The sequence below is a fragment of the Eutrigla gurnardus genome (genome assembly GCF_963514095.1).
Source record: "Eutrigla gurnardus genome assembly, chromosome: 23".
NCBI classification, from domain to species: Eukaryota; Metazoa; Chordata; class Actinopteri; order Perciformes; family Triglidae; genus Eutrigla; species Eutrigla gurnardus.
The window spans coordinates 12173161-12317339 of NC_139934.1; the positions used below are offsets into that span (position 1 = coordinate 12173161).

The window sequence follows — 144179 nt, forward strand, 5'->3', positions numbered from 1 at the left end:
CTCTACGATTTGAAAGATAATTTTTCTGATCCAGTCCTCGCTCACTCTCCTGCTCATGTTTCATCCCGACCCACTTACGCGTTGGAAACTACGAGCGGACAAGACGCTTGTTGTCCTGAGCAGTTCAGGTGTGGAGCAGGGCTCTCAAGTGTTTAACTGAGTTCAGAGTGAGATTTTGGCTGAGTCTGGCGGGGGTGGGGAGGGTGGCGACAGATCGCCGAGCAGTTTGGGATCGGGGACTTACTGCAGTCGGGGTGAGAGAGAAATCCAACCGGCATCCGCTGCATTTACACCGATAATGTGTCATCGTTCATATCCTTAATAAACACTATTACTGCTTTGTACATGTTGTGGAAGTCCCGGACACACCGGGAAACTAAACAACGTCCTGTCTGAGTTCATACCCGGAGGGGGATGTTCCCATTCATTGCGGCAAGTTTCAAGAGACGGCGCCACCGCCCGCAAGCTCTCGAAAATCTTTTAAACTGACCAATGATTTTTTTAGGACTTTTTCATAAATTTTCGACAGCCTATAGTATGACTTTAAAAAAAAAAAAATATGACTAAGGCTTTTTGTGGCTGTTTTGGACTCACCTCACTCAAACTTTGATTGACACGCATTAACAACCAAATGTTATGACTTTTAAATCATTTAAACAACATTTTATGAATTTTGTCGATTTTTCACCTTTTTTTCGACATGTTTTTTCCCCCAAAAAAATTGACCATGGCTTTTTATGCCTGTTTTGGACTCACTATACTCAGACTTGGCGCGACAAGCGATACGAGCGATTTTTATGAACTTTTTATGAATTTTGGCGATTTTTCACTTTTTTTTCGACATGCTATAGTACGACTTTTTTTTTCCCCAAAAAAATTGGACCATGGCTTTTTATGGCTGTTTTGGACTCACTACACTCAGACTTTGATTGACACGCGATATACAAGCATATGTTATGACTTTTACACCGTTTTTACAACATTTTATGAATTTTGTCGATTTTTCACTTTTTTTTCAACATGCTATAGTTTGATTTTTTTTTCCCCCGAAAAATTTGAGCATGGCTTTTTATGCCTGTTTTGGACTCCCTACACTCAGACTTGGCGTGACAAGCGATACGAGCGATTTTTATGACTGTTTAATATTTTTTAATCATTTTTCATGAATTTCTTTTGACAGACTTTTTTGTGAATTTTTGACATGCTATAGTAGGACTTTTTTTTTTTTTTGAAAAAAAAATCACTAAGGCTTTTAATTGAGATTTTCTCTTGGCATAGACACCTATTTAGTTAGCAGTGCAGAGAGAGGAAACATGGGAGAGAGGGGAACGGGAGATGCAGTAAAGGACCTCCAGCCGGGATTCGAACCAGTGTCGTCTGCATATATGTGTACATGGGTATATGGCATGCTCTCTAACCACTACACCACCTGCAAGCCATGGCTATTCCTTTTTATGACTTATTTGAACTCATTACACTCAGACTTTGATTGACACGCGATATACAAGCATAGGTTATGACTTTTAAATCATTTCTACAACATTTTATGAATTTTGTCGATTTTTCACTTTTTTTTCGACATGCTATATAGTATGACTTTTTTTTTCCCCGAAAAATTTGACCATGGCTTTTTATGCCTGTTTTGGACTCACTATACTCAGACTTGGCGCGACAAGCGATACGAGCGATTTTTATGAACTTTTTATGAATTTTGGCGATTTTTCACTTTTTTTTCGACATGCTATAGTATGACTTTTTTTTTCCCCAAAAAAATTGGACCATGGCTTTTTATGGCTGTTTTGGACTCACTACACTCAGACTTTGATTAACACGCGATATACAAGCATATGTTATGACTTTTACACCGTTTTTACAACATTTTATGAATTTTGTCGATTTTTCACTTTTTTTTCGACATGCTATAGTATGACTTTTTTTTCCCCACGAAAAATTTGACAATGGCTTTTTATGCCTGTTTTGGACTCCCTACACTCAGACTTGGCGTGACAAGCGATACGAGCGATTTTTATGACTGTTTAATATTTTTTAATAATTTTTCATGAATTTCTTTTGACAGACTTTTTTGTGAATTTTCGACATGCTATAGTATGACTTTTTTTTCCCCACGAAAAATTTGACCATGGCTTTTTATGCCTGTTTTGGACTCCCTACACTCAGACTTGGCGTGACAAGCGATACGAGCGATTTTTATGACTGTTTAATATTTTTTAATAATTTTTCATGAATTTCTTTTGACAGACTTTTTTGTGAATTTTCGACATGCTATAGTATGACTTTTTTTTCCCCACGAAAAATTTGACCATGGCTTTTTATGCCTGTTTTGGACTCCCTACACTCAGACTTGGCGTGACAAGCGATACGAGCGATTTTTATGACTGTTTAATATTTTTTAATAATTTTTCATGAATTTCTTTTGACAGACTTTTTTGTGAATTTTCGACATGCTATAGTATGACTTTTTTTTCCCCACGAAAAATTTGACCATGGCTTTTTATGCCTGTTTTGGACTCCCTACACTCAGACTTGGCGTGACAAGCGATACGAGCGATTTTTATGACTGTTTAATATTTTTTAATAATTTTTCATGAATTTCTTTTGACAGACTTTTTTGTGAATTTTTCGACATGCTATAGTATGACTTTTTTTTCCCCACGAAAAATTTGACCATGGCTTTTTATGCCTGTTTTGGACTCCCTACACTCAGACTTGGCGTGACAAGCGATACGAGCGATTTTTATGACTGTTTAATATTTTTTAATAATTTTTCATGAATTTCTTTTGACAGACTTTTTTGTGAATTTTCGACATGCTATAGTAGGACTTTTTTTTTTTGGAAAAAAAATCACTAAGGCTTTTAATTGAGATTTTCTCTTGGCATAGACACCTATTTAGTTAGCAGTGCACAGAGAGGAAACATGGGAGAGAGGGGAACGGGAGATGCAGTAAAGGACCTCCAGCCGGGATTCGAACCAGTGTCGTCTGCATATATGTGTACATGGGTATATGGCATGCACTCTAACCACTACACCACCTGCATTAGCTTTTATGGCTGTTTTGGACTCACTACACTCAGACTTGGCTTGACAAGCGATACAAGCGATTTTTATGACTTTTTAATATTTTTTATCAATTTATTTTGACAGACTTTTTCATGAATTTTCAACATGCTATAGACTTTTTTTTTCTCGAAAAATATGACATGTGACAGTTGTCATCCTGGCTCCATGGTGCAATGGATAGCACGAGGGCTTCTAGTGTCAAAGAACTTGAGCAGTTATTCAACTGTTGTGCGATTGAATCCCACTGGAGTTCTATGGTTGTACATTATCCCTTGTCGGAGTAATGATGAGCTCATTTTATCTCTCATTCCCATTTTTGCAAATTTTTTACTCTGACTTTTTTAGTAGAGTATTAGTATAGTTACCAACTAAATATTTTACCACAAATAAAAGTAGTCCCAAGCGAATGAACTGGCCTTTAAAAACAGAACACAACTCGTCTCTTTCTTGCCCCTCAAATAATGTCTCAGCAACGGCGTTCAAGCACTCCTTCACAATTGTCCCATCACTAAATATTTTTTTATGTTGCCCCAAAATCCACAATACCTTTAGCGAACATTCGTTTGCACGTTGCTGGGCTGTAAATGAATGCGTGATGAGTTGGGTAGATCTGTCATACTGGCCTTGCAGTTCGGTTATTTTGCGTGCCCTCAGCTTGGACTTCAGTAGATAACTTTGCTCAAAATATCTGTGCTTTGTTTCGTAGTGGCGCTTCACATTCCCACTTTTGATTAATGCCACGTTTTTGGAGCATATGAGGCACACAGGTTTGGAACTGCCTGCCGGAAGAATGAACATATATTTCTCTGTCCATTCATCTTGAAAACAACGATTTTCCATATCAAACTTCCTTCTTTTGTAGCACACCACTTTTGAGTCCACTGGGGTATAATAACTCTCACTATACATTCAGACAGTACTACAACACGGTGAACTCACTATTTAGTGAGTAGTCAGTGATTTTAAGACTCAGCCTCAAATATGGACGTCACCTTCTGTCAACACCAATTGGCTGCTAGAAAGAATGACATCACATCCTGTTTGACACATGTACAGTTTTATTGTTCTGCCATGTACACACTGCAGCTGCTATGCCTTGTTAGAGTTTCAGGTTGATTTACTTTTTTTAGTAATAATTTGATAAAGTCATACATGCCCGCATAGATATTAGCACTGTTAATATGTATATATTCTTATCACCATGGAAACAAGATGCTCATTTATCAGATCGTCAGCTGTCTCTTTATGACATTTTGTTTATTCTTCCATTGGATCACACACAAAGTAAACGGCAACGTGAGGATCGCACGGTTACATCGATAAAGTCTCAACTGTAGATGAACACCAAACACACTTCACCAGCCTGTACACAAGTCAACATCCTGTCCTGTTTGTGATGGCAAACATGAACTTCTTTACACACACACAAACCCACACTCTCACACACACACACACACACACACACACACAGCTTCATCAGTATACAGGGTCACAAACGGACGGCAATAAATAAATAAGGAAGTACATTTAATGCTTGGATTTGAAGTCGATGCGTCGCTGTCATCAAACTCCATGAAAAGACCAGAACCAACCTGTTCACTCAGTCTGCCTCTCAGTACTTTCACTTCCCATCCTGCAAACCCATTGGCTGCGACTGAAGGTGTATACCTATAAAAATGGCTCACAAATATTTAAATTTAAAAATACAGCTGGTTGCTCTAGTTACTCATGCAGGAGGAAATGAGCCATTTGTTGGGGACTATTTTCAGCAGCAGAGCTTGTTGCTCCAGCGTGTACTCTGGACAGCAGGACAGCAGGAGTTTGTGGATCGACTTATAATAGATGTCAGCGGTCCTGCCAGCTCCCTTCATTAAATACTGAGGATACCAGGAACCACAGAAACACAGTTTTGTGAAATAGGATGTCCTCCCTCTCCAGCATCTGCTCAAGCAATGTTCGTTTATTTATGATTAAAGGAAGCCTCATGATTTGTAGAAGTTATTAATTAGCCTTAATGGTTTTCGGGGAAAACTCGGATTTATGTGATCATAGCTCACAGCCATTGATTTGCGGCATCGCAGCTTAATATCTAATCAAATGTGACATAAAAAAGTGTGTTACTTGGTGAAAGACAACAGGCAGCAGTGGCCAGCTGAAATCTCCTAAATAAAGACTGGAGATGTAGGAAAAACTAAATTACGAAAAGTGATGAGACATGTTTAATGACTTTAAAGGGTTAAAGGGATTAAAGGGATTTTACAAAATAAAAATCCATACAGCAAAGGCAGAGATATCCTGATTTTTAGTCCATAGTATGATATTATCTCCCATAATGCACCCACATTTTTGGAAAACATCTCCAGCTTGTAACTCAAATTTTTCAATGCAGTTAAAAATGGGTCACCTCCAAGCCCAAATTGAGACGATGACGACATCACTATCATCAGGGTTACAATCTCAAACTTGACAATAGAAATAGAATAGGAGTAGAATGACATTGAACTGTTTTCAGTGGTCATTTGACTCGTAAAAAAAAAAGAAAACGGCGATTGTTTTTAGTACTTATGGTGTTGTAGATGAAGCATTATATTATTACACTTCTAGTCTGTCTTTCTAGGCTTCGTTACATTACCGTGAGTCCACGAGTGGTTTTACTTAATACGAACGCTCTGATGTCTGTTCTACTGCTATTCCATTTCTATGGACGTGACAAAGCTCCTCCAGAGCCACAGAAGACATTATATGACTGATATTGAGGCTGGGTAACAATTTAATTATAAACTGACTTTGACAACAACTGATTGTTGGTCCGACTCTGCTCATGAGGTTTGTTGACAGGAAGAAAAAAACAGCCAGTCTTTCCCTTTAAAGGACGGTGAATCGGCGCTGCAGTGAAACACAGACAGGAGGGTTAAGTGCTCGATCATCGGAACGTTCCTCATCACTACTTTCTTTCTCAATACACTGTATACACACACACACACACACACACACACACACACACACACACACACACACGCACACACACACACACACACACACACACACAGGAGTGGCAGCTCTATGACACAGAAAATGCAAATGCACGACACACATTAGAGAGACAGACACGTAATAAAAAAAAAAAGGTCAGATGCATCATGGGAAGACGACAGGCCTTTGTAAACAGATCAGCAGGGTGACGTTTGGCTGTATAAAGAGTCCGTGGTGATACACATCATTCACTCCTCCCAACTGATTCTCCATGTGACATTAATCTCATCTGTTCGGTGGCCATTCTCCAGCTGAGTCGGTGCATGTACAGCAGGTTTATGTGGGCTGATGTATTAAATGCTTTGAATTTTTCGGACTCCCCCCCCCCCCCCCTGTCCGAGCATTGATTCTTTTTCTCATCTCCTTTATGTACAAATGTTTACAAGAGTTCTTCAAGAAGAGGCCTGTGCGTGAGGCCAAACGTCCAAGATGCCCCCCGTGACTTTGCTCCACCTCTGGTGCGTCGTACCGTAAATCACACCGCAGCAGCCAGAAAAGGTCAAAAGAAAAATCACCATCCGACAAGAATGAAGGGTGCCATCTTTGGTCACAAAAAAGAGCAAATGAAACGCAACGTGGCGAAGGAAGGACGTGAGTTAAAGCACGAAAGTACTGTTCCGTTAATCAACAAAAAGACGACTTGAATCCAGGGATCGGAGAGGACAACAAGAGGGGGATCTGGAACGTGTTGATCGGAGGAAGCGTACATCACCAAAAGGGGAGGCTTCAGTCAGAGCTCTCCTCCTCCTCCTCCTCAGCCTCCTGCTGGTCGTCCTCACAGTAGCGTTGGAGCAGGCGGTGCAGGTGCTGCTGCAGTGCGTCGGGCTGCAAGGCATCCGGGTTGTCGTCCAGACGCTCCAGGTGCACGTGCTTCCCCTGGGCATCCCTCACCACAGTCCTCTTCTGGGTTCGCGACTTACGCATCTGGCTTCTGCAGGAACAAAACAAGGAGAGTTAGACCACATCCAGTCTGGTGGACCATCAACCACTGCTCCTGTTTGCAGGAGTGGATCGGACCGGTTCACTCTGACAGCTTTCAGTCGTCTCCGTCTCTGACTGGATCTGTTTGCAATTCTGCAACACAGTTCTTACAAAACACTCCTCACTATTTCTGATGTTAGACACACACATTCAAGAATGAAAGTCTCTTTCAATCAAAATGCAAAACATATCTGGAATTGGTAACAGAAGGAGGAGGAGCGGGTCGGAGCGTCGCTCTGTTATGTCACTGTAATTATTGTGGTTTCTGTGCATTTACAGCAACACATTGTATTAATTATTGTCCTGTAAATTCTGCTTTTCTTTGCACGTTTTTGTTGTTATAACAACCTGCAATGGCAAATAAAAGCTGTCCATTTCTTTACTATACTGTACTAACAACATCAGTGTGTTGCTGCCTGTCATCTTGACATAGAAGTGAGATGTTTGTCTTTGAAGTGTCTTGTTTAATTTGTGTGTCCAAATCATAAGTCGTCAGAGGAATTGGAAAGATGCAACAAACTCCTACAATTAGTAGCATTAAAAGTTGTTTCTTTGTAAGTTTGTGTCCAACAGTGATGCATCCCATATCTCAGGAAATGAAAAGGCTGGTGAGAAAAATCACTAAGAATAATGGTTCAAACTACATGAATACCTGGGTTGTAAAATGTACTTTAAAGGTGAAAAGATCACACCATGCGTCCGTGTTAATCTATGCTAGCTGCCTTCTGAGTTAACACCAGTTTCCTGGTGGTCGTTTCTACACATTCCCATGCTGCCGGCCAACCTTTTAACCACAGAACCGTCGTCCTGCACAATCTCTTTCTCTACTACATGAGGCAGCTGCACTTTCCCAAAGCCTCCGGCATAACCCAACGCCTGGAGGGGGAGAACAAGGGAGGAGTGAGGAGAGACAATCACATCTGACATGGAGATCTGCTCAACAAGTTGAAGCACCGGTAAAGATACGTTGTGATTATCACAACCAGCAGCACCCCCACATGTTTTAGATGTAATATAAAAAAAAATTATAATAAATGTCAATCATCTCTTCATAGAATCTCATTTATTGATTTTTGGACACACTGACCTTCTCAAAGTCCCGTCTGGCTGAAGGGAGATCTGCAGCCAGCGAGGGGTCTCCCATCTGCTTCTCCATCCTCTCGCCTCTCACCATCGTTGTCTTGACAACCTTGCTGACCTTACGACCTTTCACTTGCTCCACCTCAAAGTCTGATGCTGTGGCGCCGCCCAGGGCAAGCGGCTCCGAGAAGGTCAACTGGAGAGAAGACGATAAGACAGTTATGAATAGAGCTGTCACCACTATATGGAGGACTATGATTTCCATTAACTACATATAATATGTATGAGTCACATAGTTAAAACCAAGTAATAAAGTTATGATTAAAGTGGTGACACTGACCTCTTTTTGATCTCCATCGCTGTGAAGCACAGTCCTCTTCACCACTCTGGAGACGGTGTCTCCCTCCTCAATCTGCACCGTCTCCTGGTGGGAGCCCTCGATGGTCACTTCCTGTGTCTCCATGCCGTCTGCTGACACGTATTTACGGATCACCTTCCGCGTGATCTGGTGGACACATCAGGAAGAGAATAACCTTGCTGTAAAAGCTGGAAACAGGTGAATGCAAACGCTGGACACTTTGATGTTGAATGGAATGAAAGCTTACTTTCTTCACCACCATGTTGCCCTGCTCATCTGTGTACTTCTCCTCTGTGACAGTGTGTGGAGGGATTTCTGGGAGGTTATCCGCCTGTAAATAGACAACACATACTGTCAGTGTTGCTGCACACAAATGAACAACCTATGACGTCATCAGAGCAAAATTTCAGCAAGCAACATATGATCCAAAACAACGCCAACACCACAAAATCTAGTTAAAGTTAAAGCCCTTATGTGTATTATTTAAATTACGATGGCATAAATTTGTTTTGGTTTTTTGTAAATCAAAAATTAGATGATTTGGTGTCCTTCATTGCCATCTACTAGGGTTTTTATTGATGCTACCACTGGAGGGCGCCAAAGTAAATAAATGTAAAAGTCTACACATTGGGGATTTAATTTCAGAAAACAGAAAATTATGCAGAGTAGACATGAAGCAATTAACAGCAGGTGCGTGTGCTGAAACAAATGAACAAAACTACAAAAACAAATGTAGTTTACATCCTTTTCCATCCACCAACTGACTTTAATGCTAAGTAAGAAAGGCACATTCCAGTAAGTCACGTTCAGCAAAAAGCAAACAACAAATAACCACCAAAGAGCAGAGAAGCGCTGCTTCCCACAAACCCTGCAGCGGCCCACAGTGCACTGGGGCTGCACAGCTGCTGCTTGTTTACCTGAATGATAACTCTGCGTCGGACCACCCTGGTGGTCAGCACCTCCTCCTCAGAGCTGTCAGAAGACAGCAGCCCTAGCTCCTCTGCTATCTCCTGGGAGAGCGCACACAACCGGCATGGGTCAACGTATCAGTGGTGCTACAACACACTCCTTCAGACAGCAGCTGTTCCTTCTTTTCTCTGAACCTCACTCACTTATGTTGACTTCCAAAAATGTACAGTGGATGTACACCACAATGGAATGAGGTAATACAATTAAAAAACAAAATGTATGGTTGTACACGATAGTGGTGTGAGATGAAGAGAAGGTACAGTTACAGTAAAAAACATTTGAACTGAAATGAACGTGCGAGGATGGGAACCAGTGTGTGAAATACTGACACCTGCTACTCACTTTTCATGTTTTGAGGTTACATTTTAAGTTGAATTTTCTAGTTAGCTGCTATTCTGCGAATAATCTCAAGAGTGTAAAGTACAAATGAGCAGACAGTGAGTTTTTATAAGTTCAAATATTATCAACTTTTCAGCATCATGTGCTGAGTTGCATTGCTCATCAATAACACGCTTGGCCCAGGCAGCCAATCAAATCAAACAAGAGGCGGGCTTTACTACTTAACATCTTAACATCGGACGAACAAAGGCAAATTCAGGTAAAAGATTAGCGTTTTTTAATTGTATTTGTGTTGTGAACTAAAACCTCTGCTTTTTATGTTTTTCTACCCTCCTCCTCATCAAACAGCAGAGAAACAGCCAGAGTGCCACGCCTACTTTGGTCATCAGCTGTTTTGCCCAACGCTTCTCCTGGTTTACCCAAATCTCTACAATGGAGTTGGTAAGTTAACACGACCCATAGAGGCACATTGATAACAATTGTGGGAAATATGCCAGGTTGAAATATATTGTAATTTTTCCCTTGAAGTACACCGACTCTATTTTTCAAAAAGCGCAGCATGGAACCCTCCGAACGTCAAACAGTATTTCACACACTGATGGGAACAACAACAAGCAGAAATCAAATGATGCAAACGGGTGCAAGTGTGAAAAATGAATTCTATGTTATAAACAACTTCTTCACAGCAGCTTGTAAATGTCACCAATGCTGACTTCAAACTGAGGAACAGCAAATACATCACACCACCAACGCCAACGGCTTCTTCAGCCACCAGATTATCATAGTTGTTGATTTGTGTTATATCCTTGAAGGTTTAGGCACTCATGCATACAAAAGCACACATCAGCCTCATTAAGGTAAAGTGCAAACTTGTATTTTATCCTCCGGGTCGTGAATGCAGCAACACAGCAACCAGTCTGGCCAAGCAAGAAGAAAACCAGCGCAGCACTGCAGTCATGCTCAACCCCTTACCCTTCCCAGGAAGTCATCATCATCGTAATACCCTGCCTGATCTCTGGAGGGCAGCTCCTCACACAGCGGGAGGTTGCCCTCTTTTTGACACTCCCGTGAACCATCTGAATCATAAGCAAAGTCACCGAGACTTTCACTGCCAGAAGAGAAGCGCTTGTTATCGTCCACTTGGAGGAACTGGTGAGCAAGGTACTGAGGTCCACCTTTCAGGAAGCCAACATCAGGGCTACTGCCAGGCATTGGCGACGGGGGTTCGGAGATACGACAGGTGATCTCATGCTCCACTTTGACTTCTTCTGGTTCAGAGAAGTCGGAGAAGGTTTGTCTGCAGTCGAAGAATTCCCCATCTGAGTCAGAGTGCTGTGGAGATTCCGATCCCTTAATGAGTTCCTTTGGTGCAACCTTTGGATCCTCTGATTCAAATTCAGAAACTGTTTTCTCAAAATCTGAGAGGACTCTTTTGAAGTCTGGGGAAAACTCGAAGTCGTCGGTATTTTCAGGCTCTGCCTTGGTGGTGTCCTCCGTCACAACTTTAGATGAATCTGGGTCACTGAACACCGGAGACACTGGACTCAAATCATTCAAAGAGGCTTGGCTGCATTCAGAAACTCTCAGGGTCTGATGTCCTGAAAATACAGCTTCATAATCTGCTGGTACCAAAAACTGTGTTGACATGGGTGAAATAAGCTCACTGGACTGTGCTTTCTTAGGGGACGACTCCCACTCCGAGAGTTCTTGTGATATGTCAATCTTTAAGCATGATGTCTTCTCAGGTAGAACTGGACTAACAGTTCTGTGGTTTGTGTTCTGGTCAAACACCTCACCGTCTGTTTGATACTGCGTTTCCTCCGGAGTCTGAGGAGGATCCTGGAAGTGAATATCAACATTATCGAAATAAAAAGAAATCACTTTTCAACTTTTCACCAGGTTAGCAACACTCAACCCGGTCTCATGGCGGATTGTGAAATAGTGATGACATTTAAATGTAGTGATTGATGTTCAGGGACACACATGATGGATAGATACTTCCAATTGAAATACATTAGTTTTGAAAATCCTGCTGAGTGACAGGAAAATAAATGAACATTTCATATATGAGTCAGTAGATTCAAATTTCATGACTATTTCACAATCTGGAGTGAGATCATGTTACATCAGTGTGCAATGATTATTTTCCAAACAGCCAGCATCTCATTTAGGTTTAGAATATATGTGAACCATGACATGCAACCAAATGTCAGACTAATAAATCAGAAGTGAAAGAAGAGCAGTAGGTATTTTAACACTCCCGACTAATTCTGTACAAACTCCACTCCATTTTGTTATTAGTTCATCCAGGCAGTTATTTCCTCCATCCAAGTTGCACGTTAATGAATTTGCCAAAAAAGTGAGTCACTGCTTGCGTGTCATGCTCTCAGTCTTACCCTTTGTGAGGCTGGCTTGTTCTTTAATTCTCCAGCACCGATGGGGAGGATCTTCTTCTTTCTTTTTGCATCTTGATCTTGTGATGGTTTCACAGAATCGCCTTTTTGGAAGTCTTCCTCACAAACCGGGGTTTCTAAAGCTGAGATCATTTCAGTTTCTAGTCTTCGCTCCATCCATTCGCCTGACACAACGTCTGATTGTGGTCCTGTTGTTTTTTGCCAGTCAGGATTGACATGTTCTTTCTCAGATGTCTCACTAGTTTGAGTTAGTAATGATGACCCATCCAATGGCCCTTTGTTAGATAATGACGATGACTGACCGGGTAATAAAGGAGATGTCACATGACTCAAAGGTTCAGTACCCTCAAAATAAAAGCCTAACTCCTCGTCTGACTCCACAGTCTCAGGGCTCAGTGGCCTCAGACTACCATCAATCCAACAATCAACAGGCAAAGCAACAAACTCAGAGTCTGATGACAAAGACACTGGTGAGGATGATCTATCAGTTTGGGTAGGATCCATAAAATAAGAAGACAGTATCCTCATAAAATCCGGTACTGGTGAGTCAGGCAACAGTTGTCTGAACTCATTGACAGAAGATATGGATTCACACGAGGGCGGTCTGTCAGTCTCGGCATCTCTTGATGACGTGACCATAAGCTCGCACTCTGAGTCTGAGCCCACTGATTCAGGTGACGATGACCTATGTGTCATGGTGTACTCCAACGACACTGTATGATACTGGGGGATGGGAGAGTCTGGAGTCAGCGGCCGGTTCTCATTGAACTCAGGCAGCGACTCTGGAGATGATGGCCTCCACTCTGCAAACTGAGATTCCAAATATCCAAATGGCACATAATCTATATCTGATGCTGCAGTTTCAGTTGAAGATGATGCTGATCTGAGGAACGTGACACATTCTGGCATTGCCATTGTAAATTGAGGTAAAGGGGAATCTGGTGAGAGTGGTCTAAACTCAGTGACTGATGTTACAGATTCTGGCGATGATGCTCTCGCTTCTATCACCATAACTGAATTGGGAGACATTGGTCGGTAGTCTGTCAAGGATTCTGGTGAATAGCGTAGATCATCATCCTCTGTGTCAGATGATTCAACCACCCAACCATCATCACACTCCTCAGGGGCAGGTATTTCAAATTTGTACTTAGTCTGTCTATATAGAGCTGCCCCTGAAGACACAGTGTGTTTAATCACTGGTGGAGGTGACTCCACAACATCAGCTGTGGCTGTAGACATAAATGCATGTGGCGCAATGACATCATTTTGATCTTTTACTTCATGATCTTGTTCATCATCTGGAATAGTCATTTCATATTGTATTGTGCTGCTTATTAATTGCATAAACCCTGTTTTATCTCTGAATGTTTCTCCTGTGTACTGAGGATCATGCACTTGAGAAATCAGCTTCCATAGCTCTGCATCCTCAATTAAATTATAGTCAGCTACCATGACGACTGATTCGTCAGGTGAGGTAGATGCCATTTGTGTTGCTTCTTTGGCAGTTGGTTTGGGTATGTATGATTCGGTTGTCAAAAGTAATTCTTCCTTATCTGATTCAAAATAATCTGGTGATGCTGGCCTCTCTTCTGTGAAACACAGATCAAAACTTTGTGACAAATCATCTGAACCTGAAAAATCAGCAGGTGATACGTCTGTCAAAGTCATGATATTTTCTACAAATGTCTTTGTGAAATCGGGTACTGGTGATTCAGATGACAGGGGTTCACACTCAAGATCCGATCTCTCTGACTGGCATGATAGTGGTCTCATGTGAGGGACTTCTACGTCGTATGAAGTCAAAGCATATTCCAGATCTGATGATACTGAATCTGGAGACGAACACCCAAAGTGTGTTCCTGCTTCTGTAGACTCAATAACATTTTGTGTAAACCAAGGAAGAGGTGAGTCTGGAGACAACCTCTTGTATTCATCAAGTGATTGAGTAGATTCCGGAGACACTGATCGAAGGTTTCCAAGTGACATCAATGCCATTTGCGACAATGGTTTGTATTCTGGTATGGAGTCAACTGATAGTGGCCTGTCTTGTATTTCTGATCCTACTGATTCAGGAGAAACTGGTCTATCATCAACACCATAATTCATGGACATCAAAAACTCACTCAAAGCATACTCAGTATCTGATTCAATGGATTCAGGCGAGGTGGATCTATAGCCAACATTTACAAGAACACGTTCATGGAATGCTGGTCTGTATTCAGGTATGGGTGAGTCTGGTGATAGAGCTTGATATTCACCATCAGATGAGCAAGGTGAAGAGGGTCTATTGTCATAAACTTGTGATCCTACGCTTATAACAATGTATTCCATATCTGAACAGGTGGACTCGGGTGATGTTGACCTATATCCACAAATAGTTTCAGGTAATCTAAACATTGGTTGCGTAAAGTCAGGTAAAGGAGAATCAGGTGAAATTCTGATTGATGCTAGAGATTCGAGAGATGGTGGTCTGCTTTCAAAAAATGTTGGGAAAGGCAATTCTATTTCCAAATCTGACCACACTGACTCAAGTGAGCCAGACCTCGAGTCCATATATGATATGCAGGACTCTTGCAGTGCCTGTCTGAAGTCAGGTACAGGGGAATCAGGAGAAAGTCTTCTGTCTTTACTCAGAGACGCAAAGGACTCAGGAGAAGATCGGTCTTCTATGACCATTGGAAAGGAAAACTCAATTTCCTCCTTAAAATCAGACAGCACTGATTCAGGTGAACAGGACCTCCAGTCCATATGTGCTATGTAGGACTCTTGTAGTGTCGGTGTAAATTCAGGAATGGGTGAGTCTGGCGAAAGAGGTCTAAATTCATCGTTTGATGTACCTGAACCAGGAGATGATGCTCTGTCCTCAAAAAGCCATGGGAAACACAAATCAGTCTCCAAATCCTCATCTGAATATACTGATTCAGGTGATGTGGATCTGTATCTTACTCCAACCATAGAGGGAACAGTCATGGTGAACTGGGGTAGTGGAGAGTCAGGAGACAAACACCTAAGATCAGAGTCAGACCCCCCTGATTTAGGGGATTCTGCTCTGTCCTCAAAATCAAACATCTGAGAAATTGAATATGCTCCATATTCTTTTTCTGAGGCTTCTGATTCAGGTGATGATGACCTGTAAGCACTAAACTCAGGAGATGTCTCTGGCAAGGCCTGTCTGAAGTCAGGTACAGGGGAATCAGCAGAAAGTCTTCTGTATTTACTCAGAGAGGCTGAGGACTCAGGAGAAGATCTGTCTTCTATGACCACTGGAAAGGATAACTCAATTTCCTCCTCAAAATCAGACAGCACTGATTCAGGTGAACAGGACCTCCAGTCCATATGTGATATGTAGGACTCTTGTAGTGTCGGTGTAAATTCAGGAATGGGTGAGTCTGGCGAAAGAGGTCTAAATTCATCGTTTGATGTACCTGAACCAGGAGATGATGCTCTGTCCTCAAAAAGCCACGGGAAACACAAATCAGTCTCCAAATCCTCATCTGAATATACTGATTCAGGTGACGTGGATCTGTATCTTACTCCAACCATAGAGGGAGCAGTCATGGTGAACTGGGGTAGCGGAGAGTCAGGAGACAAACACCTAAGATCAGAGTCAGACCCCCCTGATTTAAGGGATTCTGCTCTGTCCTCAAAATCAAACATCTGAGACATTGAACATGCTCCATATTCTTTTTCTGAGGCTTCTGATTCAGGTGACGATGACCTATAAGCACTAAACTCAGGAGATGTCTCTGGCAAGGCCTGTTTGAAGTCAGGTACAGGGGAATCAGCAGAAAGTCTTCTGTATTTACTCAGAGAGGCTGAGGACTCAGGAGAAGATCTGTCTTCTATGACCACTGGAAAGGATAACTCAATTTCCTCCTCAAAATCAGACAGCACTGATTCAGGTGAACAGGACCTCCAGTCCATATGTGATATGTAGGACTCTTGTAGTGTTGGTGGAAATTCAGGAATGGGTGAGTCTGGCGAAAGAGGTCTAAATTCATCGTTTGATGTACCTGAACCAGGAGATGATGCTCTGTCCTCAAAAAGCCACGGGAAACACAAATCAGTCTCCAAATCCTCATCTGAATATACTGATTCAGGTGACGTGGACCTGTATCTTACTCCAACCATAGAGGGAGCAGTCATGGTGAACTGGGGTAGCGGAGAGTCAGGAGACAAACACCTAAGATCAGAGTCAGACCCCCCTGATTTAAGGGATTCTGCTCTGTCCTCAAAATCAAACATCTGAGACATTGAACATGCTCCATATTCATTTTCTGAGGCTTCTGATTCAGGTGATGATGACCTGTAAGCACTAAACTCAGGAGATGTCTCTGGCAAGGCCTGTCTGAAGTCAGGTACAGGGGAATCAGCAGAAAGTCTTCTGTATTTACTCAGAGAGGCTGAGGACTCAGGAGAAGATCGGTCTTCTATGACCACTGGAAAGGATAACTCAATTTCCTCCTCAAAATCAGACAGCACTGATTCAGGTGAACAGGACCTCCAGTCCATATGTGATATGTAGGACTCTTGTAGTGTCGGTGTAAATTCAGGAATGGGTGAGTCTGGCGAAAGAGGTCTAAATTCATCGTTTGATGTACCTGAACCAGGAGATGATGCTCTGTCCTCGAAAAGCCATGGGAAACACAAATCAGTCTCCAAATCCTCATCTGAATATACTGATTCAGGTGATGTGGATCTGTATCTTACTCCAACCATAGAGGGAGCAGTCATGGTGAACTGGGGTAGTGGAGAGTCAGGAGACAAACACCTAAGATCAGAGTCAGACCCCCCTGATTTAAGGGATTCTGCTCTGTCCTCAAAATCAAACAAAGCTGGAATCGAATATGCTCCATATTCAATTTCTGAGGCTTCTGATTCAGGTGACGATGACCTATAAGCACTAAACTCAGGAGATGTCTCTGGCAAGGCCTGTCTGAAGTCAGGTACAGGGGAATCAGCAGAAAGTCTTCTGTATTTACTCAGAGACACTAAGGACTCAGGAGAAGATCGGTCTTCTATGACCACTGGAAAGGATAACTCAATTTCCTCCTCAAAATCAGACAGCACTGATTCAGGTGAACAGGACCTCCAGTCCATATGTGATATGTAGGACTCTTGTAGTGTCGGTGTAAATTCAGGAATGGGTGAGTCTGGTGAAAGAGGTCTAGATTCATTCAGAGAGCCAGATTCAGGAGAAGATGATCTAAAATGTGATATTAACATGAGTGATGCAGGTGAGAAAGGCCTATACTCCGATTCAGAATCCGGTGACAGAGGTCTCTCCTCAACCTCTAGTTCTAAAGACTCTGGAGATTCTGGTCTATCTTCAGGATCGGGTGGGGAATCAATCAAAGGTGCATAGTCCACATCTGAGGTATCTGATTCAGGGGATACTGACCTCAACCCAACAAATAACGGAAAACAATTAACTACTCTTGCCATAAACTGAGGTACTGGGGAATCCGGTGACAGAGCGCGGTTCTCATCTCCAGATGCTACAGAATCAGGCGATGGAGGTCGACGATCATCGGATACTGACAAAAATGACCCATCTTCATTCTCAATATCTGAATTGCAAACTGACTCGGGTGGTGTAGATCGTGATTCAGCAGTTGAAATAGTTGGCTGAACTATAGCCTGTCTGAATTCAGGTATAGGTGAATCCGGTGAAAGTGCACTGAATTCATTTTCAGAATCTGGTGTGAAGGATCTCCCTTGCAACTCAGTAAATAGCATATCCACAATATCCATGTCAGCGTCCGGAACTACAGATAATGTTGATGATGACCTGCTACCTGAAATAAACATGACTGATTCTATATGTTGCCTAAACTGTGGTAGAGGGGAATCTGGCGATAAAGTACTAAACTCATTACCTGATGTTGTTGAATCAGGAGAATCTTGTCTGTATTGATAGTCAAATTCTGAAGGATAGAATTCTGATGAAACATCGAGATCTGAGGCACCCGATTCAGCTTCAGAGGAAGATCTGTATCCACCAAGGCAGCTCTGTAACTCCGTTCTAAAGTCAGGCACTGGCGAGTCAGATGGAAGAGGCCCGTGTTTGCTCAGTGAACCTTCTGAATCAGGAGATGATAATCTGGATTCAGTAGTTAAAGAGTCAACATCATATTGCTCAAGTTCTGTATCTGAAAAAGGCTCACAAGATGGCGCCATGTGACATTCCACTGGAGATTCAAGAAGTGAGACAGAAAGTTTGGTACTTGGTGAATCTGGACACAAAGGTATACACTCATCCACAGAGTTTCCCGTCTCCTGCAAATCAGAACACTCAAGATCAAGATCACTCAGTAACTTCAGAGCTATGGGGGAGAGAGATCTATATTGTGCCTCAGGCTTAGGTGACATTGGCCTCCCCGTCTCTTCTGCATTTAAAAGCACAACAAGTTCTTTACTTGTCTCCTCATATTCAGGCACTCGGCTTACAAAGGCTTCTCCTACAGAAGGGGGGTCATATAGTTGACATATCAACTTGTTTCCTCTTGATGTTTCAACTGCCTCAGCTGATTGCTTTTCTTCAAGTATGGAGACAGCTGATTCAGTCACCAGTGCTCCAGGTGATAAAGGCCTGTGTTCCGACTCTGGTCTCTCTTCCCTCTCAATCTCTGTTTGTATTGCTTGTAATACATCTGCATTTGGTGAATCTGAACTCACACCCCCTTCTAACTCTCCCTCTTTCACACCTGAATCCTCCAAAGCATACTCAATTCGTGTTCCAGTATACTCAAAAACACCAGTTTTACTGTGAAAAGTCTCTCCAACATAGTGAGGATCATGTATTTGAGAAATCAGCTTCCAAAGTTCAGCATCATAAACAAGTCTATATACTGGTACCCTTATTGCCTTTAGGGTTATGGTTTGACGACTACCATTCATTGGTCTTTCTGTGGTGTCCAGCACTTCTGATTCTGGAGAGTCAGGTCTCTGCTCACAAATACTTAGGTCTTCATCTGGTTGTGCATATTCAACATCAGATAGCACTGACTCAGGAGAAGATGATCTATGACCAACAAATGAAACCAATTCATATAGCCCTGTTTTGAATTCTGGTATTGGTGAGTCTCCTCTGTAGTCATCTCCAGAGACTATTGAATCAGGTGATGATGGCCTCATTTCAGTGGGCAGTGACATAGTCCCATACTCTAAATCTGAACAGATTGAATCAGGGGACATGTATCTTGCCAGTGTGGTCTGAGCAGTAAATTCAGGGAAATCCTGTATAAACACAGGAATGGGCGACTCAGGTGATAGAGCCCTGTTTTTGTTTACAGATGTTACAGAATCAGGAGATGTAGGTCTGTCCTCAGAAAGAAATGAAATGTTTAAATCAGTCTCCAGATCTAGACCTGACATTACTGACTCTGTTGACACTGATCTGTGATAAACTTGAGAGGATCCAGAGAAAGAGGCAAAGAACTGAGGAATAGGGGAATCTGACATTAAGGCTTGCTGGCTATCTACAGATCTCCCTGAGTGGGAAGAATCTGGTCTAAGTGCATCCAGAACCAACAGCGATTGCGGTGACATGGGTCTATATTCTGCATCAGAATCAGGGAAAAGGGATCTTTGATCATTTTCAAATTGCAAACCAGCAGTTTCAACTGTTACATCTGACTTTGTACTTCTTTCAGTACAATGAAACACTCCTATTTTACTCATGAAGGTTTCTCCTTTATATTGTGGGTCACGGATTTGAGAGATGAGCTTCCAAAGTTCTCCATTATATGCTAAGCTGTAGACCGGTAATAAACATTCTGTTAAGGATAAAGGTATATGATGCTGAGGTACAGAAACGGAAGATTCTCCATGTAACTGCAGATCTTCAGGGAAATTTGATACAGGTTCTGGAGACAAACAAGGTGACAGAGCTTTATCAGATACTTGTGTCTCTTCATAGGTAGCTATAAACTTTGATTTCTTAGATTTTTTCTTTCTAGCAGATTTTGTCTTCTCAGTTACAGGATTGTACATTTCCTCCTTTGAATTTCCTTCATTAAACAAGTTATGAGGTAATTCTGCTGTAGGTATTGTTGAAAAGACCTCCACTCCAGCTGGTGGTGTACGAATGTTTTGGTCAGACTGACTGCCACCAGGTAAAACTGTTTCTATCTTGGATCCAGTTTCATTATTTCTCATAGGATTTCCTTCAGATTTCGACAAAATAAAGGTTGGATATCTTTCTTGAGGTTTTGACTTTTCTAGATCAAAAACTATGTTAGTTTCTGTTTCAAACTGCCTTTCAGCACATGCTTCTTCCACAGCAATTACAGCTTCAAGTGGCATGTCTTCCTTAAGAGGCAGGTCATCTGCATGATTAGCCCCATTATCGCCTATAGAGCCACTTGAATCAGGAGATAAAGGTCTATTCTCAAAATATGACAGTAATGGCATGGCCTCATACTCTGTATCTGACAACACAGACTCTGGTGATGATGAATGATCATTTACAGTACCAGCATGATGCACAGTCAGCGTATATTGTGGTATGGGAGAATCTGGGGGCAGACACTCATTGAATGTTTCTGATTCAGGAGAGAAAGACCTAATGTCTAACATTGCTGACTTTGGAGAAATAGGTGTGTAGGTGTCTGGTGAAAGTGGTCTTTCCTCAACATCAGATACAGATATAACAACCCAATCTTCATCCTCCTCTTCAGATACTGATTCCACTGGTGTTGGTGGTTTGTTCTCTTTATCAGATATTAATGGTTCACGTGATTTACGTCCAATAACAGATACAACCAATTCAGATTCATCTCCAGATGCAGGTGACGCAGCTCTATCTTCATGATAAACTAATGCTGAAGACGTGGAACCATATTCTATATCAGAGCATACTAATTCAGGTGAAGTGGACCTCACCCCCATCATGGCAATAGCCGAGTCTGGCCAGTTGTCACTGAATCCAGGTATCGGTGAATCAGGTGACAGTGCTTTATGTTCATTTAAAGATGCTACGGATTCTGGGGATGAAGGCCTGTTTGATAACAAAGTTGCTGTTTCAAATTGTAAATCTGGTGACACTGACTCAGGTGATGATGCTCTACATAGATACGGAGTAAAAGAATCGGAGATTTGTCTAAATTCTGAGACAGAGGAGTTTGGTGCCGTGACACACCCACTGAATTCAGGAGATGATGATCTCATTTCATAGACATCGGGAGAAAAAGTCACATCCTCAGAGGATGTAAAAATATACTGCATCTTTTCTAACTTGGCAGACTCGGGTGACGATCCTCTGTCTTCTATGTCAAAAGTTAATGATTGAGGTGAGATGGATCTATCACCAGTATAATCACTGCCCAGTGATACTGGCCTTCCAAATGGCCTTTTGTTGGAAACCATTGGTGTTAATGGCCTTTCCTCTGCGTCTAATGTTAGCAGAACAGAAGTGACTCCCAGTGCACTCAGTAATGGCTGGCCATGGGCAGAAGCCTCAACATCACCAGTCTCCCATGGAAGAACAGGTGGTGGTAGCGGAGACAAGGGCCTAAACCGAGGTACTGGAGAATCGGGTTCAAGAAAATTCAGCTCATTTAATGATGATGTTGATTCAGGTGATGAGGCCCTACTCTCTGTCAGTAATATTACTGTACCAGTCACACTATCAGCGAAAGATGATCTATCATGAACTAAGCTGTGAAGTTCACAAATATTTTCACATGTGGATTCTGGTGAACAGGATCTATATGTGGATGCTTTAATCTCAGGTGAAGACTTTACAGAAACCACATTCTCAATTTCATCCTGTTTGAATGACAGTGTTTTCTCAAAGCTGTACTCGGACATATTATCTACTGATCCAACCCCTATCTGTTCATAAGTTGAGTCATGTGACACCTGGATGAAGCCGGTTTTTTGAGACATTAAACCTGGAAAGGTACAACTGGCATCAGAGGGACCTGCTAATGCCTGAGTGGCAGTGGCAGTTTGATTGAAGCCATGAAGGAATTTGACATCAGGGTCACGTGAAATTTTAATCTCACGTTCAGAATTGGAAACATCTTCATCAACGGTTGTGTGTCTAGCAGCTCCCTCAACCTCAACTTGAAGTGTTTCTTCAGAGGATGCATCTATAGGCACCACAGATACATCCACACCATCTGAACCCGTCAACTCATAATCATATCCATACAGGACTTTATAGAGTCGACGTGAAACTTCATCCATGTGTTTGTTGCCCATTTCTTTGTTCAGCGCAGATTCTTCTGTCACTTTAGCGGAATCGGAAGGAAGCACAGAAGGAGGCTCAGCCGTAGGTTCTTGTGTAAAGCAAATCTTCCCAGAGACTTCATCGGTTTCTGTAAGCTCCATAGACAGTTTCCGGAAGTCTTGTTCAGCTTGATCACACTCGATCAAGCTATCTGCAAAATCGGTCATGGACAACGGTCGACTCTCGCACACACCTGTACGAGAGGATGACTCTCGCCACGGTGACAAATAATGAGCATCGTGTTCAGTTTGTAGACACTCCAAGCTGAACTCCTCTCCCCCCTCTGCCCCCTCATATCCAACAGCTCCCTTATCATCACATAGTTCAACAGTGGGGTAAGAAGGTGGGCTAATCTCGGTGCCTAACATGGGTCCCCCTTTGAACACAGGGTCTGTCACATGGGATCGGAGGTTGTAGGGAGAGGTGCGGTACACTGTAAAGAAAGGACTTACTTGTGTAAAACCACCTGTGTGTACCGTGTCTGTCAATTCCTCATATATTCTTTGTGATGAGCTGTGAAGAGAAACAAAAAATTCTGTCACAGGATAGCTGATCAAATAAAAAAAATATATATATAAAATAGAAGCAGATAAATCTTTCCTATTATCAGTATTCCTTTGAATTGGCATATTGGCAATGTATGAATACATATTCCATCAAAAAACAACTTAAGCCACTGAAATTTAAGCCGCAATGATTACACGCATTGAAGCGGCTGCACATGTTGCAACATGTCTTGGTGTGATCAGGGCCTAAAAGTCCAACTAAAATACAAGAAGTCATCCCAAAGAAAGAAAACAATGGCCTCAATAAAAATATATGTTAGTGCCACATCAACGAGCATCTGAAATGACCAATGTTGACATTTGCAGGTAGATTTGCTACAATGTATTAGCTAGTTATCTATCTAGAATGGAAACTAAAGTCAGTTAACCTTTTCACTTGTGGAAGTTTGTTTGGATAACCCATTCAACACGGTGAGGTGCAGTGCAACACGTGTCCATGTTTGTAGATAAACAGGAAATAGCTTGAAAGCTAATTGGTTGTGGTCACCTGAATTAAACCTTCTAGGTAACTTACTATGTTGTCTCCATCTCTTTTTGTAGTTTCTCTTTCTGGACATTTTTAAGAAGGCTTGTTGCTGTGGAATCTGTCTCTGGTCGTCCCACTGTCTCGTGAAGTGATGACAAACTGGAGGATAGGTCCTCTGCTGTCACCATGGGTACATCTTGTCCTGAGGCTGGACTCCTCCGTGTGGCCTCTGAACGCCTGCCTGGCCTGGGGCTGTCAATGTCTTCATGAAGGGCAGAGAAACCTGACAAAGGAAACAGTGTATGCGTTGGACCAAACAAGGATTATTTATGTCAGCTTGGAACGACCAGTAAATGTCTTCTATTTTCTAAATCTGTGTGGATCTGTGAGTAGGAGACACCAAATTTGCAACTGCGGTCACAGAATCCAATGGGTCACAGAATTTGGTGTAATACAGTTATACTAAAAGAGTTTTTAAAAATAGAATTGTTTAGGAAATTAATCAATCAAAACTTTCTACACAGACTAAAATAAAACATAACCATCGGTCGGTTTCAAGTTAACATTGGCATGTATACCTTCACTGTGATCCAATGCTATGGTTCGCTCTATTTCTGCATAGGTATGTGATGACGTCTCGTCCTGAGCGGACTTGATTATTTTGGTTTCAATGAGGTGAACAATGTCCATTCGGTTGATCTTAGTCAGTCTGTGGATCAGCGATGTTTCTGTTGAAACAGAAAACAGACTTAATAGTTCCACTTTAAATTTGAACACGAGTTTCTGCTTTGTTCTTGTAAGCAATAATTATGAGGAACATATACCCAACTTATCACTGACCTGTGGAATTCTTTCCCTCCCTCTCCGCCCAGAGTTTCAAAAGGGCATGGCTTTGGTCTTGCAGTGAGTTGGGGTTTTCAATCCTTACCAGGTTGATCCTCTCCTCGCTGAAGTCCAGTTCTCGTGCTAACTCTGTGGAGAAAAAGAAGATACACTAATGATTATGATGATTGGAAGATTCAATTAGAAAATCATGACTCTTGAAGGCCTGCCAAAAAATGAGCAAATAATGTATATTTGAAGATAGTTTGACTGCTGCGACTAAAGTGTGACTCACCCGTCCAGCTGAAGCCCAGATGGTCAGCTATAATGGCCAACCCTTGCTCTTTACTCTCGACTTCATCCTGTGGATCAACTGCAAATACCACCAGAACGCCACGCGCGGTCAGAGCCGCAATGTACACCAAGTTAAGTCACATTCACAAATGGTATCAGAAAAAACCCTTCACTGGCTTTCTTGTAGTTCTAGTTCTTACAGTTTGTTTGTGATATCAGATTAAATAATTGTAACCTTGAACAAATACATAATATGCCTGTAAAGAATGGTTGTCGTGGCACTATGATTAAGAAACATACATTTAAATTATTAGAAAATAAATGACATTACATGTGATTGTTGAAATAATTATTTACTCTTTAATGTTTTAAAAAACGTTTTAGTCACTAAGTTGTTTTCACAAGTTCCATAAAGCCTTTAAGTCAATCTTGAGATTTTCGGCACACAAAGAGGGAAAGAGAGACGACAAACACAGCTCAAACGACATAGCCACATGGATTCTTCAACTACAACGGGACTTAACTACAAGAGACAGAGAGGCAGCACCTTTACAACTACAGCGTACTAATGAGGCACAAGAGATAGAGAATAGCCCCTTAAACTGGGGGGATACCTTGACTTTGGGCTTTATCGTCTGGGATTCGCTGCATCTGTGTCTCAACAGGGTCGTCCCACAGTGGTCTAATGGGAAAGATGTCTCCTGAGGGAGGGAACGTTTCTCTCTCTATGATTGACGGATCAATGAGACTGCTCTCATCATCCGAGTTGGCGGCTGCAGCCTCTTGCTCCTTCTCTGTCTCTGCCTGGGCCAACCTAGCCACGAGTTTTGCCGCTTCATCGCTGATCTCTTCAAAGAACTCAATGGACTGTTGCTCGCGTTTCTCTTTAGTGGGTGTTGATGGATGAGACAACTGACCACTTTTGCCTCGGACTGGCAACCTGGACTGGAAGCCTTTAGATTTTACTGACTCAGCACTCAATGGTCGACCTTGTGCTTTTTTTACAGGTTGCCTTGTAGACTCCCCCTCACAGAAGCTCTTGGCTTTGGAAGAAGATGTCTTTGTTTTGACATCCACAGAGGGACCTGTGTCTGTCTCAGATTTTCTCCTTGAATCCTTTTTTGCAGGGACCTTAAGCTTTTTGTCCTGGGTAGACTCGGGACGTTTGACCGTACTATCAGACTTGGGGGTGCTAGCCTTGATGGGAATTCTAGATTTGGATTCGGAAATGAAGGAGGCTTCTTTTTTAACAGTGGTTGAAGCGGGGGCTGCATGAGATTGAGAAGGAATTGTGGATTTGCCCCGACCATGTGAAGCAGACTTAGCTTGAGTTTTGCCTGGAGTCTTTTTAACACTACTGGGAGCAACTTGTTTGGATTTGCCTGTTGGTTTTGGCACTTCTATCACTGACTGTGGCTCTTCTGGGGATGAATCAGAGGACTCTTGGCCCTGCTCAGAGTAAACTGATCTAGTGACTGTAGTTTCTGCTGTCTGTACAGTTGTTATCATCTGGTCAGGGGAACTTTTGTCTAAATCTAAGCATCCTTCGTTCACATTTTTGTCTAGACCTTCAGGGGATGTCTGATCTTTCTTTGTTGGTTTGGCTGAAGCAGAAATGCCCATTTTAGGGATTTTAGATTTGGAGGCATCAGCTTTAGAGGCTTGCTGATCACCTTCAGGTGGGGACAGAAGCTGAGAATCAGTTTCTTCTTTTGCTTTCTCCTCAGTTTTTACCTCTAGTGTTAGATTGAGGCCAACTTCAGGTTCTGCTGCTGATCTACCTTCTTCCCCGGCCTCTTCTAAGAGAGACTCATCAACAGGTTGTTCACCTATCTGGAAAAAGGCAAAACCACCCGCTTCTTCCTCATAGCTCCTCTTAGTCATGTCAATAGCACCACTTCGGGTCATCTCAAAGAGCTTCCCTTCTTGGAATAGAAAAGGGTTGGGCTCACTGGTAGGAGTGCTCTCTTCTGTTGGTGTTCTACCAGGTGTTGTGTCCGGAGTTGCTTGCAGAGACTGACGGTCAACCACCAGATTCAGTATCTTCTGTTCCTCCTCTTTGACACGAGCTGCAAAAGTGGCATCGTCCTCCCGCATGGCAGACCATGAGTCAGTGTCTACCCTTGCAGTGACACCTTTTGACTCAGTTCTGGGAGGCTCAAGTGCCTCATCATCCTCTTCTGTGTCATCATATATACAGACCTCTGGTTTGAATGCTTCATTTGTTTGACCGATGGCAACAGTTTCATCCTCTGGTGCTTCTGGATGCTCCCGTTGATCTTCTTTCACTTCATCGGTTACATTGCTAACTTGTTTTAGCCTAACACCCAACTCTTCACCATCCATATCATCTCCTTTAGTGTCTTTTGACTTCCTTAAGCACTCCTCCTTTTGTTCATCGGTCCTGTTTTCAGCATTTGATGTCACAGCAGCCTTTTTGGCAGCACTGCCTTTATCAGCTTTTACAGATGGTGGTTCTCTTTGTTCCTGTGTCATTTCCAATTCAGATTGTGAACAATGCTGGTCTGAGACAGAGTGAGGCCCCTCTGAAGTGACAGTGGCTGTTGTTCTTGTTGTGCTCTTGACCTCTTTGCTGTGGGGTCCATCATGCACACCTGCTGAAAAAGGAGAGGGAGGTTGTACTTTAATATGGGGATCAACAAAATAACCTAATTTTGAATCTTCGGTGGGTCTATTGAGCCCACATTCACTTTGCGAAAGCTTCTCGCTTGTGGGCTCTATTGTTTCATAGCTGTCATCCCCTATTTTGGCATCTGCTGACGAAAACAAATCTTTTCTAGAGTTCTTTTTGCTCCTGGCATCTTGCTCCATTTCATCAAATGTTTTTATTTTGGCTGCCATCTTAAACATCTCCTCCTCTGGAGTGATTTTTCTCTTAGCTTCATAGCTGTCTGAAGTATCCTCTTCTGGGTCTTCAGGGATGACAGCCGGATTGGATGGAACAGAGAGGAACTTATGGTCAGGGGGTTTGGGGTTTACCTCATAACTTACCTCTTCAGAACTAGGAGTATCAGGGGAGAGGGGACTCTTACCGGAACTTGTCATCTGAGATGTCTGCTCACAACTGTCATCATCAGCACTAGCCTCATGGTCTCGAAGCAGCCTACCACGCAAAGCATCTTGGGGGAATTCTGTAGCTTTGAAGGGTTCTGGATGGGTAAAGGATTTACTAGGTGGATCGAGAGTTGATGGGAAGGATGGGTGGCTTTTTTGCTCTACAGGGCTGTTTTCTAAGGAGTCATGAGGAGGGGAGTCCTTGGTTGGGCTAGGTTCAATTGAATCTGGGGACTTATGGGAGGAGTTGTCTTCCATGAGAGGACTACCGTCTAGCGAGTCTCTGTGGCTTATTGTCAAAGAGTCATCAGCTAATGGACTGAGAGCATCTGAGTCTTGTTTTAAAGGCAGCTCTAAGCTTTCGTGGCGATGAGAAGACGATCTAGAGCCAGGAGAACCAACTAAAGACAATTCTAGCTGATGATCAGGGCTCTCGTCATCGCTAAGAAAAGTTTCTACAGTCTCTGAAATTCTCTTTGTCAGCTTTTGTGGTTTAGATGGCTTAGACTCGCTCCTCCTAACAGATATAGACTCACTTGTAGGGTGATCATCTGCAGCTTCACTGGAAGAAACAGGGAGAGTCAATTCTGTAGACAGTTGGTCACCAGTGGTCCCTACACCAGAGTCCCCAGACTTCTCTGTGTCTTTACTTTCTTTTTCGACAGTTGTGGCAGTTGCTGCCAAAGTTGTAGAGGTCTGCTGTCCAGTTTTGGGAGAAAGACACAGACTTTCTGGGCTTGTACCTGGAGTGGCAAGACCCTCATGCTTGTAACTGTCCTCAGAGCTCAGATGAGGAGTTCCATCTCCAGAACTGGCACTTAGTGTGTCTGCCACACCCTCATGTTTTAAGCTGTCAGAGCTATCATCAAGACCACCATTTCCAAAGTCTACAGTTTCAGTTAGCTCTGAATGAGCGGCAGCATCAGACTCGGTTTCTATCTCTCTGTCTCGCTTAGTGGCCTCTTTCTTGCGAGGTTTAGAATCCAACGACACTTCTCGTTCTTGAGAGACACGTGAGGTTATTGCTTTGGTCATGGAGTTTGTCTGGATGGTGTCTTCTTTTGTGGTTTTCTCCGATCTTGATGTAGAGGAGGTTTTGAACTCAAATAGTCCAGACTTTCCCTTTGAGGGGTCCTGCCCTGTTTGGAACGCTTGCATCAACTCTTTAACTGACATCGTCTCCTCAAGTTTTTCAGATTCAGCTTGAGGGGATTTAGTAGGACCCTGTTTTGATTTCAGGTTTTCTTTGGTTTTTGGAGAGGGTTTGCTCAAAACAGGCAATTGTAAAGGCTTGCTTCCAGTTACCTTTTTGCCTTTTTGCTCTGCCTCAACTTTCTTTTGCAAAGCTTTGACTTTGTCCTTTATTGACCCAATGGGGGTTTCTTCAACCACTGGGGATACAGGTGATGCTGGGGCAGGGACTGTAGGCACACTTAGAAGAGCACCTGCCTCAGTTGATTCCTCTGCCTGCCGATGGTCTTTCCCCTTCCTTCTGACTGGCTTAGCAGCTGTTTTGTCATTCACTTTGATTGGAGTAGTTGGCTTTGCACTTTTGCGTAGTACAACATCAGTGAATTTTTCTTGGACGGCTGGCTCTTTTTTAACTTTGACTTTGGAGCCTACTGGTGCATCCAGGAGGTATTCTTTAAGGTCACCACTGTCCTTTATTGCTTTAGGTCTGGGAGTCCCTCGGTTAGCTCTACTTTCACGTAAGATGGGCTCTTGAGTTTCTAAGGCTGCCATCTTTTTGGCCTCCTCTATTTCACTGTCTGAGAGGAGAACCCACTCCTCTGCCATTCTAGCTGCTTTTGCTACCTCCTCTGCTGCCTCACCTTCATATGTTCCACTCCTCAGTATCTCACTGACTTTCTCTAGGTCCTCTTTGACTTTCTCTAAGTCTTTCTCCATTATTTCTAATGGCTCTCCAGAAACATCCTCAGTCCCTTTCTCTAGACCACACCTTCCTAAGGAAGGGGATTTCTCTGTTGAGTCTGCAGTCAAGATGGCAGTCATTTTGATCAAATCTTGTTTCATCTCTGACACGTCGGATAGGAGGTCTGGTTCTCGAATCAGCTCTGATTTCAGGACTGATGTCGCCGTCTCTTCATCTTCCATATGGAAGAAGGACAAGTAAGGAATAAAGAAAATCAAAAATTCAAATGAAAGGAGACAGACATTGGAGAATGTGGTCAGGACAAGATTGGAGCACACTGCAGGGATAATAGGACAACAAATTCACAAAGGGTTCTACATCGGGGTATCAGAGGAATTGGGCTTTTACTTTCATATGTCTCTGGGGAACTGTGGTAAAGCAAAGGCTAAATAATACCGATGGAAAAGGATGTGAGCAGGAAATAACTTGCTCATACACTCAGCGCACCCACACTCACAAGACAAAACTATAGAACAAAACTAAAATACATATAAATATGATTGAAGCCATGTAACCAAGAAACAACATATAATGTAAACAAGGACAACATCAAGGAAACAAAGAAACAACAAAAAGACATCTCAAGATTGCTCGGATGTATGACAAATGTCATTGTGAAAACAGGCAAAATGGCTTGAAAACAACTCAGTCTATCAAAGAAAGCCAGTGATGCAAAATACAATGATTTGCCATGCTTTTCATTCTACACTAAGCAGATACTTTAATAGGAGAATGGAGGACCTCTGGAATACTAGTAAAATCTTGCAGGGAAGGAGAGTATTTTAATTCCATTTGTCCTCCATTCAGCCTTTTGTGTGACTAAACATCTGAAATTTAACTGAAATGAAAACTGAAATTGTGCAAAAAAACATAAGCAAATGGCGATGTGAGTGATCAGCACTCCAGCAAGAGAAGAAATGAACATAAACAAGACATTACGTCGCATCATACGGACATACAAGCACACGCATACACATTTATGTAAGGCAAGTTATTTCCATGCAAAGCATAGGGAAGTGCTATGGAAAGGTCTTGGTGAAAAGGGAGTGAGTGGAAAGTTCAATGAACAGTCTGAATCTGCAATTAGTGTGTAAGAGGTCCTCATGATCAAGAGCTGTTTGTTAATATGTTTTCATTTAGAGTTGGTGAGTTTTTGGTCCACAAATCTACCGCGATGACATTCATTATTAGTATCATCTATATTCAATAGAAATATTATCTATATTACATTTCTCCTGACAACATATACATTGAATTTTAATCTGTAGCATGTCATCGATGTATGTTCAGAATTTTTCATTAATTACAGCCGAGCCTCCTAAAAAGTATGTTCCCAGGGAGAAGGGAAGAGGTCTGGGTGGTGGATGGGTCAAAAAACACAGGGCTTTCAAAAATTACAATGTAATTGAGGGTTCTGTTTAGTTGTATGGGAACGTAATTTTGTAGGAGACGCAGGTTAATTATGAGGTTATTTTGAATGCTGAAGCCTATATATTTACCTATTTCTATTTTAGTCTTTTTCTTATACCTACATGACCAAGGCAAGGGGCAACGATTCAGAGTGGGTGAGGAGGTTGACTACTTCTAGCTTTACCATGATAGAGGACTACAACTGAAGGAATACTAATATTCTGGCTTCTAATTTCCTGGAACTGGATGCTTGGCTATCACTAGCACCCAGTTTTTCGGAAAACAGCGCACAAGCACGCATTGGCTGGTGAGAAACACATTTTTTTGGAATTTGAATGACCAGAAGTGCTAGAAAAACCCTGGCACAAGAGAATGAACACATTATTAGGAAGGCATTATAAGCAGCTAGAGTCCAGGTGTGCTTCAGTGACGACAAATCACATCACTTATCTCCTTTCTCTCATTTCCCTTCTTGCTGCCTTAACTAACTGTGAGGGATCTGAAGTCACACATCCCACAAGCATTATTGGTAAGAGGCTTTTATAGATCTAACCAGTCAAATACTGCCTTAATACCATTAAAAGTTGTATTTTGACCTAAATCTGAAAACTATATATATATATCATAATGAAAGATGCATGAATCAAAATACCTTGGAGGTTTTTTGGTGATTTTGGAGAGGTCTGATTTTGTACTAAACCACAAACAAATTTTGTTCTTTTGGACTGTGCAATTACAAGTATTTTGATGCCTATACAAGTGACAAAATTACATTGAGTTATAGGCCACAACATTAGAGGCCATTGTCAAATAAACATCACTACAGTAAGAATGCGTTTCAATATTTATGTACATACATAGGAGGCATTGTTGAACTCTTTCTCCGAATGTCCGATCTCAAATTGTTGAGGGGAAAGAGTTAAATTGAAGACATTTGGGCACGTGTGAAATCATAAAAAAAGAAAGTAAGAAGTGAAGTTAAGTCTCAGGAGAAATATAACATTGACATGTGGAGTTTGTGTGACGGGACAAAAATACATGAAGCTTAAAAGGCTTTGAAAGATGGAAATGGTATGTTGCCAAGTGGTGTCAGTGTAGCAGTCTGGTTATTCCTCTATGTACTAATCACACATACAATATCAGTGCTATTGTCATAGACATTTTATAGAATAAAGACATGCAGTATTATAACAGAAACTAGCAACTATTTTAGTACATGTTATAGAGGAAAGAAATGGTAAAAATGTCTTACATTTCTCTAGCGTTCCGCTGGTCTGGAAAAAAAAGATGGAAAATGGAAAACAGTTAGTTTCATTCACTGAATGTGCTGAATATTGTAAAACTACTGCTATTACCATGACAACAGCTATTTAGAAAAGAACACTAAGGGCACAAATGAGCTGACAAATCTTCTACAATGAAGAAAATATATCTAAAATGTAATATTTGACTACTTTATTTCGTGCTGATAAGACAGTGGACAGGACAGATGAGCAGAGCTAGTTAGTGGAAGAGGGAGGAGGGAAGCGGTGGCTGCTTTTACCTCTTCCTCTTGCTCTTGATCTGAATCGGACTCCTTTTGGGAGCAAGAAGCAGCGAGAAGCAGAAAGATGTACACATAGAAACATCAGCAACATTAAAAGGGAGAGAAAAAGACAGGGGGGCAATGTGTGGTTACCAAACCATCGAAGACAAGCAGTCAGTGTGATTTCAGGGAAATGCTGGAGATTTTTAAAGCTGCGTTACACAAACATTTTGGACGTACAAAAATCACATTCATCTTTGCCTCAATCATACTTTTTTGTCTCTTGGCGCTTCAGCATGAAGCATCCAAAAACTCGCCATCATATTGAACCACTACTGGGATTTGAAGTTGATTATATTTAGTTTTCTTCTGATCTGATTAAAGTTCAGCAGCCTGTAATGTTGCCTCTCACAGCAGTGAAGAGGTCACATTCAAGTACTCATAGAATTAGCACACTTCACTACTTGGGATGTCAAACAGTAATATATGAAAGAAGAAATTGGCGTTATGTTTTGGAATAGTGTAGTTATTGTTAAGTGGGAGATTAGCATGTATTACAGCGCTGCAATATATTTCATTAAAGTGCTTTTCATGAACTAATAACTGACGCCACATAAAGCTTCCTCATTTGAGTCAAACAGCAGAGTAGTATCTTTACCTTGCAGTACAATGGGAGGGTGATGTTCAGGTTACATATGGCGTTTTGGGTGAGTGATCTGTAGTTCCTGGGTTCCTTCATAAAGGACAGACGGCCACACGGCTCCTGAGTGTTGTCTCTGATCTGCAACAGCCGAGCAGCTCGGAATTAACCAGCTAGCTTATCATCGGGCAAAATCACGTCTGATTAGAACATTACATGAGATTAGAAGAAATCAATAAGACGTATTTCCTCGTCTCAAATAAAGAACAGTGCTCACTTTGATGAAGAGCGCCAGTCTGTTCTCCTTAAAGGCGAAGAAGCTGAAGAGATGGTGTTGGCCACTTTTGGTCAGTGGAACAAGGTTTCCAAAGCAGTCTGCATAGATAGGTTTGCCTTCCAGCACCTGAGAAATATGACAAGACAACAAATTAAATATTAAATGTCTCAAAACCTTCTCATGTTGTGTTTCGTCTTCCCCTAAATTCATCCCCATTCTACTGATGATGCTGTCCGTCCCCACTCTCCTTCCTCACCTCCACATCTCGGCTGCGGGCCACCTCGGAGAAGTTCTCCTGCTGCTCCAGAGTTTTGTCAATCTTGTCGTCCGTCATGCAAAAGCACCGCAGTCGGGCCTCGATGGGATCGTGCGTCTTGGCGAAGATGACAAACTTGGCCATGTAAGGTACACAAATGATTTCTCGGTACACCTGAGTGGAGAAATTGACAGATTCCTGGACTTGCCGACAGTCTATCAGCCAGAATCTAGAAAGCAGAAGAGGATTGGGAGGAACCAGTGTAGTTAGGGCTTTGTTTGTTTAAATCAGTAATACATGTAGTTGTACTAAAGCAAATACGTTTACCTTGCAGACACATTGGTGGTGAAGGAGACACAGTCGTTGATGAATGTTAACGGGGTGGTTCCTGTTATGTCCTCCCATTGAGCAGGCGTCGTCCCACCTTCACATGGACACAAACACAAGATTGACATTTAGGAAGGTGTGTCTGGTTGGTCTACTCACAGTTGTGTGTGTATTTGCGTTTGTTCTCTAACCGGTGATACTACAGAGCAGTCGTAAGGTGGGGGTGTCCCCTCCGAAGCCATTGAGGACCAGGTCGGCGTTGCTCTTGGGGATAGGGATGGTCATGGTGATGGGTTTATGGAACTTCCTCCTGCGGGGCTCCAGGGTGACGATGGGGCTGAAGGTGGCCTTGTTGCCGAGGTTCTTCCTCACTACATCCACATTCACTGGCTGGGACTGGGAGAGGAGACAGAGTAAACGAAGACCTTACTTTTGTTGTCAATACATCCTAAAGCCATGTACTGGGGATGGTTGCAACGTGTACCAGAGTTGTCAACTGACTGACAAATAAAAAAATACAACCAGTGCATCAAGCGGGGTGGCACTTCTCAAACCATTTGCATAAATGGGTGGAGACAGTACGGTAGAGAGATTCTTTCCAGACAGCTAGACTAACAACATGTTGATCCTTGACTTTTCATCTAGAAAACATTCATGTTCCCCAGAGGTTTTGTTGTGATCCCCTTTCATTCAGCATCATCCACTTTTGCCCTGTAGTCCACATAGAAACCTACTGATGTATCAAATTACCTGCAGTCCAACCCTGATCCTCTTGGTGAGGGCCCCTTCAGGAAAAACTGCCTGTACTTGGGGCACAACCGTGCTGCTCAGGATTCCTCCTTCAGGACCGATCAGATTGCTGTCTTGCTTGACGCGCGACACCACCGCAAAGTATTGTGGGAAATCTCTTGTGATGATGCGGCAAATGCGCTTCCTCTCCAGCTCCTCGGGCAAGTCGAGCTCTGGAGGAAGGGTGTACAAAGGGACATGTGTCAGGGACAAGAGTACAGTCACTTTTAAGGGCTGCTCTCCTAAAGTCATGGTGGCACGCCATCAGAGACTGACCCTCGTCCATGCCATTGAGGATCTGGTTGAGCTCCTCTTGGGTGTGTTCACAGTGGTGCTCCTTCCAGCTCTCTCCAGTCTCACTCCTCAGGATCACCAGCTCCCTCTCTTTCCCCCGCAGGGCAGCAAAGTGGGGGATCTCCACAATGACAGGACTGGAGGGGCAGAGGCCAGGTAGCATGAGTAAGTATAGAGTCATGGATCATAACAGTGTGTGTGTGTGTGTGTGTGTGTGTGTGTGTGTGTGTCACAACAAGCTAGCTACAACACATATCTCTAAAAGGCATGCTACATGTACACAAACACAGCTAAAAAGCATGATTGCTGATATTTTCATGTGATATTTTGAGGGTTCTTCGGCCTGGCAGTAGATGACAATACGTAGTTATGTTACATTGTCAAATATGCTATTTAAAGCTAGCACGTGCCAGCTCTACAGTTTAAGTTGCCCCAAGTGGTGGCAGGAGAAACTTCAATATCTAGAACTGATATAATGTGATACTTATTTTCCTTTTGGATCAAATGTTGAAAAAGGAGCAAAGCATTCCACATGTTTCATCGTCATAGTTGTCTTTTATGATTGTAATTTTCCTACATTTTGGGAAATTAGCCTGTTGGTCAACTCAACATTTACATGACAGGAAGAAAAATATCACAGGCACACACAGTATTGTTGAATTTCACCTGGTTCCCTACCTACTCAAAGGCCACACAACCATTTAAATTTCACAGAAAAATACAAAATATATATATATATATTCTAACACACGTTTATCAAGAAAACAGGAAGCAAGAAAACAAACACAAAAATGGAAAAGGCTAAGCAACAGAGAGGGACTAAAGAAAACTGGGAAAGTAAAGGCTCAGCAAAGTGATGTCTAGAGAGTGATAAGCACCAGATGAGGTGGGTGACACCAGTGCAAGCACAACAACACAATAACAAAATAACATCAAATGGAAGGGTTTGTAAAAGAAAACACTGAGAACGGCATCCATGGATTGTTTCATATGAAAAACTGTTTTTTTCCCACCCTACCCGAGGAATTTTGTCCCCGGCGGGCCGAGCTGGAGGATTCGGCTAACCAAACTCTCTCCCTCATTAAGAGGCGGCGGGGCAGTGGGGAGGTGGAGTTTACTGTGTGATCGACCAAGCGTCCATAGGCAGCAGTGAGGAAGAAAAAGCACACACAATGTTCTGGTTGGGTGCAAAGTAGAAACCTTGGGGGATTGATTTGCAACGGCTGAATGAGATGATTAACACTGTGGTCATTTTTAGCTGCATGTCTGTGGGGACTACAAGTGTTTGAAATCACCAACGATATGAATAAATAAGTACACCGTGTATGATATAAAAATAAAATTGTTAGATAATTCAATATTGTTTGAAAACACTGTTTTTTTCTTTCTACTTTGTTTCATTATTACTCTCAGTTTAATTTAATTCCAGAAGTTTTTATTTCAGATATGTTTTCCAAAATCTGTTTTCCATCCACAATGCTTTGGGTCTCTGTATGTCTAAGACATTTTTGCAGTTTTAAATATGCTTAAAGAAATGTTTGAAATGTTACCACTTTCAAGCCAAATGACAAATATGAATTTATCATTTACATTACTTATGGGACAGATTATCTTAAGGTAGAGTGACACAGGTTTCACTACAGAATTAAATACATTTTATAATATTCATTGAAAGACATTACATTTCAGTAGTTTTGGTCAGGGAGGATGTCAGTTACATCAGCAGTGGATAGCTAATGGATAACTCACTGGATGGTGGGTAATTAAAGTAACATTTTCAGTTACCTTGATATTGTCATTATGATGAAACATAATAATATTATATATGGGGAGAGTCATAACAATAGTTTAAATGCTTCTATACTATCTCAAACACTAACAGCAGGGGGCAGAATGTGAGGCCACATATCAAACCAATCATGGTGCAATATACTGCAGGCGAGGTTAATAAGAGGCTTTTTCATTCAGCGTTAGGGAGAAGGTTAAAAAGAGTCGGACTGCAGCTGTTATGAAAGAAAACAGGGCATGCTGAAGAGCAAGGATTAACACATCCCTGGAGCTGGGAGAAAGCAAGAGCAGATACAGAAACCGGTTTAGTAATGCAGAGGCAAAGGTTAAATTAAGCTGAAAGAAAAAGGGCAGCATGTTGTGAGGTTCTCATCAAAAGGGAGACAAATCCGCATCATAAGCCTGAATGTAGAGACGACAGGTTTGACCTATTCATCCTGTTTCACTTTTCATTTCCTCTTTGAACTTATCTTCCCTCTTACACTAGAGATCCATCTTTAAGATATATTAAAAAACCTTGTTAATTCCTTTTTTCTAAAAGATGTCAAAGGTTATTGACGTACAATTTCCAAATCTGCATAAAAAATGTGCATGCTGCTTTCTACATGTTTTATATTTTCTACCCCTCCTGTGTATGAACTAACTTCCAAAGCATCCATTCAGTCCACCACCCGTCCCCTGAGGTCTTACCCGAGGAACTGGGCTCCAGACGGCCCCACCTCGATGAGCCTGCTGGCCAGGCCTTCGCCCTCAACCATCGGGGGCATGGTGGCCAGACGGTGCCTCTTCACCAGCCGGCATGTCACCCGCGTGGGCGCGCTGCACTTCCTGGGCGGGATGATGATGCGCAGGCCGTTGTGCCGGCAACCGCGCATGGCTCCGCCCCTGGCGTCCACCATGAAGCTGACCAGGAAGCTGGGGTGGAACGGGAGATATTTCCACAAATTAAAAGACATTTCTCATTGAGCCCATTAAGTGAGGAGAATAAACACCAAAGTGACTTGTTTGTCCACGTGTTAATACTAGCAGTATCTCTGAAGTGTAGCTGCCAGAATGATAGAGGCCGACATATACTGCTGATGTGGATGCTGGGAATTATCAGACTGGAAGCTTGACAGTACTTTTTTGTTTTCAAAGTCTTCACTCATGGTTCATTTACTCGCTTGTTCTGCAATTTTTGACGAAAGCGGTTTTGTTGACTTCTGTTTTCATATAAAAGCCAGAATTACAGAATTGTAGTAAATACTAAAGGCAACATATTTTTGTTTGTCGTAATTTAATTAAAAATGACAGGTTTATAGACAAACAAACCTAGAACTTTCCTGAATTTGATGCCTCTTTTCTCAACACGGTACGGTCACCACGATCAATGACTCCTTCTCTATAAATCTCCTCAAGTTTCATCAAACATTTTAACATCAAAGCTTGAGACTCTTGGACTTCACTTCTCATGCAAAATGGCATCAACATGGATCACACATCTCGATGAGCGGGTGCATGGGTGTGATGATGTCACATTACTCCCAGTTCTAATGTGAACTGGCAAACACAGTGTTGAACAAACACACAGAGACATAAAATGTGTTATTGAATCCACAACCAGTAAACTGTTAGAAGACAAAGATTTCTATTTGCTTTTCTGGTTGACAGACATTAATATCAATAAGACCTTTTTCAGTTGGAGGCAGTGTTCCTCCATATATTATTATCTTATATAATACTCATGTTATGCCATGTTATGTTAGTGGAAACACACAATTAACAAGACATTGTATGAAATCCACAAACACGTCCTCAACGTCCACCGCCTCCTTTTCCCCCCAGATGTCCCCAATTTAATGTTCTGTCGGTATCACATGATGTGTCCATGTGGAGACATCAACTCCGTGACTCAGACATGTGGAGTTTTAGGTGCTACATTTCGACTTTTGGAGTCAGATTAAAATGATTTGATGACACATCGTGAAGCCCAGAGGAAAGTCGGAGGCGATGTCTGTCGAGGACGGTGACATGTACACCTCTCCAGCAGGAGAGCACGCTGTGAGGGGAGGAAGAGAATGATGAAGATGAGGAGGATTGAACCAAGGTGCAGAAGGTCACCTGCTGTGGTCTCCATGATCAGGGCACGGAGAGGAATGGCTAGAAACAACAGAATCAAAAGTCAAGTAGAAACAATTCAGAGACAAACTGAAACAGAGTGAGAGGGAAGTCAGAAAAAGAGACGCGGTGCGGTTAAATAGTGTCATTGATATCGTTACTGTAGTATGGCTTTTAAAAAAAACATGGACACTATTCTTTGTTTCATTGGTTGCATAAAGGAGTAGTCCTAAAATAGGAGTAAAACGGACATTCCCATTTCAAATCAATATAGCAGCATGGTCAGAGCGGCGGCCATTTTTATGTGCAACGTTGCCAATGTGACGGTTGTAGCGGGTCTGACTTCCAGCAACCAGTGGGCTCTGAGGTGAGGTTGGCAGTAACGACTAGCAGTGGAAACATTAAAGCACATTGCTATTGTCAGAGTGACAACTTGTCAAGGTTCAAAGGAGTAATAAAGTTTGTCGTCTTGGTTCGGAGTGTCGTTGTATATTGTAGATTGCGTATTGTCCATGTCCATTCCACACTGCAATCTATTCCAGGCTGCTGCATAATCAGGACTTTGTCAAGCTTGTTAATACATATTCATGAATTTACAAGATATATTTCTGTCCATGCATGCATATACATGCAAACGGTTTGTAATCTACATCTGTGTTCATGTGTTTGTCATAATAATCCTGTGCCTACCCAGAGTGAATGGGGCTGGTGGATAAAGCCACATTGTCCAGGTTCTCTGTTCCCCAACTCAGACGATACGAATCCCTCTCAGTCTCCCTGGCAAGTGATGAAACCTGGATTCAAACAAAGAACCTCTTATCAGACACACACCAGCAAGTATTTTATAACTGAAGAAATTACATATTAATATAATTTCCTTGCCAAAAGAATGAATGAAAAACTTGGGGGTTTAGTTACTCCTTAAAGCTGGAGGATTTTGTCACTATGACTACATTGACCATGTACTTTACCTGGTGACTGCCGAGCATCTCATCCATCATGGCTTCATTTTTAGGGGAGTAGTAGCCGTGGTGGGTGGGTGTGAAGGATCTATCCGAACTATAGCAGAGAAGAAGAGAAGCATTGATTGATGATGATAAAAGCAGAGGGAAATTAATGCAGACTTCAGGGGAAATACTTTCATTTCAGTTCCAAAAATTGGGGATAAATACTCTATTTAAATGGATTTACTCATTAAAACATGAAGTGTGTGTGTTAATATTGATGGTAAAACAACAACTATGTTTGCATCAAACATTTAGATTGGCAAAATAACAATATTAATAGCATCTATGCTAGCATTGTCTCACACATATTTTACGTTTTACTAGCTTGACAGGGAAATAAAACGGCTAATTTGCTAAGACTATAAGTCTACAGCGACACTAGCAGGCTTGTACTACTGTAAGGTTGTACAGTGATGCTTTAAACAAAAACAACACAAGCAGGCTAACATGCTCACGCTGGCAATGCTAACATGCTAACATGAGGCAGGTACAATTAGAATGGCCATCCGTCCGGTTTGTAAATATTCTTCATGAAATATGGTCCCATAGGAAACACCGAAAGGGGCGGGACAATTTTAACTTCGTCAGCATGTTAGCATGCTAACATTAGCGGATTTGCACCAAACAAGGAGTACAGCTGAGGCTGATGGGAATGCTTTTGGTTTTGCACGTATTTGGTCAGAAACCAAAGTCTTAGACAAATTTAAATTTGGTCGTGAAGATGCCGATAGATAAAAACCAAACACAGGGACCACCAACGTCATTCGTATTCATCCACTGGGGAACTTGAATGTCTGTATAAAATGTCATGTTGGGCCAAAGCGAGGACAGTTATGATTTAAATACATATTAAATACCAATTCCCTAAAACTGGTTATTTCAGCACATACCTTTGCATTTGACTATGGAGGCATGACAAAGAAGACAAATATGGAGTATGAGCAGGAAATGTTGCAAAACACACACCCACACACAAACATACAAACACAGGCAGTTAGTTGTTGAGTGTTTTGTCCTCGACAGGAAAGTTCATGATAAAGTTAGAACAACCACACACACTGCAAATATCAGTAATAAGACTGGAACAGGGTCAACAAGGAACCAGATCAACATGGAAACATAGTTTTCTAAAAGGGATTATCTGTTTAAATGAGTGTATGGAACACAGGGAACAATTGTTTGCTCCGTGGAGCAGATGAGCATTAGTGAGTGCATCATGAAGCAGTTGAGCGTAAACATTTGCTGAGTCAGATGCAACAAGTGCAAACAAACAAAAAATCTTCCAGGAGTCGTCGTCATTTGGTTGACCAAAGCCACACTGAACTCAAATCAGACTGCAGTGTTTGCTTGTTAGCTAAGTTGAACATGTGACAGAGTTTGAGGTACCTGTCGGTGCGTCCCCCCTCCAGGCTGAAGCGGAGGTAGTTCATCCCATCCAGATATTGTCCCTGCAGGGAGTCGTCTCCCAGCTCCCTGAGGTCCTCGGCCCTCAGATACTCCCCTCCGTCACCCGTCATCGTGTCATCACCTTGGAGAGAAAAGAGAAGAAAGTGATTAAACACTCAGGATCTGACTGTTAACCTCGCTGGCTGGCTTTCAGGTCATTGATTGATATGAACATAGACGTCGCAATAAGGGATGATAGGAAAAATAAGAGGAAGAGGAAAAATACATCTTATATTTGGTCTGATTTTAAAAGCGATTCATTCAACGCATGTGATGTACTGTGTTTTCTTACTGTAGGTATTAACACATTTGGTTCCTATGGAAACCTGCTCAGAACAAATTGTGAAACATAATTTCAACCTGAAAAAAAGGACTTAAATGGACGTCTAGGAGCTTCTGAACTTCTTACAATCTGTCTATAATTCATATCTTAAATAATATTAGTGTGTTTAAACCAACATGGATTTTTTGTGTGTTGCTCAGCACGTCTTTAAAACCAATGTATCGCTCATGTCTGCACCATGTTGTTTTCTTTTCTGTCAGGTGGAATGGTGTTATGCAACTTATGAAAATTAGGTTTGGGAAAACCATCATGGCTGGGCTTTGAATAACGTACAGTTAGGTTCAGGCAACAAAAGGAACGTTAGGTTTAGGCAGCAAAACCAACGTTAGGTTCAGGCAACAAAACAAACCCTTGGTAGGAAAATCTGGTATTAGTCATGATTAGTCATTTCACATCCTGACTCCAGACACGACATGATCAGCAAATCATGCTTTGACCCTTCTAATAAAAGACCATCATGAGCGAAATCTTCGTGGCTCAGTTCAACTTCAACTACTTCCTCTCTGCATCACTAGTACCCAGGCATCAGACTACAGTTAGTACTGCAGCGATTGAGCAGACGGCATTACACCATGCAACACACTCCTCAGACAGGGCAGCGTGCCGAATACCTTCCACGTCCATGGGGTCGTCTGACAAAACATCATCATCGATGGCTTTCAGTGCTGCGGGTTGACAGCACAGTCACTCACGGCTTGGCAGAAAATCCCCGGGAACGCTTCTCATTGTGAGCTTAAAATAGAATCCGGCTCAATCTAATGAAGGGTTATGAAGTCTGATACTATTTGAACATTAGATTAGCTTTGGAGGAGTTTGGCTCATGGCCACGGGACGAATCCAATATTCACTTTTGGCTGCTTTGAGCTCCACTAACTACTGTGTCCCGCCCCTTCTGGTGTTCCTATGGGACCTTATTTTGGAGAAAATTTGTACGGTAGCCAATAATAATTTTTTTTCATCCCGTTTGTACCAGGAATTACACATATGTGATGTTTGTCAATTCAAAAGATAATTTGCTTCTATTTGTCAACATAAGGCCTGTGTCCACAGTTCATCCAACTCATGGACACAGTGTTGTTGGACACACGCTGAGATTACCACTGACATCTCTCTCCACTGATGTTGACGGGCTGTTAGTGTTCGGACGTGACTCACCCTCCTCATCCGAGACATCCAGCACTTCAGTCATGGTCTCCGGCACGTTCAGCTTGTGTTTCTCTGTCACCGTCTGGCAGCATGGGAGGAGAGGCATCCTGTTAACTTCCCACCATACACTCAGTCTGTTAGGTAGGAGACCTCGAGTGGAACACAACAGCCCTGCAGCGAATCCTACTTTCTGGAAGGTTATCAGTGTTTGTTGAGACAGTTTCACAGACGTGTTTATTCAATTATAATGAGAAATATCTCTAATATTTACCCTCATTAATATTAATAAGGTGGACAAAATATAAGAAACAAAAAATCTTTAAAAAAAAAAAGCATTTAAAGCATTCTCTGACCTTCTCTTGCCTGAAGTAACCCCACTAACCCCAAATCCTGCTTCATAGCACGGGACTCACAGGAAACAACACCATGCTGCTGGTCAGACTACACTAATTACAGCTATAGCAACAAAATGCCTGTATTTGTATTGTATAATGGTTGTATTTAATTAAATGAGGGTGAGTTACATTGACTACCGTTGTAGTGGTGATGATCTCCTCGGTGACGACCTTCAGCGTATCCACCACAGAGATGTAGCCCAGCCTCCGAGCAATCCCCAGGGCAGTGTTACCATTCTGGACAAGAAAGCACAGTCAATGAGACTTGTGTCTGTAAAGTGTGTGTGTGTGTGTGTGTGTGTGTGTGTGTGTGTGTGTGTGTGTGTGTGTGTGTGTGTGTGTGTGTGTGTGTGTACATACCACAGTGATGGCGTTGGGCTTGGCGCCGTTTTGCAGCAACACGTTTATGATGTGTGTGTTTCCTTGCTGGGCTGCCTGGTGAAGGGGGGTGTATCCATTCTGGAAAAGAAATAATACAGAGGCTCAAACTGAAACTACTACAATAATTGGATTATTAATAGTTTGTTTTGATTCATTCAAGCAGCTGATATATAAAAGGGTGTGTGAAATAAAATGAACCTGACTAAATGTGCGATGCTGCTCTCTGATATAAGCTTCCATCACTATAACAAAATGTCTCTCTACAAATAAAAATTTAGTTTTCATGAGGACTTGAAAGGGAATGAATATGAATCCATTGGATGTAAACAACAGAGGCAATGAAGGAAAAAATAAGATTTTTATCCTCGCCTAGTATAAAATATAAATTTCAGGGACAATAACACCATTAAAATCAAGATCCCACTGAATGTCTTATCCCTATCTTTGTCTACAACTGTAAGTATATATATCTGATGACAAAAATGTATCTATTTAATTTAAAAAAGGTTACTTCAAAACAATATTTATGTCCATAAAGCTGTGTTACATATAACATAAATCTCCCCAAAACATTAAAATAGTAATAAGACCCACAGAGGTGAAACCTCTGACTCAGGGGATTACATTGTTGTCACATTTGTTGCTGTCTGTCGCCATCCGGTGGCTGAATTCAAGCACTACAAGACAGGTGACTGCTGAGAGCTGAAGCCTCTTAAACAAAAACAGTTGAATACAATAAGGGGATTAATATAAAAAAAATGTATGTTGAGCTTCAGTTTCAGTACCTTTGTCTTGGCGTTGACGCAGGCTCCATTCTGAAGCAGGAAGTTGACCATCTTGGCGTTGCCATAGTGACATGCTACGATTAGCGGGGTGTATCCCAACTGCAAAACAACAGGAGCATTACATTTTTGTTTTGATTCTCCAATCAAGAAGAGCACAAGTAATGCTGACATTTATGAAACACTGCAAGCGTACTGTGAATAAAGATGGTGATTTCAGTAAAAGAGGTGAATAATATCTTATATAAAAAGACAGATAAATATAGAAAATGAGCGGTATGATTGTTCATACTTTGGTCTGTTGGTCGAGGTTGGCTCCGTTTTTGGCGAGGATCTCGGCAACGGCCACTTTATCCTCCTGGGCTGCCAGATGGAGGGCAGTCAGGCCGCTCTGCGTGACCAACACACACACACACACACACACACACACGCGCACACACACACACACAAACACACTTAGTATGATCCAACAGAGACAATCTGTCCATTCTTTCTTGTCAAATCAGCTAATATAGCTACTGTGTAGTGAAGATATACTTTGTGCTAAAAAAAGAGTTTAAATTGAATTACTTGGTAGAGATTTAAGATAAACATAAATGGTATGTAAATAAAATTCAAAATGAATCAATGTTGAACCAAAAAGCATCCATTTTATGGTGATTCTAGTTGTGTTGGTGTCGTCTTGTGTTGAGAAGTTATTGATGGATCACTCTACAGTACCTTCGTTTGGACATTGACCTGGGCTCCCTTGCCCATGAGCAGGGCAGCCACGTCTGCGTGGCCCTCCTGGGAGGCCAGGTGGAGCGGGGTGACGCCCTGCTTGGTCAGGATGTTGGTGTCAGCGCCGTACTGCAGCAGCACTGTGGCGATTTCCATCTGGTTCTTCTTCGCAGCGATGTGCAGAGGAGTGTAGCCGTTCTGGTTCAGAAAGGAAAGTCAGCTGAGAGAACGCTCATTGTTGATTCGTCGGCTTAAAACCTCACACACCAAAAGGCTTTTTGGGAACTGCCATGAGCGTGCTTTGGTAGGACATTACTAAAAATACCAACCCTCTCCTACAGAATTCTCATACAACTAAACTGCACTCTCAGTTATGTTCTTCTTTTTTTTTTAGACCAAATGGTCACAGTTTTAAACACTATGAAAATGTGTTAATCTGTTTTATTAAAAAACATATGAAAGTGAAACAAAACAAAACCTATTTGTGCTTTTTGGCTAACCAAACTTGATACTATGAAAAAAGTACAAATTCTCATTTTATTCATGGTATTCCATAAAGGCTTTTGTTTTTCTGGAGACCTGGTTGCTTACAGACTCTCACCTTGGCCATAGTGTGGGGGGACGCTCCTTTGTCCAAAAGCAGGAGCGCCACCTTCTGGTTATCATAATGTGCTGCAACATGGAGCGGGGTGAGGCCATTCTGTAAGGGGATGGACGCTCAGTGTATTAAAGAGCAGTTAGTGCAGCAGCAAACCTTTAACACCACACACACACAGTTAGACTGCAGGTTGAGGTGAATTAGTGACATTAGACAGCAAAAGATAAGTGGGTCCTTATTATGATGCAAAGACGAACATATTCAAAGAAAAAACAGGAAGTTGGATGTAAAAAGATTGTTGTTATCAGTTTAATGTTTGCTGGAATATAACACTGTTAATCCAAATGAAGGATTGGCTTTACAGAAACCAGGCTTACCAGTGCTCTTGTACTCAACTTCACCGCAATATAGAAAATTTGTGTTTTTAAATGTTTACATCGACATGCAGGAAAAGGGTTTCAACAAAACATTTAGAGAGTGGACATGATTTGAGTCATATTGTACATCATACGCAACACTGAAAACTATAATGATTTATAAGGAGTTTATTTACCTTCCCAGCAAAATCAGGCAGGGCCCGACGCTGCAGCAGAAGTTTGGCCACATCTAGGCTTCCATACTTGGACGCCACATGCAGGGGAGTAAAACCTTTCTGTGCAGAGAAAGAACCAGAGGAGGGAGATTAAGAAATGTGTTTTAAGAAAGTATAAACAGGTTAAATCTGGTCAAATTAAATCAGAGTCATAGCTTATCAATATTATTTTTCCCTTTAGTGTTATGTCTAAACATAAATATTTGTATCATTTCAAAATTGTAAGACAAAAGCACTTTTTAGACCAAACTGAGCCATTGTAACATGTTATAAAACTTGGACAATTAATATGAAAAATACAGTTTTCCATATTATTCAACAACATGAATAATAGCTAATTTACTAGAATATTTTCATATTGACAGGTATTTTTTTACATACAAGATAATATTAAAATCTCATCATCTTTGTTCATTACATAAAACAATAATAATAAAAAAAGAAATCCCAGCCGACTGACATCCTGATGCAACTCTAGGTAACCTTAAACCTTAAATTCTTTAACTTCCACAATACACCAGCAGAGGGGGCACTTAAACCATTTTGAAAGACAGTGGAGACTGGAGCTGAAACCACATGACCAGCGTGTTAAGGACCGAGCCCTGCCCATGGATGGAACCAGCCTTTGTTTGTCAAACCGCGGATTATATCTGATGTAAGAGGTGATTGGAAAAAAACAGACAGAAATCATGTGGAGGAGACGGAGGAGAGGGCTTCCTTAGACTGAGACGTGGGGAAAAAAAACATAATAGTCGAAGCAAATCAAGGACGAGGACTATAAGGAGCATGCTTGCATGGATGAAGAGTGTTACCAACAACTTGTCCCTATTTGGTTTCCGTAGCGACGGCCGCACCCTTACTCCCCAGAGAGAAACCAAGGAGAGAGACATCAAGGGTGGGAGAGAGGAGAGCTACTGAACCCTGATGAACACGCTGTATCACAAAGTGCTTTGTCTCTCCTTTAAGACCGTAGGAATCATAGAAATAAAAACGTAGAAGGGACATTCCCATTGCTGCCGCTGTAGTGGGCCACTTCCATATTTTCCCTAAGTGGATTTCTGTATCAGCTGTATTTATCATTGTTGTGATAATAATAACAGAGCAAGTTGTTTGACTGCATTGTTCAGTTACTGTAAAATATATTGTATCCATTTACGTAATGTTTAATTCATTATTTAGCTAATGTAAAACTGTGTTGTATCTGATTTACTCTAAATATAAGGTGATTAAAAATGTCAATACCAACAGCAACCAGAAGGGTGTGCCTGGTTCCATCCTGGCTTCCACTTTCACAAGTTAGTGTGGAGCTCTGCTGCATGCCGACTCCTCTTCCAGGAGTCGGTGTGAAAGGAGTCAAATTTTAAAGACCAAACGCGTCACTTCAACCCACCTTAGTGGCCAGCGAGTGTGACGCTCCGGCCTCCAGCAGGACCGAGGCCGTCTCCACCTGACCCTCCCTGGCCGAGATGTGGAGGGGGGTGTAGCCGTTGTTCGTGGCAGCGTCGGGATGGGCCATGTGTTGCAGCAGCAGCTGAACGATCTCCGTCTTTCCCAGACGGGACGCAATGTGGAGCGGAGTCTGGTCCTCCTGGAGACGGCACAGGGGATGAGAATCAGCGCTCATTCTGCTTGTTTTTCATGGAGACGACATACTGAAGTTGGTCTACTAGAGGTGACAGCAGTCTCACCCGTGCCCTGGCGTCCACGATTGCTCCGTTCCTCAGCAGGCACCTGACCACCTCCACCTGACCCGCCCTGGCTGCCATGTGTAACGCCGTCTCTCCACGCTGTACACACAACATACGGCTCAGCAGAGTCAATACACCTTTACAGACTGTCTTCAGACTTAAAAACAACTAACTTCCAAATGATTGGCTTGTTTTTTCATCACTCACAATATTGCTGACGTCAGGCGAGGCTCCGTTCTGCAGCAGCAGCAGGACGATGTTCAGGTGACCCATGAAGGCCGCCACGTGGATGGGAGTCAAACCAGACTGGACAGGAAGGGGAGCGACGCAATAGGATCAAATCTCTCTTTTAACTCAAGGAGAGCTCATCAAACGTATTAACATGCACATATTACATGATGTCATCGAATGATTTCTGACCTTGGTAGAAAATACTTTTCAGAAACTAACACACAAAATAATTTGTCCTCTACAAAATCAAGTTCTCATAGAACTAAACTGCATTCTCAATTATGTTTCAGGGTAAAACCTGTTTCATCCCAGATTACAGTCAAAACTGAAACATGGTTAACATGAAAGAATAAAGAGGAATTAAGCCAAAAAAACCCTACTTGTTTATGTTAAGCTCATTCATGGTTTGGCTTAAAATAGGAAGTCTTTTTTTAATTCAAACTTAAATCTAAATAAGTCAACATTGACAAAATCAGCGGCCTCCTGGATGAAAGTACTTCAAAAACGTAATCTGAGAAAATATATGAGTCCCTCAAAAGTTAATCGTCAATGCAGGGTCTTCTCTATGACTGTGAGGTAAAGCCAGATATGACACCGGCCAACCGGACTCGGACCCTTCTAGTCGCCCCAGTAGGTTCAGGGTGGTGTGTGCCGTACCTCTGTGATGGCCTGAATCGAGGCTCCGTATTTGACCAGCAACTCCATCACTTTGACTCGGTTCTTCTTACAGGCTATGTGCAGCGGAGTGAAGCCATTCTGTCACGCACAAACACACAATATTTAACATGACTGTGTGTTAGTCATCAGATCCCCTTGAACTGTATCTTCCCACGCTAGGATTGTTAATGCATCTACTGGTTTCGTACCAGTGCCCTGGCGTTGGGGTTGGCCCTCTTGTCCAGCAGCAGTTTGGTGACTCTGTAGTGACCGCAGTGAGCTGCCACGTGCAACGCCGTCAGGTAGTCCAACGTGACGTCGTCCACGGGAGCCTTGTACTGCAGGAGGTGTTTGACGCAGTCGACATGGTCGCCTTGTGCCGCCATGTGAAGAGGAGACAGTCCGTTCTAAAAGGTGAAAGAGTTTGGTGGAGGTGAACAACAATGCTCATCATAGGAAACCTTGACTGCTGGAGGAACAACCCGATAAAAGAAAAAAGGCTTAAGAGTGTGAGAATTTAGCGAGAGAGATTTACTTTCCTACCTTAAGAACAGGAAGCCCAAAGTAAATATAATCTGGGGTTTTTGTTTAGTGAATTTACAGTTTTATTTTGGAGTTCCTGTGTCTGTGTTCATTTGACTTCCTGTCTTTGTGGTTTTCCCTCCTTTTTTAAGTGCATCTCATATGTTGTATTAGTCTCATTAGCCCCTGCTCCCTTTGTTTCCACCAATCAGCGTTCAGCCTGCCCTCATATCTGTCTTGTTGTGTCATTAGTTTCTTGTGTATATGTTTTCTGTGTCTTTCACGTGTCTGTTATTAAATTGGAAAAGGGTGAATGGACAGCTGACACACCTTGGTCCTGGCCAGCATGGGTGCTCCTCTCTCCAGCAGCAGCTCCACAGCTGTATCATGTCCACTCCGGGCGGCACAGTGAAGGGGAGTCAGGCCGTCCTACGGATCACACACATGTATTCATAGTTCATAGTCAACACAGTAGCCGGCGGCTAACCCGGTCTGGATGTTGTTTGTGTTCGTTAGAATCAGACATAGCTAATAACATGACTGGCACACATTTAAAAAACCCTGAGCGGAGGTCATGGGGCACTGAATTTAATCCGGCGAGCTGAGCTGAAAACAACAGCATTGAGCTCACATTCACATCTGTTGTCACTAACGCGGGTAATTACGTTTCTGGATCATCCTGACATTACATCCCTGTGGATGTAGGTATGTTCCAGTACAACAAAACTGCACTTTCACGTTCACATCTGTCGCCACTATTGCAGACAAAAACTTTTTCCCCTGTGGATGTTTACCTGGAAACATGTTTTTCTAACAAATATTATTTTTCTAAACATAATATAACAAATATTTTTCGTAAAAAATGGCACTGCAAAACGACATACTGAGGTTTAGGCAACAAAACTACTTGATTAGGTTTTCTGAAAACCTTCATGGTTTGGCTTAAAGTCACTACGAGATACATTTTTTTTTTAAAAACGCAATAAAAGTAAACAGGATGCTAACAGCAGCCTCATGGTGGTTTTTGACCCGTCCACTCCTCCATAATCTAGCAGGCTCGGTTCAAATTAATTTGATACGTCAACCAAATCTACTCCATGACAAAAATACATTTCCCTCTTAATGTAATTCAATACAGTTACCAGGTTATATTACCAAAATTCCACTTCTCCCGATACTCACCCTTGTTTTTGCATCAATCTGAGATCCACGGTCCAGTAACAGGCCAACCATGTTGGTGTTGCCACGCTTGGATGCCACATGTAGAGGAGTGATCCCATTCTACAGAGAGAAAAACACTTTGAGTGCACATTCATATGGCTGTATATAAGGAGTCAATGCTATATGTCATTTATCATATGTTTAAAAAAAGGATGTAAGAAAATAACCATGAAAATACATGAACTGGCATTGGAATCCACAATTTATGCATGGTTATCTTTCTATGTTGGTACCCTGAAATTAGCTTTCCTTAACATATTGTTCGGTGTACTGTGTTGAGCTAAACGTAAACCTGAACTCAAACAGCTGGCGGACTGTCGGTCGTACACATGCGGAGAATGAGCGCACTCTCTCAAACCTTTTAACCACAATGATTATTAAATCTCTCCAACAACCTTGTCAGCTACGGAAGCAATCCGCTGAGGCTTAGAGGAGTGCAGGGCGAGAGAAAAGAGCTATTTTTACCCACACTACTGACATGGATAAAAATAGCACCTCTGAATTTGTTTGCTGGGTGATATTAAAAAGGGAAGGGACCAGAAATTAACGTGGTGGTGAGACGAGATGAAGAAGTTACACTGCGTCCTCACAGCAGGTGTATTGTGAGGTGTGTTAGCTGATCTTTTCTGTCAGAAGACTGAAATGTGACTGCATGTAGCTCAAGAGGAGCCCGAACACTACAATTTGTAAAGGTTTAAAACATGTGTAGAGATTTTTTTGTACAGAAGTGTTCCAGTCGAATGATTTAAATTTCCCTATCGGACCCAGATAACGTTGCTCATCAGCGTGGGACCCTACCCTCGCCGTGAAGTCGACCGCTGCCCCTCGGTTCAGCAGCAGTGTGGCTACGTTGACGTTGCCATAGTGGGCGGCGATATGCAAGGGGGTGAATCCACTCTGGAAGACAGACGAGAAAGAGAGAGAGAGATACAGAGAGAGGAGGGCAGAGGTCAGACGTCGGCCTTTACTTCACGTCCTCCAACTTTGAAACGATCTCCTGATCTTTAGTCCTCCCAAACATGCAGCTGTCGCATCAAGCAACACAGGTGTACAAAAACCAAACTGAAAGCAAAGAAATTGATGGGAGAGAAGAAGTCTCAGGAAAAAAAGTCAGATTTTCTTTCAGAATATGAAGCACCCGTACGCACAACCCCAAAACACATCCATGCAGAAACACAGAAACACAGAAACACAAAGTAAAAGTCGGCCTTTCCTAGGCTTAAAAAAAAAAACTTTTGAAAGGACAAAAACTGAAGCAGAAAAAAAAAGTTTACAGTTCACACAGACAATCATCAGGATTGACGCAAAGATGGACAAACAATATCAGCTACCCCCCCCCCCCCCCCCCCAAAGAAACGCCAAATGATAGCAAACTCATAAAGAGGAGGGAACATTTCTCATCAACACCAAAGTGCACTATGTCAACTGTACGTCATAGAGGTTTTAGAGTTAGCAATGAGAATCACATGAGAAAAGTTAGAGATTGCAGAGCAGGTTAGAGTAGGTGTGAGATTCTTGCCTTACCTTGCCGTTCTGTAAGTGTGGTCCGATTTAATGTGAAAAAGGTGTTTACAAAAGTGTGAAGAATACAGTGACTAACGTGATGGCTTTAAAAACTTTACAGTCAAAAGCTTAGAATGGTGCAAATGAAGGTAGCGTGGATGCAACATGCTATTCAATGCCAAGTCTTTGGGCTAGCAGGTAATACCTGTAAAGCTCCATAAGCTTCCCATGTCATTATTTATATGCATTGTTGTAGTAAAAGAGTAAAAGTCATATGCCAGCAATCGCTATAGAAGCATGCATTGGAATACTTGATCAGGAAGTTTCATGTATAGAAGATCAGGACTGCCAATAATAAAATACGATCATTTCTCCAAAATTAATTATTCTATTTGTGTGTGAATTGAGGACATCAGGAAAAAATTTGCATGTTGTTAAATGTTTGAAATGTAGAATTACAACCAAAATTAATATGAAAAGGAAAATTCTTTGGATAAATATGTTTCAGTATATTCAAAAGCAAAACACTGCCATATTGACTGAGCAAAAAAATTTCTTTTTTTGGCAGAAAATATGCAATCCAAACATCAAGTTTCATCATATTTGTCCAAATCAATGAAATTGATACTATTTCAATTAATTTGCTCTGGTTTATGGACAGTTTTTGTTTTTCATGGATAAAGTCAGCACGTTTGGCAGGAAGTTGGTAAAAACAAAGACATAGTGATTGTTTGTATTATTAGACAAAAGACAGTCTAAAAAATGTTTTTCCATTCCTCAGCATGTCACAATAAGATCGTAGTGTATAATATTGTGATAATATTGTATTGTGGGGCTTCATCCCTACTGCCAATAAAGCTTTTGCTTTGACAGCTTATTTATGCATTTGAACATAAAATAAAACTATGTTTTAGAACTTTTTATGCACACAACTGGAAAATAACATTTCAATGATTTCATTTTTATTTTGGCAGCCCTGGACTTCCATACTTCCATACTAGGAATATATTATATTGTATGCTTTAATTTAACCAAAACTGTTTTAAACTACCGGTAAGTAGCTCATAGTGCATCTCTAGAAATCATGCAACATGACATAAACAGACAAAAGTACGAGACAGAATACTGGACAATATACACTCATAGCTGTTTAACACATACATTAGCACAAATGCTTGCAGGAGATAAACATAATCATTTCAAACAAATCAATAAAGCTTACATCTCAATAATGATGTTGTTTATAGATATTGTACACGCATTAGGGGTCAGATATGACAGAAAGAAAAGTGGCGTCCTGAGCTGGTGAAAAAATAAATATAAACTGGGGATAAAACAACAGAAACGTACACAAACAGAATATGAATAAATAAAATCCAAAGCTGAAAATGAAATATAAGCAGTGGTGTCTGAGCGCAGGACACATGGCAGTAGCTTGGCCAGTAGTCTCAGCCGTGCATGTTGACCTTCTATCATACAAAACCAAACAGAAACTGTAAAATGATTCCCTGTTTGCGTGATGCAGTGCAGTGGAATAATAAATAAACGGTGGAGGGAAAGAAAAGAGAAATAACGGGATGGGACTGTATCGTGAATCTGTGGAGAGTCAAGGAGCGTGTGTATACCTCAGTAGTCCTATTGACCATCATCTGAAGCAGGAGGAATGAGGGAGGGAAAGATCAGGTCAGTTAGGCTTCTTTCACACATTACTGCACTGTAATTAGACGCACAGCAGCGCGGCGAGGCAAGAGACGTGGCTGGTTTGGATCACTGCCTTTCATTATTAATTCATCGGTCTTGTGATTCACGACATTATCCAATAATCATTGAAATACAATAAAAACTCTTAAAATTGCCTCTTAAACGTACTGATATCAATTACGTAAAAAACAAAAAAATGAATTGAATTGCTTCAGAGACGCATCTTATTTTAGTAAAAAACAATCAAATAATAGGTTTTCCTGCATAAATAAATAAAACGTATGTGTTTTTGGATCCTGTATTTTTTTTTAAAATCAGGCTCTAATTTTCACTTCTACTGCAACAGTGAGCTAGACAGCTTTTTAAAGTCAAGATATTTACGATTATTAACAGAAATTCACTTCCATCCACTCTGTGAGCGTTTTCCATCACGATCTGTGATCAGATCCTACATCGTCCCACGTCTGCAGTCCTGCGTGCGACTGCAGTCCGTGTTCTACGTGAACATATGTGTCTGAGTGTGACTGTACATGTTGCTGTTTATAGCCGTTCTTCCTATGAGTCATATCGAGCGGGGCAGCAGCTCAACCACATATGGCGTTATATAGTCTTTTGTTACATAACATAATCAGAGCCTGGTTGAGACATATAGTTACTGAAGCAATATTTAACATTCAGGAAGGCGGATAAACTACTGCGGTGCAGTAAATCATCTTAGCCACGTCACTTAAAGCCACTGTGGTATGATGAATTGTTTCTACATCAACAGATGTGATTTCCCATCAATAGCGGTTTGCCCCTCCATCCCATCCCCCCCACCCCCCCCTTCACTGGTTGCATGCAGCCTTGAATATCAGCACCATACAACCTGCAGACAGCGGCACATTCCATGCAGTGGACAGTGCTACACTTAGACACCGGTGCAGCGAGGAAGGAGGGAGGGTTGATGGGGGGGGGGGGAGTGTGTGAGAAGTGGTATTTAAAGAGGGAAAGGAAAAAGAGGGAGAGACCCAGTTAGTGGCAGGACCGGGAGTGACGTGGCAGGCACAGAGACACTGAACAGGAGACAGGAAGAGAAGATGCACAGACAGACAGATGGACAGTACATCACGACATGTTAGCGGTCTTCTGTCATTCGCTAAATCAGACATTTGGGGGACCCTGTTTACACCTGCTGTGAGAGGGACTAGATAGTACCCCGCATAGATACTAAAAGCAAAGGGGTGATGCTAGTCTATCAAACAACCCTGGTTAGAGTGGTCATATGTTGTCCAGACATTGTTGTCACAGGTATATTTTAAAAAGGGCTCCCCTTTTCTGGCACTTTTCTACCAGAAAGGCCACTTTGTGGACACAGGAGGGAATTGTCCTCCTTGTCCTGCCTGAATCTCCATCACAGATAGAAAACTCTTTGTCCAGGGCTAAAATATAATCAGTGGACGGGCACATCATCAGCAGAACAATAAGGGAAATATCACAACCTTAGGTAGAACCATACATTATGTTTTGGTGTAGAAATGTGAAGACCCGGGTAGGAAGGTCATGGCTATGTGCTGAGAGATGACCTTTGTGTGCAGAAACCTCATCACGGAGGCTTGTAGCATCATCATCAGCAGTAATGTCATGATGTCATTATTACAACTACAGTTCAGCCCACACATAAGACATCCACACACATCACCTTCCATGTTATTGTATGTTTCCACCTACTCGCCTACTTTGCCTGATTTCCATCCAAATCAACAGATTGAGATGCAGCTCACATTTTAACAGCAGCTGCAAACAAGGTCTCTCCATTAACAGACTCTCGTGGGTGAACCCCAGTGTTAGTAAAGATAAAACCAATAGACATTTAAAAACTCAACTGGTTTTCAACGCTTTACCTTCAAATATCACATATTTAGCCAAATCCACTACAGACACATTCACATACTTCAAAGCCCTCATTACCACAGTTCGGACACACGGGCACAAACAAACGTAAGCTTGACTTCCACACAGGCCACACTCCCCAGTCCGACCCTGCCGTGCTGCGTACCTTCGACTGGACATCAGCGTTGTGGTCGTTCTGGAGGAGCAGGGCGGCCGACTTGGTGTCGTCCTTGCGGGCGGCAATGTGCAAGGCAGGCAGACGGACCTTTCCTTTAGTGTCATTCTCCAGCAGGACGGAAACCACCTGGTTGTGGCCCTGCTGGAGGGCGATGGCCAGAGGGGTGAAGCCGTCCTGGGTGAAGGGAGACAAGTGATGAGAATCTTAATGTTCAGTTAATTCTCCAAAGTTTTATCTCCAGACTTGTTTGGATGAAAGAGATTCAGTGTAGTTAGTATTAAAATAATGGCCACATCTGATGCTACTGTTCTGTAAATCTTCAAAACCACCCTTTTCAATCTGGTTGAATGATGGGATGTTACTGTTTTAAGTTTGGAAAAACAAAATTCTCTCTCCGGGGAGCCACGGATGCTTCAAGTTATGGAGACTAATTAAATGTCTGCCCTGTCTACTACATGTCTATTGTTTTCTTCCCAACTTGATCTATCTTATTTCACTAAGGAGTCTTCCAACTTAAAAAAAAAAAAATTAAAAAAAAAGAATTTACTGATGTTTTTGTTGTTGTTCTTTGTTATGTTTTGTTACAGTTAAAACAATTGGCTGATATGTATCAAAAAGTCATCCAGTTCCACCAAAATACAAGTTACCAAAAATAACATAATGACCACATCTCAAATAATAGCAAGAACAGGTACATTCAGTAATGAGGTTGGGCTAAAAAAAAACAACAAGGAAGGTGTAATTATCTGTCCTGTGCTTTTAACAGTTGATATAGTAAATTCAGAATAATGTCCATTAAGGGAAGCAATGATTTAATCAGTACAACAACAACCACTCTGCTGCTCTACATCCTTTTAACAGAACATACTGTTTTCAATCAATCATTAATCCCATTGGCTTTTACTTCGCCGCTACTCCGATCGCTGTGAAGCTGCCGTCAATACAACTAAAAAACTAATCTAAATATATAAATAAAATCTGCACTTTAGGTAAAGAGTGATCAAGCTAGCAGTGAGGATTCTCGATGTCAATGTCAGTCAGAGAGTCGTCCACTTTGGTCAAGACCTAAAAGTCACTGGAAACTGGATGGATTGCCGTGACATTTTGTAAAGACGTTCATGGTGCCCAGAGGATGAATTCTAATGACTTTACTGATCTCCTGATGACGGCGGAGCTCCGGCCGACCACTTTATGGTCATGTCCCGAGACACTTTGTCATTCGATTTCCCAGAGGATGTGTCCTAATAACTTCCTATCATTTTTCCTCTAGCGCTACCATCAGGTTGACAGAGTGGGAGGTCTCAACACCTTCAGGATGGATTCCATGAAATTTTGATTGATGGCTGCAAAATAATGGCATAAAGTCCAATGTTAAAAACACACACACACACACTTCCCTCACCTCAGTAGCGGTGCTCTGGTTGCCTCCATTCTCCAGCAGGTATCGCACCACATCCATATGATTCTCCTGAGCAGCCATGTACAGCGGAGTGAATCCATTCTAGAAGCACACAGGCAGATACAAGAGGTCACCGATAATCTACAGGCCATCAACATCTCCTACGTTTACTTCATCAAACCTCCGACTCCGAGGACCCGGACTCACCTGAGACTGTGCGTTGATGTCAGCTCCTCGTTTGACCAGGATCTTCACCACTTCACCCTGACCAGCTAGAGAGGAGATGTGAAGCGCTGTGTTCCCTTTCTGCATGAAGACAAAGTACAGAAGCACAATCAGAAGTAGCATTTGATTAGAAAGACGTATAGAGAAAACCTCTAAGGGGACACGTATCTTTGTTTAGGCTGCATTCACGATCACAGTAAGCTGTTGTGGCTTCAGGACTCCTTAGCATAGATTCTGCTAGTCTCTACAACTAGATCCTGGCAGCACCTAGTCTGAGACTATGATCACTTACCTTTGTGGCTGAATCCACTGCTGCACCTCTCTCCAACAGCTCCTGGACCAGATCCACATGGCCCTCCTTGGCTGCCAGATGCAGTGCATTAAGACCATTCTGGAAAAAATACAGTGGGAAGGAAAAGTCAGGCCCAAAGTCCAAAAACCCTACAGAGTCAGGTCCAAATAGAAAGAGAAGGCTTTACCTCCTCCAGCAGGTCCATAACTAGATGAGCCTGCCACTCTTTCTCAGTTTCCATCTTTAGACCATGTGACTCTCACTTACATGTGGAGGGACTGAAATATCAAAGCTATAGCTATCAAAGTTGTGTATGATGTTGTGCCATGTTATGCTGTTGTGGAGCAGAGCCAGTCCTGGGTACGAAGACATAAATAGCTGTGTGTGTGTGTGTGTGTGTGTGTGTGTGTGTGTGTGTGTGTGTGTGTGTGTGTGTCAAGCAAACATCCTCTTATTTTCCATGGTGCTGTGTTGATCCCATTCACTCAAACATTGATTATTGATGGCAGAGACAATACATGTAAACAAAGGGGATTGATTGAAAAATACTATACGTATAATAATAAATGAATACACGCACACACGTAGTTATAGGTTAGAAATCACTCATGACCTCTATTAATATCTGTATTGGGCTCATGGGTGTCATGTGCTACTTGGTTGGCAGGGAGGAGGTGGGACGGCCTGGGTTGTGAGCATAAGACATCATTTCAACATTGCCTCTCTAGCTCTGATATCGACCATTTATTGACTACATATTGAGACCAGATTTTAAAAACTTCTTTACATATTTAAAAAATGCAACAAAAAATATATGCCTGTAAATATTTAACATAAGCACTGCACACTCCCACATTTATGATAACTTGATAAATGAAATATCCGGGCTACTCAGCTACTTATTACAATTCGTATTGCAGAGTCAAACAGGATAATGTCAACATAAGTGTAACTTTAATTTAGTGTAAGTGGAGTTTAATTTATATACAATTTTCTAATACAACATTGCCCCAAAGTAATGAAATATACAGTTCATTAGTGAAAACATTTAGTGAATGCAGGGCTGTTGAACTGTAGTTTGCCCCTGTAGTCTCAGTGACCCAGCATTGATTTAATATCCCTTTCATCAGCACAGGCTTTCAGCTGCAGCATAAAAAAGAGTCGATAAGTCATTTCCTCCATGACTGCCAAACTAACCCTCATCACCCAGCTCCCTGAGGCCTAGGGTCCCTACAGAGGCTCCCTGTGGGATACCAAGAGAGTGACGCTTCAGTTTCCTTTGCCCAGCTGGCAGGAGGCATCTGTTCAGTAAGAGAGCTGAATATGTATCTCAGTTGAGTCCTGCTGTTTTTGGATCAGTTGACATGTTCATGCATCTGCCTGCATGCTGCGGGCCTCATTAACCGCTGCACTTAACCAGTGTGTTGGCACAAAAATACTAGTTCAAAGTAGTGAACTATTTCACATTTTCAATTAAAGAGAACAACTCTCCCATCCTCAATAACAGAACAATTTGGCAAACAACTTATAAAAGTATAATTACTTAATTATTTTAAAAACATACTTTTACATGTATGCTAATGCACATACATACCAAAACACATTAACTTTATAATGAATTAAGGGTCAGATGTGTGTGTGTGTGTATCAGTCCTTATCCTATGCTCTCTTCCTATTCTTTATTGCCTTTATTCATGGTGCTTTGGTTTCATTTCTAATGGAAATGTTTGAAATCTTTACAGCATGGCTGTGTTCTGTGGCCTTGTTATTTTTCAAATTTGATTTGCAGCCATGTATCTGTGAATCATGTCCAAATTTAACAATTCTGCACTTCGGGATTTACGTCCAATACCGACACTCTGTTTGTCCTTTATGTGAAGATCTGGGTGATGGATGGACATGTAGCGTGCCAAACCATAATCCTATGTTTCAATGTTCTTTCAACATCTGCAGTTTGTCTGATACTGTCTCCATTGACTTTTCCCGTTTAGAGAAACGGTTGACCAATCGTAGCTTCGACTCATAACGCCAATGTCACTTTCCGATGTGCACATTAAAAATAGCGATACATGTATACGTGACTTCCTCTGTTTTTTGTCCCGAAGGGAAACTGGGAGTTGGATGTTAATCACCCTCATATAGATGACATTACATACATTCTGTATGCAAAATCACGACGTTTCCGTTCTTGCTTAAATATGGAACATAAGAAGCTGCCACTTGCAAACGAGCAACCTCCAGTTCTGCAATAAATCACAGGGGCCCTATTCATCTTCCTACACCCCCCCATGCCCTCCACTCTCCACCAGAAATCCACTAACCCCTTCATCATCCTTCATGCCCTGTACGCCCACTCCTGCGGACACCTCATTCTGTCAGCCCACATGAACAAAAGCACTTCGGAGACGATGCCCAATTATCTGTTCGATCCATTACACCAGCAATTTTAAAGCAACGCAAACGCGATGTGGTGACAATGCAATTTGGCAGCGCCAGAGTCGTCTCAGAGAAACGAGGTGCTGATAATCAAAGCAAATACCACCTAATCATCAGCTCAGTATGTTAATGAGCTGTAATCAGGATCAGAAAACAGTAAAACACTGATCCCCATTAGTCTCACACGACTTTTCAGTGAAACGGTAAGGATTAGCAACGGTGCAAAATAATATTATCGGCTCAAAATTCCCAGTGGAGTTGAACAATATGATGTTAATACCTAAATTATCGGTTTCTTTGGAATGGTATGTCATCAATATGCAATGCTGTCTCCTACAAAATTACGTTCCCAACTAAACTGCACTTATTTTTCCAGCCATAAAGGCTTCGTAAAAATCATCATATTTTTGATAAAATGACGATTAAATTGAAAAAACAAAACAAATATAATATAATTATATCAAGGTCTATTTGCCTCGTAATGTAATGACAGTGAAATAAGTGCAGTTTTTTTACTATTATTGCAACGATTATTGTATTATTATTTCATTTTGGTTTGATAATCAACGAGAGCTGTCACTTTTTACTCTTACAGCATTCAAACTGTTTAAGTGCTACAGGCCACACCTTGTACTCCGACGGGTGTACTTTGGTTGTTCTCATAATCACACCCAACCACGTCAAAAGTAATGTGACAGTCAGTCAACACTAGTTGACGTTCCAGTCGTCCGGGATAAAAGTCCTATTTATAGAGACAGAACGATGATACTATGTGACATGAACTATGATTCATATTTATGCACTTCTAGCAAGCTGATATACAGTGAACAGAAACATAGCCTGCAAACACAGGAGCTCAGAATATCTCGGTGCTGCCAACATCAGTTGATAACACAACAGTCACGCACCACGGAGCCACCAGCAAATCTCAGATTTCCACTACATGTGACTTCTGTTTACCTGGCTGTTCATTATGGCTGTTGCCAGGACACAACTGTTTATCCTATCAGGTTTCATTGCCCTCCACATTCAGGGCTGGAATGCTAATGATCTTAGAGGAGAGGAGATAATGACTCGGTCTAAATAAAGAAACAGACACAGCCCTCTCCCCTACTGGACTGCAAAGACATTCTCTTATGATAATGATGCAAAGATAAGTGGTGGATTTGGAAAAATACATTCTGTGGGTTGATATGCTGTATTGGCTCACTTAACAGGCTAATTTGCATCAAATGACTTTGTTATGTGAGCTGTGTCACTGCATCATCATCTGCAGTTCGCCTCGGCTCTGCACAGCATTTTAACCCCCTTGAGCTCATTGTCTGTGTTAACGCCGGTTCGCAGCAGCAGCAGGCAGTTGTTTACAGTGAAACGGCTCTCATAAAGTCATTGTACTCTAGATGCTCATCAGTAAACAGCAGACGGGTCAGTTAGAGACTAGCTGGAGAACAAAGTGGAGCATTTAGCTGCTAAAGAGGAGATGATGGAGACCAAAACAGAGCTAAAAGGAGCGTAAATATTGGACTTAACATCAGGTCCAACCATGTCTCCTACAACGTATGTTCCCAGACAACCAAACTGCACTCTCCATTACAATGAAACAAAACCAAAATGCAACAGAAATACTCGGTTTGAGGACCGTTGGACAGTTTTGTTGTGTGGGTACGGAAGGCTGAGTGGACACAAACAATTTTCAATCGCAGATATTAAGGTGGGCAGCTTAAGCCGCTTTGTTGCTGAACCTCATCATTTTGCCTTTGAAGAAGATAACAATGATGTCATTTATCCACGTTACATTTTTTAATTCTTACAGTATATGACTTAATATTTTAGATGGCAACATTTTTGACTTGTCATACCATAAAAGCATACCATTAAATAGTGCTTATGGAGAAGCTTGCGTATTAGAACTCCTAAATGTAATGAAACCAATATTATCCACACCTGTATTTGTCCTTATTAATCTTTGAACAATTGCACTTATCTTATTATTAGCTTGTCATAAGTTTCTACGACTTCATAGTTTCCCAGCAGGTGTTTTACATCGTCTTCTACAGCGTATTCCCACACTTTCATGAAAAGGGAAAGTGAGTGCAGTTGAGAGTAGGCGTTATATGATCCGTCTCCTACCTGATTGCAGGTGCCGATGTCCACTCCCCCTTTCAGATATTCCAAAACCTTGTCGATGTTCCCTGCTCTCGCTGCTCGCAGGAAACTGGTGTTGCTGTCCGACTGGAAGACAAAAAGGAGAAACGGATTTTCAAAAATATAATCTTCACAACGTCCAAACCTGGAAAAACACATGTACAGTAGTCAATCGTGAGGGATAAATCTATTTTTTTTATCCTGTTTGAATGTTACCATGAATAATACATGAATACTACATTCAACGCATTTGTTTGAGCTTAAGCGAGTGATACTGAATGTCAACATGACCTTTGTTGGTTTACAAGAGAGCACCACGTGGCTCATTATTACTGCATCTCACTGTTATGGTAGTACTGTGTATGAATAGCGGTATGAATTGCTTTTGTTTGAACATAATTATGTATGCACATCAGCAATTAACTAAAGTCCAAATTAGCACTGAGCAGAATCTGACATTCAATCACTATCAGCAATAATTGTGCAGCAATAATCCGGTTTCCTTAGTGCGCATTAATGTGTCTGTCCGGGCGTCGGGAAGGACATGTCCCCTGTTTGTTTTTGGATAGTGAGTGTGCTGCAGTTGGAAACAGACCAGAACGGTAAGGAGGCAGAATGATTCAGCATTTTCCACTTGGTGCCTTTAACTGGAGCTAAATCCTGGCTCACACAGCTTGTTTTCTGCTCCCGGCTCTCTGCACCTCCTGTGTGATGCTTATTTTTTACTGCATTCAAAGTGCGTTACTGCTTCCGATGGGAGGTCAGAGTTCAGATTCAGAAATACGGTAGCACCATACCGGTTGGCGACTCTTTAAGCTGATTTTGTTTCTTTAGCTGAGTAACCGTATCGGCTGTAAAGGTCACAGTTTGCCTAAATCGTTCACGGACCAACCCGTTCAGCTGTGACAAGCATGAGTCAGAGTTTGATGTGTCCTTTCCTTCATCACAGCCGGTCACCTACAGCATCACTTCACCCTGCCCACGTTTCCACATATAGAAAGCAGACATCAGCAGAAAGAACGCCGCCATGATGATGTATAACATCAGCAGTGACACTGCAGCACGGATGTCTATTTCACGCACATACAAAATAGTCCCTGTCTTGTGTGGCTGACCTGCAGTCAGCTGCTGTCTGGCTGCTGCAGAGACCTGCATTGCATCACTCAGACTCACGACTACTAGAGCTTTATGCCACGACCACTTTTACGATGCATCTCCATGTTTCAGGCTACTGTCTTGCACTTAACATTGTATGCCGATTATAATTCATGCAAATACACCACACGAGTCAACCTGCAGAGACTTGAAGCCTGTTGGAGCCCTGGCCAAGGTGCATTATTTGGGGCATTGGAGTGGGAACGTGTTGTCCAGAGGTATCACATTCAGACGGACAACCTGAGACTATATAACGCCTTCAACCACGGCTGTCTGCAGAGGGGAAGCATAATAAAAAGGGCACCAGCTGCATGCAGAGCTGGAAGGACACCCTGGAGGTCCCTGCATCATGTTTTCTCCACTGCAAGGACACTCCTGAGGGTACTCTATCATGTGTTATCAGTGCTGTGTGTCCCCCAGTGTATACCTCTAAAGACTGTTTCATTCAGCCTCATGCATGTGCCTACAGGGTCAGCATTGTTTTCTAGCAGCGCGGCACAAAGCAGCCATTACCACATTCGAGCCTGATAATATCCTGGCATTCCCTCCAGAGCTGCCCAGTCACATTATGCGGGACGTCGCCGTAATCATCGTTCGGCCACTGGTTGGTTGCTATAGTGACACTCAGACCAACAGGACTATGAGACAAGTGGGTCTTTTGAGGGGACGGCACTTAACATGAGAGCGAAAGGCGGCCAGCTTCCTACAGAAATTGTTTCGTAACTCCTGGTTGTAAGGAGCTTAGTCAGTCTGTCACTCTCTGTGATGGGGACATGCTTTGAATGTGCTGAACACTGTAAAAAAGGCCTGCAGTTACAGTAAGGTCATGCTTGGGATGAGTCTGCAATAAAGAGGAAAAGTCAATAAAGGAACAGTCATCAGGCGTGAAGGTCATCGCTTTTAGAATGGAGTTAGGTAGTTGGTGAAATGACGAATATCCCCAAGAACACTGAATGCATCATGTTTATCTTCTATCTTCCTCATGTGTCATGTCAGTTCCTGCTTATGTTCCAGCTCGTGTCTAGACTTCATGACCTAATCAAACCTGCCAAGCATGACATGGCCCAGCCCCAGAGCTCCTCCTCCCCCGTCACATTACATCAAACATTCATCTACTAAGTCACCGCCTTTATCGGCGGAGCGCGAGGAGCTTTATCAATAATGCAAACCGATCCCCAACACCCCCCCACCCCCACCCCACCCCACACACACACACACACACACACACACAGTCTGAGAGACCAGTGCCCAGGCTGGGAGCATCCTTGCCCCTCCCAGTTACCACGGAGACGAGCACTACCCTCTCTGGAGGTAACCATGACAACAAGGCTCTGTCTGTCAGCAGAGCTAGCAAAAGTAAAGACAGAGAACATGAAGGGCATTGCTTCCCTTAGAAGTGGATGTCATCACAGCTGTACAGCAGATCATCTCACACACACACACACACACACACACACACAGACACACACACAGTCTTGGATGGATCCAACTAACTCTTACAGGCAGCCGTGTTTAACGTATCACTATTACAGCAAAGCGTTTCCACCTGCTTCAAGACAACCACCATCAACCCAGGACCTAAAAAGTCTGCAGCGTCCAGTTGAAAGCTTCTTTCACAACATCCCAGCCAGCCCAGACCCTCACCGGTCTGCATACAGAGCCAACAGGTCCACAGAGGATGCCGTCTCCACCCTCCACTCAGCCGTCACACATCATGAAAATAACAACACCGACATCACAACGTTGCTTGTTGATATCTGCTCAGCATGCGACACAATCTCCTCAATCTTTTTCAACTTTTTATTAAGTTTTCAACATACTATAATATGATTGTATCATGTCTTAATGATAAAGGAATAAGACATAGAACAAACACGCACATGTATCTACTGCAACTGTGCTCTTGTTTATTTGAAGGAAGAAGCACATTCTATTCCTGGCTGACCAGACGGAATAACAGCAACTCTGTTTACTAGCAACTGCACGGCTCGGTTTATGTGCGTTTCTGCTAACATCCTTTGGGTTTTGTTGCACACAAAGTTCACGAAAACACCCATCGTTTTGAGAAACAGCAGCACGTAAATCAACCCAAGTAATGACAGTCCTTCGGACCCACATTCAGCCTTTATTAATTATATAATCAAATATTACAAACCATTAAAGGAGAGTATAAATAACCAGTTCTAATGAATAATCCTCAGGCTGACATAACTGGAACTACAGTAGGTCCTGATACATAAAATCATAAATGATAGAGAGATACATACCGTAGATAGATTCACACTATTCTAAAAGAAAACAGATATTAAAAATCCATTATATGAACACTTTTAAAATGCATCTCACACATTTTATGAAGTTTATTCAGTGTGGAAGTATTATGTGATCAGGTTGAAATGACAATTCTAACTAAGATTACATCATATGTCATATGCTGTTTAGCAGAAAAATTGCAATTTCTATTATTTTTGGGGCTTGCAGTAAAAACACCTAATAAATAGAAGCAAGATACTCTTGAAATGTTTCAGCTCATCTTTAAAACACTTGTTTTCCAGTTAGACTACTGCCAAACATTTTGCTAGACTTCTTTTGCAGCTTCCTAATTCGGGGATATGAGAAAAAAAAAAAAGTTCAAAGAGTCCAAAGACAAAATGTCACGTAATTCAAGATACCTTTTTTTAGAAACAAACAAAACATTGCTGACCCACTGACATATATTTTTACAAACTAAGTGAGGGATATTTTTGGTGTTGAGTTCTTGAGTTCTCAGTAGCAGCGGCATGCTGTTAAAGTCATTACACGTTGCTTTTCAAATTAGCCACGAGAGTCGACATGCTGCTGTGCAGGGATACTTTAGCAGCAAAAATGTCACACTGGCCTTTAAAGGGTGAGGAGAAGTGACACCACCCACTCCCTCATGCACTTACACACTGATGCACAAGGACCCCAAACACCTAAATCATCTATCTTTTCCTATAAGACGCCAATCAGGATTCGGAACAAAGTCGAAGCAGTTTATTTTCATTAAAAACACGATGTGTATCAGATCTACGCAAGCTGCTGTCAATGACAAACGCTAACAACAGACCTGTCATCAAGAAGCCCAAAAATACATTTAAAAAAAAGCAAGAGCTGACACTGAGGTCAAAGTTTCTGCTTTAAAAAGTTCATCAAAACCTTTTTATCTGTAAAAAGAGCAGTACAGGGGAGCCACAGCCTGCTGCACCTGCCAGCGTGGGTTCTTACCAGCATCAGTTGAGGCAGCTCAGGAAAATGCTCCGCACAGTAGAAGTCTGGCAAAGCATTCTGGTCCAGGTTAGACAGACTCCCGGCGGTCCTCAGGCCCTTGTCTGAGCCGCAGACCTTACACATGGCCGCGTTGCCCATGCTGCAAAGGTCTGCAAGTCTATCCCATCAGAAGGTAAAGGAATCTAAGTGAGTGCTTTTAATCACTCTGATAATCCTGGTTCCCCTCCCCCTAAAAACCTTACAGGCTACCATCCAGGGGGGACGACCCCCTCAGTCTGAACTTCACTTCCCTTTGGCCTCAGCGGCGCTCCTGTCCCTGTTGCACCGTTACTGCCAGCGCAGTGTTAGCTCCAACTCATGGCTAACTCCAACTCTGACCATTGACCGACACCCCCCACCCCCCCAACCCAGCTATTTTTACACCCACCAGCCGAGCTATGCATGTAGAGAGAGAAAGCCAGAGAGCAGAGAGAGAGGGTGGTCGGCCTGCCAAAACAGGAGGGGGCATCTCACACACGTTAAACATGGACTCATATGAACCAATCATTTGTGACAACATACAGTTTACATTCCAAAAGAGACGACAAAACTTTTACAAGAGTACAAAATGGGGCCAAGAGCAAAACAAATGGGGCTTCCTGTCTTGCATTTGTGCAAAATTGAAGAGAATGTGACTTTGTCCCTTCCTGACTGAGCTGTAAATGTTATTAGTATAAATAATACTCCCCACTGCTGCTGCTGATTGCCATGTGAGTATGCGGCTCCTGTAAGTTTCCAGATAAAACCGGTGTAACCTGCCTCCGTGCGACCTTTTCCTAGATGCCTTCACCCAGACTGAAAGCCAGTCAAGATTTGTACTGCATGCTAGCTCGACACCTGCTGAAGTGCAGCTCTAGGAGGAACTGTCAGTGAAAAAATAGAGTGGCTTTTTTTTTTTTTTTGCAAGAACCACTGAATACTAGCAAATTGGCTATAGACTCAATCTACAATATGAGTAGCATGAGTCGACCCCTCCTGGTGACTGGTGCACTCCCCCTCATGTCATGGACTGTTTAATGGAAGCCGGCATGGTGATTTGCTAATGCAGACATGTGTCACAGACTGTGGACCGGAGCAGAGCTGTATTGATCCACCTGGACTGAATGCAAATTGCGGTCACGCAGACCTTTTTAAGTGGCCATCGATTGGTTGACAGAATTAATGGTATGCGGTTTAATAAAATCCTAAGACATCAGGTCCCCGCCGTCTCCCCGTATCAGTGTATGTCCATGCTCACACGCATGTTAGCATTCAGCCCATGTGTGTATGTGTCCTTGTCGGATGACGTCAGGGAGGTAAATGTCCTCATTCTCTTTGCACTCTTCTAGGCGGCACCGACACAATACTCTCACTGTTGGGAAATATCAGCCAAACGATTCTCATTCACTGAATATGTCAGCCTGGGGAAAAAAAGACTCCTTGTTGTTGAGTCACAGAAACCACACGAGAAGGCAGCTTTGGAGTTTTCTGAATGAATGAATATAAACCGAGTAAGCACATGATCGTTTAACATATCTGACGAATATGTTACAACGTCAGCCCTAAGCCACAGTATGTATAATAAAAAGTATAGGATCTTTATACAAAGTAATGGGAATTTCAAACATGCTCACAATAGTCTCCCTGCTAAACAGAGAATAGATTTTTTAGGTGGTGCAAAGTCATCTAAAGCAACATTTACAATATCGTAGGAAACATAGTATTACCTAAAATTATATGGTAGAGTGAGGCTTGTGTGATTTTACAGGCTGACACCTCTAATCTAACTATAATTATCCTTATTATTAGGAATAAAGCCAGGTTGCATCGACTGAACATAAAGGCAATAATGGATCATTCCAAATGGCACCTATCATATTGGTTGATTACAGAAAATTGCTGTTGAGGTAACATGGTTAGTAATTCTGACTTTTTTTTGACAAAATTACATAACATTTAACAAAAATGGTCCAAGAAAAACATCCACTGGATGAGCAGACATACTGTTCATCCTCAGAAACGTTTAACTGGTCAGCCTGCTGGTGCTAGAGAGGCTAAGTCCCGCCCCTTCCAGTGTTCCCATGGGACTTTATTTTGGTAAAAATATGTACGGTAGTCAACGGTGTGGAACATATTTTTTTTTATCCTGTTGGAATTGTACCATGTATTAAACATATGATGTTAATCAATTTAGAAAAATATATTGTTTTATTTGTATTTAGATAAATGTCTGTTAAGTCACTCTCTACTGCTGAATGAGGTAAGACAATGGTGGCCCAGTGATGAAAGCCCTTGCATTCGCAGTGTTACAAACTCGGTGTCTGTGGTGACCTGACAATACAAGCAGCACATACAGCAGCAGTAGAATGGACATTTAAATGGCAGGGGTCCTTTGACCAGTGAAAAAGAAAACGCAGATTGTTGTTAGTTGCTATGGTGACAACACCCGTCAGTGGGGACGTTAAATCTGGTCACAAAAGGAGACTGTAAAACCTCACCTCAGTGAGTCCTTGCCATAAGTCTGTTAATGGAAGTGGCCCGCTACAATGGTACACATCACCGCTCTGACCATCCTAATACATTGATTTGAACGGGAATGTTCATTCTAATCCTATTCTATTTCTATGGCTTTGCTACATAAAATGCACACAATTAGGCATGGCCTTTTACTGAGTTGTCACTTCAAGGGCCTTTTTAGTCTCATTAACATTCGCCTGGATGTAATTCACTCAGCGTCTCCTTCCATTTCCTACAAACAGCCATCAACTGCCAAAACATCCAATTAGTGGAGCCAACAAATGCAGACATGGGTGTGTGTGTGTGTGTGTGTGTGTGTGTGTGTGTGTGTGTGTGTGTGTGTGTGTGTGTGTGTGTGTGGTGTAAAGAGACAAAGGTCAAAACGGGGCTAGGCGATAGCAGGCGATATCATTTCTTCAACTCATCAACTTGGAATACACTGCCCACAGAAATCCTCCGCTCCTCGGCCCATCCATCCCAAACCCCCGCGCCCCCTCCGTGGGTCGGTAATCCACTGGGCGGGGCGGGCGGAGACAACAAACCCCCTTAATCTGTGATCGACCATATGGCTCACTGGCTGCACGAGGGAGGAGGGGCGTTGGCCAAAGCCACTTGTACTGCTTTGTGCTCCCGTTGTGGGGGGAAATGTGATGTATGTGTGTGTGTGTGTGTGTGTGTGTGTGTGTGTGTGTGTGTGTGTGTGTGTGTGTGTGTGTGTGTGTGTGTGTGTGTGCGTGTGCGTGGTATTACACATCCCGTTTTAGATTTCTCTCTTAAAGAGAGAGTGTGTAGGAATTACTCCCATCTAGTGGTGAAATGTATTAATGTATTGTGCATTCAAACGAATTGTGCTCTACGGTAGCCGTTATGTACCAAGAAGCTATGACAACATGTCGCCCAGTCCCACTTCACCAGCATTCTTTCAGGTGGTGAGGTTGATATTTCAAACGTGTTTGTTGCCATTTATGTTGCCATGTTTTTATTGGTTTATTTTTTTGGTAGCCTTCCATTAATATGTCGTAGCCTAAATAATTCAATTGAGATAATAGGTTTTTGGGGGACAAAAAGGAAGTGCTGCCCCTGTAACAGACTTGTAATTATCCAACGCAGTCAGTTATCCAGGAAAACACTCATCTGGGATTTAATATGTAACATGTAGATACAGTAAGTGTATTAGTCAGTATTAAACGCATAAATACACTCAGCTGAGTCTATCCCTGAGGAAAAGGCTACAGTAATGATATAAAAAACAGAAAAGAATACATGAATTATAGAAGTTTGAGGCCAGGTTGCTATGGAAACACAGATTTGGAAAAGATGTATGCATGGATTGTTCTACGCCACACCATGAGACCTGCAGAAAATGGATTCTTCTGTGTCAAACCTTATTGAGACCGACATATCTGACTGCTGGAAACAGAAAAGTGACGTGCTGGATGTCTCTATTTTCCCACAGATACGACTGAAAGGTTACTTTGACAAGAGAGCTTCCCACCTCGAATCGGCTAAAGAGCTGACAAAAAGCTTGTTGACATTAGAATGCAATCTGGAAACAGTATCTATAATAATGACATCTGATAATTGGCCTGGTATTGATAAGAACTCTGATTTCAATCATGGACGTGGGTGAAGTCAAATTGACAGTTATTAATTGTGTTTTTACAGTCCTTTTCTGACATCATTGGTTTTGTTTGGTTCCCGTTTTATTTTGAAGTTCTCGTTTGACTTCCTGTCTTTACCTTTTCCCGTCTCTTCGTGGTTTCCTCCTTTTTTCTGTGTATTTCACCTGTTGTATTAGTCTCATCAGCTTGCACTGTTCTACGGATGAGTTTTCAGCCTGCCCTCATGTCTTTTTGGCTCATGAGTTTCTTGTGTAGATGGTTTGTGTTTCCTGTATCAGTGTCAGGTCTTCTGAGTATGGTGATGTTCCTGCCTTGGTTTGTTCCTTGTTGCTTACTCGTTGTTCTTTTAGTTCTGTCCTTTCTGTGTTTTTTTCTTTATACTTAATAATGTCGGAGCTCCCTTGGTTTTTGTTTTCTGTTGATTTTTTGCTTTTTGCTACCAGCATTTCGTTATGAAACTCATTGTTTAATTTTACCTGCCTGTCTCCTTTTCTGCATTTGGGTGCATTTGGGTTTTCTTTTTCTATTATATTATTATTATTATATTTATGTATGGAAATTGTGCATGCTAATTCTCAAGTCTCAAGCAAGTAGAAAAAAAACATTTCCCCACTTTGATACTAACCAACAAATGTGTTCATTCCCTCAAGTGAAGAGAAACACCAACAAGGCTGTACTGGATGGCATAATGAAGATGTTGTAGAATTAAGCAACAGTTGTAGTCCTGCAGCCTCTGTAAAGTCTGTGTAATCCAAAATGAGTGGTGGAGACTCCCCGCTGAGGAACAACCAGCTGCTGACATGAAAGGGAAACCAAATCACTCTCATGATGTGACAATAATATTGTTCACTAAATAAAACAGCTGGATATCAGAATCCAAAAGGATTAAGTTGTCTTTTTTTTGTCAATAACTCAAGTGTATCGCTTCTAGACTGTGATACCCTGAAGGACAAACAGTGAGTAATCAGAAAACCCACATGCACTTGAACGCAGCCATGGCGTGCAATCTCAGTGAGCTTTGGTTAATTGAACTGGTGTTACTACAGCATTTATTCATTTATTTTTTTTAAACAAACCTTGCGACCTTAGCATCGCATCTCAAAAACACACACAGAGGGAAAAGTGTGGAGGGATGATGAACCGGCCTAAAATAGCAGCGTGAACACCCACAGAGCTGAATGTGAGATGAGGAGAGAAGCGAGTCTGAGAAGACCCAAAGAGAATACCTCCACAGTGGAATGATGGGAATGTAAAAGAAGAAAAGACACAGGTAGTAACACTAATGTCACACCCCGCTCTGACCGGAGATCAGACGCCGTGCTCTCCCGTCTCCACACTGAATCCAAATAATCCCATCCCACTCCACCACTCGGCTGTCTCTACTTCCACTTCCTCACCCAATCTGTCATACTACAGTCTGCTTTACCGCCATCAGGGTCCACACTGTGGCCTTTACAGGACACATTTACAGTTTCAGAACTCCTGCGAGACTCTCTGTAGGTCAAATGACAGCGTGTAATGCGTTGCACGTGGCTACTTGTGATTAACCCATATCCCACCTGAGGTAGCTGAGAAAATGTGATTTGCATACCAGTTCTATAGCCAGAGACAGTTCGATGCCCAATCTCGAGGGTGCGACAGATCACCAGTCTATCGCAGGGCTGACACATTCACACCTACGGGCATCAATTAACCTATCCTGCATGTATCCAGAGAACCCAACCCGGGCTCCTCAGTGCTAACCACTACACCCTGCAGCCCCCACTAAGACCTCAAGCTAAATCTTGACTACTGTGAAAAAGACGCTGTGGCAGATAGTTTTCAGGCTAAGCTCCTTTTGGGTGATCTTTCCCCTTGCATAACTAAGCCACACCATCATCTGCTGTACTGCATTCCCAACTTTGGACATCACAGCGGTGAGAGTGTCTGATGCTGGTCTGATGTGCTTCCATTTCACATTGAGAAACCACCAGTCTGACAGACTGGCATATTCAACCTCAGATCTCGTCGATGTCCAACAACCATTGATACTGAAATACTATATAAGTGACGACTGCTTTGAATTTAGTGTAGAAAGATGCAGCACACCGCCATAATACAGTACTATTAAGCAGCGTGTCCCTGCACGTTCAAGGTAGACCCTGTTGTTACTCTCTATACTGGATTCTCCCTCCGTCGGTTGCCATGGCAATAGGGTTGGTATCTCTCCTGAGCTGTAGTGTCCCATAGTGCCACAGCAACCAGATTATGAATGCTTTAATCCAGGATTTTGCCAATCCCAGTTCAGCATTCAACCAGCGATGCAGGCTCAAAATCCATGTTCCATCAGTGGGGGTGGCTTAATGAAGATTTTATGGTGAGGGGCATCATGACGCCACAACGGCCAAAGAGGACATTTCATAATCCAGAATAAGAGCAGTGATGTGTTTGGAATTCCAGTAAAAAAATCTAAATCCAGAACAAAATGTCACCTGTTCTGTTTTCTCCAGCAGCAAACTGATCTTAAACAGTTCCCACACTATCACATAAAAGTAAAAGATTACTGTAGTGGAGTGATTGAAATACTGTTACATACTGTGAACATGATCCATAGAGGGATGGAGTGATTAACATCTCCGCCACAAACATTTCCCCCTGAATTGCATCCGTTGAGCCCCCCAGATGTGGCCTGAGATTAGATGTAAAAACAGACAGGAGAGTGGCTTTGCCAGCAGAACAGCTAAATAATGTAATGCTCTGGAGGTCGGGCGCATCCAAATCAACCCAGATGGAAAAAGAAAGCATACTCTTTGCCAACGGTTTTACATAAACGGTAAATCGGCTGGCATTTGTGTAGCTCCTTTCTGGTCTTCCGACCACTCAAAGCACTTTACATTACATGCAAACCTTTACCTGAGAGACCCATCAGAGTGTGTACAAAAGGTCTAGCTTGAGTGATGCGAAAAAACACAAATGTTCATCCACACTCGACCTGAAACCGGCATAAAAAGTAAAAGCAACAACAATGATATGACTGCAACTCAAGTTTTCAGTTATATAATGGAAGATTAAATTATTCTGATTCCAAGATACGGAGGATCTTACTCAAATCAAACCAGAGTCTAACCAAACCGACTAGTATTTTTGATGGTTTGATTTGATTCGTAGGCCATATCCACACGTACCAAAACAATCTTTTTCCCCGGTTTTCCTTGGCGTTCTGTCAAAAATGTTTGCATCCTAATTGATGTATTGTAAACCCGATGTAGTACATATTCCAGGCCTATATGTGGCGCTGATTCTGCTACAAAAATACACCAAAAAACGGCGAAGAAGAGACAGAGCATCCGCATAAAGCTTGCGTGCTGTATACGAACAGACAGTAGAAGAAGAAACCGAACACAACAAGAACAACACGACGGCTAGAGTGTCGGGGGGTGGGTCGATGACATCATCGTATGTGTTTTTGCTGTAGACACGAACTTGCAAGGGCAGCATTTGACTTTTTCACCCCGGGACCTGGTCTCAAAAAAGTGCGTTTACAGGCACCAAAAACTCCAGATCCATTTGGACCATCGGCCCAAACATGCAAGACTTCTGCGTTTACACACAAAAAATGTTGCCATTCTTTTTTTTTTTCAAACAGCCATCAGTAAGCACAACACAAGACCTACTTCAATCCCTGACCAAAGTGGAGATGTCGGCATTGAGTCAAAGGCCTGGAGCATTTCAGCAAGTTTTCCCTGGATTTTTCTAAAGATGCTGCAACTACAATCACAAGGAGCAGGACATTGTTTTATATGTGCTTTAAAAAAAAGACTTCCACTGTTTGGAAGATTATTTTCATCCAGACTTTAGGAAGTGAGTAATTACAGTTAATACAAAAAGTATTATCTTTGCATGAATCAGTCGGCGTTTAATGCGTGTTCCTCTGCTGCCCACATACTGGAAACCACTCGAGAGGTGTAGAGACAGAGTACCCACTTGGACGATCACAGGTGTTGCGGTGAGTCACACAGTATGATGCTGCACCTGGACCAGCCATTTCAACAGGATTATTCATCCATTTCCTTCCCTGTCCTGGTTATTTCAGCTTTTAGTATAAACTAACTAAATGTGTCAAATCCATTAAGAATCACTCTTATGTATTAATATGCATTAAACAGTATAACACAACACAGGGAGCTAATAAAGTGCATTTACTCAGAACCTCACAACTAATACTTTGAAAAGGTTAAATCTGAAATAAAGACAGCCATGGTAAAAATGGTGAATGGATTACTACTACACCATCAATCTCCTGTTATAGTTGAGAGAAACAAAAAGAAAGAGCCGGAGAACAGAACAACAGGGCAGGGGAAGATTAAGATGGAAAATTATGTAATTGTTCAATTCATTTCAATTAGGAGCCTCGTAACAAGTCCTCTGGGCGAGTCGGTTGAGTAATTAAGTATGAAATGTGAGAGCCAAACAAGTTTGTAAGATAAGTTTTCAGTGGAACAGCTGGCACTGTAGTCAAGGCAACTGCCTCCGAGAGGTCTCTGCAGTCACACTGATGCAGAATTTCTTTCTCTTCAAACACAAAGTACGCAGCAGATTTATGCACTGAAGACAGTTGAGCAATCGTGTTGTTGCCTTTCACATGGACAAAATACATTTCATCAATCTCACCTGAATGTTATTACATTCAGTATTAGATCTACTTCGATCATAAACCTGATATCCCTTCATTGGGTCTGTATTACAATTACAATATAAAGTAAGCAATGGTTGACGGTAGGTTACAAAAACAATTTGGTTATGAAAATAAAAATGACAATACCGACTTGTCCCCAGTGTTTAAGGCAAATACTTATATGCAACCTAACCTCCATTATGAAGCAAACAGAGACAGAGTAAAAATGTGTATATGCTTCATCCACACACTCTTATCTCCATAAGAGTGACATCTTTGTTTGGCTAACTTTCTGTAACAAACAAACATTATAGCAGCGGAATTAGCTATCCAGCTACCTAGCACACAGCTGGCTAGTTAGCTAGCTTTCTGATTCTGTCATTCTTCAACGCTACACTGGTTGGGGAAAATGAGCCGAGCAGCAGACTGGTGAACAGTGTAACGGTCCCTCCGCCTTACGACCCGCTACAAGACAGGATACCAAGCTAACAAGCTAACTAGCTAACTAGCCAGGCAGCTTCCTCAGGCTCCTAAGTCAAATGACCAGTGGAAAAAGTTCAATGTCTACTCTAAAGTTCTACTCAGATTCTATTTCTATGAATCAGCAATACATTCATAGTGATGTAGAATCACAATCTAGTGACCAGTTTTCTTCTACAGGCAGTGTTGAAAGCTGCTGACACAATTCACACCATCAGGGGATGCTAACTCACGTTGCATGCATTAAATTTAAAGTGGAATTATTGGGACAGTCACCAACTTGGCCACAAGTGGCACTTACAAGATGATGACGCACTAAATTCCCCAACATTCTTCCGAGTCAGTCGCCTTAAGCACAGCATCATTACGACGCACTAACAGCTGTGTTTACTTCTTGTTTGACTTTTACTATAAGCCATTGAAATGTTAGTGTTACGACTGTAGCGACATCAGTTTGCAAACATTAGCTCATGTTGAGCTAATGTCAGACCAATTAAAGCTGTACTTTTTTTTCAAATGAGAATGAATTTACCGAAGACAAAACTGAGCCATTGCGGTTTTACAGGTTTGTAGCCGTCGACGCTGCAACTGACAGAGCGCTGTCTGCTCAGGTCTGCCGACCTTACATGAGCAGAGAGGAAGAGACAGAGACACTGGGATGCATTTACTTCGGTCGACTTCAGGATAGACAAAAGGTGAATGCGCATTTCACAGGTGAGCAGCATCCTGCTGTACTGCAGATGTAGACGTCGGAGAGAGATGGGGAAGACGTACTGCGGGAGGGAGTGTGACGGAGAACAGGATCGAGAGACATAACAAAACGGGTGAAGGTGAAGGGTTGCCTCCCTGCAGCCCGGATTATACCTGCAGAGCAGATGAACTCGTCAGGATTGCACTGCAGTGCCTGAGCGAGTGCAACGGGAGACGGAGCCGCCAGGGAGACACAGAATAAACGGGCGTGTTACGATTGAATTAAAATGCACAAAGACCCCCACTTTAGATCCGTCACATTAGTGTGAGGTGAATCATAATAAAAGGAGAGACAGACGACACATGTCAGCATGCAAATCATCTGAGATGTCTGCTGCAGTACGGAGGATCAGCTGTGTCGAGCCGCCCTGTGGTCGCATGAGCTGCCCCTCCCGGCCAAAGCGCACAGATGGAGACGAGAAGCTGTTCGGCGAATTCTTTTCCACATCCATTACGTAATCGATGTGGAGTCATGCTTTACTAGAAACAGAAATGACTATCATATTTACGAGTATCACAGGGAAAATATTAGTCACGGTGAGTACTACAATGATAAAAGACACAGAGTAGCCTGTACAGTTTTAGTTAGCCCAGATGACATTACGCTACAAAACGGATGCTAGGTTGAGGCAACAAAACCATGTAGTGAGTTTGAGGAAAAACATCACAAACGCTTTACTTCACAACAAGACTTTGGGACGCACGGTCGACTTTTTAACTGAATTGAAGAAATCAGCAGCAGGGTTTCCGCTTGTGTGTGGGCCCACTAAAGCCTGACTCCCTGTCGGGCCTAAACATCAGTTAAATTATGTATTTTGATGTTGTTTAAACTAATATGTGTTATACAAGTGTGTAGTTTGTGTTAGCAAGCATGCGGTCGAGGGACAGAGAGATACGATGAGGTTGAAGGATGACGTTCCTGTCACTTGCTGAGACTGTCAACTTAGGCCCAGGCTTACTAAGTAAGGGCTGAACTTTAAGACGGACCAGCCATTTTCATTTTATTCTATTGTCACCAGCTTTTATTGGCATCCAGACATCCAACAACAGGTGGTCCATTTCCATTGTTATTATTAAGAAAAGTTACGATTGTTTTTCATTGAAATGTCTGGAATGTGGATATTGTCTCATATCAATCGCAGACCCCAGACTAGAGATGCTAAACCCTCTTCTGGTGGACCACCATGGGACCTTATTTCAGAAATGTGCTTCTGGACATGAAATGTAGACCATTGACTCTCTATCTCTACTATCCTTCTGTGTCGTCACAAATGAGGGTGTGGCCAGGCGAGAAACGAGCCTCGAAGAGAATCGTAGCCACACTTTTCTGAACCCTCTGGCTTAGCGCTGAATTAGTCTTTAATGTGCCTGGATACTAATGGAAGCATCGCAATGTCTGCTACATCTCATTGCCTGCCAACGCAGCCCATTAAAGTACATGAGAGCTTCATCAAGATGTATTGTAACACGAGGCTGGCGGTGCGTACCAAATAAACCCTCTCCCTCAGGGCTTGAATTTAAATTGAGAGACAGATGGATTCATACACACAACCTGCTAAATCAACAATGTTAAAGGGATTGGAATATAAATGCTGATTATTACTTGAAGCTTTGGCAATATTTTCCCATTAATGCCAATAAGGAATATTAATTTGATTTGGGTAATGAACTACAAGAGAACATGTAAATAATGTCCTTGTTATGTTCTGTCCAATGTTTTCAGTGGTAGTTTGACTCAAACAAAACAGAATGGCGATTGTTGTTAGTTGCTATGGTGACAACACATGTCAGTGGAGTCAGAAAGTGATGTCACAGCTAACCAGGAAGCTAGTGGATGCAGCTCTGATTGTCTGGCTAGTTAGCTAGCTAGCTTGTCCTTCTCCAGAGCGGAGGAGCGTGAGGAGGTCTGCATGCATATATTTATGTAATGTTTTTCTAAAAGTGCTTTTTAAAGTGCGCTCCACATAAATACACCTGAAATGAATGAAGCCATGAACACTTTGAAGTTGAATTGATAACTGTCTCTAATTATTTGCCTGTTTGAAGGCTCAGTTCTCTGTGCAGGTACTTGCAGAACTTGCGACTTATTGCAGATGTAAACAGCTTATTTTCTAGAAACCGTATAACCTACATCCTAGTACAACAGAAATAAAAACATCTCCTCTTGTGTTGCAGATGTAGCGGTTAAAGCAGATGATCCCTCAGGATGTTTGCTGTATTCAAACTAACTTTTAACAATTTATTTACCCTGCGTTACATAATCGGTGAAGCTAGCGCAACTTTGCATCCATCGTGACGCATTAGAGAGGAAATCCAATATTCCGCCAGCGATGTGTTTCAGCCTTTCATAACATCATGCTTTAGCCATGCGTTGACCACGCCGAGCCCTCTGATGCCCGCTAAGTACCATTTACATGAGGTTAATCGACTCCAGCAGGACTTGGGCACCGGCGATAAAACTGCCGATTTGATAGCCGGGTGCGTGCCGCTGTGATGGAAATGTCTGCCCTCTGGCAACTGGTGGACAATCCAGCAAATTGAATCTATTAATCACTTTTAGGTGTGTGTGTGTGTGTGTGTGTGTGTGTGTGTGTGTGTGTGTGTGTGTGTGTGTGTGTGTGTGTGTGTGTGTGTGTGTGAGACAAGCAGAGAGAGGGGGGGGGGGGGGGGGGGGGGGCACACCAATAATCCCATGTGATAATCTCCTGTGCAGTGAAGGGGGAAGAGACCGAGAAAACACAGCATCTCTTCATCCTCACAACTGGGCTTCAGTTATTATTGTTATTTTGATGCCAACTGATGGTTCGGATCAGAATCACTACCCATCACTGGGAGGAAAAAGTGCCTTAAACTTGCATTGTTTGGAATGACCCCCACTTTGTGTTTTTGTCTTAGAACTTTAACCCTTTCTTGTTGTTTGTTTGTTTTATGAAATGTAATTGTAACATTTGTTGATTAGAAATATGTTATTAAGCATTCATTTGTATTTAACGCCCCCTTTTGTGTTTTTTGGTTGCAGAAAGAGACAAAATGGGCTAAAAACCAATATGGCAACGGCCAGAAAACAAGATGCCGATGACCAAGATCCTAAACCCAAGGCTTCAGAAACTGCACATTGTGCAGTTTGTCAACATCTGATTCTCCAACTTCCTGCAAATCCCGCTGACTTTACTCATGACAGCAAAAGCAAGGCATAGCTATTTAGGGCCAACCACACTCCTCTTTGCGCCAGGTGGTTGTTAACATCACGGCATCATCGATTACAACCATGGAGCGTTCAACTTGGCAGGTATCAAGTTGGACTTCAACAAGGTTGCCACTTCTCTCCAAGCTCATTCTACTGTCCCTATCAGAGTTCCTTTTGCTATCCAACATCTCCATTTCATACAACCCATCCAAGCTAATACTTGGACCTTAACCCTTGAACCCTAACCCTTCAGTTCCCTCCATACTCATTTTAATGGAATCAAAATTAAGTACTTTCCTAACAGTACAATTAGAAATATCGACTGCCTGTGTTCTCTGTGCTCTAATGCCTAAATAAAACGGACATTGATCCTGCACAGAATCATGTATGTGCCCTAATATGGCTTGGTAGAGTAAAGCCTTCCCTATCAAATCATTACCATAAAAACATAGCAGGAGGATTTTGTGTTTGCATGAGTGGATGTGTCTTTCCACAAGCAAATAGAACGAACAAACACTGCGCAGGCGAGCAGTGCGCCAGAGACTGATCTGTTCTGCGTAGGTGCGTCTACGGGGAGACGAGCGGAGGTATTTGTAGAAATCTGACTGTGGGAGTGTGTGTTATGATGGTGCCCACCCTGGGAAAGGCTGCAGCCAGGGACAAATGAAGTGACTGATGACTGTTACAGGGGTCGTTTATGATATTGTGGCAGGCGTGTAATGACAGAGTGGAATGAAGGATGGATTGAGGATCCCTCGGCGATGTACAACGTGAGATGAGAGCAAGCAGCAGGGATCAAGCAGAGAGCAATCATTATGGCCGTGTTCTGCTGGATTCACAGCTTACTGTGATTTTGGGCTTCTTGTGGTTTCATAAGGGACAAATGGACCGACAGCACTGATCACACAAAACAGTTCAATGCTTCAGATCTTCAGTCTGCTTCCATAAATTGGTCTTTTTTTTACAACCTTTTTCCCTCAATGATGCTACTGAATACCACAGGATGATAATGAAAGTGGAGGTAGAAATAGTAAAGGTTAGAATGTGATTCCTAACTCCTCCAGTCCTTGATCCTGAACTCGGACAAAGACTTCTTCATTTGTGACACTTTTGACGATGATGAGGTGGAGGGATGACTGGAAGTGGGATGAAGCAACCAGTAGAACACGGATCGGTCACATAAAGCGTGAAGTGGATGAATAGATGGGTGATTCCAGTGAGTCTGCCTGGTACCTTGCGCTTGCGTTCGGCCCGTTCCCGGGAACGCCTTCTCCTCTCTTTGGCTTTCTCCAGAGCCTTCAGGTCCGGAGGTTGATCCATCTCGGACCTGGCCTTCTTAATGTGAGCGGCGGCGTGAGCCATGGTTGCCCTCTCGCCGATCCCCCACGAAGAAAACTAGCTTTAAAAATCACTTTCAGAAGTCCACCCCGAATGCTTGTCTCAAGACGCAGGTCATCCAAGGAAAGAAGCCCCCGCCTCGCCAGGTGACTTTCTTTTAAGGCCAAATCACCACAATTAAATGAAAGTGGAATGGGGATAGAGGTAGAGCTTATATCCTCTAGTCCTCTAACCCATCAGCTCTCTTCACCCATGCAGAGAGTGTGAGTGTCTGTAAAGCCTCTCTCCCTGCTGCTGGGGTAACTGCATCTGAGACAGGAATAGAGAGAGCGGGAGGGTGGGCCAGCACACAACACCAAGAGGTGAGAGAGGAGACCAATAGAAAGACAGAGAGGCAAGGAGGGAGCTCCTCCCCTCCATTTACCGCTCAGGCTGCAGAGGTAGCAGCAGATGCTATGAGAACCTGGGAAGCCTCAGATTTTTTACTCTCCAAATGCACGACTTCCCCACCCATCATGTACCAGTCAGGGGGGAGGGGTGTGTGGGGATTATAGCAAACGGGAAGAGGGAGGAGTTGGAGGAAATCATATGTGGGAGGGGATACGGGACGCGGAAGAATCAGTGCCTGTCTGGTGTAACTGGAAGGGAGGTACCACTTTTACTGGAGTCGACGGGGGATAAACATGCCTTTAGCCTTCCCTGTCAGCAAGTCTGAAATGGTACAGTCTGCGTCAGTGACTGGGAGATTTCACAGCTCCAGAGCAAACACACACACACACACACACACACACACACACACACACACAAATACATTTAGCAAAACACAGAATTCATTTATCTCTAACACACAGTTTTTCACTTGAAGTCACGCAAATTGCAAAGCTACACGAAGCGGGAAATTTAAGGGAGACACTGAATTTGTACCTGACTGCAGCAAAAGCATGACATCTAAACATGCATATACTATTGCTGTTTGCATGTATATTACAACTTTTTGGGCATAACTGCATGTGCATTAGGTATATTGTGCCTAAAGGGCATGAAGCTGGAATCAAACGTACCACAATATAAAAGACAGTGACAGAAGCAAAGACTGAAAACTGCACTGCTACAGCCCACATAATCCCTGTCCATGGTGCTGAAATTACAATGCTCTCTGTGTGTTTTAAGCACCACTGAAGGCAGTGGAGGATACCAATCCAGTGTTACAATACAGTATTTTTATTGCTACCAACATTCTTGGTCTCGAAACACTATCAATAAAAGCAGTAGGAATGTATTCACTGGCACATCCAGCTTCAAGGTCTCAGTTAATGCGGCCTTTAATAGAGACACAACCAGCCAACAGCCATCTGGTCACATGACTGGTCACACCTGGTGCTACCATTGTTATCCAGCTCCGAACAAACATCCTGGCGTTTCTATGAAGGCAACGACTGCAATGTTGATCTTTACCAAGGCCTCACCCTTTTTGCTTTTTAATACCATGGCGCCACCTCATGGCCAGAGCACATATTACAATGTAAAAAAAACAAACAAACAGTGAGATGGATGGTGAGAATACAAAGCACTGGGAGGAGTGGTCAGTATCAGACATAAGTTGTCCTTCACAGACTGTTTCATGTGAAGGTTTGCTTCTGCCTGAAGAGGTAACAGGATGCCGTATTTAGAAAGAGTAAACCTTTGAAAACAGGCGGGGAAATGAGCTGAAACCTCACCTCAGTGAGGGTTTACAGTAACATGTCGGTTTACTTTATACAGAAAGGGTCCGCTATAACACTCGCAATGACAACGGAGCACATTAAAATTGCCGCCGGGTTTTTTTATGGTTCAAACTAAGACATATATCACTTGCAATCCCAAGAGCAACCATTCTGCTTTTCTCTTAACTGGTTCTGTACAAAAATAGGAATCAATTAAAGCCTCCAGAATGTATATAAAGCTCTTATTTCCATTGGAAGCAAAGGTGTTATCTATCCGTCCAGGTTTAACCTGCAGTAGATATAGCAAAGCAGACTGCCGGGTACTAATCTAGTCCAGACCTTCACTAAGAGAGAGGGTGTGTATTATATCAGTAATCTGCCGAGGGTCTCAGAGATTAAAAGGACCTCCAGCTGCTTCCGCCTTCCTAGCAATCCTCAATACTGGAGATTACAAGCTGCACAAAATGCAAACACTGCTCACGCCCCGTGGAGTGTGACCCGCCGAGCCGTGACCTCTGAGCCTCGTGGCTCAGGGGTAGTTAGCTCAGTTAATTGGTTAAGAAGAGTGAGGTACGGCCAATCAGGAGACCGCGTTGCCACAAGATCATTCTGAACCCAAAGCATGAAAAGATATAATGAAATCTTTTGTTCTGTGCTCCGATTGTGTTTTTTTTATTGGTAACTTTAGCGGGTGTGGTGACCTCTGCTAATGTGAGAATAAACAAGTTGACAAGTGGGAGTGTGTGTGTGTGTGATGACAATAGTAATAGATTAACCCTCGCAGGGGCATCTGTTTGTCTGCAGCACAGACGCACATGCACACAGTTTTACTACTCAGCTGAAGATGTGCTCATCCAAGAGTTTAAATCAATACAACAGCTGTTTCCTGTAGCAGCGATGCTGAGGAAGCAGATCAACAAAGCCCCGGTCTCAACGTCTCCCTCTCCAGTTCAACTTACCTGGAAGAAAAGAAGGACAAAGATATTCAGTTAGTGTCAGGGAGAAGATTTGTGACATAAATTCAATGTGGGCCAGCGTTTCAGTCAACGGAAATGTGATGATTTCACAACATATATACTTTACACGTTATACACTTGTTTTTGTTTTGTTTTGTTGGTGCTGGTGTTTTTGTCTTCCTCTGTTTTTGAATGTATTGTTTGAATTGGTATATTGCACTATTCAAAAATTATTTTGATGTGATTTTTGCAGGGAACTGTACCAAAAAAAAATATTTTCTTAAATCTGTAGAATGTGATCTGCAGCACCACAATATGTAATACCTTGCCTTCATCTAATATTGATCCTGCTGCAATATCAAAATTGCAGTTGGCCATTTTAGGATATCAATACCATTTCTATTAAATGTGCAGCCAGTTACACGACAATGTAGGAACCTGATATTAGACAACCATTTAACAACTGCCTTTAACTGTAGACAAATGTTGTCATCGTTCAAAAAAAGCATTTCTGACACACCAGACAGAGGGACGCCATACGCAGCACAAATATCCCTCCAACCACCCAGAGGGCTTTGCTTTCCAAGACACGGGTGTTCCCTCGGGTGCAGAGCAGACAAAGAGTCACAATGAACCTGGCCACGCCTCAGCCCCTCCAACAACAGCATACACCATCATTAACACATTAATTGGTGCTTTTGTCAAAATCTGCATTTTAAAGTGATCACAAACATATGTTACGGGTGGACTGCTATCTATTACACTGTGTCTGTGCGTGTGATGCATCGCTCTCCAAAGTCATTTAAACACCATTCCTCACTTCTGACATGCCCAAACCATCGGGGATCATGTGTGTGTGTGTGTGTGTGTGTGTGTGTGTGTGTGTGTGTGTGTGTGTGTGATTTACACATCTTGTAAAGACTGATGCCATCGTCTGATTGTGGGGACTTGCCTTCCGTTTGGGGACAATATGCACATTACTTAAATCATATGTTAGGGGAATGACGCTCTAAAATGTAGGTTAATGTTAAGGTTAGGCGAGCTTATTAATGTACACCAATGTAATGTCCCTAAAAGTCATGAAAACACAACGTGTGAATTTTGTATGCATGTCCTGTTAAGACGCCCTGGGAGAGTCTTTAATGTATCACCACCTCCAAACAGCTGAGATCAAGTTGTCATGTGTGACAGTGAACTGTTGGCCAGATAGCGTCAACAATGGAGCAATTTAGCTCATTACCACTTTCCAGTTTCTCCCAATTGTCTGATGGGACCCAAGGGACAAATGGAGCTTGATCATCATGTTACAGCTCTGACTGCAATATCACTTAATGTGTCCGTGATTGTATTGCAAAGCAATTCCCTCGTATGGTGTTGCTGTTGTCGACACAGATGGTAATAATGGTCACATTGCTGTCTTTTTTGTTTAGGTTCCTGTTTTATTTGGTAAGTTCACTCTTCTCTTGTGTCATGTTTGGTTTTACTTCCTTCCTGCTGTTTCTTTTAAGCTTTGCTCTGAAACATATCTATGTTGTTGAACAAGTAGTGTAAAGTGTCTTTTTCACATAAAACAGCTGGGGACGGCCAAAAACAAAGATAGCAACGGCCAAATTGCAGAACTTGAGGCTTCAAACCGGCAGTCTCCGAACCAATGGGTGACGTCAGAGTGCCAACATACCGTCTAATGGTTGAGGATGAGAGGAACCCTTGTCCCAGGTTCAGGGTATAACCAGTACATAATACTTTCTAGTTTTCATACACATTATGATTCCTGATATCATGTATCAGGCCTCTATCACAGAAGCAATATGTGATTTTAAACGGGTTCTTCCGTGAGACCAGCATCACCAAGGAAAGCTTGATAACCATTGGCATCATAATGGGTTCATAAATACACAAAGTCTCTTCAATAGAACAAAATAGGAGTTGAAGGAGCATTTCTATATCAATCAACGTAGCAGGATGGCCAGAGCGGTAGCCATTTTTATCTGTACCGTTGTGACCCTTGCGGTGACTTATAACAAGTCACATTCATAACAATAAACATTGAATCTTCAATTGTTTTGTTAGAACGGCATTACCATGGTAACCATTGGCACCATAATGGGTTTAAAACCAAGCATAGCCTCCCATAGTAACACAGAACACATGAGTAACATGGAACATAGAGCACAACGGCTGCTCTCCATCTCCCATTGCCTAGCAACAAGGGTGTGGGGCGTAGCCACCGGTGACATCGAAGCAAAGGCAGATAGAGAAAAGCCTCACCACACACGCTGTGTGTGTGTGTGTGAATGTGTGTGTGTGTGAGTCCCTTGGGTTTCATTAGTACAACCTAATGAGCTCACATGCTAACACACATCGTGATAAATGAGAGGTCGTACAGTGTGAGAGGGACGGAGAAAGCGTCATGAATTGAACAATCAAGTGTTGTCATCTCTACTGATAGTGGACACAAAAGGGTGAGGGAGCATAACACAGAGGCAAAGAGGGGAGAGAGAGCGGGTGTGCAGGTGGGGGGAGTCGATTCATCAGCTCCCCCCCCCGCCCCACTGGGCCAAATGAGCTGTCCCAGAATCCCCCCGAGGCTGTGATGACATCATCCATAGCTGCGCCCCTTGCTGCTTCACGCATTATTCATCTTAACACGCACGCACACTTTCAGCGTGTTCCAGTTCCTCCTATAATTGACATTAGAGGGCTGTGTGCAAATACTATAGCTTGAATGGAGAACACTACACACGCAGCTACTACAATCTGCCCGAAGGTGGAGTAGAGAGAGCATGTTTAGGGAATTATAAAATCATGATGAAAAATATGATCCTCAGTGAAGTGTTGTTGCATTTACTTCCGTTGAAAATAATGAAATAATAACCTGAAAGTGTTAATGTGATGTGCTCAACATGGCTGGAAGATGATGAGCACAGACAGAGAGAGGCGTCCCTCTCAACAGACCATAATAATGTGACAACAGCAGCAACATTTTGCAAATGTTTGATCGGATTATAATAATTGCTGTGCAGTTGCTTTGGGCTTATGATGTCTTGTTAGCACCACTTTAAGTCAAGTGTTGCATACTGATGCAAAAACCTGCCTAACTAGCTTTTGTCTGGCTAATGAGTGTCTCGGATTTTAATCCAGTGGGAATCCTGGTTGTAGGGGGGATTAGGGGTTAAAGATCCAGGAAATGGATTTCCCCCCCGAGAAAGCGGGGAGAAACCACAGCGAGTAGTCATCACACTCCCAACTGACAGGTTTAATTAGACGGCCGCATTGGAGAGGAACTTTCATCCCCGACGCGGCAACAAAAGACTGTAAACCTCACTGAAAATACAGATTCAAGGTTGTAAGCGTCTGAGAAGTCACAGATATGCAAAGAACCACCATATATATCACCCAAGCCATGTGGTTTAGCACCATACCATTTCTTGGGTTTCCACCGATACACAATGTTTACCTGATTTAAATTATTTTTAGTGCAAATTAAACTCAAATATGTTTCTCACCAAATTAAATTCAAAGGTGTTTTCTATGAAATCTGCACCGCTTTGAAATTCCTTCAACACCAAACTATATAAAAAAAAGTTTCTTTCACACACAAAATGCTAATTTGCAGTCTTTTTCACCAAATCTTACAACAAAACTGCACCAACTGCCATTGAATTCACAAGTTATGCATCACTTGCTGTCCATGACAACAAGGGAGCACGCAGAGCTCAAAATAGAGCCTTAAACCCGAGTCCATAGTGCGAATGGCACCTGCCTGTCGAAGCTTACCTGGCCTGTTGCTCCTGCCACCATGCCTGTGCTCATGGGTGCTCTCGAAGAGGCCACGACACCCCAGGGTGAAATATATCCAATGTGTGTATGACTCGGCGTGTCTGAGCCAAGATGGAAGCATGCGTGCTGTGTGTAATGTGTGTGTAAGTGTGTGTGTGTGTGAGATGGGGGTGGGGGGGTGGAGGGAGGGAGGGAGAGGCACAAGTGCAGGACAGTCTTTGCGACTGTGGATTAGTGTGTAACGTGCTGGAGGTATTAACACACACAGACAGACACGCACACACACACACACACACACGTACACAAAGACATGGATGTGTGCACAATGAGGGGTGTGCGCATTCTTAGAGGGGATTATGTGGACTAAAATAGAGGGAGTCTTTTCTACTGACCTAGAATCAGATTGGTGCAATAAAGACAATGGTGGGCGGACGAGCCAGAGTGTAGACACACACACTTACACACACACACACACACACCCAGGTAATGTGGAAGAAGCACCTGCTGCACGTGAGTTGTTCTCAGATTTCCCCCGACTTTCCTCTACTTATACTGATGTGTTATCATATTGTAAAAGTGATTGTAATCATTATAAAAATATTAGAATGTCTAACAACTATGTGAATTATAATACATCGTTATCCATGCATGATAGTGTTACCAGCAATTTACATTTACATTTACATTTAGGTCATTTAGCAGACAATTATGACTGTTTAAGATATTTGTCCTTCTAAGTCGTAATAAAATGCTTTATAATGTGTTTTTGTTACTTTGCGCTGCCTCTGCCCACTTTGGTTTAACTTTGTTTATCTACAAGATATAATACAACAAATTACTTCAATATAGTCGTTGTCGTATAGGTATAGTAAAATAACCACTGGAGCTCTTCCTGAAGAAGAAGTCCCAGTAAGAGCTGCATGTAAAAGCAGAATTATCTTCCATATCTCAGGAACAGATTAGTGTTCAGCCAACCTGTTAATCAAAAAGCACCCATCAGAGGATTTATAAGGTTTTTAAGGCTCATTGCATCATCTGCTTACGGCTGCATCTGGGGACAAGAGCTTCTCTGATTTTGCTATATTTGATGTATTGAAAAACTCTACTGGATCTATACATCTCTGTTCTGGAACAGTTCAGTCCTCTGGTTATCTGTGGACTCTGGTACTGGACACAGAGATGAAATAGATGTTGATCTTCTCAGAATGGCCTTTTGTTTCCATTTTTACGTGGATGGTATCCATTGCGACTTTTGTAGAGGGCTTCAGACTTACAGCAAGTCGCAGACTCAAAGAGGTTCTGTTTTACAGCAACAACTAACAGTGGAGTAGTAACGTTATGAAGCATAGAGACAGACTAGATGAGTAATTAACACCTTTATGCTTATATGCAAACACTCTTATCACACCATAGGAAAGAACATTGCAGAGTGACAACTTTGTCCGGCTCATTTTCTGTGACAAGTGCAACATTAAAGCAGTGGTATTAGCAAATTAGCTAGCTTCCTAGTGGACAGCTGGCTAGTTGGCACACTTGCTAATTCTGCCATTCCTGATGAGCTGCTTTCTCGCCAACAACCAACAACAATCACCGTTTATTTTGCACTACAGAAATGACCACTGAACACAGTTCAATGTGCGTGCTTCTATTCTATTTCTACAGTTAGGTCACTTTCATAATTAACTTAAGCCGCCTACGTTAATATGTTGACTAGTGATGAAATAACAGTGTGAAATTATCCAGACTTCATCACTGGCACAACAGCGCTGATGCTGCTAAGACACAGCCGAAAACATTTAAGGTAATTCATGTTGCACCTCGGAGGCAATCAGGCGATCAAGCATGGAAGATTGCTGCGAGGAAGGGGATGAGCATCTCCTGGCTTCATTTTGCAAAATGATAAGGACCATTAACCTTTCATTTACATCATGGAAATATTAGATGTTCTGAAACATTACAAAAAGCAGAAGAAAGGGGGAATGTTTTCCTGATGAATGGCTGAATACATGCATAGGAAGGGAAAGTAACATTTTACTTGATTCTTTAGTTCATTATTACTTAGTTATGGTATGAGACTATACTTTATATTAAATATATGTATGTAAATGTATATATTCAATTCATTTAGTTTGTTTTGCTTTTTTTGTTTTACTTATGTTTATTTTAATTTAAGTAACCTGTCAGCTTGATTTCTTCTGAATTCAATTATTAATTTATTTCTGTAATATGTAACGCTCTTTGTTTCTTGTCATTTGTTGAAATCTCACAAACACATATTCATACATATGAAAATAGTAGGTTGACCCTGTATGGATTCTCAACAATAACACCACTACTACTCCCTGTGTAGTAACTCGTTTCTGCCAGCAGGTGCCGCCACAGCTGAAGCAGCATCAGTACTAATATTCACAAGCTTCCTTCCTCCTCCTGTCACTGTGTCTGGTGAATTTTTGAAGTGTCAAGCACCATAATATGCAAACTGTAAGTCACAGAATAAATGTGCAAAACCTATCATGGTATATAAAATTATTATTATGATTATTTATTATAATGATAAAAACCAAAACAGCCACAGCTGAACTATAACGTCCAGGTTGACATTTGACCCAGCCACACCCCTACAGCCTGTATTCATGCCCAGAAACACAAACAAATTGTAAGCACACACACACTCCAGCACACACCTCCCCACATACAAATGCACCACCATGCATACCCAGCACACATGCATGGACACAGACAGCGCTTAAAGCATTGGAAGATGTTGCTCAGGTACAATTATACGCACACATACACACCATAGCCTCCATGGGGTGTTGAATAATGGATGGCGGTTAAAGGGGGGGGTGGGATGGTGATTATTCACCACAGCCTCAGGACACTGGATGTGGGGGTGGAGGCTGCTGGAGGGGATGTAGTGGAGCGCGGGCTCATTGCACATGATGACAACACATTTCCATATGCTGTATTGAAGGTTTGGATAAGCATCTCTTGTAAAATACACTCGCTTTTATTCCTTAAGACATCCTGTTAAGGGCTGAGGCAGCGCTGTAAGGGTTAACACTACACGCTTGTGTCAATCTAGGGAGGGAGGCAGGGTGTGTGTGTGTGTGTGTGTGTGTGTGTGTGTGTGTGTGTGTGTGTGTGTGTCACACCAGGTAAATATGATGCATTTGATAGGAGGAGGGGTCCAGGCTGACTTCATAGAGATTCAGCGGGTAGAAAAAGAACCAAGGGGTGACAACAAAAGATTGCTTCTGCATTCAGTTTGCATCAGCTATTACCTGCCAACCATTTGTGAATTATTACACCAGTTAGAGCAAAGTCTTGATTAAAAAGAAGAGGCTGCGACTGTTCCTGTATACTGCATGTTATTCAGATAAAGATGGATTTATGTATAAACCTGCAAACCCCGTCTCCTACAAAATTACATTCCCATTCAACTAAACTGCACTCTCAAATACGTTTCCAGGGAAATGCATTTTTTTCCCCACCAAGCGGTCGCAGTCATACACCATTTAAAACACGTGGTTAACAAACAAAACAAACCTGATTACGCTACACAACTACAGAGTTGGGTTTAGTAAAAGAACATCATGGTTTGGCTTAAAACGAGAATTAATTTGACACAAAAGAAAAATGCAAACTACTTTGTAACAGCAGTCTGATGTTTTTTTTTATGGACCCAACATGGACTTTTTTGAAAAACTAATTTGTGGTACATCATGCGCAAATGTAGTCCATGTATAATTTGTTGTTAAAGTGTTGAATTTGGAAAGATAAATGAGTCATTATAATTGAGTTTGTAAAAAAAGGATTTAAAGAGAAAAACGAAATGAGAAGCTAAAGCATTGTCATGAAGTACTAATAAGATGAATATATGTTTTTCTTAGCCTTTATAATTATCCATATACCTGATTGGCCAGTTTTAAATTAGAAAGTGGCCTTTGGCGTACAATTGGGTGATAACCTCTCTGACTCAATTTCACTCATTTGCCTTCTTTCAACATCAGTGGGCCACAATTTCAGCCAATCAACGAATTGGAAAAGGTTATTTCTGTTTCACTGTTCACTGGTAGGATTATTGTAACTAGGGAATTAGGAAAGCACTGGGAGGACATCCAATGTCTTTATGTGGATAAATGAACAGAACACAGAATAGATCTTTGTTTGTTCAAATGAAATCATTCCTTGCAATATGATCATTTGCATGCTGCTGCAACAAGCCGATTCTCTTCTAGGGATCAATATCTTATCCATCTTAATGTATGTGTTTCGAAAAATATCAAAATATAACCCGATCGCACACTTACAGTTTAGGCACGAATATGACTCCATACCTTGTACCTGCTCACCATTTACATGGAAATAAATTAAGTAAGTAAGTAAGAATTTATAAACTCAATTGGGCAGGAAGCTATTACTCCCACTGGTGTAATCTAGACTAATGAAAGAGAACTGAAGAGGCAAGCTTGGAATATAAATCAGGCAGTTAATGTGAAAAATAAGCTGTGACTCTGATTGACCGTGTCATTCCGACCAATTAGACTGTCTGTAACCTCCGGCTACGAAGACGACTCCACAGCAGACCTCTTATCCTCTGACCCTTCTATTCAATTTGATTAATTTGATTAAATTCTCATCCCATTCCTTCATTTGAACATTGACCAAAACATCAACAAAGATCTCCAAGATACAGATGACAGCGCTGCATTGTCTTTCTGCCCTCTGCGTCACTTCTGAGAAGCGAAGGGTGGAAGAACGCGAGGTGCGGTGGAAGGTCTTGCGTAACAAGGCGATCTTTCTGTCCCCATGAATAGACTGGCCTTTTTGCATTTGGCTCTTGCTGCCCAGTGAGCTGTCATGTCTCCAGCGCTGCTCTCACATGTATGACTGGCCTTATTCTTTGAAACGGGCTTTAATTCTTCCACGGCCAGGCGCTTCCTGAATTTAACCCCTGTGACACACTTGGAATGTGAACCAAACGGCCAGCAACATGGCTCAAAACATTTTTACGGGGTGGCAGGATGGTCAAGTACTTAGAGTAGACTTTATGATTTGACCCATCTTGATAAGACTAAATATGCTTTCCTCTTACTTTTTTTATGATATCATAGGCAGTCAAAGTTGAAAATGTTATTTTCCAGCAGGTTCATTCCACACTTGGTGCTCAATAGGAGGCAAGTTCTGTATTCCAACCCTGTCTCCTACAGAATTCTGTTGACATCCAACTTAACTGCACTCTCAATTAAGTTTCCATGAAACATTTATTTTTGAAACACTTGGAAAACAAAAAACACACTACAAAACTATGTTGTGTGGGAGTTTGGAAAAATGTGAGTTTGTTTACAACCTTTAATATTTTCTGATTAATCATCTTTCTTGCCCCCTTGAACCTATTTTAGTGATGTCACCGATTCACCGACTTTACTTTAACCATGTTATTACTTGAGCCAACCTCATACATCATGTTGGTCCCTTGTAACACTGCGTCTCTATCCGAGGCCAGTGCCTCTACCTCAGTACATGCTGGGACATAACGGTTAACTAAACACTGATCACAAGACAGGCACTATGGCCTTCCTCAGGGCTCTAATCGAGGTCCTCTTTCCTTTCAGTGAGTGGAAAAGCATGTTCTGCCATAAAGCCCTCAGGGACAGCTCAGCTATTAGATTCACACTTTCTGTATCATTAACAACATGTTTAGAGCCAGGGCAGACCCTATAGACCAGAAGGGATGCTTTTTTAAGGGGGTCGGTCACTGAACTTGCGCATCTTGAGGAAATATATGTGCAATAAAAGAATGTCTTTAACTCTCCTTGCAAAATATATTTTGGTAGATATAAGTCTTAATATTCACTACATGGCTGAGAAAAGTATCTTCATCTATCTTAAATCTGAATTGACGGAACAACAGAATTCCTATTTTGCTTTGCCCACAGTCTGGGCTCCTGTTGTTCAGCATCACTGAACAAGTCGTAGGCGTGCTGGCTGAGAAAAGGACAAAACATTCTGACATGACCCTTTGTCAGGATCTTGTGAGGTGTCCCAGATGCTGCGTCGGATAACATCCGCTGTGACACACAACCAGCGTTTATGCTCTTTTTCCTTAGCAACAACCCACATCTGCTGGGTGGAGCTATTATCGGGCTGATCCTGGTATTATTTATCAAACATCCTTCACGTTATGTTTGTTTATTTTGTATATATTATAGCCACTGTTTGTTTATTGTTCTCAATGTACCGTATAGTCACCAAGACAAATTCTTCATTGGTGTAAAATCCTTCTTGGTAATAAATCTGTTTCTGATTCTGATTAACATAATGTTTGGCTTGACACATGGTCGAGCAGTAACAGCTAATGAAAAGCTTTGTTCAGAGCAAGGAAGTCATCCAAATTTCCATTTTTGAATCTATTTTGAATCAGCTCATCAATTCTCATCTCAACGGAAAGGACGCCGCCAACATCCACCGATGGCTGACCAACAGGGTGTGCTGGAAAATTTTAAGAAGAAGAAACAAAAGCTTGGTTTCTGAATGTACTTCACACACACTGCTTTATCTTGTTGCACAGCAAGAGGTGTCACTCACGCATTCTTAATCCACAGGAGGCAAAATTCGGTCCAAAAGCAACAGATTTAGCAGGATGTCCTGTCTCACTCTGTGTGTGACTATATATATGCGGAGGGCGAGAATAATATTGAGGTGAATTTGTATGAATGCCAGCGTGTAGCGTGTGGCGAGGCCGTGCCAATGGGATTAGCCAGGAACAAAAGCGGATGTTGGTGGTGAGGCAGAGTGAATGGGCCGCGCTACAGAGCCGAGCTAACTGGATTAGCCCAACCGCTGTGGGCGAGACTGTCATTAAGGCTCCATGGCTTCATGCCTCCAAACACACAGATGGGCTGTGAGGGGAGGAGGGAGGGAAAAGGGAAAGTGCGGAGAGGGATGTTGAAAAGACAGTCAAACGGAGACGAGGAGGCAGGGGATGTGGGAGTGAGGCTGACGGATTAACCGTGTGATTAAGGGAAAGAAAGACGAGGCCAAAGAAAGAAAATAAACTGGATGAATCATGCAAATACATCAACGTGGGTCTCCATGTAATTTCCTTCGCCGTCCTCATCAGCTTTATATCGTCTTAGTGTGCTCAACAAAGAAGAGCAGTTAAAGCGAGGAAACTGCCAACAAGAATCATCAATGTAAAGAAAAGTATGCATTTGCTCTGAAATTAAACTAATTCATCAGCTACATAATGTACATTTAACCCTTCAGTCATATGGATTCACACTAACGGTGTTAGACTTTGTCCCGTTCAGTCCTCTAAATAAATTCAGCATCCCAATCTGAAATGAAACCGGCGAACAGACTGAACATGACCCATCTACAAAGTATTATTAACATGCATAACATACATTAATATGCATGCCTTGAGGCCAAGGTATAAAGATTGGAACAAAACCAAATACATGACCTCCCTCCTAATTTGATTGCAGCACTACACTGTAACTTCCATTTTTATCCAAAACTCGGGAGGGAAAACACAAAAACCCACCTCTGCACCTGAGCCTTCAGCCCCGGGCAAATAAGACGAGGCCTTTGAACGCAGCAGCTGAGACGCACACAGGCACGCATAGATCAAAAGTAACTAAATCAGAATAGACAGAGTCTGGAGGTTTCTCATTCAATTCAAAACACCGCAAATAACAGGAGAAAATGAAAAGATACAGGGGACTATGAAAACAGAACGGCTCCATAAAGGCCTCCAACCATATCCACCCAGTCTTCTAGTCCAATAAAAAAAAAAACTGATCCAAACAGCAGAGCAAATCTCCCCAAATCCCCAGCATACCCCACAGCCTCCACAGAAAGGTCAAGCTTCAATCAGGAAGTCGGTGGGAGGCGAGGAGCTGCAGAGGTCAGAGCCACTAAATGAAAGCCCTTTGATGCCGGCAAACTGTAGCGAGGCTCAGGTCAAACACTGGCATCCGTAAACACAGCATGTAGCTCTACAGCACAGAGGGCTGCTGGGTAACAACTCTCTCCTGGGTGACTTTATATATGGATTGTTATCCCTTAACAGTGGAGCAATCCAGTGTCTTTTCTTCTAACTCCTAAACTACAAATATGAATACTTGATGAATACAATCAATACTCGTTGATTGACGCTGTTTGGTGTGTGTGCAGCTATGGAGCTGTCCATAGTCCTGAAATGGAGCCAATAGACATGGTGTCTTTGCCTTGTCTCTTTTCATTCTTGTATACAGAACTTTTGAATCTAATTGAATTTCCCCCCTCCTTGTATCAATGCACAGACAGACAGGAAACAACGGGGAAGTGAAGCGACAGGCAACGAGAGCCTCTAACATCCGGTTCTACATGCAGGCCTCAGTGGATTTCAGACAATCATTCACAAATTCAAACATCTTGCGCTCTGATAATGCTACATTCTTGTGTAACCTTATGTGGTTGTTATTTAGCCTTTCTGATGCTCTGCTTTGGATAGTCTTGGTCTACATGGAGATTTATTAACACACAACGAGATTGAATGAAAGCCATTTTAATGCTATTATTAATAGTCTTATAGCTAAATAAACTATATATCTTGATTTTTTGGGAGCAACAAAATAATTCTATGTAAAGTCAGATATTCAGCACCCCGCCACTGCCACAGTTGAACTGTCAGCTCCTTAAATCGAATCTTCAAATAGTCGGTTATATGGAGTCAACAAAATAAATGACTAGTCGTAGTACTATTGTCTCCAATCAAACCTTTTCTTAGGATGTAGAATCACCCTTTTAGTGAAGTAATAATGAGCACGTCCAAGATGAAACGATGGGAAATGTTCTCCAAAAATAAACCTCATTTGGTGTGTTCAAAAGTCATTTGAACCTTTCCGTCTGTAAACAGAGGACAGATGGCCGGTCAGCAGCCTGCCATATGTATAGACTGAGGCATTCTGGAGAGTTATTCTGATTGGCTGCACGCAGTCTGACAGGACTTATTAATGTCAAGCCCACTTGGTTCAGAAAGTACTGAAAGTTTGTCTTCACGGAGCAGGAGGAATGACTGAAGGGCGATTGTGTGTCACGTGTGTTATCTGACACTGTTCAAAAGTGCTGAAGGCAGCAGTGACAGTCGCTATCTTCAAGATCATCTGTGTGTCAAGGTAAACTGAGACGGAGTCTTTTGTTTCTATAACACAGCTAACTGTAACTACACTTCGGAAATGTCAGGGGTAATAATTGACTGTAGAAGCTTCAGACATTTTTAGATGACCTTCCGTCAGTCTGAGCAGCTATTTTTGAAAAAGGTTTTGACACACAGGTGTCTGTGGCAAAGAGTAGTTCTGTCCAGCTGCAGCCAAATCAAACATGCTAGTCAGAAATAAAACACACTGACAAGCCATACGTCAAACAGTTGAGAATTGAACAATGATGGCAACATTCCAATTTGCAGGCATATAATTGCGGATGGTAGAATTTAGTGTTCTGTCAAACTTCTTACTGGTCAGAATTATGATTTTAGTTTAATATAACTAGCCGTTTAGTGTGAAAATGTTATATGTTTAAGTCAAGATAAATGCTCTCCATCTTTCAACTTGTTGCCAGCTTTTCGTGAAGGCAGCATGTAGGAGCCCATGAGTCCTCAGGGCATCATACAGACTGATGTAGAGTCAAATATCAACATCAAGTCTGTCTCCTCCTCTTTTCTCTAGCTGCTCCTTCACACTCGGCTGAACTGAAAGGTTCTCCCCCCCAATCACCTTCCATCCAAACCCCCACCCCCTTCTTTCTATTAATCCAGCAGCTATATCAATTCCAGTACTGCCAGTCAAGTTAAACACACCCATATTCAGCTGAAATATGATTTAAAAAAAAGGTTTGCTTTTTGATTTCCTGCTGTAATTGATGTTAGTGTCAACTGGATCTATTGATTTGGTTTTATTCCTCTACATGCCGTGCAAACTCTTCTGCACACATATTCATCATAATGTCTTATTCAGTGTTTATTTGTGCTCACAAATAACAAAAAAACAAGATGGCGACAGCTATAATGCTAATCTCAGAGCTTCAAAACTATAGTCCGCACACCAATGGGTGACATCGCCGTGACTACGCCCACTTCTTCAATACAGTCCATGTTGTCCATCCCAAACAGAGAACACAAACCTGCTTTAACCCAAAACAATAACCTGTTCTCAGTTCAACAAATACACCTCCCAAATCCACACAGGAAATTCAATCTTTTAAAGGAATGTAGGAGCGTGTGTCCAGTTATTCTTCCCGTCATGTATTAAATAAGAGATTGGGGAGGCAGAAAGAGAGAGGATGGGCAATAAAAACAAAAGCAGAACCTGTTCTTTAAATGTATTTTCTCCCTCTTAAAAGCTTCAAACCATCTTGTGTTGGCTGCTTTCATTCCTCTAATCTCCATGCTGTTTTGTTTTGGTTCTTACCAACAAGAGAAGCAGAATGATGTCGTGTGATGAAAGCTCTTACGAGGACAGATGGAGAAATTCAACTCAATCGCTCCCAGGTCTCATATGGAGTCACGGCCTTGAGATTGCGTTGGATGGAGACAAGTTAATACCATAAATCTAATGAGATATGCTGTAGGTGTATATTAGGATGCCATGAGGTCTGGGAGATTAATAGACACACACGCCACACACACACACACCTGTCCACGCTTTGAAAGTCAAAGGTTACAGTATGCGTTTTAATCAAGCTGGATCAAGGCCACTTGGTGCTCTATGAAGTATTCTCTTCCTGTTAAGATCCAGCCCAGCATGCACACACACACCCTGCTGTAACCTGGCATGCTTTACTTTCTATTTACTATCTTCTCCCACACCTCCCAACAGTGTTACCCACTGGGCCCACTGTGGCTCCTCAAGGGAGACGTTCTGGTGAATAAAACAGAGAACAAAACACTTTTTTTCTATTCAATTCAACAGAATTCCTACTAAAGCTGACGGATGGTTGAAGTAGAAGCTATTCACTAGGGCAGGGTTTAAAAAGATTTATATCACGCCTCATTTGAATGATCCCATATGGATTCTTCAAATCCTCAGATCGATCTTGTGTTAAGACATTTCCTGTATCCTGTAAAAAATAAAAAAAATAAAAAATAAAAATGATTTGATGGTGAATCTGGAGGTTCTGGTTTCACTTTGGCTTTTGTTTTGTTACTTGCAGCTGAAGTTAAACAACAGATACATGATCTAAATGTAGACAAAGATAACCCTCTCCTTCACTGTTTGGAGGTTTTCAGAAGACAACTGCACACTGTAAATTCAACCCCAATCTTTAGCTTATAGTTGCTCTAATCTGGATTCTGTGACACGAGAAAGGCAAAGACACCAAACCTGCGTGTCACGTTACAGTGTCAGTTTATGTGCTTGAATGCTCCGTGATCACAGCTAATTATTGTCTCCAACCTCACCAGGCTCAGGTTCACTCCTGTTTAAGGCCGACGGTGCAGATCAAAGCAAACAGGAGGACTATCATGTTGCAGTAGAAGATTGTTTTCTGTGGCTGGTTGCTGAGCCTGATTAATGTGTTCCTTCCACCTCTGGAGCTAAGGGTGGACTTTTCATTAAACTCTGATTACTACATGGAACTGAACTGAGCTTTTTCTTAAATTTGTTCTTAATCCCACCGTCCTCGTTAATATAAAGTGAGAGCCAGCTGATCAGCAGGTAAATGTCCTGACAATCCAAACACAAAAGGCTGTGAGACTGCAGGGCCGTGTGCACACACAGAAAAATATAAACTAAGGTCTAAAGAGGGTGGAGCACCGAAATCCAACCATAAAAAAGCCTGAATAGCAGGAAGTAAAAGCCACATCATATTTAGTAGCATCAGCAGCGAATATAAAACAAGGCAAACAAAAATGCATGTGATACTATAAAAGTGTTGAAGTGATAGTTTGTTCTAAAACACCATAATGCCTCATAAAATACAGTGGAAACTTCTTATAGTGGTTACATTTTCAAATGACTGCAAACTGTCAACAAGATACTTCTTACTTAGTAGCAAATTGTTTACAGCGTTTGTATATGTGTGATTCTCTCCCAAGCTTTTTGATCCATACCTACTGGCAGGTAACAGGGCTGTGTTCCTCTTTTTTAATATATTCAACGTGTGTGTATATGAAGACAGGAAAACCAACCACACAGAGCGAAGCCCGAGAAAGTGAGTATTAAATGTTGAGACTACTTATGTCGGGGACATGGATGGGTCCAACAACACAGGACTGTCAACCACGTGACCGCAGTTCGACACCACAAGTGTTGTTGTGAAGTGACACGTACCTAAGAGGTTTTGTTTCCTAAAACTTGCTTTGGTTTTGTAGTGTGACATCATCCAGACTAACAAAACTATGAAATTCATTAGTGTGAAAGTCGTATATAAAAATATAAAATATACATTTTGTCTATGTCCACAAATCAGTAGACTTACATTATTTCACCATCTGCTGTGAGACTGTGTTGCTGCTGTACGCACACCAGTGTGAGTAGCCAACATGCCGACATGCCGTCTCTGAACTGAACCCTACCAGACAATCAAGTTCACTATTTGCACTGAAATCAAAGACTTCTGCTGTCTGGAAAGTGAAACCACAACAGAACTACCTTTGTGCCCTGGTGGTCTTGAGTACTGTGACCAAACTCGGGCCAAAGCCCTCTGACTTGACCAAACACCTTGCATCATCTGAACCAGAGAAGCTCCATTGATCCAAGAGCCAACCCCCCCCTAGTCCCCAGGCATTAATAATGGATGGATCTACTCATCAATAAATAATCCCTAGCCATCCATCAGTGAGATGGGAGACGCCTCCTTAGTGTCAGACTGAGCACTCCCACACCAGCACAGAGCTGCCTTTCAAACCTGTCACATATAGCACTGAGGTGGACCTGACGGGGGAAAACCACTTTGCTTGAATCCATCAGTGAGGTGTATCTGCAGAACCATTAGGCTAATTAGCTTAATTTGTTTTCTGCATAGCAAAAAGTTGCATGGATCTGTAATCTCAGCAAAAATAATGTCTGATAATGCAAAAATTGCAAATGACTTGCCAACATGGTGACTGGAACACATTTTTTGCATGAATAAAAAGCAAGAGTTGGTATCCTCCCAGTTCTCTCCTGGAAAAAGAATTGCAGCAGAGAAACTCATAATGCATCATGAGACTAATCAGTTACTGGATCAACAACAGTTTTGATTGAGATCCAAGCTGCACATTACCATCTAATTGAAATAAATTAAAAAAACATTTGGCAAGAGGCCATTCTGTGGGAGCAGCTTTCTCAGACTTGAAAAGGCTTTTGATCCTGTTTGTTGGTATCCAAACTTCCCACATTTCAATCGTCAGATCAAGTCTCTCAATGGTTTGACTCGTTCCTCAGAGGAAGAGTGCAACGTGTGGGAGCCAATGAGGAGGAGGAGGCCACCCGCTGTCCCAACAGCATGGGGATACCCCAAATGCACAGCCTGTACGTCAGCTTTCTTTAAATTTGTCACTTCAGCCCGTACAATTCTTTGCATTTTTTTCAACATTCTGAAGCTAAAAGCTCAATTCAGGCTAAAAAGATACTTGTGCTCAACTCATAGAGCTGCTATTATTGTGTCATTATTGTGTAGCATTTGATGAAGAAGTCCTGCCTCCACTGCATTCACGTATCATCTGCTATGCCAGCAGGAGTCTGAGCAGAGGGAGACTTGTGAAAGTGACTTCCTGATCTAAACGCACATCTACTGCATCACCATATTGAGATTGAACGCTCATTAACGCCCTTCTTCTCTCTTTAGCCCCCACCTTCTCACTCAGCATCTTAATCCTCATCTCTTTCTCTTCCTTTCCCTGTTATGGTATTTTATTTCTCATGTTTGAAGCAACACAGAGCTTGACCTCCTTTAAACTCAATCTTTTTAACAATGTGGGTCACAAAAAACAGAACATTAACCACCTCATATCAAAGGAGAGCAATTCAGGGACTGATTAAACAGACTATTTCTATATTCTTGGAGGGAAAAAACGGCCTACAGTATCATATAGTAACTATTAAAGTACTGCTCCTTGTTGTCAAATGTCAGGCAAAGTGACCTGAATTATCAATTTTCAAACAAAGGCCAGAACTGGACATATGGACGGCCTCAGATGTTTTCAGTTAAAGATTTTCTTTTTGGTGCCAAGGTTCTTGGTCGCCATAACGACGTCTAGGCGTCATCCTCTCAAACCATCTGTATTGTTGTTTGCCATCCAAAAAAAAGGCAGTGTGGAACGGTCAAACACACACTAACATACACATAAAGATAAGAAAGGAAAATACGCAAACACACACACACACACACACACACACACACACACACACACAGCACTGCTTAATCTCAATCCAGACTATAATTTACAGCAAACCTAATCCTAATTCTCCCTTTAACCCTTACCTCAGCATTAAAACTGCCAGGGCTTAAGACTGGACAAGGTGTCGGGACACATAAACAGAATGTTCTGATCTTAAACTGGACTCTTTGGTCCCATGTTGAGCAGAATCATAGTGTGAACCATCACCGGATCAGCGAGCACACTGGGTACTTCCTCTTTCTCCTCAGAGTTATTTCCAGACTAAGACTAAATTGCACCAGACAGCAGAGAAATAACCCAATAATTGTGTCCCAGTCGATAGCAGTCGTCGGATTAGAATCGACTCTCTTTGTCTCTGCCTCCTCGGACCAAGACCTCCTCATTTATAAACATCTGTTTTTAAAACAGAACAAGACTACAAGCACAAACCATACCTCTGGCCTCAATGGGCTTCGATGTTCGTGCCCACAAAACTTCTGAGACGACGGCAGGAAATTGATATCGCTCAATCAAATGCTTACGCTTTCCTGACAAGAGACATTTTGTGGTCACGTGAATAGTTACTGTAATATGACCGCTTAGAGGCTGATCGCACTGAGAACCACCGTTAGAAACGCATTCCCCGCAAAACTATTGATTTCCTTTGGCCCTTTTCTAGTGGTTTTGAGACACGCATAAAACTTAAATATTCTTTTTATTACACATTGTAAAAAGTCGATTCTAGTATGACGACTCTCTGAGCTGAGCAGCTGGGTCCAGCAGTGCTTCCACATCACGCCCCCTTGCTCGAGAGGGACGGGCTAGCTAGCTAACTAGCTACCTAGGTAAATAGCCAGACAGCTGTCACCAAAGCTGTGTCCAAACACTTTCTGACCCCATTGACGTGTGTTGTCTCCATGACAACTAACAACAGACCCCATTGTCTTTTGTTCTTCTCAAATTACCACTGAAAACAGTTCAAAGTGCATTCTAGTCCTTTTCTAATTTTATGGTTTCACCCTAAAATAAACGTAGGTTTAGTTTTGTAAAATCCAATTAAACTTTGATAATCAAGAAAATGCCCACTAAAAACAGTGAATTGTATTTGTATCGGCCATATTGTTTGCGTTAGAAGGCACTGACCAACATCTTGGTGAAGAGGAAATTTTAACCACACAAAACCGCGAGATGAAAGGTCGGGGGTTGACCAAAATCAATAGGGTTTACCACCTGGGGACCTTTCATTTCTGCACAATATGTCACAGCAATTTGGCCAGCAGTTCAATATAGCATTCAATTTATCATGCCTGTGACATAGGATTGAAAAACAAACTGACAGACCAACACACTTGCCAACCACTGCTAGCTGGGCAATGATGCTCACCGTTTTTCTATCTAAAAACACAGTGAAACTTTTATTGCTCCTGAATTATTAAAACAGAAATAGTGGTTTGCAAGTTTGAAAAAAAGGCAGCAAACCCAATCTGGAAATAAGGTGTTATAACAGCTTTTCTTCATGTTTTTTATTTGAGCAGTGCCTCATAAGGTGGTTCAAGTTCAAAGTCGTGTTGTGTGTTGTTAGCCAGTTTTTGCATTTGAAAACGTGCCCATCCTGGTGGGTGGACGGTCTACCATGTAGACTGCAGAGGAAACAGGCCTTAATCAGCTCACTGATCAGCTATGAGTAATGAGCCATTTATAGCCTGCATCTTCGAGTGTGTCCAATCTCAATTTATTTTGTGAGAAAGTAAGAGTTAAATGCAATATAAGCTTGTTTTGTTATCATATTAACTAAGGATCAACTCAGGATGAATTAAATCCACCGTTAATGAAGATTAAGGTTCTTTAAAGATTGAGTTCCAACACTGAATAAGGGAAATATTCAGAAACTGATACATCACACTGGGATAAGTATTTGAAAGTTTTAAATTCAAAGGTTAAAAGCTTCTCATATACAGCACCATGTGATATTTTCTGATATTGATTGGACCAGATCCCATCATAAATAAAAGGCTTACATGAGCATGAAGCAAATCGAATGCAGTCTTTTTATTCCAAGAAAAATTGCTGATCAACTTCAAAGTCAATATAAGAGACGTTGGGGGGAGGGGGGGTGAACAAATCCTGATGAGTCTCTGTTATTTGGCTGAATGTGTCTTTTGCAAAGAGAGAAACCGCTGAGTCACAGAAACAAAGGGAATGAAAATCCCTGAACCCTCCGTCTGCTGAAACAAAACACCAATCTTCTTCTCCAAACCGTCCTTGCCCTGCAGGACACAAAGCCACAAACCTAAAACCTTCCTGCACTCATCAGAAAATGAAACCTGCATCCTCGTCATGGTCCACCTCACCTTGAAATAAACTATACAATGAACAAGCACGGGCTGTAGGGGTGCAGTGGGGCTGTGTTTCCAATCCCCTCTGGGTCAGTACTGGGGGGTTGAACTGAGGCAGCGGAAGATTAAAGTACTTAAGGCTTTCATGAAAGAGCCAAGAACACACTGTATTAAAGTGAGGCTTTCTACCAACTGATAACATCAACTCAAGTGTGTTTGTGTCCAAATATGAAGCGGCAGCAGCAGCTCACTGCACACAGCAAAGATCAGCTCCCAGAGCTCACCACATGAGTGTGTGTTTGTGGGTTCCTGTGTGCCGATCTAAGCACCGGGGAGGAGGCATATCAATAATTCATCCATTGATTCAGAGTTGCCCCCCCCTGCTGCCAAACGCTTAGCCCCTGCTTCCACCAACAATTACATTTTGTATATTCAGCATTACAGACTTTCACATCAGCCTTTCCCTCTCGTTCTCAAGCAGGTCCAGTTCAACAGCAGGGCTGGCTATTCTGGGGTGGGTAGGGTTTTTTCACTACTCTTTCTGATTGGTCTTGTTCTCATTTGTTTTGAGGAAGAAAGACTGACACAGTTAAGAAGTGAGTGAATCTGCTATATCAAGACATGCTTTGCCAAATATAAAATCACATGTAAATTGAAAAAATAATCTTAAATCAAGGTGATTTTACTGGCTACTTCTGGAGTTTTCATTGCCCTAATAAACCAACACGTTCTCACTCTTATGCGACAAATGTGCAGCTTGGTCAGCGCTCCAAGCTTCAAACTACAACGCTCTACGTTCCCCTCCAGCATCACTTGTCAGCGTGTCAGTGTATGCTCATTAAATGCATGGCGTCTTTTCAAAATAAACTTCACAGGAAGTTAGTTTTAGGCAACAACACCACTGCGGTTTGAGAAAAGAGCGTGGTTGATGTTAACTTGACTGACTATCAATACTATCGATTCACTTTAGTAACGACTGACGTGACAAAACGTTTGACACGGTAGACTAACTGCAGACTCCTGTTTGTTTGACCCGCCCACCTCCCCTCCCTCCATGTGTGGACTAGCTCTCTCTTTACACTATGTATGTTGCTCTACATATAATACAGTAAATGGATGCGTCACATACAACGCTCACACGCTAAGTGAGCGTCAGTCAAGACGCCAAGAAGCCCCGACAGAGCTGCATTATTAGTTGCATCGAAAGATGCCGTTGGCTGATGAAGACCAGGTGAAAGCCCTGGAAACACTAGTAACCTTCCAGAAACTTTACTTCCAGACCGCACCTGATCAATGATCCCGTAAACTGACTACTGTCAGTGAAAGAAAAGTCTGCAACAGAACCGGGCAAGCAACTCTATATAGTTAAGCTTTGATTCCCTCACCACACACACAAAGTATCCTGATAATGTAATGAGGTTGGATTGTTTCTGTGGCCTTCAGCCTGAGGGAAAAGACTGGACTGGTGTATAGAAGAGAGAAGGGTGGAGAGAAAAGAAGGGATTCAGCCAGCAGGACAGAAATGATAGAACAAATGCTGATCAAGTACTTTAGCGTTGCCGCAACATCAAGGAGCCAACCTCTTCTATTGATGTGTCCGTCATCTGAAACTGCCCTTTAGGTGAAAGAGGGGAGGTTGGGCATAAAAAAGTGTGACTCTGTCTGCAAATATACAACTATGACCAGGGATGTGAATGGGTTAAACAGGCATTTTTCATTTCAGCTTGTATTCCTTCTTCTTTTCTTTCTTTTTTTGTCATTTTAGAGTGAATTGTTAGTTTCCAACTGTTTGTGTACGAAATAGCATTTCAAAAGTCTTAAATGTATCATTAAAACACAATAAAATCTATTGAATACTGCATTACATTAATTATTTATGTACTTATTTTGCCAAGATGTTGTGTTTTTTTCCCTTTCAAACTTTCCTTATTGGATTTTCAGCATAATCAGCTATTTTCCTTTTCTGTTTGTTGAGAAAATTAATAAAAATCTGTGTATTGAAAAGTTGAATTGAAAGCCAGATCAGCATATCTGTGAGACTTATCAGTGCCCTCTAGTGGTTAAAGTGTGTACAGTAATAATAATTATTATTATATAGAACCTTTCAAAAACCAACTTACATTGTGCTTTACAGTAAAAACAATGAAATGATTAAGATCAATATATAATAAAATAAAAACATTTAAAATATACAACAATGTATCATCAGTTAAGATAAAGCCACTCCTCCTGTAGAGCCTGGAACCCTTTTTCTGGCATTTCTTAGCTGTAATTCCAATCAATAATTCTTTCAGTCCAATTTCTTTATAGATGCCATTATCTCAGGGCTTTGGACTCCACTGAGTGAGTAATTTGAAGGTGTCGCCTTTTACAGTTTGAGTTTCCAGGCTATTGTGAAGGTAATTTGTCACAATTTTATGACGTTTTGTAAAAAAAAAAATAATAATCATGGAAAACATACCAGCCACAGCCCTACCCAAAATAATGTATATTATTGTATATAATAAATATTTTAAAATAGAGATAGTAATGCAAATGGTTAAATTATTGTATTACATGTGTAGATAAGGCCAGGTCATAATTCCTTAATTTCCATGTCTTTAACAGAATAAATGTGTGGCTTAATTGAAAGCTGACACAGAAGGTTATGATGGTGGTTGCAGAAATAAAAAAATAAGCAGCAATAATAATCTGAATGTAAAATTCTCCAGAAAGCTGATATATAGATATAGATTTATAGACACGATACGACAACAGGCACACAAAGAGTGAGCGGAGCCGGGACCCACCCATGTGAGAGGAGCCTCCTCCTACTACTCACCACCCAGAGGTGTTCACAACAACAACACACAGAGACGGGGGGGGGGGGCAGAGTGGATGTGAGGGAGCGGTGGAGGAGTCATTCATCAGGGGGAAGAAAAAAGGTGGAATCAGCAGAGATGGAGAGCTTTACTCCAGGAGATGGAAAGCAAAACTCAAGTGATGAATTAAGCTTAAAAAGGAGCTGACAACCACTCCTTGACACAACACCTCTAAGAAAATGATCACAACATCATCCTCCACTTCTCCCCCCCAGCTCCTGCTCTCCTGCTGGGAGGAATCAGGCAGCCTTCCTCCCATGTGGCTCTCCATCTATTTACCTTCTTGGGTCTCTTTCTCCTCTGTTCCAGCCCATTGAGGCGATCGCTGGGGTCCAGCCTGTAGTGGGAGTGGTTGTCCTCACTCATTGTCTCCCACTTTTACACTCCAGTTTAGTCCTCACTCTTTTGCCTCTTCTCTCTATCCACTCGTCTCGTCTCTTTACCCCCCTCCTCAGTGAAACGAAGCGAGCCGACCTCTCTCTCCTCTCTGGTCCTCACTCTCTGTGGCTGTTGTGGAGCGCCGAGCCATGCAAGGGGTGGGGGAGTGGTCGGGGAGGGGGAGGAGAGAAGAGGGAGGGGACGGGAGGGGAGGGCGCACAATGGTGTTGCTATGGCAGCAGCTGCCACCAGTGTTTATCTGGAAACCTCGCTGGCGAACCAAAATAGTCACCACACACGAACACAAGCACACACACGCTTCTTGCACAATTTTTAGTAATTCCTCTTAAGAAGCATTAAAAACCACAACAGCAACTTTAAAAACATAACATACAGCTCAAAAGTCAATCAAAAACCAGGGAAAATATTATTAATATATTATTATGAGGCATTCAAAAATAACAGTAGTTAATCAAACTTATATGCATGGAAGCATATGATGAGATTGTGAATTAGAGAAAAGGCTACTTATACTACTTAAAGTTACAGATAATATGAGCTGAAAAAAGTGGTGCTCACACAATTTCATTACTGAGTCAATCAACAAAACCAATGCCAATGCTTCAGCTTCTCAGATGGTTTACTGTTTGCAAATATATTTAATCAACATTGTTATAAACCAGAATGCTTTTTCAGAATTGTATCATTACAACTGGTGAATAAAGTTTACGGGAAAAGAAGCAGAACGGACATTCCCATTCGTAAGTGTCGTCAAAATTGGTGAATATCTCCGTTTTCATTGTGTTTTCTTTGTTTTGAGCGCTCTCAGCCACCGTACCTTTCACTATATCCAGAAACAATTAATTGTTTGATTGGAGAGAAAAAATTATAATTTCCATTTTGCAGTTATAGTATAAACCATGGTAAAACCCTTTTTCCCTCTTTTAATAATAGGAATGAATAGATGATGGAACTGTTGGCAGTGATTCCCAGTCGACTGCCAAACTTTTAACAACCAACCTGCTCGTATTTATGGTGTATTTTATGTTAATAGTTGGCGGAGTCTGATAATGTTGCATCATGTGTTTGTTAGGTCTGATCAAATCCAAGGCAGGTGTGGAATCATATAAATGCATTTCAGCTGTGATCCTAATATTTCAGTAATGTTGTATGAATATAGTGATAACACTATAGACTGATTTTCCATATTTGCAAAATATGCAAAGGTGCATGCAAAGAAAAAATCTAAAATGTTTGCATTTGATAAAATAATTCAGCCACAAATTGAGTATGCAGCTACATTGATGGAATTTCTGGGGCTGCAAATATGACTAATCCCCGTGAATGTGGTTGCAAGTGAGTGGATTTAAAAGACTCGGGGTGACGACGCTTCAAAAGCAGAGCTTCATCTTACATGCTTCCCTACTCACATGTGAAACAGAATCCAGTGTGTTTGGATTCCTCCTCAATAGATTCAGTCAATAAACGTGCACCCAGTGAGGATTACACACCCAGACACACACACACACACACACCAAATCCACAGCGCCTTGTCAGTCTTTGTTGTCTGAAGGCAGCCAGGTCTTAAATCCATGTGTAACCCCCCCCCCATTTACACAGCTCCCCCCCACCCACACTCACACAGTCAGCTTTATGAGTTCCTTTGAAAAGCATTGATTGCCTGTATCTTAATGATGGCCGCTGGCTATGGGCTCCCTGTCACAGCAGGTTGAAGCAGTACCTCTTTAGTGGCGATGAGAAAAATGATGAAAAATGATGAAGAAAAAAGAAAAAGGGAGACAGCATGTGAATGAAACACATTTTCATCTCTTGTTCACCTTTTCCACCTCGCTCAGATGGTTGTAGTCCTTTGTTTTGGCGCTCACAACCTCTACATTCTCACACACACACACACACACACACACACACACACACGTTCACACTGCTCCTGTCAGCTGCTCTGACAGCTCCCAGTGTGTGAGGTGAGTTAAGGTGACTGTAAGGGAACACACACTCTCTCCTCTTGGATGACAGCCAGTCTAACGTGGAGATCGGCTCTATAGTCTAGTCACCGAATGCAACCTATTGGTTTCATGTACATGTACACACCAATGTGACGATGCAATGTTCAGAGCTGGTGACGTAGTATTAAATATAGAGAAGGACTACTTGGGATGGGTCCAATGCACGGACAAAACACAGGACTTTCAACTATGAGACAAGTGTTCAACAGCCTGGAGTAACACGTTTGTTTTCATGATCTTCAGATGGACCCATTCTATTTAGGACACTCTAGTAAAGTCACCATTTCACACTAGGTATTGAACACTAATCAATTCAATTCGCTGTGGATAAGCATGAGCATGGTCATTTGAGAAAAATGTCAAACACTCAAAAGATTTGCTGCTTTTTCCACTGCTGGTCAGAAAAATAACAACTCTGAAGTTGTCACCTTGCTACCACCAAAGCTTCAAACCAGCAGCTGTACCACAACCATGTTTACCACCAAACCAGACCAGACATAACAAGCTAGAAATACTTCATTATCATCAAACTCAGATATGTTAATTGTAAATCTTATTAGAGGAACACCATCTGTTGCATTTCGGTGCAGCAGACTTCACATTTACATCTTTTTTCTGTCACTCCTCTGTAGCTGCAGGAAGAACCATCGTCTTCAGATCAAGTCTGATCTTATTCTAGCGGTCACTATTTAGCAATAAAGCATTAGAGGGTGGAAGCAACCTGTGAACCGATGAAGTCATCACAAATCTTTCAATAACGCTGACTTTACTGACAACAAATCACTATGCTTCCATAGCTTGTTGCATATAGAGTGCTGCAAGGATGGTGTATTTTTGTAGGCCAATGGGAAGTTAGTGCTCTGGTTCCCTCCATAAAAAAGCTAATGGGATTCTTCCATTTTGGATTTTTGCAAAAAAAATATGCTCCGTCGAAAACAGACATTTGTGATAGTTACACATTTTTCTTCACAAATGAACATCACTTTGCATTTACACTTCTAAAATCGTAATCGTCAGAAGTTTAAACCTAAAATGAGGCTAGATATAAATTATACCACAGTCACATGTACTTTAGTCTCATTAAGCCACTTTGCAGTCATTAAGACATGCTGTGTGTGCATTGAGCGGCGTATTTACTGGCATATTTAATGTCACAGACCAAACGTTACAATCTCTGAAGCTTGCGTTAACCGCAGAGCTTAATGCAGGCATCTCACCAAATACCCATTCAATAAACCCACTGACTTCAAGATGAGGGAACTGGAAGTGCAGAAATGCTGACTCATTTCTGGGTTTTAGGACTCATTCCTGCAGCACAGATGGGACCTTTAAATATCAATCTTCACACTATAAATGTAATGCTTTTTACATTCTGGGTGAGATGAATGCAGATGACCAACTAGAGAGCCATAAGTACAGCCAAGTATTTTAGTTGTTTCATGTTAAACCCATGCTGCTTTTGATTAACTCTAAACAAATAGTTTTGTTGTGTTTTTTTTTATGTTTTGGTCGTTAACCATGTGTACTAATGCTCAAACTGCGACTATTCAGTCCGTAAAAACATGTGTTTCCCTGGAAAGATAATTGAGAGTTTAGCTGTATGGGAATGTCATTTTGTGGGTTGCAATAGGGAGTCCCATCAAACACCTCAGGACCCTCCAGGAGGCTGCAGGGTGGAGGTCGGTGGAGGGACCTCTGGGCTCCGTACATGATGGGATGGTTGTCGGAAGTGTTTGATGGAAATTTGACCATCAGTTTAAAATAACTTGTCATGGACCAGACATGAAGGGATTAAACAATTGATCAAAACATTTAGGAATTATCCTCTGGGGACCCTGAATTTAGAGATTGAATTTCATGGTAATCTAGTTATCGGTCAAGATCGGCTGCTGTGGACTTATAGAGGTTCAGTCCAGCCCCTTCTGATGATGTTCCTCAATTAAAGTCTTTGTCGTAAGTTTGTCATAGTATCATTTAGTTTTATGTGAAACTGATCAGTGAACTACATCTATCTTCGGATGCAATGTACGTCACCAATGAACTTAGCTACGTTCCATCACTAATGTAACATTATAGTGTTTTATCCAGCGACTCTTTATCGGCCGGGAAGAGAAAGAACCTGTTGTTGTGAGTAACGTTACATCCTGGTACCGAACACACATGAGTTGTAGAGTCAGAGAGAGACGTAACTTATCACACATTTATACTAGTTATACGACAAAATGCAACATTCTTGATTTGCAAAAGTATCTTTCAAATTGATCATATGTGTAATTCATCCAAAAATTTAAACGGGATCAAAAAATGATTCATCTCTCCCTGTTGACTACTGTACATATTTTTCCAAAATATGTCCCATGGCGGTACACCGGATGGATGTAAAGCCAAATAACACTCTTTGTAAACGACCTGCTCACATTCTAGCCATTACTTAATGCCGGATCAATGACCATAACGGCAGTTTAGTCATTAACTTGTTTTATTTACTCACATGTAATAGGTCTCATGTTGCCGGGCAACCAAACCAAATAGAAATCACACATTTTGTCACATTAACAATGTGCTATTTATCAATAAGAGCATCAGATGGTGATGTAACCAGGACAATATTTACACTTACACAACACAAGCACTGCAGCAAACATGTGTTCACTGTAGATGAAAAGATCCATCTGAGCTCAACACGCATGAAATTAGAGGCTTTTTCCATCCTGCATGTAGCAGAGGACCGTTTGAAATCATTCCTTGTGCTGGTCGAAAATACATTTCTCTCTCAATACGACATCAAAACTAAAGAAAATAACTGAAAAAAACAAATGTTGTGGATCAACAAACTCATGACACAGTGACACATGACCGAATACATACAGTATGTACTCACAAGTTGGAAATTTATGTGCAATTCCTTGAAATATTTTAATGGGTTTTTATTGCAAAGGCAGCCGAGGAACGGTCATTAAAATTTAACAACAGCAGTGTGTTGGTGCAAGCAACGCAATTACTTTCTAATGAGACCGTCACAATCATTCCCCCCTCTGGCTGATGTCTGCCAGCAAGAACTATACATTCCAAGCAGCAAACCAACAACACACTGATAACTGAACTCAACTGAACTGAAAGCACGGCTTACATCACACACACACACACACACACACACACACACGCACACGCACACGCACACGCACACGCACACACACTCAACTTTTAAATGCTTGTTTTCTGAATGGAGTTTGGATTGATTGGTGCCATGCTAACATTGTAGCTAATCATGTAGCGTGCTCATTCTCGTCATCAGTGAAGCCAATGCCGAAGTGCCTTGCATTCTCTCTGCTGGCCTTTACAGGGCCCTCCTCTGGTTGCAAAAAAAAATCCAATTACATGGAAGTCTATGAGACACAGGACAACTTTAACTATTTCACTGTGTGTTTAGTTCTCGAAAGTTAAATGTAACATTTTGGTCACCTTAAAAATAACTTATCCAGCATTTAGTTTTATTTAGCTCGACCCTCTCATGTCAGTTCTGGTTCCAAAAAAAAACAAGATGATGCCTGTCAAAATGCTGAAATTGAGGCTTCAAAACGTGGGTGACATCACGTTAACTCGACTACGTCCATTTGTTATATTCATGTACATATGTGTTGTTCTTATAGTAATCACTATGAAGTTATATACACACATTGACTGGCTGATGATCTGGGATGTGGATGCTGAGAGCCAGTTTAACCAAGTTAACGCACTTCAGCTGGAGTGTGTGTGTGTGTGTGTGTGTGTGTGTGTGTGTGTGTGTGTGTGTGTGTGTGAACTGTAGCCAAAACAAGGGGATTCTCTGTTCTACTCCAATTAAATCAAAACACAAAGAAGAAACCAAGATTCCTCACTTTATGACCTGAAGAAGAAAAAGTCCTTTCTGTTTCCCAGACCAACTCTGGACACACACACACACACACACACACACTCACACACACACACACACACACACACACACACACACACACACAGATAGAGAGGCCTCAGTGACATTGACCTGGCATGACACCACTTCCATTAAGATGGAACACACACATACACACCACGACAAAAGGAACTCCCACATACCACAGAAGCACTGAACGCCTCCCATCACACACACACACACACACACACACACACACACACAGAATCACAAGTATAAAGGCTTCCCAGTGCAATCAAAGTGATTTAGCAGCAAACGGCTCGGAGTCCTAAGGACTGACTTTGAGGGAAGCTATTGTGAATTCATCTGTCACACTTTAACGAGAGCTGGAGACAAATATGCACCGACATGCAAGGGACAGAGACATTAAAGTCACAAGACAGATTCGAGTCAAGTATAACAGATATGAAAGGAAAAAAAACACAAATGTGCTTTTTCTCGTTATATCAGTGAATCCGTTTCATAAGCTGCTAGTCTATAGGCTTCACTTTCTCTCTTTCTGCAAAACTTGGAGTACTCTTCAAACTGAACAAGGGGATTAGCTTTCAGGACACACCATGATTATGCAGAAGTGTGGATTACCCAAAGGGCAAGTGGGGCAAATGCCCCTGGGCCTCCAACCATAAAGGGCCCTGTTAATCCACGCTTTAACACAGGAGCATCTCACTAGGAGTTACACTCATATTAGAAGATTCTGCTGGTCAGATACCAAGTCTAGCACCTACAAGAACAGGCCTAGTGTTCATGTAGAATGGAAAATGAAAGAGTGTAAAGGTAATCTGTTTCCAAACTGCATACACGACAGCACTGACCACTACAGCAACACCAACCCTACACCAATTAACTACAACAACACAGTAACACCTCTCAGTAGAACACAACACAGGTCAGCAGAAGTGATGTTGCTGCATATTTCTGTGATTTTATCACCAGATGAAGTCAGCTTACTACTGTCTTAGGAGCCGATCACACCAAAACCCCTTACTAGTAATGCGTTGCCAGCAGAACATTGTTTTCCTACTGTGCAGTTTAGGCTTGGACAGTATTTAGATATCCCGACAGTATACTTTTCATTACAGTCATAAATACAAACGCTCCTCTTTCTATGACGCTGTATTAATGTGACGTGTTTCACACATCTGTATGTTATCACACATCTGTGTGTTGGTGAGTATAATGAACCGCAACCTAAATGTCCGCTACATACACGTCACTTCACTAACGAGGCTACCTGGCCGCACCTGTTGCATAGAGTTTAAATCCACTTCACACAGAATAAGTAACACAAAACGTATTCACAACATTAGCTTAGCTACTGACAACTTCGGCTGCACATTTAGCTTGAAAAACAAGCAGATAGCATGCTAACTGACGCAGGAAATAGTCGTTTTAACTCACCAAGTCCGTGTTCAAAACTCAACCGAAAACAAATCCAGCAAGGAAGATAAAGGGTGAGCACATAAAATCCTCCAAAAACAAAGGTTTACTCGTCAAACTTGCTTATTTTTTCTACTGTTTACCTTCTGCGTCGCTCGTCTCAATCTACTCTATTTCCCTCTGTCTCCAGCAAGCGGCGCTGCAGCTACACTGATTGGCTGGTCACTGATTGGCTGGTCACTGATTGGCTGCTACCGCTCCTGTTAAAGGGACAGTACACAACGTAGAATAGTAAAATCAGCAATGTAGCCTTAAGTTATTTCATTTCATATTTATTATTTGTCAAACTTTTTATTTGTTGATCATGTTAACACACGTCCCTCCTGTTTTGATGCCGTTAAATGCAGTAGCAACGGATAACACAAGTTGATTTTGTTGATTTTTAATTGCGATGAATGCTAAAATTCGGTTGAAATTCACACATCTGCTATTTCAAAGGGTCAGTTCAGCCCTGATCCTGCATGGAATCAAGGATTTGGGGGAAATACTCATTGCATATGCATTCATTCAGATATAATATAATTTTCCGATGTGAAGGAGTGGCACTAAATATTAAATATGAATGGCTCAGTAATATATTTATAATCCATAACCATGAAGTTTGCAGCTGGTGAAGGTTAGAGTTAGGGAATTACAACATAACCGGGTTCATTATGAACATCATGAACATCTCCCTGTTCTGCATTTCAAAGCCCCCAACCTGCTCTCCACATCCCCGCCCTTTGTGCCCCTCGGTGAGCCACGAGGTCTGTCAGCTGGTTGCCTGCCTGGCAGGAAGAGGGGGGCATCTGGCCAGGCGCCAGACTTTCTGAATATTTTATGAGAGGTGGGAACTGAAATGGGTGGAGGGGATTGGGCAGTATTGGGTTATCTTCAGATAACTATGCTATAATTATACTCTCTATAATCTCCGGGCACTACTGTACAATATTCAGCAAACTGTCTTTGCTGCACTTTCCACCAACAGATATATCTGTCTATCTGCCTTCTTTATTGCATCTCTATTCATTCTGTTTAATCCTGGTATTTCCACAGATCAAGGTTAGCTCCAATATTCACTCTCCTTTTAGCTCTGTTTGGGTTTCCACCAACTCTTAAAAACAATATCTGTCTCTTTAGATGCTACATGCACCATTATGTTCACCAGCTAGTCTGTAACTGTGTCTGTCTGCAGTTTTGAACAGTCGGAGGTTGGACAACATGAGTAATATCACTATGGAATTGAAATAATACAAAAATGCTACAAAAGTACTTTGTCCACACGGGACAAGCGGACCGTTCACCCGTGATACTGGCCAATTTATAGGAAAATAACTTTAGGTAAGATAGATATGTTGCACCCACTCACACCCTGAGTGAATGAGATGGAGTAACATTGTCAGCTGCAGGGTCTAATGAGCATATTGGCAGCTGCTGATGACCTGGACAGGACGGTGGCTAAAAAAAGCAATGATTGATCCAACAGCCTGATCCATAGCGTGACCATGATCCTGAACCAGACTCGGAATCTGCCGACGCAGCTGTGACCGATGATGCAGTGTCACGTCAGCCATCTATTGATCCATCTCCGAGAACATAAAGGAGACGGTCATGATAACGATACCTGTATCTGTCGTTCACGTTTAAGCGGGTTGAAAATAACAACAAACGGCAAAGTCGGTACTAAGTTGTTCTGAGCCAACGTGGTTTGAATTAGTCGGCGATCACATTGAGACGAAGTGCAGTGAAGACAAGGACCATAAGGCACCATAAGCCGCTTTCACCAAAGCATCCAGCGGGTTAAAACTGGACCCAGGAAAGATGGCCACAGAACACATTATTTTATATCTATGACACCATGGTTCCAAATGAAAATCCTCACAGTGAGGCATCAGGTTTGGACCCATCTTGCATGTATCTTCTGCATCTAACTGTATCCGGCAATAGATCTGAGGTATCCTGCCAGCCTGCAGGTCCAGGGAGAGGAGAGTCTGCCTTCACTGGAAAGTCCTCAGTGATATCTACAGTGGATGTGTTTCTCCACCTGGACTCCTGCTGAGCCGCTTCCTCCCAGGCTCCCGGAAACAGCGTTGCTATAGTAATTGTATCTAAGTGAATAGCCATAGCAACCATAGAGATGCTTTTGATGGCACAGTGGCGGCTGCCGGTTCTCAGCGCTGGAGATCAAAACGGGCCTGATGTAGTTAGAGGAGGATGATTGGAGGGGGAAGAAGAGAGCAGGGAATGGAGAGGCAGATGAAACGACCAAACGGGGAAAGGAAGGAGGAAACGGGGAGATTGGAAGGCTGAAGAGGAAAGGCAAAGAGGAAATGAACAAAAACAAGGTATTCCCTGAAGGCGCCGCCACCCTCTCCAAATCCCTCTCGTCTCACAATTACCCACCTGACAGGCTTGTACTGTGTAAGTGGAGCAGCACCTGGAATAAGAGGAGGCGGTGATAAAGTAGCCGTTTCACCCGATGTGTTCAATTTAATACAGATTGTAATTAGAGCCAGTAGCTTCAGAAGGATCATTCTCTTTAAAGTGACTGCATGCAACCCAGTTGTCAGAACAAATGTGGGCATTGTACCGGGGGATACGTTGAACGTTAATGTTTCTGACCCAAAAATACCCAAATGTGGGTTAGTCCATTTGAAAAGTGAAAAGTTTCTAAGATTCAGGGATTCCAATGACAGCTTGTGGCCCTTCATGTGATAAGATCCTTAATCCCCACTGCCCCCCCACCCTCCATGTCCTCCACTCTAAATACACAATCTGCCATACAGCCACGTGTGTTACATGATCCATAACAACAATCCAAAACATCTACCGGGACCTTGAGCCACAGCCACACTCTGATTTCCCAGCATGTCTCAGCTTGGACGATCAAAAATACACTCGGACTAGATCAGATTTTAAATTCACAGGTGCTGCTGTAAAACGCATGCTATCAGACCAGACGGAGGGGGGGGGGGCTCAATCGTCCCGTCTCCAAGGAAACACTTGCTTAGGTGTCTGTCTGTTGTCAGGGCAACAGGGCAAAGGGGAAAGACGGAGAGGGAAATACCGATGGAGGCGAAGAGGCCGGAGGAGGTCTGATGTGGAGATGACAAAGACAGGCGTGGCCGCAGACGTGATTTCATCATCAGACTAAATATGAATGAGCAGCTGTGTAGTCGTGCATATATGAATATTATAATGGTTCCAAAACGGTGTTTGCCTCCTTGTTTCACGACTGGAGACCCAGATCTTCTAAAAAGGTAGGATTCCTTTTTAATAGATGTCTTGTACGGTGCTCGTTGAGCTGGTTCCTCGTTACCCATCTTCATCCTCAGACATGGAAAACCCTTTCAGCAGCAGTTAAAGAATGAGCCTGTTCAAGTTGGATGGCCTAGTTTACAGAGCCAACGGGGCAAACAGTGAAGAGCAGAAAGAGGCTGTGTATTTATTAGATGAGTATCTGGAACATGTTCTCTACCAACTTCTATATATTAAATCCTAAATATATTATAAGTGTAGTCTATTTTTAAGCCTATATAGTGGTGTGCATTACTGTCTTATCCTATACATGTAGTTATAAGTTCAATATTCCTTGAATAAAAGGTATGGAAAACCTTTTTTTTGTTTCTCAAGCATCCATTTTTGTTTTGTTTCACTCATGGTCATTTTATGCTAAAATATGCAACTGCATTTATTGCCAAATATGTTTGTCCAGAACCAAATGTATTTTTCTGGAAACGTGATTGAGAGTGCCCTTTAGTTGTCTGTTGAGTTGGAATACAATCAGATGCTGACCTGAAAGTTGGAAGCCTTTAGATAACACTATTTAGAACCAGCAGCTTTCTTTAATTGCTTCTTTACACAGTTGTTTTTTTTTAGATTTTAGCTTTGCTACACAAGTGATTCACAGGAAACAAATTAATAGTAATTGAATTTCATTGCTATCAATTCAAGCGGTGACTCAAAGCAGTTCAAAACACGAGGCCGTTCACACACACTCCAACTACTGACGGCAGAGACATCAGGAGCACTTAAAGCGGAGCTGAAATGAAAGAATCCTTTTGAAACCTTTCACATTGAAAATCTATTTAAAAGAAATACAAAAACTCACTTATTTTTACCAAAATCCAATATTTTTTTCTTTACTGGAAAACAAAATATGACGCATGTTTACATCAGGTACCAACCATTTTCAATCAATTAATCTGCAACCTCGACACAACACAGAGCCGGGGAAGGTCATGAGTTCATCTTTTCAACCATCAAATCAAATTCCTGCCAAACATCCTGTTTCACTCAGAAATACGTCACCATATGGAATAAAGATACTCTGGAAACGCCATGTCACCCCTGCAAAATATCACAGTCAGATTGATCAACAAAAAAGTGTTTTATAATGTCTATATGATCAAATATACTCAGGTGTCAACATAACAATCATCATATGCATCAAATAACCAAAGATAAAATGTCACAACCCAAACGGGACAATCACGTACACAAATTGCACGACTCAAGTTTACTGAGTTTTGTATCTGTGTTTTGGGCCATAAAATGACAGCTTGTTTATTATTTCACAATATTTTCATAATCCCACCAAATGTTGACAAAAGCAGCCCAAATGTCCTCTACCAGCCCGACTAAATAAAAAAAAATAGCCCAATTGAGGGGAAACCAGCTCAATCTGGCAACACTGATGAGTCCTGTCACCTAAGTTTTCATGTTCACTAAGTTGGGCCACACACCCCCTAGAGGTAAATGTGAGTTTTGAAAGTACAGTATATATTCAGCAAATTTGTTTCAGCTTTTCCTGTATACACCTTTAAGTTTGTTCCGGTTGAAGTCGTGTCGATGTTTTTTTTTTTGTTTGTTTGTTTGTTTTTTTGGTGCTGTCACCTCTTTTTCTACTTTTTATTCCCTCAGCTTTCACTCTCAAATCAGAAATTATTAAATGTGGGCTTTTCTTAATCATTTCTCTTTCATTTAAATTCAAAGTGAAGTATTTGCTCCCAAATCCATTCCCACCATATATCACTGAAGTCTCCTCACAGTCTAATCTAATTCATGTTGGTGAATGGCGCCCTCTAGACATCACTTCCTAACATTACATGGCCACAATTTGACTTCATTGCTTCACTTCAGTCGAATGACTTAATAACGACCTAACCTGTGTCCTCAGCGCTGTTGAGACTGTGTTATTCCTGGCAGCAGCTCCCATGACACTCTAACATGTCAAAGACAGACTGTCCCTGTCAAGAACAACACAGCTGCCAGAAGTAAGAGTGTGCAGCAGCGTGTGACACTGATCTGGGTTCAGGTGTCTGCAGCACTGTCTGAGTGTTTAGAAGGACTGTGAAATCAGCTTTGACTTACTGTCAAGAGAAACCGGAAGTAGTTCCTATTATTCAGGGCGTATTCAGGGCCACTGCACTGGATTTAAAGGTCAGTTTGGTTTAGCACAACTCAAGTTGTAAAAAAATATACATTAAACATGAGTGACAACTCATTTTCTGTCACAAGTGCAACATTAAAGCAGTGATATTAGCATGGTAGCTCGTTAACCTGTAGCAAACAAATGAGATGATGGAGACTCAATTAAAGGTCAATCCATCATGCAAGGTAATTAAACGCATAGTTCTATTAATATAATATTAATACAATATGTATGACTCACCTATAAAGCTCCAATTACAGCGGAACAAAAGATTTTGTGTCAGTACCCCGTCGTTATTACCTCAGCAGGATATTTATGATCATATTAATTATGGATAGTCAAGAAAGCACAGATACATACAAACATATGATGGCTCTCTGAGGGCCTCTTCATAAAAAATGAATGCATCTACTTTAAACAAGGGGGACAGTGCATATTCACTCAGCTGTTGGTTGTTCATGATTCATTGATTTTTTTTTTTTTTTTAATAAAACGTATTCAGCGCTCAGTCACAATGGGTTTTTTTTTAACACAAGAGAGCAGGAGGTTCTACAAATAGTTATATTGAATAACATTTAAGGCAAAAACATACACAAATAAATAAATAACCCTGTGAAATAAAGCCTGGTATAAATAAATTAGGCAGATATATACAAATAATTATTAAATAAAAATACACATTTAATTTATTCAGGGGATTTTTTTGTCATAATGCCACACTTATTTATTTCAGGGGACTTTATACAGAACAAATAAATGCATGTTTAAATTAAAATGTATTTATATATTTAGTACCTCATTTTTTTTAAATGTTAAACATTTTATAGTAATTGCTTGCATATGCTAAAATATGTTAACTTATTAGGGTTATTTTATACATGATTTTATTGGACAGCGTTCATTTCAGACTTGTATGTTCCTACAGTTTTGCCACTCAATTGACTCTTTGCAAAGTCCCGCCCTTCAGACTCAGACTGGCCAATCATAGCATACCATAGCGCCACCTCTGACCAGTGTCCAACTAAGCTGCTCGGTCTCTGCTCCATAGACTCCCATGCAATCGTTTTCTTTGCACTAGTCTGAAAGACTTGGCGACATGTTCTGGAAGCAAAATAGCCCAAACGTTTCAAAATGACCAGTGCATGAAAAAACAATGTCTCCCATTAGGAACTCAATACTCCACCACTGCCTCCATTCAGAGCAAAATAGTCCAACAGGTTGAAAGCTTGTGCTACCTAGGACTCCACCTCATCCTATTACTTAAGCATCATACTGTTGACCGTCCAGCTTCCTCACCTTCCAAGTTAAAACAGCAGAGCAGCATCAGACTCAGCGTCTGTTTTCAGTCTGCTGCTGCTGATGCCTCTCCAGACACAATAACTCAATACAGCAGACACACGGAGACACAAAGCAGGACTATTTTGTGACACAAAACATATTAGGCCAGAGACCAGAGCAAACTCTATGTAGAAAAGTGTGTGCATAAACTAGAGACTGTCTACGGTACAAACAACAATATCGCTGCCATATTCATGTCTGGATTACATTATTTGGAGTGTTGATGGAGCAGCTACAACGTTAGCATAGCCTAGCACCCATCAATCCAGACTCCATTCAAAAAACAAGCATTTTAAAAAGGTGTTTGCTGGTCTGCAGACAGACCTCACAAAGCATGGCTTCAGACTTACAAACATTTATAGTTATTTCCTCCTTTTTATCAGTTCACAGCAATGCAATCCCAGCACAATTGTTTATTTAGGGTTCATCCAGCTTTAGTAAACCAGCCAATGTGTGTCTGGCTAGATACTGTAAATGCAACTTTCCATGTAAACACCAAATCCACCAACAAACTGATCCTACTAAGCATTATATATATATTATATTCTTGTCATTCACTGAGAGTTATCTCTGTATCCTACACAAAGAAAGAAAATCACAGGGACTTAAGCCTCATGAGAAGCCGAGACAGTTACCTACAGCGAGGCCTCAGGTCTGAACAGATGCATGTGTCTTACCTGGAAGAGAAAAGAGAGATGGAACCATTAGCTTTAAAAACTACTGGAGAATAAAGGTTTATTCTTACCATTTAGCAATAACTGAGTGGTTCAATTCAACCTCTATTGCTGCACTAATGTAGAAAACGTAGCAAAGCCTTGCAGAAAGACTTGCAGATTATTATTATCATCAGATACTCATTGTTGTTGGGCTTTGAGCGTTGCCAAAAAGGGGATGACCTACACTTAAAACCAAATAAACACTACAAATAAAATAGAGGCCTATTTGTTCCTTCAGACCTACCAGCTGACTCACATTGCCACCCCTACAGCATCATGAATACAGCTTAAAAATACACAAATCTGATTTATTCTCACAATGTTTCAATGTGAAACTCTGTTTTTGTCATGTCAGCTCTTAGCTTGATGCAAGTTTTTACGTTACGGGACCCTGAGGCGGGTGGTGCCCAGCGGCCCGGCCTTCTGACCCTTTTTTCACTCAGTTAGCGGTTTGGACCGATTTGTTTTTTGGTTTTGGGCCCAGCTGGGACACATCCCTAACAGCCTTCACCTCCAGTGCTAACCAATAGTGAAGCCCTTCAGAGGTCATAGCACGTAAGAAATAGTATTTACTGGGTGTAACTCCAGTTCTATGAATGCAATGTCTTCCAGGCCCAGATGGGCTGACGCACATAGAGAACTGGAGTTACATCCTGTAACTAATATTTCACACATGACAAGTAGTTTGTAAATGCAGGTTAAAAAAATTATTATGAAAACTGCAAATACTTCCCAGCCTAAATTCTAGAAACCACATTTATTCAACATTTCTTTAAAACAGGAATGGTTTGTGACAGAAATCCATTTCTGAACCTGAAGCCATGCAGTGTCTGCAGTGCAGCAGGCCTTCAACTACCAACCTATTCCTGCTAAATACGATCTATCTATAAACAGCAATAAACTCAGTGTCAGGGTCTTACAGGTATGTCACACACACTTTAGAAGTGAGTGTGTGTGTGTGTGCGTATGTGTATCCTGCTCACTGTCCTCTAATTGCTGAGTCATGCTACATTCTGCCATAAGTATGCCAGACATCAACTCTGAAATGTCTTTAAATATAATAACTATACTAAATGAACTACTTTTGAGCTCCTTTTTTCAGCTTTTTCATAATCAGAGAATATTTCCACATGATTACCAGCTGCCATTAATATCTTACATTTTGAATCAGAATCAGGAAGGTTTTATTGCCAAGTGGGCAGATAGATACTCAAGTATTCACCTCAAGACATAGTATATGACTTGACTAAAAAGTACTTACAATCCACCATTAGCACATCACTATGAGCATATCTTTCTTTTTTTAGTTCAGTTTAGCCATGATTTAAACAGGATTTACTACAGTCATCACACATCTTTTACAGTAAGAACCTCAAGATGGCAGTCTGGTTTAAAACGACTACAGCCAGGCGAGATAATATACTTTACTGTGTATCACTGGAGGGTGTGTGTGAGCTTTAATGGCGTTTATGAACACAATAATCTGCTTTGAGGGAATTCAACGCCTGCCGAGCCGGAGAGTGTGAGTTAGACGGCAGTGAGCCGGCGTACTTAACGTAGTAAAGGTCTGGAGCTCCAGTGTCTTGAAGGAAATAATGATACTGGATGATAGAATTATACAGCAGACGCGGAGGGAAACACGATGATGGCACAGTGCAAGAAACCGCATCTCATCGAGGCATGTATTTGATTATAGGGTCTTGGTTTATCATGAAATGTTTTTATCATATAAAGCAGGACTGTGAAGTGATTCAAACGATCTCATCCAATCTTATTATTATTATTATTCTTATTATTATTATCCTACTAACCCCTCTTACCAAAGCCATTCATTAAAGTGTTGTACAGACTTTAAGATGCTCCTCTCTCCTCTGATCTTTATTAGTTACATACAGTTGCTCTACATAAATATCAGTTATTGTCCACTGTACTACTCCACTGCTCCAGGCCGGATGGAAATGTCACTAAATATCAGCTGTCTCTGGCAAAGACGCAGCACAGTTTAACATTCAACATTCGGCAGATATTGAGTCAAAACATAAAAAACGATATCAATTCATCAATTTGAATCATAGCGGGCTACAAAGAAATATTAAATTCTGGTGGAAACTGGCAAGAAAACTCTCTGTCATGTCAGATATTTTGTCTCGTTTGGTTCGGGGATGGAGACAAATGTCTGGTTTTATTTAATGAAGGCCCGAGGGCAAACAAATTATATGGCATTTAATTTCTTTAGGAATAAAGGACAAAAGGAGGACTTTTTTTATTGTGTTTGAGTTTGGGAACAACAGCTTGACAAACTATCTTAATTATCTTTCATTTGTATGTCACAGTCCTCACAGGGATTTGTTCTATTACTGGTGGAGACCAAACCCGAGCTAAAAGCAGAGAGGATGTTGGACACAAACATGACTCCAAATGCTAATGTTGCTCAGCGTCGGCTGGATGTGTAAACAGCCCACAGCTTTATAAGGTTGTACTTTTTTTCCCCATTGAAATTTCCCACCTCCGACCTTTAGGCCTGCCAGGCGAATGAAGCCAAGCGTAAATAAAAAACATGGCTGACCTTGACAAACCGATGATTTTTTTTTTCATATTTTCCCCAAATTACTTTGGTGCCTGTAACCAGCTGCCTAATAACATGGTGACACATTTTGACATCAATTTACATGCAGAGCAGGTTCCACAATGTGATAATATTCATACTTAAATTAAATACAGGCAAGGCCTTTTACTTGATGCTTTTCTCCCAAAACGCTCTTTCCCTTCACATCACTTGAAGTCACTCAAAAACACATACCGCTGCACTGAGAGAAGACGGCAGCAGCACCAACACAGGGGTCAAAGGTCACAGGGTTCTTTGCCATGTGCCGCCTTTGTATGTCAAAGCTTTTGCTTCCCTGACATGACGGATGGGCTGCAGCTACAGAGGGCTCACACATTATTGAGAGACTGAAAAGAGGCACAAAACAAAAAATGGTTTAGGCCGAACGACAGGGGCGGGAGAATCCACTTCCTTTTGGTTTTCATCAGGAAAAAAATAATTAAAGATATATATATCATTAGATGGAGCTTTTCCTCACATCCTTTCTTGTTCTTTTAAAAGTTATGCTACATAACGAAAGTTACATTTAGATAACAAAATCACTAAATCTAAAAACCAATGAACTGTAGGATGATGTGGTCTTAGTGAGTCAACATTATTTCCCACTATTCCGATTTCCTTTTTTTTTTTACTGAAACACCCCATGCTGTTTGAGTTCCTCCTAAATTAGAAAGTGATGAGCAACTCTTGGCCCAAATGAGTTTCATGATCTCCTGTGTTTCTTTTGTTAAAAACCAAAGAAGAGAAGTATCTACTTTGTAATCAGATCAGGAGATTCCAGCAACTATCACCTGTCAATGATGCAGAGCTGCATCTCAACTTTTGCAAAGCACAAAGGGACGAGAAGCAAGGACGCGCTGTCACACAGGCTGTATTTTTAGGGTTTTGGGTTTGGGTTTTTTTTTATCCGACAAGACAAAAACAAGGACACCGTCCTCTAGGGAGAAGACGTCTCCTGCAGATATAAAAAGCAAAGGCTTTCTGGAAACACACAAGAAAGGTGGACATTGATACAACGAGAGGCAAAGCCATCTGTGACCGTTTGCTAAAAAGACACCTTTTTTGCGCGGAAGGCAGCGCAAATAACGCAAATGATGCGACAGGAACGAGAGACAATTTGTGTCATTCACGTGTGGAAATATTTCAATATATATTTGCTGCCGTATTAATGTCTAGGTGACGTGATTTTGAGTGTTGATTAAGCAGCTACAATGTTAGCATAGACGAGCACCCATCAATCCAGACACCTTTCAGAAAACAAGCATTTTAAAAGTTGTTTGCTTATCGTCTTGCAGACCGACCTAACAAGACATGACATCAGACATCAGACAAATTGGCATAATTTTGGCCAATGTTGCAATTAAATCACAGCCAAATAGTTAATTTTGGGTTCATACTACTGTAGTAAACCAGCCGATGTGTTTCTGGCTAGATACAGTGAATACAGCTTGAAAGAAAAAGCACTGTTTTTCCAGAGCATTCTGGCTTCTTTTTTTTCATCTGCTATATAGATACTCTTTAAAAGTAACTTAATTGCTACAGCTGTTTCTGCCAACCAAGGTGATAAACGGGACATTTTAAGAACATCAGCATGCCCCGCCCCTTTCACCTCACATCCCTCTTTAATACCTGACGCAACTTTATTTAATTCATGTTAGCTGACAAGGCCAATGCTAAACATATTGACAACACGTCCGTCCCATTGCGTAATGTGATCTACACACATGGAATCGATTGATCATCGGAGTCGGAGAGAGAGATTCTTAATAAATCCCATAAATGATCATGACAAGCCCTGGAATCCAAGCAAAATGCATCAATGTGAGCGAAAAAATGCTGTATGTGTTGTACTTTTATTAACTTTTGCTTTCATTGCTGTTTTATATTTCTATTAGACTCAGCTGTACATGTGAAGACTCTGCTGGAGGAAACAAGAGAACAAGGGAAAAGGAAAAGGAGGAAGATCGTCTCTGTCGGCTCACATCTGAGTTTTAGTTCACACAAACACACGAGACAGATGAGGGTAATATCATTCCTTTAGTCATCGCGGAAGCGATGGGAGCCAGGCAGGACTAAAAATAAAGCTGTGGAGGAGCAAACAGAAAACACAATTTCTTTGACAGGAGAGGATCAGAGGAGAGAAAGAGGCTGCAGTAGGTAAATAACATGACCGGCTTACAACATAAGCAGTAAAAACACCACAGATTAACACCTGAATGGAAAGGATTTAAATATCTGAACAACTATTAAAGAAATTAGACGTTTCCGACAGACATTCATGGTCCCAAGAGGATGAATCCCACTGACGTTGGTGGTCTCCTGACTAACTAACTCCTAATAACTATTGGATTGAAGATCATTCATGTTCTCCAGGGGATTAACCATTTCTTTTTAATGGCCACAAGAAATTGGAAACACTTAATGCCTGTTGTTAGTTTCTACCAACACTTTGTCTTACAGGGTGATGAACATAACAGACTTTAGAAGTACTTATTAATTTGCCTTTAACCACATGTTTGTGTAATGGTCTTGTTCATTCTCTCAGGGCAGCAGTTGCCCACATCCTCAGGAATGAATGTCACACATCTGCTGGATACGGTATAGCAGAATAACAGACGAGTCTGAACAACAGACAACAACAACCCAGGATGCTTTGAGGTTCCCACAATCCCATTCTACAATGACAAATATATGACTCCCTCAATGGTTGTAATCAGTCACTTCCATTTAAAATAAACCGACTTATGGCAAATCATGGACTCACTGAGGTTAATTTTTATATTAACGACTATAAGTGGATTAGTAATGTTATTAATCATAGAGAGACGGACTAAATGAGTCAAATTAAGCACCGTAGGAAATAATATTACGATCATCACACGAGTGACAACATTGGTTTGCTCTCTTTCCAGTGAGCTGCGACAACTTTATGGCCCCACCGAAATGTGTTGTCATCATAACAAATAACAATCGTGGTTTTCTTTTTTTTTCTAAAAACAAAATGGTTTATGAAACAAGAGTTGAAAGAACAAATATGTTGCACAACTGCATGAAGGACACACAGCGTGTTTTGAAATCTGGAACACAAAAAGAACACAATAAAAACGATTTTATTAAAATAATATCAACACTTCAACTTTGTAAATTCTTTTGGAACTGTGTGTCCTGACATATCAGCTGTTGGATGTTGAAGTACAACATTGTTTAGGAGATAAATATGTGGCCGAGTGCTTTAGTTAACTAAACACAGTGTTATATTGTTCCCTCCTTCAGTTCAAGGTCGTTATGTTAATTAAATGGTGAAGGTGAAGAGAGGAGAATATTGCTGCATCATTCTAATGAGACTATGAAATATAAATAACATATCTGGGCTCAAACAGTTCTAACTTGTTTCAAGTGTGTCGGACAAAAGTGACAATAATCCTTCTGGTTTCATGAAGAAAAGAGAATGGAAAGTTTTTCCCATTGACTGACCTTTTCTCTGTCTGTCTGTCTGTCTGTCTGTCTGTGGACAAGTTGACGGTTTTCCCCTACATCTGACATTCCTTGACTTGCTGCCCTGTCTGCCGGCTCTGGCACTTTTAATGACTTCCTTCCAAACGCACCACAGTGGCAACGCTTCACCAATAACTCCACCATCATTATTTCCATCTTCACAGCTCATTTAAACTTCCAGATGGGAAATACCGAAACAAAACGGCTTTAAGAGCTCTACATTAGCTCTGCATGCTGAACATGAATGCAAATGATTCTGTTTCTCTCTTATCATCTCTGCCAGGAGAATATAGTGACCGCTCGCTTTTTGCGCGCTAATTTCGCATTCTGAGATTTCGGGTGGTCGGTTATGGCTCTGCGTGGCTGCAGTGACTCACACTTTCTCCAAACACCTTTTACTGCCTGTTTTACACTGCCAACGACTTCCTGCCGACTCTCAACCAGCCGGAACTACGCACACAGCGGACTGCGTCACTGCCGGTCAGCTGCAGTTATTGCGGTCCTTTTTATTGGCCATCAGAAACACACTTCAAGCCGAAGTAAATACCTCAAGTTGCGGTTACGCCCTTGACACGAAGCTGAGATGCATGAATAAACACCTGCATAGAGGGGAAAACACACCTGATACACTTTTTTCTGACTTTTCGGAGTGTTAGACAACACTGTCTCCCTCCTGACTCATGAAATATCAACGCTTGGTCAGTGCTCTGAGACAATGACACTCTAGGCTCGAGTGTCTCTTCAAAATAAATGTCCATCTTCACAGGAAGTTAGGCTTAGGCAACAAACAAACCCACTTAGTTTAGGGAAACACTTAGACGTGACACAATGTCAATGTTTACTTTAAGTTTCACACAGGACACGAACAGTGGTCTCCTGAATGAAAGTCCTGGGTTTGTCCGACCCATCTCCCTCCCTTAGACTGTTTCCTCATCTGCTACAGGTCAAGTAGGAAACCAGAAATTAACAGAGGCCTTACCTGGTTAGTCTCTTTCTTTGCTGACCCATATTACACACACATTACTTCCACCTTTGCTTCTGGCAGAAACAGCCATAATTCACACTGGAGGCATTTGACAGTTAAATGCAAACATAAGTCATATTTAAGCATTTCAACTTGGGCTGTCATTTTTCTTGGGGAGACCCTTCTGAATAGGAATGATGTTACAATAAACAGGAATAACCCTGTATTAAATTTATAGCTGCTTTTGACCCAATCTTTCCTGGCTTTTAGAAATATACAGTAATAAATGAATGGATATTTGGCCATCATGTGTAAAATGAAAAGCTAATGTTCTTTGAGAGTGTTGTTATTCCAGGGTAGATACAAAGAGCACAAAAGAAAGATTCACTTACAAAATTTTACTATATTCCCATATTCCTAATTTGATATGGGTCATGTAAACATATTTCATTTGATATTCCAACTGTAATCTTTACTCTATTATTTGAATGCAGAGACAAACGGCTTCAACCAAAGTGTGTGTTCATCGATGTCTTCGTAATCTTGCGTTCACAATCCTGGATGTCAACGAGCCGACACACTGAAATAATCTGTCAGTTCAGAGCTCCGACAGCTCCGACGGGGATGTGGTGTGTGGGTGTTCACTCCTGTCGACACTTTTTAACATGCTTCTCACGTCACAAATGTTGGTGAGTAATGCATCCGTCTCTGCCTCCTTTAGAGCAGCCTACGAGTCTGGCCTTCAGAGGATGATCCAAGATTCATATGATAATTATGTCAAATTCATACAAATGTCTAATCGGATAAAATGATCAACTGATGACATTTTGAGCAGACATGAATGGGAATATAATAATATGACGTAATAACGGTAATCCTAGTTATTTGTCTCACAAATGTTCCAATTCTTTGGGGTTCTATGTAGAACAGCAACTCGACAAGGTAGCGATCTGAACTGCATGTACGACACAACACTCACACTCTGAGTGAATGAGACAGAGTAACTCCATCAGCTGCAGGATCTAATGAGCATATTGGCAGCTGCTGATGAGCTGGACTAAAAAAAGCAATGATGAGGGATTGATTGATCTCACACTCTGATAGTGTGACCATGTTACATCTGAACCTGCCGACCAGCTGGGACCGATCAGTCATGTCGTCAACGGCGAGAAACAAATCGTTACACTTATGTTGGTCAATTTCAAAGATATAGTTCATGTAAGAAAAATCAAGAAATAGTTGTCGGGGGAAACGTTACCCAACTATTGTTGTTATACAGTCAGCACTTAGTCATCATGTGACCACACAGGAACTCAGCTCACGTTAACGAGCACTCATTCATTAGACATCAAGTGTGCGTGTCAGTGTTTGATGTTAATGAGCCGCCATTTCCTGTGGAAAAGAAACGCATTTCCTGCCGTTGTTTTGTGTCTTTTTGAAGACTCTTTATTTGTTTGTGTGTGTTTTGCGCTCCTTATTTAGAACTTGTCTACAATGAGAGTGAGACTGCTTTTTTAAGTCACTCGTGATGATATTCATATATCATCCCATCTCTCTATATATATATAGACAACTGTCAGCATAATTGATGGAAAACAAATTATCTAATTAAACGTTTTAGTATTAATATATGAAGGCGGGAGACAGGAAGTGCTGAAACGATAACAACACACAGCCAGGCTGTGAAGTCCGCCTCGTGTGCTTTGAGGATCCAGATGACATCACAGACTGCTGCAGGCTTTAGGGCGTTAAAAAACCACAAACGAGGAGAGCAGCCGGCACAGAGCTGACGTATCAGAGTCATCTTGTTAGCATCTGAAGAATGTGGCCTCGACCCCGACTCTTCGTCGCTGACTGTGTGAGTGAGAGGCATCTGCATCACGATGACACCAAACATCTGGCGGCTCCAACTTAACCAAGCCCTGAGCTAGAAGCCGGCTTCAGCACTAAAATGCTAATCGAAATTCTCCTCGGAATATTCCATCGTGGGATTAGAGCTCCAGGATCAAAAGACGCTGCCAGAGCGAGTCCCCACCCTTAGATGTTCTCTCTTTTTTCTTTTCTTTTTTTTTTGGTTAGTGTGCAACCAGAGATAATTGATTTCACATTGCAGCACAATTTGACCCAGAACATGTAATGCAGTGTGATGTTAGAATGAAGAATCTGGTTTTACTTAAGAATCAATATTCCTACTAAGCCGTTTACATGGCTGATGACACATCCTCATCACCGGCGACTCCCACAGCATCAGGTTGATGCCCGCACATGTCGTTTATCACGTCAAAACATGGGAAAGTGGGAACAACTGCCGCTGCTTATGCCATTTCTCTACTTAGCATCAAAATGTTTTTTTAAAAAAAAATCAATTTTCCAGCAGTGATGGACTTGTTGGACCGCCTGAACACTGCTTCTCTCTTTCATTCCTTCAACCACCTTCATTTAATCATATCCAAAAACCTGTTGATATCCGAGTCCTTCATAATCCTTAAAAGTCGGAGTTTCTCCTTCTTTTCTTTCAGCCATGCATCTCTACTTCAGCCTTATATATGATATATAATGAGATAATCAGATAATATAATACACTCCCCATTTTCCGACTGCGTCAAATCACTTCCATACAGTCCCTTACATTTCCAGAATGGTTCACTATATTTAGCCGAGCGAGTCATAACACTCACATTCCTCAAATACCTTTTGCAAGTGAAACAATATTGAGAAGAAAAGGCATGAAATCCTCAAGAGAAATCCTTTCATGCGTTCACTTTGGAGAAGTTTCCAACATTTCCTGCCAAGTAATCTTGTCTGCACACACACACACACACACATACACACACACACACGCACTGTGCAACTAAAAGGCAAAGACACGCAAGCTTGTATGTGAGCCTGATGAAATGAACTGGGAGTCATCACGCTGCTAACGTTGGCTGCTCGTTGCTATCGATCCGCTGTGTGTCGGGTGCGTACTGAGTATCCTCCGTTATAATGGCGGTTCCAACCTGCCAGATGCTGGACCATGACAACCTTCACCTCAAGGTCTGCTGAACGTCGTCCCCCTTCACTGACAGTAGGATGGAACCGATGGGACAGATGGGACAGATGGGACAAACGGCAGGTAGGAATGATGTGTGCTTATATGCTGTCAATCTAGTGACCCCGTGTTAGCGTGGGTTCTCTCAAACCAAAGACCTGCAGGATAATTGACGACTCTAAACTGCCTGAATGGTCACGTCTCCTGTGATTGATTGGCGAACCGTCCTGGTATATCCTACCTCCTCCCAATGTCAGCTGGGATCGGCTCCTGCCCCCCCGCGGCCCTGACCAGGATGAGCTGTTACAGATAATGGATGGATGAAATGGCACCAGTTCATCTAAGGCCAGCTGCGGAAATGCAATACAGATACAGTATGTGATATCAACGGATGCTTTGTGTAGCAATTTAGCGCTCTTCTTGGATCCCTAATCTTAATAAATCAAGCCAAGAATCTTGGATTAGTTATAGACATAAATGTTAAAATCCACATTAAGATAAATATGTGTATCCACATAAAGCTACTGCCTGTTTATATTTATGTCAGGTTTGCTTCGTGTGTTATTTCCTGAGTTCTTGAGTCTGATAAAGGAAGCAGAGATGGATGAAACCTTCCCCTGACCTCTGAGGCTGCCGCAGGTCAGATGATAAAACGGCTGTAATGAGATTAGACTGTTCTTAAATAGACCTGTATATCAGGAAAAGGGAAGAGTCATGCAATCTATCATCTGAATACCAAACAAGAACAAACCAGAAACAATTCATCTGGACTGAATAAAAGCTTGTTTCAAAACCCAAGACTTACAAAAAAGGCTTAAACATTCAGCTTGAGCATCAAGGTCATGTGAGAACAAAGTTGGGGTTGAGATTAAAAAAAGGATGAGATGCTAAATAATCTGCATCGTGACAAATTGCGTGCCTTGACGCTGATGTGTGCAACAGAACGATTCTGTGGTAGCAGTAAAAAATAAAATGAAATATGAAACCAATAGGCAAGTCACAGCTGATTAGCTGAAAACTAGCTTGTTTCGATTAGCATGTTGGCAAAAAGTTTGCATGTACTTGGAGTTTCAGGCCACCTGATGAATATAAGTTCAAAATTCACTTCTTTAAACTCTGTTTGGGTCTCCACCAACAAATAGCTGTCTTTTAGCTGCTAAATGCTCCAATTTGTGTGGGTTTGTCTCTATGAGCCAATGTAAAAACATATTCTTACTCAAATTAATATTGTTTGTTTTGATTAAACACATAGCTGACAAGTTCTCTTTAGAGACATAAGAAGCTGAAAGAAGTAAAAAAAGGAGAAGCATCTGATGAAACAGACAATTGTGGGTTGTTTTTTTTAGGAAAGGAATAGCTCCCTAAAAGCCGCCTCCTTCTGTCACAAACACAAGTGCTTGCTTTGTCCCCTGGAGGCTGCTGACCGTCTCTTGACACTGACTGCTATTCACTCTGCTTACACACAAACACAGACACACACATACAAACACACACACTCATAGAAAAGTAGAAGAGCACTTGATTCTACCGCTGCGGCGGTCGTCTCTACACTCCACATGTCCCGCTTGCTCTCATGCACACGACAGAAGCAGCGACGCGGTGACTTTGTGTCCGACCCCGGGAGGCCTGTTGAAGGCATGCCACCAATGTGACACATGCCTACAGCCCAGCGCCCGCAGGGTTGTCTAAATAGTCCCTACGAGCCCACGCCAGTGCAACTATGCTGTCAGCGCCTTCAGATTTAGATCAGAGAGCGATTCAGTCGGCGAGGAAGTGGACGAGGCGGCCAATGAACCGCCTGAAGGAAAAGGCCCGATGCACATCATTAGCTAGGACAACAACGCGATTCACCACTGTTAGATGAGAAGCCTGCGCTTAATTGACCTGATCACTGTAGATCCACGGTGTTAACACAGATTTATTATGATCTGCTGAACGGCAATGCACAACTCAAAGGAGATGAATCCAATTTAAAGATACGGTAACATAATTCCTTGTTTTTAGCACTCCTCATATCCACAACAGATTTGCAGCCCTTATATTTTGAGAAAGGTTGTGATAAAAATATTCCAACAGGTCCAATATTTGACCGGATGGGAGCACAAAAAGATCAGTCTGGATCTTGAATGGTAGGATTAATCTTCTGGGGACCATGAATATCCAATCAAAGATGTATGGCAACTTGGGCAGTAGTAGTGGATTATAATGTGGTCAGTCACTGAAATGTTCCAGAAAACCATCTTTGAGGTCATATGCATCTTTAAATATGCACCATATGGATACGTCATAATCCTGATCTCCTCTCTCAACAGAAACTGAATAAAAAGACTGCGATTGTCGAGCTGATGGCTCCTTACTGCTTAACTGGGCCGTCCCTGGGCCTCCATCACAGCACATCACATGGTTGCTTTGTCATCAGCAGACGAGTCCGCAGGACAAGCATGTAATGGGATTTGTGGGGATGGAAGTGATGGAAAGAAGAGAAAGAGACATAATGGAGGCTAATGAAAGGAGTCGATGAATCAACAGAGATCAAAACAGAAGAACAGCAAAGAGAGGAGGCTATGAGCTAGAATTCATAGCGATCACTCAGAGGACTCAGGTCTGTGAGGCCGACAGCTTCGGATTTACGAAACACCAGCATGACACGGCAAACTGAGATTGGTACATCTGTCTGCTGCCAGCTGAGCGACACATCTGTGTGGTGTGCACAGCCAAAACTGCAGCCCACGGCAGAAAGACAGCCTGTGCTCTGATTACTGAGTAATTACAGATAGAGCCACCAAACAGGGGGAGGCAACACGGGCTCCACAGGTACCTCTTAAAAATAGACTAGCAAACTTATGCCTGGTTCAGATGGCAGGATATTTTTTTTTGTATGATGGTCACGATGTCAGGTGATTAGTCATAATGTTGTTACTTGGCTGAGAGACATGACAGACTTGACGTCGCTCCTCGACCAATCATCATCATCACCAATCATCAGCGGTCTTTCACCGCGCATGTGATGTCATCCCGACTATTTCTCTCCAGCTTTTTTCACCCTGTAGTGATAGTTCCTCGAGGAAACATCAAAGAGATGGGGCTGTTGTTGCCGTAGTAACATAAATGCTCAATTTCACAATTTCACCTCACATATACACAACACAGTACAGTTTTCTGAAGGGGACTTAGCCTCTTTATAGAAGGTTCTTACTGGTCCTGTCACATTTATATCAAAATGCTTTTTACTGTAATGGTTTAAACTTGACATTTTTGACTTTTTGTAAAAATGGCTCAGACTTCATCACCTATGCTGCCCTCCCTGAAGGAAAGAAAGCTGAGACTGTGCTGGTCTCCCTCCCCACTCTGTTGGGTGTATGTGTGGCTTATTGACTGAGGTGGGTGGAGGCAGACCAGCTGAATGGATGGGTTTGTTGGGGCCGCTGGGCAGGATGATGAATGAGATGTTACAGACGTCTGCTGATTCTTGAGCCAGAGCTCGGAGGTGGACGAGCCAAAAAGGGAAAATAAAATGATGAATCATGGTGGAAAGGCCCAAAATCTTAAATTTTTCATGACATAATAAAGATGTTCATTCATGTTCAGTCCATAATAGTTGAGGATAAAGGCAGGTTTTACTGCTGTGACAGTACAATAAACAAAATGTTTCTTTTTTCATTCTTTATTTTGGGACCACAATATAAAATACAAAATATACACCACAGGGACAACTATAATTATTTTGCCGTCCACTGATTGTTTTTTACAAAATTAAATAACTTTTGTAATAATGTAAATAACGTAAGAGAAACATGTAAAAACAAGTCATATGATCCTTTATTCTATATCTGTGGTACACATTCATGCTTTTATTGTGAAATCTAGGTTGAAAGAAGAGAAGAAGGAAGAGAAAGAAGGAGCAAGACCTGAGGTTTTTTTCCACCAAGTATAAGCAATTAACCATATATGTGTAATAGATAGCAAACAAATAAAAACCTCGGTCATAATAAATCTCAATTATTCTTTATCACGTCATCCTTCAGACTTATATCTAAACTGCTCAATGAACTCAATCCCCCTCCCCCATCGATCCACATCAAGGACTGATTTGATGCCTGGGTGACTATCACATTATCATCCTTTAAGTGATCATTCACTACCAAAGCCATGCATTGCTCATCTCCTCTTCGTCTCTCTTCCATAATCACACCATCCAGCATTGCCAATGTTGCAATCTGACCTTGGTTGAGATGGAAAAAAAACCTAGTGGCAGATGTCCTCCTCTACAGGAGCGGACCCCCCTCTACCATCTTAACCACACACTCCGGTTTGCAATGTGACTCACTCCACTTTCACTCAACCCGAGATGAATCTCCTGCAACAGGAAGTCGCCTCCGTTTAAGGCCTGAGCGTCTGAGGGAAGCAGCTCATTTGTTCATCAAGGCTCCTGGAGGAAGTCGGGACACAAAGTTGGATATTCTATGATTCACATAGTGACTTTAAACCTGCTGCAACCTGTGAAAAGTGAAGCCAAGCCTGAAGTGCCTTAAACTTGAATTCTCTCTACTGGCCATTAGGGGGCGATCCTACTTCTCTCTTGATTTATTATCTCGGTAAACATTGTGAACATGTGTTTATGGTCTCAATCTCTAGTTTCAAGTCTTCTTCGATCCAGCATGATGTTCATTTCGTAAATTATGGTCTATTTAGAGTGAAATAGACGATAAAGCCTGGTCACTTGTGTACTATTGCGTATTAGAGATGGGACAATATAAGATTGTATTGTGGATTCTGATAAAAAACAGTTGATTATAGTGAATTTACATTATCGTGGTAATCATGATTATCGTCACGAGCCACTTGAATAAGCTGTCTCGTTTACTCTCATGGTAGAGAAGTAAAGAAAAATACAGGAAGCATCATGTGATTTAAAAACAGACTCACACAATGTTGACATTTTCTATAAATTTATTCATCATTTATGCAGGGAGAACTTTATTATTTACGAAAAAAGATGTGTTCTACAAACAAACAAACTGTTTTAGTGTTTTATGAACATTGTTTCGTGAATCGTAATTAATTTGGCCAGCATAATCATGACGTGACATTTACATATCCACCCAAGCCCAATGCAAATACATGTGCGAGACACACCAACAACCGTTAGAGGTCAATGCCAACTTCAATAAGCATGGGATTATAGTATTTCCTGCCAGAACAGATAACAGGTTCCTGGTGAATACCTTATTAAACGTGTCTAATCACTCAATATTTCCCAAACATAGACAAGGCTTTAACACGGTTAATGCATAAACAGTGCAGACGTGAGAAACAACATTCTAGTGTTATCACTCTACAGGATTTCTGGGTATTGAAATTCTCATAAGTCTATTGCAGCCTCGGATCAGCTTTTTAGAATGAGCAGTGTAAGCTGTACATCTGGCTTGCCTTTCTATCTGTGTGTACGCATTAGGACATCAGAGCCGCCAGCCTGGTGACACCGATACCACCGTACACCTGTTGTGGAGGCATCAGCGCGGAGCAAGGCCGTAAACACCGTCGCCGTCACAAAGACAACATGCTGCATGGTGTCTGAACACGAGTGTCCCCGTGTTCAATACTATCTGACAGAAGCACATGTGGGCTCCGCTACTATGACTCATTCAAAAGCACATCCTGACCTGCAGCCTGGCTCCTGGAAAGGAAATCGCTTGCGTCTATAGGCCGATTTCAGGGCGCTCAGCTCAAAAGCTAATGTGCTAAAAAAAAAGCGCAAAAAAAAAAAAGGCTACAAATATGGGTCAACCTCACACAGATTGCAACGACAACAGACATGTATTTTGTGTCATCAATGTGTTCTAACCAAGAGAAAAAACTCCTCTGGAATGTATGATGATGATATGATGATATGATCCGACTAAAAGCACCTTTTTAATCACAATTCAGTGAATCTAGCCTACATCGTTGTGCTGTATTTTTTCCTTGAAACAAACAAAAAACATTATACGTACAATTTATAAGGGAAGATAATTTATTATGATCACATTGGTCTGGTCATATTGTATCTAGATCTCGTCTGGTTGTACCCATATCTGGTCCTATTATAGTCTATCTCGGTCGGGTATTATTCTACATAAATCTGGTCCTATTCTACCTAGCTCTGGTCCCATACCTATCTTGTCAGCACTCACCAGATCTGGTATAATTCTACCCAGATCTGGTATTATTCTACCTAAATCTGGTCCTATTCTACCTAGATCAGATATTATTCTGTCTAGATCTGGTCCAGTTCTACCCAGATCTATATTCTACCCAGTTCTATACTGGTTCTACCTACATGTGGTGTGGTACTACCCATGTGTTCCAGTTCTAACCAGAAGATGACACTGGGTGGATGGGTAATGGGAGTGAAGGTGGATTGGTCAATCAAACCCAAACACTTTCAACCAGTAGACCAGTGTTCATGTCTTCTGTGAAACCGCATGTTGTTTGTGTTCAGAAAAAGTTTCATATACACGTAATAGAAACACTGCTGATCTCAGATATTAAATTATTATTGGGAGGAGGGTGGATGGCAGCCATTTTAAACGTCCCAGAATTCAGGATTATCATTCATTAACACTTTTTCTGTGTCAGAGGATGCCTTTAGGGTTAGCCTGCCATACGAATAAAATAGCTTTTGTTGCAATTTTGTTACACTGTAACAAGCCAACATTTCATTTCCACCACACTGTACATACTAGCAAGGTGTTATGAACAGGAAGAAATCATCTCAACAAATACTTAATAAGGTCTGGATAAACAACAGCAACAGAGCGAGCAGCCAGGACAGCTCGGTGACTTCACAGCAGTGATTTGGACCGTCCGAGTGTCACATTCAGGGAACCGCCTTCCCAGCTCGTCTCTTTATGGGACACACTGACCACCAGCACTCCGGTATCTCAGCGACGTCACACCAAACTCCATTTACAAATGTATCAGCTTTTCCTCATCAGTAAATGTGCACACATGACAGCGAATAACGTAGACTTTGCGCGCGTGTGTGTGTGTGTGTGTGTGTGTGTGTGTGTGTGTGTGTAGAGCACTCGATTCGAACACGGTTTGGTTTTGTGGGATGTGGTTAACTGAAATTTGGATTTCATTAAAATTAATCACTGGTCCAAGGGTTAAATGCACGCCGAATTAAAGAGCAGTTTCTGCTGACTCAGACCTGTACCGTTATCTGATGGCACGCTCTTGCACGCACGTGCCCTTGCAGATGACCGAGTGAGTGTGAAGTTTTCGTGTTTTCAAACGAAGTTCGGCGCGTTGTTGTTGTCTTTCTTTCCACGCACGGACATGTGGGCTACCTGTCTGGTGGTGGCGGGCTCCTCATCCTCCGTGGGTGAAGGTGTCCCTCCTTCCAGCGATGCCGGGGTGACCGGAGAAGAAGCCATGTCCCCCCCCCCCCCCCCGTCAGTCACTCACTAACAAACGCTCCACTTCCCGCGGGCTCCTCCAGCATTCAGCCCCCCGCCGCTGCTCCGAGAAGGACCGGTAACGGTAACGGTTTCCTGTCCGACCACAGTGACTCTGTGTCCGGCTACACAGACGAGTATCTGTCCCCCCCTCCGGCCGGTGCTCGTATGCTCGTAGTCCGGTGGTCCAGTCCAGGCAGATGACGTTTCTCACTCTTCCATACACACACGCACGCACACACACACAGCACGCGCACGTCCTCTCTCTCTCTCTCTCTCTCTCTCTCTCTCTCTCTCTGCCTCTCCCACTCTCACTTCACCACAGCGTGTCACTTGAAAATAGTGACAAGAGAAGGTGACGTCTATTCCGTCTCTCCTACGCATCACTTTGTGTTTGTGTGACTCCAGAGGCGAGTCTAGGACTTGAGGAACGTTCGGGGCGCAGTCCAGACCTCTATAGGGGGGTCCAGGAGGGTCCTCCTGGGATTTTGTTTTTTAATAAACAAACTCTATTTTGAGGGGGGGGAGTTAAATGCACATTCTAAGATGTGTTAATTGTTTTTCATATTAATTATGAATTGCGATGTTAAAAATAAAAGTAGCTGTTAGTAGTATTATATTGAGGAGAATACACATTAGTATACACATGATATCACATTCACTGACAAGAGTTGGTTGAGTGGTAACATGTGTTACATCATCGTCTACACTTTGGCTGAACACTAATGTCGTCAGGCTGATACGCTTTTTGCAAGGTGTTACCCATCACATCATACACCTGCCTGACCTCATCATGCAGGGCATTATGGGGGATGGGGGCTTGTCTGTAAGGGGGGTTGGGGTACCAAGAGGGAGTAGAGACCCTCAGCCATCTGATTTGTCACGGAGGATGCTGGGGAGGGGGTGGGATGCTGGGATGGAGAAGACGGAGGAAGGGGGAGTTGGTTCTAGATGATTGGTTAAGCTGGTTAAGGGCGGTGACATTGACTGACCCTCTGATTGACCCCAGAACCAAAGAATGGAATGGGGGGTGCTTTGTTACCCTGAATCAAAGAGGGGAGAGTGTTTGTATGAAAAGACACAGAATAACATTTGATCTGGAGATTTGAGAGCCAGGCTTGATGTTGACTGATTCCTATTGAATATTAATCAGCCGTCATTTAGAAAAAGCCAAATATTATGAGGAAAGGATGGGTCAGCGTCCACGAAACACTTTTACTTTATTGTGTTTTTTCTGAAAGACATTTTTGAATTTAAGAAGCTTGGTACAGCAGGTGTGCAAACAGAAGGCTCCAACAAAATGCTTGGTCATGCATCAAAAAAAGGGTGAACTTGGAGCACAATACAATGTCATCCTGCAAGGTGCTGTGTTGTCCAATCAGATATGTGGAAATACACATAGTAGGTTACTTTGTAATGAGAACATCATGTTTCTATTGTTTGCCTCAACATTGACACAGAAAGATCAAATGTGTTTCAATGTGATAACTTTCCAGAGATTTAAAATCCTCGCTCATAGTAATACAAACCATTGCAGTAATTGGCAATCTGATAAAATGTCACGCTCTGAATTTTCATCGTCAACAATGCAACCATTTGAGTTTTTAATGTTTTGATCCAAACAACCAGACTTCAAATAACACTTTGCATTGAGTGAGAATAGTAACTTTTTAATAAATAATGTAAATACTGTAAATAAATTGATTAGTGCAGCTTTAAGCTAGATATTGCTAATCAGCATTTATATAGCAGGGTTTTTTTATACCATTACTCCATCAGTTTAGCGAGATCGGCCCCTGTACAGTAAAAGTTACATGGTTTCTAAAATAGATAACTGTATGCCAAATTTAACAGATACATTTGAGTGCCTGCCTACATAAAATGTCCTCTGCTGACTGTATGTGTGTTGCACTGAAAAAGATCCATAAACGTGTTGCAAATGTTAATAACCATGTAAAGACAGATCCATCCCTTGAGATATCCTTAAAACCATTAGAGCTCAGAGACATATCTGACCTGGAAGCAGGTTAGAAGGTTTGCTCATGCACTTTAACACACACACACACATTCACACACACTAGTGGTGGGTGGGTTCGCTGCCTGTGATCAAGAAAGATGGATGATGCAATATTTCTGGGTGGAGGAGGATGTGGATCTGTGAATCTGGTTAATCAGAGACAGATGGACAGGATCGAGACTCCTCCTGGACAGCAATGGTATTTTCTAATTAGATCAGAGTTGGTCAGGGTTATCTTACGACTTCCATGTGTCTTTGTGTGCCGGGTTATTTGTGTGCATGCACGAGGCTGAGTGCAGCGGGGAGGTTATTTTCGCATCGGGCAGGAATGACTCAGTTCACCTGTCAAAGAATATCACGGCTGGGAGAAAACCCCAAGCATTCGGGAACAAGGACGGCAGAGAGCCCCAAGGAGGAAACAGGTTCCCTGCTGTATATGTGCATGAATGTTTAATAATGGATGGGCCACTGTATTGGTTGGGATTCGCTGTGAAACATCACACAGGAATTCAGTGGAATCAGCCGCTCTTTGTTTTTTTAATGTCAACTGATTTACCCAATGTTTTCAGTGTTAATTTTCAGACCACTTCAGACTGAATGTAGAAGAGTCATTCACTTGAAGTCTCTATATTATGAACAATCAATTTATTTCACACCCTGCCACTCTGGAGTGGGCTAAGATTCCTAGCTAACTAGCTACCTAGCTACCCAGATACCTAGCTACTCAGCTAACTAGCTACATAGCTTCATAGCTACCTAGCTTCGTAGCTACCTAGCTAACTAGCTACCTAGCAACCCCGTAACCTAGCTACTCAGCTAACTAGCTACATAGCTTCATAGCTACCTAGCTTCGTAGCTACCCAGCTAAGTAGCTAACTAGCTACCCAGCTACTCAGATAACTAACTACCTCGCTACCTAACAAACTAGCTACCCAGCTTACTAGCTACATAGCTAAGTCAGCTAACTAGCTACATAGCTAATTAGCGGTGCGTTTTCTCTCTTCCTACTGAGCTGCAACAACACTTTACAATCCCGCTGACAATTGTCCCCATAGCAACTAACAACAATCACCATTTTCTTTTGTAGTCGTCAAATGACCAATGAAAACAGTTCAATGTCCGCCCTACTCTATTTCTATGCTTCCCAGCATGCATTGTTTGACAGTTTAAAGTCCCCAGAGACCCCGACTTGCTGTGTGTCTTTAATACAGCTTAAATTAAGCCACAGTTGTCGTTCTGTTGATAATAATGAAAGCAATGCAGCCCACAGCGACGGCTGATTCCCGTTCCTGCCCAATGTCTGTCGTTGCATGACCTCTGGTACAAAAGTAAAGTGTATGTAAATTGAAAGCAAATGTGAATATAAACCCGTCAGTAATCAATATTGACAAGCCGTGACTGAAATTTGCAAAAGTGACGCTAGAGGGGAATGAAGCACTTTCTATGTATATGACTCCTGCATACATGTGTGTGCAGATGCCATGCATTAATGAAGACAGGGTTGTTTTTGGTGTCTTAATCAATGACGTCCTCTGTGATGTCCCCTGTGACACAATGTCCCCCCGCTGAACAGTCACCTGTAACCTCTGGGAATGTCAGGACAAAAAGGACCTGAAGCATGGATCTGTCTTGTCTTGATCCAATATTGGATTTCATATCAAACCTCAACTTCACTTGGAAATCTTGCTTCATGGAGGGAAAGTGAGTAATGTGGTTTCTGTGAATCAAAGCCTGAAAAAAACCCTCAATATGAATTATGAATAGATTGAAGCCTTCACAGCTGGCCCGAACCAGAATTATCAGTTTGATTGATCATACAGAGGCAATCATCCTGATAGCTCTGTCTCCACGGTTACATCATCACAGAGGTGTCCAAATAAATTAATA

The 144179-nt window shown here is 41.9% G+C and overlaps 1 protein-coding gene across 1 annotated transcript; it reads right to left on the reverse strand.

Annotated features, from left to right (window-relative positions):
- Positions 1 to 4503: 4503 nt before the first annotated feature.
- On the reverse strand, positions 4504 to 81595 carry ank2b (ankyrin 2b, neuronal). The gene is made up of 52 exons (XM_084002639.1): positions 81396 to 81595; positions 62516 to 62617; positions 57950 to 58048; positions 57640 to 57738; positions 57436 to 57534; positions 56022 to 56207; positions 53908 to 53931; positions 51578 to 51676; positions 50741 to 50839; positions 49889 to 49987; positions 49246 to 49443; positions 49037 to 49135; positions 48356 to 48454; positions 48149 to 48247; positions 47851 to 48048; positions 46422 to 46520; positions 45872 to 45970; positions 45271 to 45468; positions 44843 to 44941; positions 44554 to 44652; positions 43748 to 43846; positions 43526 to 43624; positions 43002 to 43074; positions 41444 to 41585; positions 40022 to 40109; positions 39741 to 39844; positions 39054 to 39092; positions 37644 to 37868; positions 36184 to 36282; positions 35148 to 35302; positions 34833 to 35044; positions 34274 to 34478; positions 34083 to 34179; positions 33756 to 33984; positions 33500 to 33625; positions 33241 to 33363; positions 32601 to 32633; positions 32310 to 32331; positions 31915 to 31953; positions 28251 to 29822; positions 25254 to 27257; positions 24641 to 24718; positions 24364 to 24495; positions 24102 to 24251; positions 23572 to 23806; positions 22944 to 23004; positions 9450 to 9542; positions 8780 to 8863; positions 8515 to 8679; positions 8182 to 8370; positions 7879 to 7970; positions 4504 to 7044 (listed from the first exon to the last, which is right to left on the reverse strand). Exons 1-52 carry the CDS (start codon positions 81522 to 81524, stop codon positions 6840 to 6842), a joined length of 9591 nt encoding a protein of 3196 aa, XP_083858765.1. The 5' UTR covers positions 81525 to 81595; the 3' UTR covers positions 4504 to 6839.
- Positions 81596 to 144179: the final 62584 nt, after the last annotated feature.

Excerpts from the sequence above, each read along its gene's own strand:
- ank2b (XM_084002639.1), bottom strand. The coding sequence starts at position 81,524 with ATGGCTCACGCCGCCGCTCACATTAAGAAGGCCAGGTCCGAGATGGAT. Across the intron at positions 46,521-47,850 it reads CACACTCGCTGGCCACTAAG|AAAGGTTTTACTCCCCTGCA; the intron begins GTGGGTTGAAGT and ends TTCTCTGCACAG. Across the intron at positions 35,045-35,147 it reads CCTCAATGGCATGGACGAGG|AGCTCGACTTGCCCGAGGAG; the intron begins GTCAGTCTCTGA and ends CCCTTCCTCCAG.